Consider the following 144,179-nt stretch of genomic DNA (forward strand, 5'->3'; position numbering starts at 1 on the left):
CAGAGACTCCATACAGGCGAGAACACCAGTCTGAGGTTTTTCTGCTGTTTAATACATAAACTCTGACTAAAGCATTTCCCATGGTTAGGGAATTCATTAGATCTCTTTTGCCCATGTGAATTTTCTCTCATCTTTTAGAGGCCGAGCCTCAGCAGAGGCTCAGCATTAACATACAAAACTTGTTCTGCAAGTTTTCCAAAACGTGTAGGAGCTTAATACATGTTGGATCTCCATCCCTCTGCCAAGTCTGGCTGAGGTTACAGAAAAGACTCCTCTGTCTCCCTGTCTCGCTCTCTGTCTCTCTGTCTCTCTCTCTCACACGCACCCCCATGGAAAACACATCCACACATGACTCAGTCTGAAGAGCACTTTAGCGTGGTCTGCACCCTTTTCTATCTGATACTAGTAAGCTTCAGAACAGGCTGAAAAATCCTTGTTCAGCATTTTCAGCATTTCCTACTGCTGTGTTTTGGTGGGCTGACTCTCAGCACGCTGGTTATTTTGACACTACGCTTTTCCGCATTTCAAATTCTGGACCTAAAAATGACACGTTCTGACAGCTAAGTTTTAGGTACCTACACCTTCGTGTGGTCTCCAGGTGCAAAGAAAAGAGATTGTGTAGGACTTCGACTCAATGGAAGCTATAGGGGCTTAACTTGTCTCAGCTGCACACAGATCTTCATCGAAGAAAACATGGAAAAAACCAACATCATAGCTTTAAAGTTACAGTTGAAACAAGCTGGGAGGCATTTTTAATTAATAACTTTGAAAGGGTATCCAGGACAGAAATCAGGAATAATCAGTAAGAATAAAATCAGTAAACAGTTCATCAGCTCTTAGAAAACATTTTAATGACCTTCCAGAATAGGAAGCCAGAACATTGTGGGCAGAATGCAAACAGCATTTCTCTCATTCCAGAAATTCAATGCACGTTTTTCAATTTGAAAACTCTCTATATGATATGCATTGAGAAGCTTTTCAGACTGTTCTTGTGGAATTGCATCTATTCCATCTCTTCTTTCTTCCCCCCTCCCCCCTATTTTTTAATATGTTGGGGGAATTATCTCTAAAACTGGATATTTATACACAATCTGTATATCGTATATAGATATCTACAAATTTCTATATATGGATACGATATCTACAAATTTCGTATTGACAGTGAACAAGTAGACTCTTTGCCCCTTCTAATTTCATCATAATGCATTGAAAGTATTAATATAAGCTGTTTGGAATCCTCTTTATGTAATACTTTCTTCCTGTCTAAAGGCATCAGGAGTCAGCATGGTTTAGTAGGCTGCAGACTATGACTGCAAAGCAGAAACATCTGACATCTAATTCCAGTACTCTGCTGAATGCAGTGGGACATTGTCTAAATTCCATGGGCATTCTGTTCCTCAGCTAATATTCCTGTGCAAGATGGGTGCAACAGCAACACCACAGGGGTATTTTGAGACTCGGTTCACTCTAACTGGTGAAGTTTATTGAAACTGTAAAGTGTATGACTGCAGCCATTAGCACACAAAAGGTCTTAATAGTCTTTTCTGAAATACTTTTTATTTACTTTATTTTGGCATTCCCATATGAAACTGCCAAACAGAATCTGAAGTTTATATTTATTAAGCCTGTAATCATTCCATGAATTTCAAGAAATCTGGCAGTGATCTGCACAACTTAGGAGGTAATAAAAGGTTATCAGTAGGAAAGCAGAGCTGCCTTGTATGGTAGCGGAGAGTAGAATCAGTACATATTTTGATAATACAGTGCAGCTCTTGTCTTTGGGGTGGGCCCTGATTGTATAGCTCTGCTTGCGTCTGAAATGTACGGCAGTGTAAACATTCTTCTAATAACACAGAGGTTCTCTTTAGCATTTGTAAATAGTTCAGCAATTTTGAGAAACAGGGTGGAGCCTGGAGATGGCTAAAGAAAGCAGCATTATTCTCATGCTTGTTGAACTCGCTGTCCCAAGCCCAGTTCTGTTCTTAATGTAAACTGCTGCCACTTGCCTTCAGGCACAGTTTTACAACGTGCGTCTGACCAGACTTGGAAGGCACATGCTGTTCCCAGAGCAGAACGGGCCTATGCTGCATCCAAACCTGACCCAAATCTGATACCCTAAACTGAGGTTTGTTTCTACTTAACAAGAAGAGGTGCAGTATCAGCTGTATTGTGAGTGGTATGGAGGAAATACTATTTTTTTACTGGAAACTACTTATGGTGGAAGATGTAGAGGGAACACCAAAATTGTACGATCAAATTCAGTAACATTTTTGCCAGCTTTGATTATGTCAGAAAAGCAATTTTGTAGGATAAAGTGTGAAGTCCACAGAGGATAGGCAATTCTGAATTTCAAGCACGCTTATGTTAGTTAACTAGTTCATTAATTAATTAGTTTCATAAGGATGACAGTAATGCACTTCTGGGGAAAGATAATAATACCACACTTACTTCCAGTGGTAGTTACAAAATTAATGGTGTTCATGGCGGACCAGTACTCCTGAGGTATTTTGGGGCTGGCTTTTTTTCTTTTTGCTGCTAGCCACTTACAGAAAGACATTACCTTTTCTAATTCTGCGGTCTTGTTTTTTAAATGAGATGGGCAGCACTAATGTTTCTGGAATCTTCTGGAGTTAATAACTAAAATAACTTGAAGGTGGAAGGTAGTAAATTTTCTATTCCAGGTTATTGCCTGTGTTCTCAACATTCCAGTTTCACTGAACTCAGTATGGAGGTTTTCTTGGCCACCATTACCTGGCCGTTACAGATGGGCCTTGAGGCTCTTCTTGTATCCTGCCTCTCAGCTCCCATGCTCTGAATCTTGACTCAAGGTGCAGTTTCTTGTATTTCAGAAATACCCTGATGCTGTTACTGCAGGTAGTTTTCTCTACTTAGTTCAGCCAATTGAACTTGCACATTGAGTTAACCCCAGCTATTTATTTACTTACCATAAGACATTTTAAATAAATAAAAAATAAAATAAAGTAAAATATTAAAAAAACAACATCCTTTAATCAAAAATAATCCAAAATGGTCTCATTAAGATTGCCTTATTCTAAGTATTGTTTGCTCTGGCAGCACTATTACTGTTAATCATTCAGAGAAGACCTATGGGGTGGGAGATCTCGTTTGTGTGGGAAAAGGTTGTATCTGCAAGTACGTCACCTTTCAAATTGGTAAGAACAGGTTCCCACTAACAGTGGTCTGTGGGAATGGAATAGGAAGTGGAATTTAAGACTCCCATCCTGAAGGACCCTGCCAGCATCCATCATACAGAATCACAGAATCACAGAATGGTAGGGGTTGGAAGGGACCTCTGGAGATCATCTCGTCCAGCCCCCCTGCTTAGGCAGGCACACCTAGAGCAGGGGGCACAGGAACACATCCGGGTGGGTTTTAATGTCTCCAGGGAAGCAGACTCCACAGCCTCCCTGGGCAGCCTGTGCCACTGCTCTGGCACCCCCACAGGAAAGAAGTTTTCTCTCATATTTAAGTGGAACTTCCTGTGCTCCGACTTGTGCCCATTGCCCCTTGTCCTGCATTGGGCACCACTGAAAAGAACCCAGTCCCATCGTCCTGACACCCACCCTTTAGCTATTTACCAGTACTGATGAGATCCCCCCTCAGTCTTCTCTTCTCCAGGCTGAACCAACCCAAGTCTCTCAGCCTTTCCTCATAAGGGAGATGCTCCAGTCCCCTGATCATCTTGGTGGTACACAAGTCTCAGTCCTATTAACGAGCTGTATATATATGAAGAGGGAGCTCTGTGGGAAGGGTCCCCTAGAGACTCCTGTAACGGGACAGGAATTAGAAGCCTCTGAGGAAAGAGGGTCAAAGCCCCACCCCATTAGCTATCCCATATCCTTCACTTTACATTCATAGGAATAGGGCTGTCATCCATAAATGAAACAGTAGATCTGAGTAATCTAATCTAGCAAACTATTTTCACAGGCTTCTCCACATAAAGCGGGCAAGAAATGTGAAGGTGTCATTTTTGTTTAAGCACAGCTTTTTTACACCAAGCCAATGCCGTCACCGCTGCTATTGCTAATACTGACCCCTACGAGAACAACTGTCAGAAGAGGCAACACAGAGATGAGACCTGGCCAGCTGCACACACGTACCAATCTGCAGCCAATTTAACTGCCTGACAATTCTCAGGTTTAGGAGAAACCTCCTTCTTTTGGGCTTAAATCAGAAAATTACGTGGGGGAAGTGTAGAAATTGGTCCATCCCACATGAAATTTCTTTTTTGCTGCTGCACTTCTCCAGCACACTGACCAGTAAATATCTGCCAATTTAAGCACTCAGTAAAGTTGCATTTTTGTGAAAAAAGCTGCAAGTTGCAGATATTTCATTTCCTGCCATGGGTGGGAGAGAAAAGATCTAGACTGCTATCCTAGAGAAGACTTTTCTCAGAATGAAGCTATTTGCAGCAGAAAATAATACGAGCACAAAAAATATGAGTCATCTTGGATGAGCAGCACCGCCAAACACCTATTGCAGCAATTGGAGTCAGAGAAGCAAATGCAAAGTCCCGTTTTATATAAGCTGTGAATAAGTCAGTATGTAATAGTCTTCAAAATCTGAAATGTTTTCTTTCCTTTGTTTTGACTAGATTTGTAATAAGTCAAACAGTATAATGAAAGTCAGAGCAGAGCTGCTTAAGCCAATCCTCTCCTTGGCCTAAAACAACAGTAATGTAGGCGAGAGAAGTATTTTACTCTTTTGGGTCATTTTGGAAACTAAACTGGGTGGCTAAGTGAGTCAAAATCTATTTTTCTGGAAATTTGTCACAAATTAAACATGTTTGTTTTGGCAGGATGATAACGTGCTATACTCTTCACTTTCAAAGCCAAGGCATAACATTGTTAAGTCCCTTCAATTTTATCTTTGTGATATGTACGCAAATAGAGTTTAGCCTCTCATACACAAACTGCAACACACTTTATGCAGACCAGTTATCTAGATTGCTGTGAAATAGTACTGTGAAATATGGTAAATACCGTGTGAAAAACATTTTTGTGCTGCTTAGACACAAGACTTCAGTGAAAGCAGGGTTTGCTTGCCAATTTACAGGGGAGTTAAATGGGCTCAAAAAGGTGCTCTGTGTTCTTGCAGTATCGTATTTTCCCTTGTGTTTTATACCTTGCCAGGAAACAACCAGGCATTAATGTTGCAATTAAATAGCAAAATGGGTAATGCTGGAGATTACGGGCAGCTAACTCCAATGGTCCCACTGGCCCTCTGAGTGTCTCTTCCCATGGACTGTAAAGGAAATCTGGATTCCTAAACTTGTATGTCCTGAACTGCACTTAGACTAGATGCCTGAAGTAAGCTTAGTAGATCATTAAGCAAATTTAATAATTGTATGTGAAATCTATTCCCACTTCAGTGTCTGTGCTCTAAACATTCCTGCTTTTTTTAAGAAGATCCCCAATCAAAATAACTTTCAAATGCACAGTATTCAGCCAGATGTGAGATGTGCAAGCTCTTTTTCTACATCTCCCTTTCCCTCTAGTAAAGACAGCAGCATGGATGAGTGATAAACAAATCCTTTCAAGTCTGGCCTTCACATTTTGAAGCTGTAACTGCTCATTAGAGCAATGATATCAACAGGAATTTCAAGTGCTAAACACCATTAAACGTACAGTGTTTGATCCTGCAAACTGATGAGCACTCTGGACCTGCTCCAGCAGAACACTTAGAAAGATTTATGGCAGTTGTCTTACATTTAAGTATAAGCTTGCTATTAAATGCTTTGCTGTGTTGGGTGGAAATATGTAACTGCAGGACAAGGTTCAGGTGACCTAATTTTAGCCATTTAAAAGTAAGGTGTCAAACTGAAGCTAATTGTCAAAGCTCAGCCTGTTACCTGAGGAGGTAAGCATCTCCAGAGGGTGAGGCTATTTCAGACATTTATTTCTGAATGACTGAACTGTACCCACACATTCCTCTCCTCCTCACTCTCTCTTGATGGTGGCTTTTTAGCTTAGACTAGACACCTGGCTTTTAGAGAGTCAAAGTAATTCAGGTTAATTGTCCATTCATTTCTGCCGAATTTGTACTGATTTGACCTTTAATCCACATATTTTACAGATTACATTCAAAACATTAAACCTTTTCAGCTCAAAATGTTTATATAATTTAAATACAATGTTAAGGCCTGCATGTCTCTGTTACCATGTGTAAGCAGAAAGAGAAAATAAATGCTATCAGCCTCTTAAACTCGTTTTTTGCTTTTTTATTATTACACAAGTGGTAAAATCACTTGGCCACCAAATTGTCAGAGAGGAATAATTTATTTTCTTCCTATCTATTACTGAATCTGCAGATTGCTGTCACACCCACAGTGATAAAAAAGAAGTCAAATTTATCCCTAGTTCTTTGATGGAAAGAATTCAGGCAGGGAGAGGTAACTGCGTGTTAGGAGTGGATCTCTTATCTAGACATGGAGTCTCACCCTAAAATGAATTAATAACTTGTTGAGACAGAAAAGCACAGCACTTCAGTTCTTACATATTAATGTGTTTTCACAAGCAGTTGATCATAACTGAAGCTAAAGATTCTCAAAAAGGCAGCCACCCAGCATTGTGGAAAACTGTATTTGATGTTTGCCAAAGACCTCCTTGTGTGGTCCTGAGATCCTCTGAATGCTAATAAAAATCCTAAAAGAAGTGATAATATCTCATGTCTTCTTCGCTGGAAGTACATTTGGTACTGGAAGGAAGACACAGAGAGCTTAATGGTAAGAAACTAGGCTGAGTAAGACGTGGATAAAAGATGTAAAATTACACTTAGTACATGGCTACATTTTTCATTTACATGTAGTATCAATAAAACAAAACTTTTATCACAACGTTGACACGATATATTTTTTAATGTGGTGAACTACTGGATAGGGCACTTTAATGATACGTTCCCACAAGCACAAGTTAGCACATCTTAATTGCCTGTCAGTCAAATCACAGTGACTGCTTGTGCACGTGGTCCTAGCCCATTGCAAACATGCAGTCAAACAGGCAGCTTAACCAATCTTCATGGGTGACTTTTTATAAGCCCGCTTTACTTTGCATTTGCAATGGGCTCTGAGTGCGCTTGGAGCAGCCAGGCACTACCAGTTAATTGAAAGCCAGTAGCATCTTGCAGTCATGAAGGCAAAGGGAATTCAAAATGGGAACCAGAAGAACTACTGACTCACCGGTGGGCTTAGGGGGGAAAAAGGTAAGATTTTTTTCCCATTTACTAGCTGGAAAATAATTATATTACAGTCTAAATTTGAGCCGCAATTTGATTAAATTGTGTGAATCCACAAGTCAGCCTGATGAAGGAATAATTCACACATCGTTACTAGGATGAGTAACTCCCACCTGAGTAAAAAGGCTTCAGGAAAGCAATTGATTTGCATACTTCAGCTTTTTTTTAGTCATAGATTTCCCTCTGTTGAATCGAGGCTGAAAACTGGAGTGCCACCTACCTTGTCTTCCTTGTGTTTTCCCTAAACATGGCAATATTTCAAATAAAGTTTCCATTTGTAGTAAAATTGTGATGACTTTTTTTTTTTTATTCGGACTGTATTTCTACAAATCATTGAGATTCACACATATTTCTTCTTAATATATGATTACAGTGTGGTTTATTTTGCTTCCAAACTATTTACATCAGCTTTCTTTTAATCACACAGAAATGTATTTGTTTTAAATAAATCTACTGGGGTGCTTTTGTTTTCAAGAGCTTCATTTCTCATCTGATAATTTAGATTTCTGATTTGAGCTTACATGGATACTTAACACCTTTTCATTTAAGACCCTTTTTACATTTTGATTCATTCCTGGATGTCAATTCAAAATTCATTTTCTCATTAGGAAGAAGTGACAAAATTGAAGTGTACCCATCAAAAACCCATACTGCAGTACGGTTAGCCTTTATGGACCCGGAGAGGTCACTGGGATTCCTTGTGAATGCAGGATTCAGTGTGGGATGTAGGGCTGGGGCAAAAGTATCTGTTTAATTTACCTAGGAAATGGATTTGAAATATTCCTGAGAGGGTTTTCAAGCTTTACACAGATGAATGTGTTCCATCCTGAAAGTGGATAATACTGATAACACACAGATGTTGTTTACTTGTAGAAACCCATTTCTTAGATTTTAGAACTATCAAGGGTATACTGAGGAAAAAAAGATTTTCCAGTGTGGTGCAGCTACCCTCATTAATGACCCCTTCCATAAGCTGCAATCCCAACAAGTGACTCAGTCTAAAGTGGCTAGAACCATGCAGAATTGCTTTATTTGTAGGGGCAAGACATTCTGGGAAAAAGGCATCTCTGGAAACCCCTTGGTGCCACAAAAAACTTATAGCATCTAAGAGAACTTCCAACAGCTGATGGGTTAGATCTTCAGCTGCTGTCAGTAAGTGTCCCTCATAACATCATAGCCTTGGGACAGCTGCAGCAGCTCACATCAAAAACCCATTTAGGCCAACATCCAGTCTCCAGCAGCAGCCATGAGTCTATGTCTAAGGAATAGTGTGAGAACAAGGACAACAGAAGATATTTCACTGAAATGCATTCTCACCCTTGAGTCATTTTCAGATAAACTAATTTTCCTGACATAATACGGGTGAGTTGTTGGGTTCAGTTTGATTTTGTTTTTATTTGGTAGTATTTACTGATTTCTTACCCATGGGCTTGTCCAGTTCCCCCGTAACGCTGTGTAAACTTCTAGCATTGACAGCATCCTGTGGCAAGCAGTTCCCAAGCTGAACCATTGTCTGAAGAATAATTGTGCTCTTCTTTGTTTCACACCTACCTCCCTTAACCTAGAGACAAGAATATGGACAGTCCTGTCAGTTCATTGAGAATTTTCACAGTGACACTCATTAAGAAAGTACTAAGCTTCGCAGCTGATTCAGCTTTTGCACTGGTGAGTGCTGCTTCATTTATATCTGATGCCACTTGTCTCTCTTCCTGAGGAGCAGCCAGGGTCAGTTCCCAGCTCTCCGCAGGCTTCCTCTGCGTTCTCTTGGGCACTGACCTTATCTGCATAACCAAGTGTTGAAAGTCCTGGCAGTTTAATCTCATAATGCTTAATTTTCATGTTATTAATAATAGTTCACTTCCCCACCCTTTTCTTATCTTGTATATGTAGACAGAAAGGTTTTTCTGGCAGAGGGTCTGTTTTTTTCTTACTATTGGTAGTTCCCCAAATCCAGAGCAAGCACAAATAAACTTTCAGGTTGACTTTAAAATTGTGATAGTTAAGAAATGAAGAACAAAAAAATCTGTCTTCTTTCTATTCTGTGTCTGGTTTTGAACTCCTAAGGTTTTTCTGTATGGTTGTGTGAATTACTTTTTTTTTCTTAATAAAGCAATAGTTGAGACTCTCACATAGCTCAAGAAAATGGGGAAAAAAGCCTTGAAGAACGACACTAAAAATCTTGAAAGCCATAATAGAAATCATGAATATTGCTAACTTCAATTGCTCTATCCTCTACACGGTGCCTAGCACAACAGGCAATACCGTGTATTATTTTTACTCTCGTATTGCTGACAGCTGCTGATCTCAGGAGTATTATGCTTCTGAGGAAAAAGAAGTGGAAGAACAAAGTGCACTTGCATGTCTTGCAAGTAATTTTCTCCTGGTCTAGTTGTATTCATGATCATTTTACTTGCAAGAGGTTATCTCATAGCTCACAATATGAAATTCGAGACCATTTGTTTTGGAATTATTTCACACTATTATTTCACACTAAAACTATGATCACAGCGGTGTGTCCCAGTATTATTGGGGTCAGAGTAAAGAATTTGGGACTGTGCTTTAACTACATACTTCAGGATAAGCACTTCTTTTATTCTTCTTTTAAGACAAAAACACTATAGCTTTGAGCATGAATTGGGACCTATTCAGAGACCCACTGGCTTCAACAGAAACTGAATTTATATTCTTTCAGGTCAAATTATGCATCTCTGAATTCAGATCAATAGACATGGTTTCCACCATTTTCTTTTTCCCTTAACATATAAAAATAGAGGGGTGAAAGAGATCTCAGGATACCCCTAATTCACCTTCCACTGAAACCACACCCCACAGATGATCATTTATCCTTGTCCTCATAGATCCCAGTGAAGAATAACCTGCAGTATCCCTTGATCATTTGATGTAACTCATTGACCATGTGCTGCTAAGCGAAGCATACTATTTGCTGGAAAACACTCTCAATTTGGTAATTTAATCTTAGTAAGATCTGCTTAATAAAGAAATTGTTCATGGGAGCTTTCATTGTAATGCCTCCATCCCCACTAAACTGATTAGCCAGTCATGCTTTATTTATAAGTAACACAGATTTTTCCCCATCTCAAAGTTGAATCCTTTTAACAACCTAGAAACTGTTGATTTTAAAGAAGCGTAGATTACTTTGCAATGTACCTTTTCAACTATGTAACTTGATGAATCACGGTTTTTCCAATTTTTCTTCCAAAAATACTCTTCCTCAGCTGAGGCTTTTAGTAAAACAACACGCTTCTGACCTTCACAGTGCGGCAGCACAGAAATGCAGTGAGGAGGACCAGAAGCCCTCCCCTTGTGGGTGCAATGTTCAGAGCCCCCGCACCACCACTAAGGAGGCCATTGACCCCCCCAAGGCAGGTGCACCCTGCATGCAGCCAGCCCACCCCGCCGGGACACATTGCCCCACTGCAGCTTACCAGAGGGGACACTAATGAAAATTTCTTGAAATAAACTTGAAAAAAAAACCCTCTTTTTTACTTCACTGGTGGTGGTGTTCCATTCCTCGTAGTTCAATCTAGCTTAGCTTCACTGAGCACCAAGGTTTTTCACTGCATTTGAAATGTTTTGTTAGCTAAATGCAGAAGGGAAAAACATTTAGAAATAACCAGCTTCAAAAACTATGCAACAAGTGCAGCTGTAGCGATGAATAATGTTTGTTGGCATTCCCTGAACATACTGCAAATCATTTACAGGTCTCAGCAAAATGCCTGCAGAGTGCCAGGACCAGGGAGTGAATTAGTGTGCTTCACGCTGGTGAAGCCTCTTTTTTTAAACAAGATACAAAGTTTAGGAACTGCATGAACTTTCCAAATGGCTTTTTCTCCTTATCTAGATAAGAACCAGTAACCAGTTAATTATTTCTGGTTAGTTATCGTTAGCTTTTTATAATTTCTTTCAGCTCCACTGTCATTGAGCAATCTCTGCATGGATTTTAGGTCTGTTACCCAGATTGCTGTCCTTGAGCTGCTTACCACAGTCCTTGCTTGCCATCTGATTTTTTCTTCTGTAATTTGCATGAGCTATCTCTGTAGACAGGATGTAGTCTGTCCAATAGCCAGGCATGTTGCAAAATTCTCTGATTATTTTTGTCAAGCTTAGCAAAATTATTCAAGGATCTTTCAGTGCCTTACATGTTAAATGGTTATCTATCTGCTGGAAGAAGTAATTTTTCCCAACTGATTCTAAAGAGTATGGATTCTACTTTGTTTGTAACAAAATGGTTATTTCTGCTCATGTAAAAGAATTTTTCAGACCAACTGTAACAATAATGTGACATGCAGCCACAGTCCAAGCAACCAGCCAACCAGAGTATGAACCTTTATCATAGTTTTGCATTGTTCTGCTAACTGCATGATGCCAAAAAATAATAATAATAATAATAAAGATAAATCCTTTGTTCCCTTTCACTAACCTAGAAGGTCACAAAACAGACAGTTCCTTCTTGATTACACTAAATAAATAAAAATCTGATTCACAGAGGGGAAACAATCATCTGCCAACTACCAAACCCTATAAAGGGTAAATCTGCTTTTACTTTGTGAGCCAGATTGATGAGTCACCGAGGCTATGACTAATACCAGCAAGAATTAAAATGTACCCAATAATATAACCTCCTTTTGTACTACAGAAGGGTTACTCAACAGCAGACCCCGGTCCAACAGGTGCTGCTGGGGAGCAGGGACCACCCCAGCATCTGCTCTCCAGAACCACAGACCCTCTCTATCGCAGCTACTGACATACATTTACTGTATTCACAGGCGTAAACTCAGAGTGGGAGTTGAATAATTAGGCTCTTCATTTGGGAAATTAGCTACTATGGAAATAAACATCCTCCTCTCCTCCCTCCCCCCTGCTCTGGGTGAGCTGTCTTCAGAACACGCCGTAACCAGAGGTTCCTCCCGGAGCCCCGTGACAGGCACTTGGATAACAAGGGCAGGCTTTTCAGCAGGAAAACCTGAGGAAGCCAGTTCAGAGAAAGCCAGGGGTTTTGAGACAAAGATTAGGGTTTTAATTTGGGTCTTCTTGGAAAATGTACACTCCAAGAGGCTCATGAAAGCTGGGTGAAATTAAGTGGTCACTTAGTATTTTTAAATTAGTGTTAGTATTTTGAAAACTATTTAAGAAAAATATGTTACAACTACAAAAAAAGGGTTCATTCATTTATTTCCTTTCTTTAAATGGGTGAATTTTCTAGTCCATTACAGCCACTGACAAAATTCCTGGTGATGGTAACTGGGCCAGGATTTCACCAAGTGTACTCATCCCCTAATTGCGTATTTTAGTAATTCATCAAAACTATTTAATGCTCTAAAACTTTTAAGTGCAGCTCTTACCACCAAGACACATCACAAACCAACAGAAATCGTCTTCAGAAGGATAAGGAGGATCTTCGTCATTCCTTAATTCAGCAATGCTATGCTTAATTCCTAGAATTAACTCCCCTGCATCCTTGGCCATGTATGCTGGAGTCCCTGGATAATACTCAGAAATTACACAGAAGATGAGTCACCTAAGGTGACCTAAAGTGAAATGAGGAAAAAATAACAATTGCCTATGGATAAAAGTAGTTGTCAGTCCACAGATAAGCATCTACATTGTCGGCCTGGCAGATACCTTGCTGCGTTTGGAATCCTCTGCAGCAAAACCTAGTATGGAGCCGAGCCCCTAAATTTGGGTTCTATTTATTGAAAATAAAAACTGGAACACCACCATAGATTAGGCTAATTCTTCAGTCACCTGATTAGAAATAATTTTGGTGCAGATGTCCCAGTCAGAAAAAGAAAGAAAGAGAATAGCACTGTAGTCAAACACTTAATCATGAACAGGGAAGAATGTGAATGCCTGCAGACCTTTTTAGACCCTACATGGATCTAAAAGGCAGAGCAGCTTTGAAGCTTTGACCTGTTTCAGACTGAAACAGTTGCTGATTAGAGAAGGTAATTCTATGTTTTCTACTGCACTGTAGTTGAACCCTGTAAGCTTTGGAGTGTAAGGCTACCAGTGCTGAACTGGAAAACAGTATCCTGTTTTTAACTGAACTTGACTTTGGTCTTATTTAAAATGCTATAAATTATTCATTTTTTCTGATGAAACGAAGTGCTTACTTTCATTCAAGTATTTTAAATTAATTTTATTTTTATTACCATTTTAAAAATTAATATGTTAAGGACAGTGGCTTTTTTTATTAAATTTTGTAATTCAGCCCTTGAACAAAAATAAATTGTTTGCACAGCTCCATATATTTGCTAAGTTTGGCTTGAGTCACCTTTCTAGAGAACTCTGAATCTCCATTTTAAACCTACTTTATATTTTTTTAATGTTTTGGTCTGTAGTGGAATGGAAAATCATGGGGTTACAAAGTAGGTCATTCCACATTTTTATTAGAATTGCAACCTTTCACATTCAATTATTGTCACAACAATGACAATTGGATATGTAATGAATTATGAAGAAATATGCAGAGAAAGACAGTGAGATATTTGGCCTATACAGTAACAAAAAGATAGAGGCAGTTCAGATACCAAAACCATCTGTCTTCACAACATTAGTTTGTATATAAATACCTACTTTTTTTTTCCTGGTGATTCCATCAGAACAAATTAGTGTATGTCCCTTGGGAGAGCTGGGTTATAAACTGCAGTCATGTTGCTGTCTATGAAACCTCTGAATAATACATGTATTTTGTGACTCATATGCCAAGAATCCCAATTCAGTGTGTCTGTCAGTAGTACTAAATGTTCTAATTTTTTTTAATAAATGAATGAAATGCTATTAATCAGTCATTTAACAGCTATAAAACTCTCAAAAGCAAAAAACCCCCATATATCTGTATATATAAAACTGTACAAATGGGGGAGGAAAGCCAGTACACTGGGACTGAGTCTCTGTTTGAAACGCCTTACCTGACCTTGAGTGAATAGCTAATTTTTCTGCACCTTAGTTTTCTAATCACAATAAGCTCATAATAATTCTCTACCTTGGAGAAGTGTGGTCATGACAAACCCATAATTATTTGAGAGACTTACCTATGCAATGGTGAAGGCAGCCATAAAAATAAGTAGGCAGATAAAAGTGATTTACTGGCTGAAATAAAATGATGCAAGTTAAATTCATTTCAAATGTCATCTTCTGGGCTGTATGTAGAGACCTATGGCATAGGAAATAAACCATGGGTTTACTGCTGAGAAGCTGACCTGAAGAGAACAAACTGAAATCTTCTGTTTTCCATTATTTTGTTCTTCTTTCATTCTAGATTTCAACCTTTTGGGCTCAATTTTTCCTTGTCTCTTAGGAAATTTCAAAATTGTTTCCACCCCTCCCAAACTAAATGTCTGGGCACAAGCGTGGGCTCGGGCTGCTCAGGAGAGCTCGCTGGGAGGGCAGGCTGGAGCATGACACGGCTGTGAGCCTTTGAAGGAGTGGGGCCATGCCCCGAACTCAATCAATGGAGACAGGTCTGGGAGAGATAGAGAGACCTAGGGACTGGCAGAAGGATACATCTGCAGAGGAAAGATGATAGACCTGTAGAGGAATCTGACCTGAACTTAGAAAAGACCTAGGAGTGTGAAGAGACAGAACCCGAAATGCCAGCAACACAGAAAATTTTGTCCAGCCTTACAACCTTGTGTGAACGGTGACTTGTTTTTATGTTATCTAGAGCGAGGAATAAAGCACAGGTATTAGAAATTTTTAAGCTAATATTTGTTTCAGCTATTTTAAGCCTCTAAAGAGGTGCACTGTAAACCCGGATAATGCACAAGGGCGGAGGGCTTCAAGCCATATGCATGAATTTGGTATGTGATTACTACTGAGTTTCTGTGATTGAGAGGCTCCAGGTTCCACCAAGACGCAAACACAAAGCGATACAAGCAACCAGTATCTAAATGAAAAGAGCAGGAGAGCACTGTGGATCAGAGGAAGCTGAAGACTGAGCTCAGTTTGAGAGGCCCAAAGATAAACAGTCTAAAGGTTAGTACAAGCAGCCTGGTGGTTTCTTTCCAGCAAGCTTAAGAAGGTTACTGCAACAGATATATAAGAGAAAAAAAAAAGGCTGTAATTCTGCCAAACAAAATTTAGCTGGAATACAGTCTTTCTGCAGAACTGTAAATTGTACCTCCGTGTATGAGAAGTAGCAAGGCCCCAGAAACCTTAATAAAACAGATTGATCAGAGAGGAGAGTTTGGAGTAATGTTCACAATGGAAATGGTAACAGTATAAAATCTACTGTTAGCAGGGAAATGATTGCTTGACGGTGCATGGTTTTCTCCAAGCCAAGAGAGGTTGTAAAGGTGACAAGCTTTTATGTTCTTCAAGTTTTATGCAGTGCTGGTGTAGAGACTTTGAGAACTACCTTCAAGACATGTTCTTTGAGAGAGGGCAAGGTGCACAGAGGCAGAAACAGTACTGCTATTGTGGATGTAACAACCTAAGTCGATGCGCAAAGTGCTGTCTTATCGTTACGTGATTATCTCCCACTACGTTACCAGCTCTCCCTGGAGTCTGGCCTCACTTAGGAGAAGGGTAAAGCCAGCAAAACCTTGAAATTTCTGAATCTTGGTGCTTTTGTTTCTCACTTGCCTTTGAGCAGTATGTTGAGACAGGCTGGTCCTTTTGCGATGCTTGGCAAATGAAAATAGGACAGAAAGGGAAAAATACAGTGTGGCATATCAGAATCCTGGCTGGAGCAAGTGAAATGGAAACAGGGTCATGTTAGCGTTCTGAATATGCTCTAGATCACAAAATTGTTAAATTGCAATGGAATTGAAAAGAAAGGAAACAAAATAAGCGTTATCTCATCTTAGCTGCAGGTTCCAGCAGCAGGGGAAAGCCCTACGTCCTTAAGGTGTTCTTAAAAAAGTTAACTACAAGAATGTTTTATCAGAAAAGCAGGTTTTTACAAATGTAGTGAAGATCATAGAGATCAGTATGATGCCAAACTGAATCAAACTACTGATTTATGCAACCATCACATGTGATTAATTTTTTTGTACCATAACAGTAGTGGGATCAGAGTTGAAGTACATTTGCAGTAAGAATACTGCTGTAGATTTAGATGAAGCCAGCGGAAAAGAATATGAAGAATTCAAAGGAAAGTCTACATGTGAGAAAACAGGAAAACAGGACAGGTATCTCAGGTGTTTGTTTGAAAGGGCACTACCAAAGACCTAATGCTGAAAAAGCAAAGGAGAGAACTGACCACACTGGAAAAACCAGCAGAGGTTTATGCATTGAAATTTCCAAGTCTGATACTGTTGTATTACATGGCAGGAAAAAAGAATTTTTAATAAAATTCAGATTAGGGCCTGGCACAAGGAGAAGGCAGTGGCACAGAAAGAAAAGGAAATCATAAAGCAAACAGAAGGAGTAGCAACAACAGATATGGAATCTGTTTCATAGATATGAACAGGTATGAAATCTTATACTAATGAACAAGGAAGGGCTGGCTGAGGATGTGAAAGTTTGGGGTAGCCTTGGTTGCAGTAACCATGAGATGGTACAGTTCAGGATACTGTGTGGTAGAAGCAGGGCAACAAGTCAGATTACAACCTTGGACTTCAAGAGGGCCAACTTTGGCCTCTTCAAAGACCTGCTAGGAGGAATCCCATGGGGTAGGGCTCTAGAAGGCAGCAGGGTTCAAGAGAGCTGGACAGTATTCAAGGACCACTTCCTCCGAGCTCAAGATCAGTGCATCCCTAGGAGGAAGAAGTCAGGCAGAGGAGCGACAAGACCTGCATGGATGACCAAAGAGCTTCTAGAGAAACTCAAATGGGAGAAGGAGGTTCACAGGATGTGGAAAAAGGGACTGGCCACTTGGGAGGAATATAGGAATGTTGCCAGGGTATGCAGAGATGCGACGAGGAAGGCCAAGGCCTACTTGGAACTAAATCTGACAAGGCATGTCAAGGATAACAAGAAGGGCTTCTTTAAATATATCAGCAGTAAAAGGAAGACTGGGGAAACTGTGGGCCCTCTGCTGAACAAGGAAGGAGCCCTGGTGACCCAGGATGCAGAGAAGGCGGAGTTAATGAATGCCTTCTTTGCCTCGGTCTTTACTGCTAAGGCTGGCCCTCAGGCATCTCAGCCCCCAGAAGAGAGAGAAAAAATCTGGAGGAAGGAAGACTTACCATTGGTTGAGAAGGATTGGGTCAGAGATCACCTATGCAACCTGGATCCTTGCAAATCCATGGGCCCTGACACGATGCACCCACGAGTGCTGAAGGAGCTGGCGGATGTTCTTGCCAAGCCACTTTCCGTCATCTTTGAAAGGCTGTGGAGGACAGAAGTGCCCAAGGACTGGAGGAAAGCAAATGTCACTCCAGTCTTCAAAAAGGGCAAGAAGGAGGACCTGGGGAACTATCGGCCAGTCAGCCTCACCTCCAGCCCCAGAAAGGTGATGGAGCAGTTCATCCTGGAGGTCATTTCCAGGCATGTAGAGGACAAGAAGGTTATCAGAAACACTCAACATGGATTCACCAAGGGAAGATCATGCTTGACCAACCTGATAGCCTTCTACGATGGCGTGACTGGCTGGGTCGATGAAGGGAGGGCAGTGGATGTTGTCTATCTAGACTTCAGTAAGGCATTCAACAGTGTCTCCCATAACATCCTCATAGACAAGCTAAAGAAGCGTGGGCTGGATGAGTGGACAGTGAAGTGGACAGAGAACTGGCTCAACAACAGAACTCAGAGGGTCGTGATCAATGGGGCAGAGTCTGGATGGAGGCCTGTCACTAGTGGCGTTCCCCAGGGGTCTGTGCTGGGTCCAGTCCTGTTCAACATATTCATCAATGACCTGGATGATGGGATAGAGTGTAACCTCAGCAAGTTTGCTGATGATACCAAGCTGGGAGGAGTGGCTGATACACCGGAAGGCTGTGCTGCCATCCAGTGAGGCTGGAGAGCTGGACTAAGGGGAACATCATGAAAATCAACAAAAGCAAGTATAGGGTCCTGGACCTGGGGAGGAACAACCCCATGCACGGGCACAGGCTGGGGGTTCATCTACTGGAAAGCAGCTCTGTTGAGAAGGACCTGGGAGTGCTGGTGGACAACAAGCTGACCCTGAGCCAGCAATGTGCCCTTGTGGCCAAGAAGGCCAGTGGTATCCTGGGCTGCATTAAAAGGAGTGTGGCCAGCAGACCGAGAGGTTATCCTCCCCCTCTACTCTGCTCTAGTGAGGATACATCTGGAGTACTGCATCCAGTTTTGGGCCCCTGCCTTTAAGAAAGACAGGGAACTGATTGAGCAAGTCCAGTAGAGTGCTATGAAGATGATCAGGGAACTGGAGCATCTCCCTTATGAGGAAAGACTGAGACGTGGGTTTGTTCAGCCTGGAGAAGAGAAGACTAAGGGGGGATCTCATCAGTACTGGTAAATATCTAAAGGGTGGGTGTCAGGACGATGGGACTGGGCTCTTTTCAGTGGTGCCCAATGACAGGACAAGGGGCAATGGGCACAAGCTGGAACACAGGAAGTTCCACCAAACATGAGAAAAAAACTTCTTTCCTGTGAGGGTGCCAGAGCAGTGGAACAGGCTGCCCAGGGAGGCTGTGGAGTCTCCTTCCCTGGGGACATTCAAAACCCACCTGGACGCGTTCCTGTGCCCCCTGCTCTAGGTGTCCCTGCTCAAGCAGGGGGGCTGGACGAGATGATCTCCAGAGGTCCCTTTCAACCCCTACCATTCTGTGATTCTGTGAAATACTACTAATTTGCCTCAAGCAATACGCAAGAGAAGAGAAAGTGCAGCTAATTAAAGCTGACTTTGAATAATATGATGACAATGTCAATTTCTACTAGAAGAGGATAATGTTATTTATTACTGATGTTATTTCTATTTATTGTTGGGCTGACTCCTGCCAAATGATTTTTCTACTTGATATTGGTTTCCTGCAGATTTGATCCCTAAAATAATTTTCAAGCACATGTATCCACCTACAGATTATAAAAGCATGGAAAAAAGAGCTGCTTTACTTATCCAACAATATTTTTTTCACTATCTGATGACATCAATCAGATCCTGAGCATATTTCTGCTTTTCACTCTGAGAAGCACCTGTCAGAATGAAAACAAGTGCAAATTATTGCTGGGGGAAGAAGCTTGCTTATAGACTTCCCCAGGGCAAGGATTGGCATCGACTGCTGGAGCTGTGTATGTTCAAAAACCAGGTCTATATAGTAGAAGTAGCCAGGATCAGAAAGGCAGAGAAGCAAAGAGGGTGCGGCATGGAGGGCAGAGGAGGCTTCTTTTAGAGCAGCTGCTCTCTGTAAAGAGTCAAAACTGCCCCCTCTTATTCCTTGCTGTTCAGGATAACAGGATTTTTCATGCATTCTGTGCAAGGAAACCATATTGACTTTGGGAAGTACCTGACTTTCCAACGGCAATAATCCAGCAAGATCTCTAAATACTTGTGTCAACTTTTGAGCAATATAATTTATGGGCCCAAATGCTGCATGTGCAAAACATTGTATAAACACAAGAAGACCATCTACATGTAATTTATAGTCTGCAAGGTAAAGGAACATCTTTTGGCTGTATTATGTGTTCAGTTACAACAACATCGTGACAGTCTTGAAGACTAATGTACAGTTTATGAATTCTCTTATGAGTACTCAGCCTCTGTCCACTATAAACCATACTTCTATACCAAAACCAGGGAAATAATCCTGGGTAAGAATTCCTGATGAATGGGAGTTATGTTTTAGTAATTTTGTTTCATTTGTATAAGCCACTGGAATGTGTACATGTAACTAATCCCAAATAACAGAGGATGTGAGCCTGGAAAAATTAGTAATTTAGCAGCTCTTCAGCTTAAGGGATGAAGAATTCTGTGTTTTAGCTGAAAAAGCCATGGGGTTTTTTCTGCTGATGCTAACCAAGATAAGATTCATATTGGCCTGTCTGAAAGAAAGTGTTCTCTTTGCAGAAGAGAAAGACAGATCACTGGAGATGGGTTATGTATGAAATGCCTGAGCCTTCACCCTGTTATGAAGAGTATTCTGAGGCATGAGCCCTGTCACAGGTGCTTCACAGAAATCCCGCCCAGCTGAAAAATGACACTGACAGTCTTTTGTCACACTTTGAAAAACTTTGTTCTTTATGTGCTTTCTTTCAATAACATCTATGTGGGAATAAAACCATGGACAGAGAGTCCGAGGCATACAATCACATCCCCAACCCCGCACATTGTGTGGGGAAGAGCAGCATGAGGTGCCAATCAAAAGGAGGCAACATGGACAATAGAAGAAAATATTCTTCCAGGAAAGGGCACTGCAGTGTGGGAATCCCAGCAGTAGTTTCTCTTCTTTCCCTTCACCTTCAAATTATTATTTGATTTCTGGTGGAGGAAGACTTTTCCCCAATCTCGCTGTGTGCTTGCCCAAGTCAGTTCTGTTTCAGATCAACAGAGATTCAAATCCCGACAAATATGCATACAAGAAGAAAGTGCAGCAGCCAAGACTACAATGAAAACTTTTATTTGAGGTCAAGAAATAAACCAGGCTGTCTGTGCTCAACTGATTTGCCATTTGTTGTAAAAGTCGAGCCCAAGTGTTTTTCCTACTAGTCCAGCTGGCAGCCTTCACCAACCATTCCTACACCTTGACTCAGCTGGCGAGCTGCAGTCAGAGACCCGAAGAGCAGGAATGCGAGCTGCTCAGCGAGGAGCTGAGCACTTCCCAGAGTACATCTGTAGCTGGGACCGAACTGAAACCATGCAGAAAAGAAAAGCTGTTCACCTAATGTCGTCTTCTAATTTCACCTAATTTAAACATCCCTGTGGGAAAAGCTCAACCTGTGAGCCAGCAGAACACCTTCACCACAGATCACTGGAAAAGACCTCTTTACGTAATAACTGAAAAATATGCACAGGTATTAGAAAAACCACCAGATTCCTCTCTGCATGTAATAAAACTAACAGTGGGAATTATGTGGTTGGGGACCACAAGAAGGATTGGAAAAGGAAGAACGGTCTGTTCTCCTAACCAACATATGTGTTACAAACCAGCAGCTGGCAGAGCCAGCTGTGGGATTTGTGAGGGCCTGAGCTGCCAGCAGTGGGACTGCATCATGAGCCATCCTCTTCTGCTCACTGGCCTGTGGTGGGATGATCAGAAAGCAAATTCCTTCCAGCTCTATCTCAGCTGTCAGAAAGTGAGCTCAGAGCTGGTGACCTGCATTCCCTGCACTCATCTCTGACCATGGTTATTTGGTAAATTGTGTATTAGATCAGATCCTCAGTGAGAAGCAGCTGCTGAAGTTCCACTGCTGCCACTTGCACCAGCTCTGGATATAGTACTCATTTACAAGGTACCAGTACATTCAGGATTTTTAGTTATCACCCCAGAAGGAGTTTCCATAGAGTTATAAATGTTCCATGAGATGATGGGAATTAATTTTAAGGCCTGGTGTTAATAGATATTTTTTAGGGAGAGATGTACTGTTTCTCTCCAGGTGCCATAGCATACTATGCCTTCTACTAGATTGCAATATAAGTATTCAAATTATGGTGTAGTTCATGGTAGAGAAAAACAATTAAAAGGGACAAATAATAAGGGCAGTAACTGAATTAATAAGTCCCTAATTGCAGGTACCAGGAAAATTTTCAAGAGCAAAAACATCCTAGCATTTAGTGGCAGACATCCTGTGCACTCTGGCAACTAAACAGTTTGATTTTCCATTTTTCTTTTCTCCACTGGTCTAACTTTCCCTGATTAATTCCTTTTCATCTCCCAACTTTTCTCAGCCCTAGGCAGCAATTCATTCTGTCAGCACTAATGTATGTTGTTAAACATGCATAATGTATCTCTTCTGTGAAAACAATCACAAGAGACTATCACATTACCTTTCAATCTTTTTGAGTTGCTTTCATTTGGCAGAGAAACAGAATTACTTTTTCATATTATTACCTTGCACCCTTAAAATACATGGAATTGCTGGTGTTGATTTTCCCTGTGCTCTCTCCTCGTTTTCTGTTCCACCAACCAATGTGTTCTGCACATCCTTAGTGTCTTCCCTGGCTTATCCCAACCATATTGCTGTTGCAGTGCAACCCCTGCATCAGTTTCCCGGCTGGGTTTCCCTGGAGCTGATACACAGCAGAGTATTTACAAGCAGTGTTCCTTTTCCATAGGGTCCATGGGCCATGAACACCTTTCATTTTTCTGATGCTTCACTCCCTGTCAGTCTTGACTCCCAGCACTTTCTAAGCACTTCTGGCCTGTTAGAAAGACGTCTAAAACATCGCCCATTTGCCTCAGTGCTGTCATCATCTTCCTCAGTCCATCTTGGATAGGGGTACATGGCCCTGCTGGCTGAGACTTTGTTTAAATGGAAGCTTCTTCAGTCCTCCCACACCCAGATTCCTCCCATAGTAAGTCACAGGCATCTCTGGAAAGTCTTTCCACTTCCTGGGGCCAGTCCCTGAGGTCAGACCCCTTTCGTCCTCAGGGCATGGCTTACAGGGCTCTGGGCATCATCTTGGGTTTCCATCAGCCCCTTCAGTTTGTCATGATCAGGGCAAAAGACCTGAACACCTCCTGACTGAGCCTTCCCTGAGCACAGCGTGGTGCCTTCCTGGCTATCGCCAACACCTGAGCAAAGCACTCGGCTCCTACTCCCAAACAGAGTTGCCAGTGCACCTCCTGCCCAAGCCTTGAGCATCCTGGATGGAGATGGGGAGGCCAAAGAGGCTGCCTCTGGCCTAAGCGGGGCTATAAATCCTGGCTACCCCAGAGGAGACACTATGTTTCTACTTTTCTCCCAAAGGGAATTGGCTTTTTGAGTGATAAATATTTTCTAAACCTGTGAAAGGGCAAACCCTGCAACATTTTCATGTTCACATTTTTCATAAAAAATCCTCCCCTTTCTGACGACACCCTGAACGGAGAGAAACAAGAAGGATATTAACGAACGATTTTTTTTAACCAAAATGCAATTCATCCTCTTGTCAAAATGAAAAATAATCTGTGTAACTTCAGGGGTTTTAAAGCTTTTCTATCAGAAAAGGTCTTTTTCTTGCATTAGCTAATTCAAGCGATCCTTTAAATAGTCCTCCAGAGACTCCAGTTCCTTTTTATTACAGTTCATCTGTCTTTTATGGCTTTGCTCTCATGAAAGATTAATAGCTGCAAAGGTCAAGGGCCATTGTGATCATTTAATCTGACCTGCATAGCATAGGCCATCAAATTTTAACTAGTAATTCTTGCACCGAATCCCATAAATTGCAAACAAAAGATCATATATCTTTTAGCAAGAAATGTTTTCTTGATTTAAAGGCAACAAATGATGAGAAGCCTGCCCCCAAAATTTGTTCCATCGTTTATTTACCCTGACCTTTTGTGAATTTTCACTAAGGCTGATTAGGATTTTTTCAATGAAATATTTTGCACTGAAGAAATGTGGGTATTATCAAAGGAGTGTAGTTCTTGAGCTTTATCTCACTGGTTTATTTCCAGAAAAGAAAAAAAGTAACAGAAAGTAGCATATCCCTCAAAGCATTAGACTTTCTGTTCTGGTTTGCTTTGTGGATCTTCCTCTTACCTTGAATATCAGGCCAATTGGAGAACTAGCTTCCTAAAGTTAAAGGTGTAAAGCTAGGCAAGCAGCAATGCCTCTCATGATGCCTCAGCCAGACCAGACACACTGAGCTGGGAACCCCATCCTTGTCAGGTACATGAACCCAAATACTGGCAAAACCCTACGATTTCTATCGGGCCTGCGGTCCTGCTTACAAGTGCCACAGAGCCCATTTATGCCTCCTGGGTTTGGAAATACGGCTTTGGCCCCAGGAAATACGGCTTTGGCCCCAGGAAACACGGCTTTGGCCCCAGGAAACACTTCCATTGCTTTCACATAAACCACTCAAAATAAATTAATCTGGCAGTAGGTTATAGGCTCATAGAGTCAATCTATTAACTTTCTGGAGAAGTGTTTGATATCTGTCTGTCAACAGAGAGGCTCTGGTGATGTACAGCCCGAGCTACACACATTGGTTTGACCTAGCAAAACAGTGTAACATACAGACACTGAAGTGTTGATAGTAGAATTGGGCTTTTGGACTCCTTTACATTCTTTCCCAACAGATTATCTTTCCCATGGATTGAAATTTAGGTACAGTAGCATGAATTTATCAGAGTGAAGATTTATCAGACTGAAGATTTTGCGAAGTGCTGTGAAAACACTGTAAGTAAAAGTATCATGCCAAAAGCATTCACATCTTAAACACGCAGAAAGCAAGCAGATTACAAACGATGACAGTGAGACTATAAGAGTGCTCAGCATTAAGCCAATAAATACATTCTGGCTACAGCCACAAACATACTGGACTTGTTTGTCCTTTCAGTTACATTGGTCTCTCAAATGACTTCAGATTCCTGTATGACACAGCTGTGAGCCACAACAAAACTATGTTCATTGTTTTTTAGGCTGGAAGAGAGGTGATTTTTGCAGCTGTCAAGCAGTGATCATCAAAACTGAACACTGAAATCAATTCTCTGACATGCTGAAAATTATTAGGATAGATCTCTCATTCAGCAGTGGATTTTCCTTTCTGTACATGTTACTCCTAATAACTATTATACTGGACACGTCACTCTCACAGAGTCTATTGTTAAATTTGAATAATAGTTACAAATTCAAGCATTTTCAAGAACTTCCTGTTTTTTGGCAGTTCAATTTTTTCCTTTTGTAAAATATGTTTTGTGAGTATGATTTTTTTTTATGGTGCTCATTGTCTCAACATTTTAACATCCTATTTGAAAACAGTAAATGGTTAGAGTTCATGCCCCATTCTAAACATTTGCAGTTCATGTATGTGTGCTGTGGGACCTTGAATCTGTGATATTCTGCTGACAGAGCAAAAGCCTACTTTGTTGCAAATATGTGTATTGAGAAGTCAGTGTGTGGCTGACACAGAGAAATACCCCTTCTGATTCTCAAAGTATCAGTTAGAAGGCTACTTAACTCCAGAAGTACGGTGCCCCAGCACTGGGGCCTAGAGCTGGTTTAGTGATGGTCCTCACGTTGTGATAGAACTCCAGCACCTTCTCGGAACAGCCCGTCTTATGGACACATGGTGTTTTGCACAAAAACTGCCAGAGTAGCCCTGGCACAGTGCTGCAAGGCACACTGCCACCACTCTCATTTATTCAGTTTGACTCTGGGGACTTCTCACATAACTTCCCACAAGCCCAGCACCCTGGCTTTCTGTCTTAATCCAAGCACTTGAAGCCAGGAGGTGAAAGCGTTGTTGAAGCGTATGGGTTGAAATCACTGCCCTAGTCCGTAACACTACAATTACAATGGATTTTTCACAAAACAAAACTAATCATTTGATGTTCGTGTCTCATCAGATTATCACAATTTTTTGGCTGATAAGTATTCCTCATTGCTGGACTTTGTCGGAATCAGTTTCTAACTGCTGGATCTATATTACACTTGTCTTCTGTCAGATACCATTTTTGTAAGTGCAAGGGCAACAGGCTACAATCAAATCACCGTTTTCTCAGCCTTTCTTCTACAATACTTAAACTTAACCTGTCCATAAAGTTTGTACTTGTACTGTTGCATCTTACAGCGCTAAACAGCAGGTCTGGCTTAAAGCTCACTGAGGCTTCTCTGTGCTGTTTCTATGTGTGTTTCTATCTAAGTTCACGTGACATCCCCATTGCAATGGCTGATATGAAAAGATACTATTTGAACATTATTTCACTCATTTTAGCTGACTTCTAAAACCTTTTCAGATCTGCAGGACTACTCGACTATGGGTTGTTAAACACCTACACACAGAATAACAAGGGTCCATTCAACATTCAAGGACCTTGGATGAATCAGAGAAATAGTATGAAAAACCTGTCTACCTAAGCACAACAAATTTTGTATAATTATAATTTGCCAGAACAGTGGCCGAAGCTTTTTCAAAAATTGAATGAAGACATCCATAAGGAGAAAGGCCATGCTTTTCCTTAAGCCTCTCTGGCTATCCCCTTGTATTTTTTCAGTGACCAATTGCATTTATTTGTGAGGGCCTTGCGTTTTGGTAACCCCACTGAGCATTGCCTGTGTCAGAGCAGCCTGACATAGCAGCTTGCTACCTGCCTCACATGCTTCTTCATCTGGGCTGAATACCTTTGGCTGACCTGGCCAAACCCCAGCTGGCATCCCTCAAACTCCTTCTCTGCCCTGAAAAGAAGGTGGCTGCAGGGAGCCTGCACGGGAGCTGCTGGAGCAGGACCTCCTCAGCTTGCCGGGGGAAGGATCCTGGAGATCCCTTCCACTGCCATGCCATGCTTCTGCTCTTGGTATATCTCACAATCAGGCAGTTTGGTCAACTGGTCTTGGTATCTTCAAGAAGGCATTTAATCTGTTTTGCCCTATTCCTAAATTTTCAGTCCATGATGACACAGGTTCTGAATGATACAGCCACTGACTTAAATGATAACAATTCACATCTTCTGTGACATATTGGTTTAGGGTTTAGATCTTCTGGAGCTGAAACCGGCAGGAAGATGTGGGTCCCATGGATAATTCATCACATGACACAGAAGGCTCCTTGTAACAGGTTAGTTCAATCCAATACAAAATTACTTAATTTCTATTTTTTCACCCTGAGAAAAACACTAGCCTTGAAAAATCATTGTGTGTTTTTGCCACACATGAGCATAAACATCTTACTGAAAGGCATTCCCAGGTACTAAGAGGCCAAACATAACAAGAACCAGCAGAAGAAGGACAGACAAATTCAAACAGAAATATAACTTAAAAAAAAATTATTTAAACAAACCAGCACATAAACTGGTGAATTATCAGTCTGCTCACATCCGTAATTAGATGCCTTTCTGAAACACATATTTCAACCAAAGGCAAGTTGTTGGACCAGTTACAAAATAACAAGATGAAACATTTTGGCTTGTGTTATAGAGGACAGGTAGGGTAATCTGAGGGTCTCTTCTGTCCCCCAAAAAACACATGGGTTTGGTGGAGTTTTTTTTAATCTATTGACTCTTTTATTTTCATATTTTTAATTTTTTAAAAAAGGTGCTTATCCAAAACTACATGTACCAGCCATCACTTATAAAATACCGCACAAGAAATAAATAAAACACCACACTTAAATGTAACCAAGTAAAAGCATAAACTAATGTTGCATCTCTTTTGATTTTATGAATAGAGTTGTTTATTTGCTTCATGCCTGTGATTCTTAGGATTGGTAATATGGCCAATATCTGTGATACAAAAGCATTTTTCTTATTCCCTAACTTTCACAGTTTTTCCTTTACCAATTGGCTTTTGCTTGTTGTAGTGAGTGGCAACCACCTCTTTCCACTTGATTTCTGCAGATTGCAACTTCAGATAGAATGGATCCTATGCCCTTGCTGCAAGAGTGGCAGTACAGGAGTAGTATTTTTTCCTCCATCATAGCTTGCCACTGGGAAAGTCAATCCAAACTGAGTCCTAACAAACTGGAAATGGGTGATTGCTCTTGACATCAGTGCTTCAATGCTGGCATTTTTTTTTTTAAACGTTTATTGATATCTGGGGAGTTCTAGCTTCCATAACTAAACAGTTTGTGCAAAAAACTCTGAATTCACTTTAAGAGAGTTCCCAGCCACCAGAGAGGTCTGACAACTTGACCTAAAGCCTGAAAATACCAGGCAGCAAATAAAAAGCATCACTTCATTTTTAAGCCAGTCTGATGCTTTTTGCTGCATAACTCACATTTTTCTAACCCCAAGCATGGACAATACCGTACATTGTGCTTTCTCATGGGCTCCTGGTTTGGGACAATTGCTGATTTTGCGCTAGGCTCTTCTCCTCAGTGTCATTTTACTGCTGAGAGTACAAGTGCTCTTTGAGTGGGGAAAAACATAACGGTTACGCTTGCTGCAGGCAAAAGGTAGATTGAAGCAATGATGAGCAAAGGGTAAATTCTTGTCCTTATATGTCCGGGCTGTTTATGGAGAAGCAAATAGAAAAGCTGAGGCATGTGGCAGGAACCAAGCCCATCCTGGCTTGGAGGAGTGCATGCTGGAGCCTGCAGCTGGCTTCACTGCAAAGAGCGGGGTGTGCATCGCTCCCTCTGCAGAGGTGGCTGCACCGTGGGGGCTGAAACAGCCCAGTGCCACCCCTTCCAGGACAAGCCTGGCAGAAGCAGGCAACTGCAGGCACGCTGCCCCTGCTTCTGCTGTGCAGCAACTTGCTGGACACCAGCAGAGCAGAGAGGCCACAGAAACAGCCTCCTGAATCCTGCTTCCTGGAGGTGATCTCCAGGCAGAGGCAGGGGCATGTTTGCCCAGCTGATAATTGCCTTCGTGGACACAACGTGATTTTATAAACAAGGCGCATATCCGTTAGGCTGCTCATGGCAGTGAGACTTTTCCTATTCCACCCTTCACTGAGCAGAGGTTTTTCTTTATTTAATATCTATTACTAATTGGATAGCAATACCATAAGTAAATACCAGTTTGTGACTGAAGCTGTGCTAGCCCTCCTCAATACACAACAGGAGCCCTGAGCATCTAAATGTCTATCACTCGTCTAACAGTCAGGACAGCCTCTTAGTCAGTGACTAATTTTTTTTTCTAGTGCATCTGAGCTGTTTATCCCAGGCTAAAACCACCCTGGATCCGATGAGTGCTACAGTCTGGCTACATGCTGCTAATCCCCCAAGGGGAAGTGTCTCTATGAGTGTTTAAGATGATTCCCCTTGCTGACATCTAACACCAGCAACTGAGGTGATTTTAGGGAGCTTTACAATTCTCTCCCCCTGGGATATAGCAGGGACAGCCTGTGCAGGATGAATCAACGCCATACGTCAAGCACTGTTTGTATATGTTTCAGTGTATCCAGGCAAAGTCTTTTAACTTTCCATCCTAGAGCCCGAGCAGTACTTTCCTGAATGTCAGCCAGGAAACTTTTGTAGATTTGGCAGCAGGACTGTGGGAAGCCTGCTTGAAGACCAGCCCAGTGTGCTGGAGCAGAGGCTTTATATAAAGAGAGAGAATCCAAACACCTTCCTTTGTTTCGTGCTACAAACGAATACAAATGGAGCCCTGAGATTGCAATCAGGCCCTATTGTATAAGCACAGGCCTTTCCATTACTCCATTACAGCTTTTTGGCATGTAGAACTTCATTATTTTTCAGCTGGAAAACTAATTAAAATGAATTCTTTTTTATTTATCAGAGTGTTAATGCTTCAGTTCTCGAGTCCTCCGCTGGCTTCCAGCCATTTAATTTTGGTCCCTAGGGCAAAGCCTGACAAATTAAGATAAAGCCATTACTTAATGTTCCCCTCCTGAGAGAAAACAAGAAGTATTTCCTGTTCTTATTAATTACATGAAGTCAATTTCCACGGTAAAATTTCAGTATGATCAGAGCCTCTGCACCCAACATCTCTCTCTGCCTGTACTCCCTGCTCAGCTGCAGTGGCAGAGGCAGGGAGAGCTGCTGGGCTTCAGCCAGGCTTTCAGCAATGCCCAGAAAATCACAGGGTAAATGGAGGCTTTGCTCAGGTGTTTGGCCTTTGCCATTTGGGAGTCACCCTCTCCAGTACTTCTAAAGTATTTTTTGCTTTGAGAGGTATAATATGTAGTACCATGCTCTACCTCCAAGGAGAAGCCCAGGGATCCCGGCCATGCCAAGCGTGTTAGTCAGAGTTGTGGTATGGGCACTGCCCAGTTGAAGCACATTCAAGGCAGCCAAAATCCACCTTTTTTTTTTTTTTTTCCCAGCATGTAGATCACAAAAGTTCACGTGCTTGTCAAGCAGTGTGTTGATTTAACCGATACCGTTTCTCCATCCTCCCCAGCTGCGGAGCCTGTGCAATAGGTAACAAACAGCCCTTCCCATGGCAACATGATTCAATACCCTTGCCTTGAGGGGAATGGGAGGACTCCAGCGAGCAAACCAGCCCACTGAGCCGCAGCTCGGGAAAGCAGCCAGGATGATGCAAAAAGTTTAGAGGGGAAGCTGCAAAACAAACAGAAAGGAAACACAGCGACATGCCTGCAGTTGTGAGGGGACAGACAGCAGCATTACTGTGTTTCCCTCCCTGTTTGGTGTCCTTGATACAAACCTCGCACCCCTTGGCCACCAGAGCTCTGCCGAGCATTGCTTCGCCCTTCAATGCTCTCTTTATAACATTCTTGTGTTTAAACAAAGCTGACTCCATTGAAACCCAGCTCAAGAGCTGAAGTTCCCCCAAATATTTTACTAAAGCCGGCTTGTTTAGGGAAAGATTGGCTAAACAGGGAGACAGCGTGCTGAGTGCTGTTGAACTCTGTTATCTAAGCTTTGTTGCCATGTTTGGCAGATATTGCAAAATGCCTGTCGACCTCCTGGCAGCAGCACACCGGCCTGGCTGTACCCGTGCCCCAGTGGGATGAATTTGCTCTGTGACCCCCCCAGGCTTGGGACACCCCGCTTCGCCGGCCACACTCGTGTAACCCCTTGCTAGGAGCCAGGAGCAGCTTGCACAAGTGCCAGCACGCCTCTGCTGTGCCAACGTGTGCCAGGGCCAGCACCTTTGTTCCCTGCAGTGCCCGGCTGTGCCGCACAGCCTCCTCCTCCGCTGTGCATGAGTCAGATCGAGCTCCTGCTTCCTGGCAGGGACTGAGTCCCTCCCGCCGCTGCTGCCCAGAGAGGGCAGGAAAACACAGTCCCCAGGTGCCCCCAGCCAGGGCCACTCCACACCTTGTCCATGCCACCACCAAGGCCATCGTGTCCCCCGATGCTGAGAGCTGGAGAGGAAGCTGGGGAGGTGACAGCCATTCCCCAGCAGCCTGGACTCAGGCAAGGAGGGAACTAGACGTCCCCCACTCCTGCGTTACTGGGGCAGGCACAAACAAAAACATCCTTGAGGGCAGATGTTTGGGAAGGAAGCACAGCACATGGCTCTGCTTCTGCTAGGCTACACCAGCCAAAGAAGCAGCTGAGCGAGGTGTATGGAGAACAAAACCGATTCACCAAAGACCTTCACACTGCACAGATGAATGTCAATATACCCCTTGTTTACCTTACCCCCCTAAATCAGGGTGGTTTTTTTGCTGATATTCTCTTGAAGAGTGTTGTTCGTTAAAAATACACATAGGATTTGAAGATGCTTTTTCAGCTATTCTTTTAAAACTCCAGCATTTTAGGCGGAACTATTATTTTATATTATGTAGGGGAATAGACAGGGATCGGCGACCGGAAGATCACGGGATGTGACGGAAAGATAGACTCCTCCCCATAGGAGTGGCAGGAACAGGAAGCGCAAGAGCTATATAAGCGTGTGACGCAGTTAAATAAACGGACATTTTGTATCCATCATATTGATGTCTGTGCATCACTGTCCCCAGGGTGGGTAGAGCCCTGTGTCCCGGAGATATGCGGCCCAAGATAAGTTCTCCCATAGAAGCGTACAGCAACAATATTTCTAGCATCGTACAGACATTCATTGCACATCTTCAGTTTTTATAATTCCAGCACAAATCTGTGATGGATCATCTTGTCCTGCCACCTATCACTGAACTCCATATGGCTGAACTGTACTGGGCACATGCTTTGTTAAAGCAGCAGGCAAAGTTATGAAAATTGAAAAAATGCAACCTAATACTATTTGTGATGACTCAATGGACTAAAATGGAGAAGTGAGCAACAGCAGAGTCTGGAACACATTTTCTGCTAAAGCACTTCAGATAGGTTGTTACCATTATGGAAAAAATCATAATGGTCAGTGCTATGTGACAAAAATTACCTAAATCGATATGATTCAAGAACTCCTTTTCACTATCCATCCTAAGAATTACTTTAAAAAATGTTATCTTCTTGAAATGTTTTTCAGGAAGATGGGAATGGCCAGTTTTACCAATAGCTTAAACAGATGCAGTTTCTGTGCACTTTTAGGCCAGTAGGGAATTTGATCCCTTTTTATTTTTTCACACACAAGCTTTAAAAACCCAGCTGTGGCTGTTGCCCCAGATAGGTCAAGGGAAAATACATGTTCATCCTATGTTAAAAAAAATTTTTAGGAATTTGTATTGGGAAATTCTTCTGCTTGCTTGGTATGAAGGAGGGACTTGAATTTAGTAGAAGGGTAAGATGTAGGATGTACTCTTTGCAGTCCCTAAGAAAATCACTAATTCACTGTGTTACAAGCCCCAGAGAAATCCCATTCCCATGGACAATAGAGTCTTACTGGAACTTGGTCTGTAGTTTCTCCACTGACTCTTCAACCTCTCAAGGTTCTCTACACAACTGTACCATAAAGGAACCACTCTCCTGGGTCTGGATGTGAAAGCTGTGTGCTTTCTGAGATCCCACTGCTTACATGCTTAGGATGTGAAGACAAGGTAGAACCTGACCATGGAGGGCTGATAAGTGAAAGAGAAGTAATAAGGAAGGTGATAGTTGCACTGCAGTGGGCAGTACCCGGGAAGAGCATGGGAAAAGAAATGAGAAAGGAGGGAAATGAGGGGGTTGGACTAGATGACCTGTAAAGGTCCCTTCCAACCCAAGCTATTCTGTGATTCTATGCGCTGTCAGCAAGATGGTTCCTGAGCCTATTGACCCAGAAATCATCTGGAGTGGAGAAAATAGGGAAGACCTGATTTCTGGTCTTTACGGTTTGTCACACACAGCGTTGTACAGATTCTTACTTCTTTCCCCCCTCCCCACTGGGCAGTAACACAGTTTCAAGAAGGGTACAAACGCACTCCTGCCTTCTCTCCCCATGCCCTCATCTCATGTAACAGATGGATTGGCAGCAAGGATGATCCCCTGGGAGTACTCAGCGCAGATATACCATTAGGTATTTCTCTATACGTAATTACTAATTACTCAGTCATGAGACAGATGCCAAGCTGTTTTGCATTTGCACAGAAAGCCCCTGGGGAACTTTGGAGTAAAAAACCAAAAAAAAATCAGCACTCAGTGATGTTTGGGCATCCAGAGTTTAGACAGCTGAGCAGGAGAATTTAAAATCTGATTTCCAACTTACACATGTACAGCCCATGTTAGAGCTTTCCTTTAACCTCTCCAAACTTCAGAGTGGTTTGCTTTGCACTGCTAGCTAATATTTCATTAATTTAGGGGTCTATATGATATTTCTAGGAAACCATGTATTTTAAGCCGAGTTGATTAAAGACATGTATTACTAACACTGACATTATTTTGCTTCTATTTACAGTTTCAATAAGAGGCAAGCTCTGTTGAATTTCTAAAAAGATGACAGCTTTTCTGCCATCAAAATGCCACCCATAGCCACTGTTAAATATATTTCCACAAGTATTCTACTCTATATGAAGACTAGCAAAACAAAGGATTGGCAATTTTGCTGAGTGTATCCAAAGTCACTGGGGAACTGGAGAAGAGAGGCAGCGCCTGTTTTGCAATCTTGGGAAAGCTTATAGCCCTGAGGTATACAATCTTCAGTAGGATCCAGCATTTACCATAGGATCAGATGTTCAAATGAATCACTTCATCTGAATTGCTGCTGGCCATAAGGATTAGGAGAATAAAACAGACTAAGGACATGTCTACACTGGAGGAAGAAAGAATGATGGAAACACATGCCAGCTTGATCCAGTTTTCATGGGCAACCATAGGAGGAAAGACATAGCAGCCTGCGATGCTGGAAAGTTTTTTCAACATTTTAACATCGACATGGCCTCATGTGAACACATATGGTGTTAAAAGTGGACAACCACACTGTAAATTGCACTACAGGTAAAAAAACACCTGATAAAATTAATAGGCAGGTCTGAAGTGCAGTATTTATGCAAAGAGGTTAACTTACAGGAAAAGACATCTAAGGTCAAGATATATGATTCATTGCTGAATAGTTTGTGGTCTATAGAAAAATGCACAGATGAAAAGATAAAGACATAAAATATGACACTGTCAAGTTCACTTTCTGAATTCATTTTATTCTAGTATTTATTCCCCACAGGTTACAAGTGAGTGGTTTCATGAGTGGTTTAGAAAATCTAGAAATTATCTGACCACACAAACTCAGGTTGCAAAGTATTTTCTCAAATACACAGTGTTTTCCCTCATGACACTTCTCTCTTTATATATCGGATACTTATTTCTTTTTTCTTCTTCATGGGGCACTTAGCACTCGGCAGGACCTGCAGCAGTGACCCTGCAGCATAATGGCTTCTCTTCCCCCCACAGAACAAGAGCACTGTGAGAGGAAGGTGGGTTAAATGCCCTGCTGCACCTGCCAGTTTGCTTCATGAGCAGCACAGGCTGGTTCCCCCTTCACAAAGCCCATTTACTCAGGTGACTGTAATGCTGTATGTGTTCCCTGTGTAAAACCGTACACTGCCCGCTTCTTGAACGTTGTGCACAGTTCTGATTTCCTGAGCTTAAAAAGGTGTAGGCGATATGGAGAACACGCAGAGAAATGCTACCTATATGATCCCAGCCATAGGGAACAGCTTCTGTATCAGGAATAGAGATAGTTAAACGGACAAGCACAGAGAACAGAGAATATTGGTGGAGATTTGATAACAGTCCCTAAAGCCACCAACGATGAATGGGGAAATGCCTCCCTGAGCTATGAAAATGTTACTGCAGCTACAAGGTTACAGAGGTTTAGAAAGCAACTAGACAGATCACTGGAAGAAAAGATCACCACAAGAAAAGGCCATGAAGGGCTGTAGCAAACAAAGATGCTCTCTACAGCTATGGAAACCCCTCAGTTGTGATAAGCTGGAAACACGGGAAACATGCTGGGCAAGTACTGGCACACATTTCCCTTGCCTTTACATGGTCCCCTTGGCATCCACTTTGAGCCAGTAGCAGGATACTGGGCTAGGCAGATCTTTCATCGAGCCCAGAAGAATGGGTCTTATGTTCTTGCATCCACTTTCTGGAATGGACTGAGTGGATCACGTGCCTTCTGCCACCTGAATAGATGACAACATTCAACAACCAGCATAATGATCTGAGCTATATTTTAACTGATGTTTTTTGGAAGGAAGCTGTTGGACAGCTGGGATGAGCTGTCTCGCTTGGCATCTTCTGTATCGCCCGTGTCCTTTGTGCCACTCCTGTAGCTCCTCGGGAGAGAGCATCCTTCCCTGCCCCAGGCCAAGGGTGCTGGCCATTTTGAAGGCCAGAAAGACCTACGTCAGAGACAGTTCTGCCATCCAAACATTATGGACACCATTGATGTGTGTACCAGATACATGGCTGGAGCACAAGATCCAGAAACTCTGCTTCCTACTGCCCAGGATGAAGTACAACAGAAAGATTGACTTGCTATCCAATAGCTGAACCGTTAATTTATTTTTTTTTATTAGAAGCAAGTGGTTAAACTCCCACTTTTTCCAAGCTGAAAAAAGACAAGGGGAACAAAAATGGTGTTAGTATTATGTCTAGCTTAACAATCATCTCATAAATATCCCTAATGTCAAAAGGAAGTAAGGAAAGTTGGGCTACTTTAAATAATTTTCAGCAAGAGCCTGCAATGATGTCTCGGTATGCTGGAAAGCTAAGTATACAGAAATAAATTGCCTCTTTGACAGAGCATTTACTTACTAATCCTATAGACTTTAGATCTTTCTGATAAAGGACTTCCAACAGCACATACAGAATATTCAGATAAGATGAAAATAAGACTGAGAGAGATGTGCGGGTACTTAATATCTTTAGAAACAAGGTCTTTACAAATATTTGAGTAATGGAATGCATTAAAGTGGGAGAGAAACTGGACAATATATGACTTAAAGCATTTTCATGCCAGAGCTATCAAAATGCACAGCCAGTACACTCTGACTTCACATGAAATTCTCCATATTGAGCCCCCAATCAGAAGACTGAGATTACAGACTGAATCAAGCCAACACATTCAACAGACCCCAAACCTCGAAGGTATCAGAAGACTTTAGATGTGATGCACTATGAGCTGCTGTAGACATAGATACTCAGTCTGGATATACAGGTCTGGATATACCAGACAGGAACTCTCAACCAAGAAAATCATTACTTCTTAATAATTCTTCATTATAAAAAACAATCCTACTTTTAGACCTGAATTCAGTTCCAGTTAAAATCATACAGCCACCTCCCAGGAAATGTTTGTTTTCCTTACATTTAAGAAAATGGACATGCATAAAGTTATTTAAGTCATTCTCCTTAACAGTTTCTTTGGTTATTTTTCAGTCCAGTTTTGCAACATTCAATTCATTGAATAATGAATTCACATTATTTGTGAACAAGCCTTTATTCTCTTTGATGTTGAATCATCAGCAATCAAATGTAGACATGCATAATGTTTCTCCAATAAATTATTTTCAATACTTTTTTTTTTGCCTTGTCAGTCAGTGACTAATGGAATTAGAAAGAACCCTGCAGTGTTTACTCACTTCCATTCAGGAGAGCCACTATGTTTCATTAGAGTGTATTTGGGTGCTTTTTGTAATTAACCCAGGACTAGATTACAGTTGTGCGTGGCACTGATGAGACAGGATGCTCTTGATGCCTGAGATGGGCAGGGAGGTTCGGCAGGATCCATAATGTAATTACAGGTAATAATTCAGTAGCTTGGAAGATAAATTGTTTGCAATGTCTTAGCAAAGCAATGTCATTTTAATCACCCTGCCCTGAAATTGTTTCTCCATCTACTGAGAGTCTGTCAGCACAGCCTCCAAATCTCGGCCAGGGGTGACCCTGGTGGATGCTCTCATCGCCAGCAGCCTTAGGGCAGACCCTCCACAATGACATCTGCATTTCAGAGTCCAGCCTGTCCCCACAGTTATTTTGTGCATTTCAAGCACTCCACAGTATCCTTTCTCTACATAAGGACATAAGAAGCCTTATATGCCATACTTTTTCAACACGCAAAACATATGGTTTTCCTGCTCAGTGTATCTTCCAAGTCAAGCCCAACAGAGAAGTGTGAAGACAACACCCTTTTACTTTACTAACTGCAAGAAGGGCAGTGTGTTGGCTCTAGGAGCTTGAGCAAGCATCCAAAGCAATTCAGAGCACAGGAACTGACAAAAGCTGGAAGCATCTGGGCTCTCTCCAGCTTCTAAACCCAAAGCTGTACCTGCAGCCACAGGATCTAAATACTTCAGTGGTGAATACATCCTTCTGGAAAATCCCCATTACATAAATGGAAACTAGTACATAGACACATACCAGTAGAGGAACGATAAGTACTCATATCTGTATTTGAAAATATTCCTTCTTACATTTTTTCCGGATGCACAGAGCATCAGGAAGTCAGTGCAATCATTTTCCCCAGAACAAACTACTTGACAGCTTCTCCTGTACATTGCAGTGGTGTGCGTGCAGCTGTTATCATTGAACCCTGGGTGTTTCCTCAGGACTGATGTTTACTGTAACGTTCATAGCAAGTATCTCTGCTTATAAAGAATTCTGGAAAAATCACAGTAGAAAGTGAGTAGTCTTTTTCAGTATGTGCTCTACAACAGGTTGTTGTGCATTTAAGCTAAATCAGGCTGGTTAATAAAATCATGGAGTGCTGATGAGAAGAAAACCAGGCTCTTATAATTTGAATATTATGAATAAAATGAATGACCATAGAAACCCAAGACATTTTAAAAGGCTCTTTAACCTCAGCTGAAATGCCAGGAAGTAGCAGAGACCAGCTGTAGTAACTCTATTCCTCAGGTTCACCTGGTACAGTTTTCTGAATGGTTGATTTAGATATCCACATAGGAAAACAGTGCTGTATGATTATTGAATTAAATATGAGCATACCAAGCAAGAGCTGACCACCCCTAATGACAAATCACACTGCATTTTTTTTCTTTAAACACATAATAGTGGATCCTCTGTTAAGCTTATAATTAATGAGTTATATTCATAGATCACCCAGGTGCTATAAAATCACTGAAAGGTCGTCTCTGTTTGTGAAGTGTAAACCCATGATGTTCTGGCACAAGCCAATTTTTCTCCAAACCAACCCAATATTTGCTTGAAAACCTCCTGTCCCTCAGGGCTCCCTGAACAGCTGTGTGCAGGCAGGGGGCTACCCAGGACGCTGACTTTCTAGGGAAAGCTCCAGCTGAACGCTTTCTTCAGAACTAAGGCAGCTTTACAAGGAAAACCGGGAGGTCCCTTGAAGGGGGATTCCTACCAGCAGCTGCTCTGAACACACCAACGTGGCTTCAACGAACCTCAGCCACTGCCCTCACCCCTCCAACAGCCCTGGGAGTCCTGACTCCACCATGCAGCAGAGACCTGAGCAGCAAAATATAATTACAAATAACCATATGTACTTAAAAGGTAGCAAAAGTATAAAATATAAGAAAGATCACCTTGAAGATGAATATTTCCCAGTGATGGGCAAAATGATTGCAATGTATGAAGCCCATGAATCATTTTGAGATCTTCAGTCAGATGGATAAATATTATTATTATTCCATGTACGTTATTACTACATTGCATTGAAATGGCTTTGTAATTTCCTGTCTAATGTTATCCTTAGGTCTCTTCTATATTACTATGTTCCAATTATCTTTTCTTTTTCTTCTTGAATATATATGTTTTGAATTATTTTTTCATCTGATACATCAGCCCACAGTTGTCCAGATTGAATCTTATTTTGTTATTTCCTGTCCACATTTCTACAATTAGGAGTTTATTGCTTTGTAAATCTGAAGAAAAAAAAAAAGAAAAAAATGAAAAAAAAAATGTCATGTAAGGATGTTTATGTCAAGTCTTTGTATTTATGTCTGAAAACACATGGCCCTTGCCACAAGCACTCTCTAAAACATCTTAGGGAGATGTCCCAAAGTCACTATCATGCACATAGTCCGTCCACTCAGATTATAAAAAGAAAAACAAAAACACAGACCTTATAATCATATATTGCTACCTAATTGAATTGCAAGGCATACTGATGCCAAAAGGAGGTGGTAACAGTCAGCTCTGCCAGGCTGAGAGATGGAGAATTTCATTGCCAATGGTGCTCCAGGAAAATTGTCCAGCATTGCTGTTTACTCCTTGAAAAATGAAATCATGCCATCTCAGAGCACCACCATAAAGCTATAGAGAGACGAACCCTCCAAAACCCAGCAGGCAAGAGTGAGAAACCCCTCAGGAGGAAGGTCAGACAGAGCATCCACCTGCGGAACAGACAAACATCCCAGGCAGCACCAGCAAAGGGACGGAGGGAGCCCCTCGGCCACCTCTCCACATCAGAACAAGCAAAACTGTCCCTGAGCGACCACAGAGCTTGACCTGTGCTGCAGATGGCAGATTCAGAGCACTGGAGGGTCCACTCACTGAGGTTCCCTGAGGTAGGGCATACGTGACTTTTATTGCATGCTAAAAACAGAAACTTCCTTAATTCTACATGCAAAACCTTTACTCAGACTTCAGTGAGGTTGCACAAAACCAAACCTGATAACAAGTCTTATTGGAACTTCTTCACTGCTTGCCACATTTAGTATGATCTTCGTCTTGTGCTCCTTTCCTTCGGTCGTTTTGCAGTCTGTGTTACACTGCTCATCTCAGCAGAAATTTAAATTATTCTTTTAAAAAGTCTTTTCCATTTAACTGGTAGTGACCGAGAATACAGTCCTAACTTGAACTTTTTAAAATATTTCTATTAGTGAAGAGAGGAAAAAAACCAAACCAAAAAACAAACCCACCACAAAACAAACCTAAACTCCCTAGAAATAAGATTTTTGCTATTTTCTCTGCAGGGTGTATCTTCAGTTGGTTGTTTTTTAAAAATAATAATAATTTAAAAATCTGTTATAACATTTATAGGGCTATAAAATCTATAATTAGCTTTTCTAAAATGGATGCCATTTGCAGGCAGATGGGTGAATAGCATTTAAAAGCAAAAATTTGATTACAGCTCTTCAAGGGTTATTAAACTGACTGTCACACTCTCCTGTCTGTGCAAGAGACGACAAGAGCTATATAGTGAATTGCTTCCATGCCTGCTTCTCAGTCATTTTAAGTGAACTGAGGGTGGGATGGGCTTTTTGCCTTTCTCAGGTTTCTGTTTGCTTTGTTTGCATCAATCCAATGACTTCTGTGTATTCTTTCATTTTCAAAGCCACAGGTTCCCTAACGAAGTGTACCAATTTAGTAGCATCAGAAAGAAGACGATGTTCTAAAATCTCCAACTGGCTGTCCTGGGAATCTCTGCAGCAGTTTAATAAGCCTCAGTTTTCTCCTACTAATCTAAAATAAGACTTGGCACATGATATTTGCCAGCTGTTGTACATTTACCCCCTTAAGTATATTTTTTCATGTTGATGAAGCACCATGAAGGACCCACTCATAGCCTTATTTGGATTAAACTTTACACCATGCCATATCAGATCTCTTTGTCATTTGCTTGTCTATTTGCTTCGTTCACTTATTTTTACTGGACCCAGATATCAGCAGTGTCCTATATTCCTTTAAGTACTACAAATTTTTATACGCCTGGAAAGATAAGATTTAGTTCTCCTGTGGTGGGAGACATTTTAGAATATTTGCAAGTCAGAATGCTGACGTGAGATTCTCTCTCCATCCAAAAGGAACTGCTAATCCTGTTTGTAATTAATTGTCATATCTCACGGACTATAAAGCCTGGCACACACCACAGCTCCGGGATTTCTAAGGTGGACATTTTCTGGCTTTACATGGGAAACTTGCAGCTACGTATCAGTCACATTTTAGCCACAAACTATTAAACTGCTCAGCTTTACGCTGGGTTTAAATCTTCACCCCTTTCAGTGAGCTTACATTATGAGACTGCACGTTTTCTCTCCCTGAAGTCCCTCACTGAAGAACGACAGCAGGCATCAGTCAGCAGCAGCAGTGGCACAGGCAGAAGCTTCCTCCCTGTGCGAGGGCTGGGCACCTGCTCACTCCTGGGCTGCAACGAATCCGGGCTGCAGCCATCCGTTGATGCCAATGTCCTGCTCCTGCCAGAAGTGAGACTTCAGGTCTTGATCGTGTCGCTCGCCCTGGTGCTCATCTCCAGAGCAAACCTCAGGAGGAGCTCAGGGCTACTGCGTGGTGCTGGCTGTGTCCCTGCTGTGTCCCCAAGAGATGGCTCCTTCCCTGCCAGTGCTGCATGGCTCCCACTGGCATGGTGCAAGGGGAGCCCGGCGTCCCTTTGCCTCTCTTCTGCTGGTGCCTCAGAGACAAAGCCACTGCATTTGTGTCCTTCATCACATTTGTTAGAAATGCCTAAGACAGTAAACCCTCAGTGCCCTATAACTGGGAACATACTGATTTCATGCTGTAGAGCAGGAGGAAAAGGCTGATGTTATAGTGTGTGTAGACTCATAAACGCAACAGCCACACAGGTCTAACCAGAAGTACCAAAGCTCACCAAAATTGCAGGTTTTGAGATACTAGGTTTAGCATTTTAAATGAGACTCTCTCCATTGGTAATGACATAAGAAAATAAATGCGTTCTTTTGGCTCGGTTCAAATCCCAAACCATCATACCTGATCAAAGAGCAAAGGACTTGAGAGAAGTACAGGATTCAGGGAACATCCTACAATGAAGCTGTGTTTATAAAACTAAAGTTTAACCAAAACAGACAAGAAAGTAATTGAATTGGTGCTTGGGAAACTTCACCATGCCATAGTCTTCACTTTCACTCTAGGAACTTAAAATTTCACGCACAAGACTGTCTTGTGTGAATGCAACTGCAAATATGTTGGTGAAAGTAATTATCCTCTCCAGGTCACTGCTAAATATTCATTCACAGTGGAAGATCTGCTAAGAAAAACATTGTGCCTTTTTTTGGGAAGGTCACACTGGTCAAGATAAGTGCAACAGCTTGCTAGTGAGACTCAGCTGACCGTCTTTTCGTCTTGTGGTTGTTACAGAAAATGAACGGTGTCCATATCTATTCCATACTTTTATTGCTGCACTCAGAGCACAGCAGGAAGAAAATCTGTGAGCTGCTATAACTGTGTGGCCTGGAGACAAAGACCAGGTGATCCGGTCAAGGACAGGCTCCTTTTCATTCCCATCTAGTAGTTGGACCCAGCAAAATATAGACGGAAGCTATTGATCTGCCGGTGATCAAGAAAAGCCTCGAACAAAACCCTAAGCTTGCTTGCCCTTGGCTTTGTGGTGACAGTCACAGAGGAAATTCCCAGTCATTTGCCATCTGAGGGCATCACAATGAAAAACAAATTCCTTTTCACCGGAGACCACTTGTGGTCCCCTCTTCCAGATCTTCCCAAGATACAAATTATGGCCATTTAGAATAAGGAATCATTAAATTCTCATCTTCTCTCCTCTGCTGGCCAGTGTAGCAGTTCCGTGCCTTTGGTAAGCTTTAAGAGTAAGCAGATAATTTACCTGTGAGAGATTACACCGGTTTGAAGTAGAAACTTCATCTCTAGTAAGACAGACCCAAATCTCAGACACTGCTTCCTCCTGTGAAAAAGGATTTGTCACTTACACCTGTACCATCAGCATGACAGAGTCACTCCAGCCAAACTTTCTTTTTAGAAGTGTTATGCAGCCTTCCCAAGTTACTTCTTTGCACTTTCAGTTAACATAGTCTAAAGGTTTAGGAAATAGGCATTTGCTCTCTATTTGAAAAATTATCATCTCAGTCAAAAAACTCTAATTATTGCCTGTAAGCTGATCACAAATCCCCTAACCTTAACTTGCTCGCTTCCCATTCAGACCCTCATTTCCGTTTGCTGGTTTGATGCCATTGACCTCACAACCAAATTTAGGACAGGGTTTTGAAAAAGAGTAAGAAAATGTGAGAAATGCAACCCCTAGTTAATCTCTGTTCAAACTAGCCTGTAAAGCCTTACTACAAGAAATGTACTGCATATATTTACTTTTGAGGTTTTGACATGTACCTGCTATAAGCCACTTGAATTGTACTGTTCTCTGTCTACCCTGTCTGTGAACAAGAAGGTTTACAGTGTGTTCAGGTGACATTTTAGATTATTTGGCACAAACATCTGATGCATCTGCCAACACAGAGAGTGCTGCTGACCACAGAGTTGTGTCAGACTTATGCATCATTGATGTAGCAATAGGAAAAATATTTTCTTCCATAGAAATTGCCATTAACTCTCTTTCATTTTAACCTTGTTAGAATGTTTTCTTTTCAAGATAATTTTGAATTCTTGCATTATAAATCCAGAGTCTTCTAGTGTTTATAGAAGATGTGGAAGCCATACTCTATAACGTTACAATTAGTGCAAGAATTACTCAGTATTAGTAATCTCTACGAATACTGATAGATAATAATATTCTCAAGTTATTTTATATTGACTTATTTCTAAGGTGAATTAAGAGATCTAAGTCAGTGAGGGAATTTGGGAATATTTACTGTATTTCTTTGTAGACTGGATTACATAGTAACTCTATGGGGAAAAAAATGGCTGAAAATCTCCATAGATATAGACTGCAATGGCAATAGGAGCCAGCTGTTGGTTTTAAAAGTCCAAACTCCAATATATCAGTCATTTTGTTTACACAGCCTGGGAACTGGAGCACAAAGGAAGATCAAAACAGTTTTAAAAGCTCTTGGAATGGAAGATGTGCTTGAGAGACACCTCCTAAACAGAGAGACTGACACTGACAAGCTGTGTGGAGGGAATTAGGTCCTCTGGATCAGGGAAAGGTAAATGCAGATGAGGAGACACATGGGCCATCTACTCTTTTTAAGGTAAACTCTTTCTGAAATGCTTTTGTTCTAAATAGGGCAGAGTTTATGGGAAAAGAGAATATCTTTAATAAGTAATTTGTTGATTAAGTGCTTTTTTATAACACCTAAGCTTTATTCTACTAAAAGGCATTCACATGTTTCTTCTACCCTTGGAATATCACAGCCATAGGAACTCTGCAATGAAAGCTTTCTTTAAAGAAAAGGCAAAACCGTTTTGTAGGGTACTTGGTCACACACCTGTGTCAGCCCATAGCCTGGAGGAGTTGGCATCCTCTGCGCACAGGAGGCACCGCCAAAGGGACAAGGAGGCCTCTGAGCCACATTCAGCGCTCAGACCATAGGGATCAGGGTGTTCTTTCATTTTAATTAACACCAGCTGCTGTTTAAATAAAGAAGAGAGCACGGCCCCTGTGATTGAAATGTAATTGTTTTGGAAAGTCTTCTCAATTAAAAATGCTACTTTCTTTGCCACAGCTAAAGCATATGTTATGGATATATAACTGAAAACAGCACTTAGTAAGTTGTAGTTCAGTACAGAAAGCCATTGAAAATAAAAGCTATGTCAGCCAGAAACATTGCATACAGACCAAGTGGCAGAGGTTGTGGTCTGGGGCTGACTCACAGGCTGGGTCAAACACAAGTGTGTTAGTGCTTACATGTGTCCCACAAAACTCAGTCCCACTCCATGATCAGGACCTGCCCGGTGTCACAGCAGGAGGGATATTTTGACAAGCAAGCGCTCAGGCAGGGGACTCCAACCGTCACTAAAAAGAGCATCACCAGCAGTCCTGCTAGCAGTTGTTTTACTGAATCCCCTTGCTGTCAGGACCCATGACATCTGAGAAGGCTGATGAGCGAGCAGGTGGGAAGTCCATACGGCAGCCCACCAGTTGGTTGTTATTATTATTGCCAAATCTTATCTTCTTGAAGTTTCCTTCAGGGAGTTCACCTGGGAGGCTGCAGAATCTCAAAAACCTCCAAATGGCAATTTTCTGAATCAAGGCCTGGAAAAGCATTGACCTTTAGCATTGCTTATTCTTGGATGTGTTTTCCTCCTCCCTCTGCAAGTGGCCTGTGTGGGTATGTCTCAGAGAGACCCATGGGATATACGTTTGGGAAGGCGAGATAGGAGTATCTGGGAGGCAGGCTGTGAGAGCAAGGGATATGACTGATGAATTCTCATGTGTGAGAATCAAGTGGTTCTTTAAAATTGGCTCTTACCAGTTATGATCGAAATGTGAAAAATGTAGAACAGAAACTTTGTCAAGTTGTCAAAGGCTGTCTGAGAGCTAGGATTTTAAAAGTCCATCAGTGTCTTCTCCTTAAAATGCTCTAGCCTGTGATCCAAGCCCAAGGGCCCAATCTGACCCACTTCTGGAAAGCTGTACTGTGCAAGCACTTCAAACTGATCCTGTTCCTGAATCTGAGGAAGATTAATCTCAGATGGTTTAGGCAGTCTATAAACTAGTCATCAGATAGGTCATCCTTTATCGCTGATAAAATGTCCCCTGACAGAACCGTCCTTTTTCCCTGTCTCTCTTCCCTCTTCTCTTACGTAGCAGTGACAGAATTCAAAGTGCAGTCCCCAGTCCCCACAGGCAGGACTGCTCTGGGCTGGCTGTCATCTGCCTGTAGGAACAAGTAGGTGGAAGTGCTTTCCTGGATTTACTGGGGCAGAAAGAGAGCAATGAGGAAATCAGTAGATCTGTACTCATTTAGTTTTTACAGCATTCACCAGTTGTAAGGAGATGACCTCCAAACCATTTCAGAGGCTGCCCAGTCCATCCTGGAAACTTGCCCTGACCTTCCTCCTCCAGCAGAACTTTTGCCCTGTGATAACCATCACCCAGGTGATTATCAGTCATGGTTTGACACTTGACACAAGCCAGGGCCGGAGATCACCAGGGAAGGCAGAACAAGTAGAGGTAGGGGGAGAAGATTATGATGGTTTTTCAAAGTGGAACTCCCACCAGTGTTTTAGAAACCTTTTCAGTTTCAGGAGGTTTTCCCCGCCCCCAACTGCTTCTTCCTCCCCTACCCTCCACTGCCCCCTTTAAGAGTATCAAATGCCAAAGCATTTTGTCTAACTGGGTTCTCGTGGGGGGGGAATATTTTTACTGGGTTTTCAAGTCTGTTCACTGCTGTGCTCACAAGGAAGAGCTAACAGCCTCGGTCTGCCCCTGCAATTCAAGCAGAACAAACATGAGTTAACAGCTTACTAAAGTCTGGTTTTAGTCTTCTGAACCTGTAGGATTTTGTGACTTTGACTTGGCTGCTTTCCTTTGAGGGCCATGTTATAGTGTTTACCTCATCTTCACACCACCCAAACAAGCCAAATTCTGTGGGGTTCGTATTCAGTTCTACCCATATCTGTGTTAGTATCTTCTTCAATGGGTTCCTCCAAATCTTAATTACAGTTACTGTACTTTCCCTTGGCCAACTTCAAGAGCAGAGCATGTCTCCACCTCTCTGTTGGGAAAAGCATTTCATTCATACACAAGAGCCTCTTTGCAATCTGTTTCAGTGAGCTGGGGGAACAACCATAAAGGGATGGGAATAGGAGAAAGATTCAGCTTTATATGGCAAGCAAGTGAAAGATAGGGAAAAGTCCAATGAAAAAGCACAGGAACATTGATCTGGCAGTCACATGCTACCACCATGAAGAGACCAAAGCTGAATCTTGAGTTTGGTCCCATGATTGTCAGAAAACCCTGAGATCCTATACTGTGTTTAATTGCTATTTCTCCATTGATAGTTAGAAGATATTTATTTCTTTTTCATGATATCTGGTATTAAAGTCAAAAAACACTGATACTGGTCAAAGTTCAACAAAAGGGTTGGAAAGAAAAGGGCTGAAATATTTCCTGGTAGTGCTGAAATTATTCTATTACCTACCAGAGTGAGCACTGGTAGTTACTTACACAATGCAGGGTCTGCCTAGATCCCTCATTCCCCCCAATAAGAAATACAATCAGCAGATGAAGCTCTGCAATTTTAGAAAGTGATTTGAATTCCTTTTCAGATAAGGCAAAATCCTCTCTGAACACCTCTGAATATTGTCTCCAATATTCAGCAAACCAAAGCCTTGAGTACTGATGACAACAAATGTTGCAGATTTGGGAATTCTCTAATTGCTGTGGGTTTTAAAACATTTTTTTCAGTTTATAAAGAGGATTGTGAAAACGTGCTGAACAGTGACTGTGAAGCAACAGAGGGATGGCGTGTTTCCGGCCATGTGAGTGCTGTGCATGGCAGCATGGACACATCAATGCCACCAGCTCATGTGGAACTGTTCCAGTCACCAGGGTACACTGAAAATACAGGGGTGTAGCCCACCTGAGTTCCTGTTTCCCGTGTAAGAGGAAAGAAGTATTGAAATTAAAGGAGGGCAAACCAGCAAATGAGAGACCATATTTGCCAGACCTGAAGAATTTTCTTAATTTTTTGTACATGTGTTTATAATCCACAATTTGGCTGACTTGATATGCTTTCACTAATAATAGAATATTTTGCGTACTTAAAGCAGTACTTGTTTAAGAGAATACATGTTCTCATGAGCTACTCCTGTTTGCAGAACAAATGAGCAAAGATTAACAATGTATGAAAAATATAATACACCATTAAAGGGCATCTGCTGTATGTTCTGCCTCTCTCGGTGGTGTATTTTTTCAGAAAGCAGGTTTAAAGATGGACAATGTAAGGTATGTAATAGCATCCCCTCGGCTGCTGAGTTGTGCTTGGTACGTATGCAAATGCACATGAAACCAACACATGAGCCTCTCCACCATCTGCAGTCTGGCTCTAATTTTTTCCATGCTTCCTCCGTTCTGAGAAGGAAACTGGAAAATCTCTGATCTGCTCCATCTGTTTGCTTCATACAGTGCCACGTGCCGATCCCTGAAGAGCACAGGCTACAGCACATCAATAAAACTGGCTCAAGCGAGCTTGAGTAATTTTTATAATAAAAAGCAAGATAAGCCCTTTCAATTTTTCATTTATTTTCCAGCTCTCTAATAAAACTGGACAGGCTTTTTGTGGTTTCAGCAATGTTGAAAGGAAAATGCAGCCCAGAGAGAACTTCCATTTACTTGCAACTCATTCTGGCAGCTAATGGTCTTGGAAACCCAGACTGGCATGAAGCTTGGACAGCAAAGTAGCCTTCCTTTTTATTTATTCACATGGCAATTCACAGCCCTAAGGATTACTTACGATTTGTAGTGTACCCCAAAGAAATCAGAATTTCAGTTGGAGCAGTATCTTCCTTTAATTACTGCTAGCCCTAAACAAGCCCCCTATCTTCACCCATGCTGATAAAGGGAGTTAAAGCAAAACACAACTGTGCCGCCAGTCCCAAGTTGTCCCTGTAGCATCCTGGAAAAAGCCTGGGGCCAGCAGTGCAGGGAGTCAGCCTGCCGTCAGACCTCAGCCCACCTGGGAAGGCTTTCTGCAAACCCTCCTGGTCTGCTTATCTCAGCTGCATCTCGCCTGTGTCAGCTCAGCCAACCAGTCAGCCAGGGACACCGCTCGGCAGTATTTCAGCATTGTTAAGAGTGCAAGCAAACCAAAGTAATGCAGGAAACTTTCTGAGAGCTTTAAATAGAAAAACATATACTACACCCGCTCTGATGCTACAGATTGAAGATTTTTAGTTTTATTTGTTTTTCCTGTCCTACCGTGGCAGGTTTGAAAGAGTGAGGCCCTCTGTGCTTTGAAGTAGACAGATGTTGCTATTTTTGATAACACCACTCAAACGCAGAGTCTTTGATATCTACATTTTTTATATAACTAAACAGAATGAAAAACTAGTAATTCTGGGCTCTTTAAGGGAAAAGAAATCATCACATTCCCATCTGCTGCCACGGGAGCATTTAGAAGTGTGTGGCTGAAGGTGAGAGTGGAGTCCAGGTGCATTGCTCCTACCGACGGAGCCTCCAACCACTACAAATTGTACCCGTTGCGGTGTAAAACATGCATAAGCATTTAGCAAGGGCAAAGACATTACTCTTGAGTAATACTGTGCTTTGAAAAGAAGTATGTCACAGACATCCCTCATTTTAAAGAAGGAAGGAATTCCATCCATGTATTTCTTAAAATTGCAACAAAGGATCTGTGTTCACAGATGCACATAGACACCAGTAGACATGCAACTGATGAAATGTGGTTTTTTCTTTCCTTATCCAATACTGGACTAAATAACACTGATATACTTGTTCCACAGTCAGAAAATTCTCCTGCATTATCTTATTAATAATCACTTATTAAATTTATTTAATACTTCAAAAGAAATGTAACATTGCTTCTTCCTTACTTGGCAGACACTTAGAAAGAGCTGGTAGAGAGCAAACAGCCATATATAATAGCTTTTTACTTTATTTTGAGAGAAAACTGTAATTTTACAGCAAACAATGCTGAAAATGCCAGTAAGTCAAAATATTAAGATGTAACATGTGATCAGCACTCAGTGCATCAAGGCTTTCAGTAAAGTTTATGCTTTTTATTTCAATCTACTTCACAGTAATGTTAACCACCCTGTTCCGCTTTCTCATCTAACAGAACTCAGCACCACGCTATTGAATCTGGATCACTGACTCTGCCAGCACAACTTCTGATTAACATTCATGTAAAATGAAATCATGTTACCTATTTTTCACCAGTTTGCATGCAACACCATGTTCTGCTTTCTGGTAAATGTTTACTCATTCTGGAAGCTCATTGTGAAATCTCACAGCTAGCAGCCATTCTTCAGCTGAGAAATTTCTCTTTTCTCTGACCCCAATTCTTTGCATGGCATTATTTCTGCTGGTTCCTTTGCATTTTAAGTTCACTGATGGCAAAGCACCTGAAATGAACTTGCCAAGAAGTCCACTGAGAGAACTCCTGAGAATCTGGCGTGGTGCACAAAGGGCAGCAGCTGGAGACGTGCACAGCAGCTGTGCATGTCGTGTGGGCTCTGCAGTGACACTGGAAGAGCGAGCTGCTGTCACCACCTTCCCAGTGGAATTTTCTGAAGAAGTCTCATTTTCAAATAGTTTTGCTAGTCACTGCTGCTAAGGAAAGAAAGCTGAAAGTCAGCACTTAGAGGTAGTGTCTCTCTACCAGACAAGAGGTTTCAAAGCTATGGACTGAACAGAGAGTCTCCTATCTGGAAAGTAATTTGTTAGAGGAACAAGCAGTTGAAATGGCTTATTTAGTCTACTCTACTAAGGGCATGATATCCTATTATCTAAAACCCTAAAGAGTTTAGGGAATATTTTACCATTGCTTTTTACTATGAAGCAGGAAGGAAGTAAATTCAGCAGCAGAATCTGAGGGCAATATTCCCAAACAAGAACTCTGAAGCAAAAAGTGTATGACTCACCTCTTCTGCTAAAAAAATTCATCCTTCCCTCCTGGGACACCACCACTGATGTTGTTACAGCTGCTTCCGTGTGGCATTTTCTGGGCCATTGCTTCTTCTTTTCCTTTATGCCTATTGGAATAGTTCTGCTGCATCTGTGATAAGGCTGAAGTGCATGCAAGGGAAAATGCTAGAGCAGCGGAGAAGAGGCATTGCAAACTGTGTCACCGAGCCTGGGGCACCAAAAGCAATCCAGTCAGAACACTTGGAAAGGCCTCATTTATGTCTCTGGGCTGGCAGTGCAAGTGCAGGAAGACTTCTCTCCAGGAGGAGGCTCCTAGCTCTTTTCATCCTAACACAGATATTACCTACACACTAGTTTTGAATCAAGCTTAGCAGGCTCAACAGAATTCTTCCCAGCCTCTCATGGAGAGATGCTTAAACTACTACATTTACTGATACTTTTCTAGGTAGCAGAGAGTGGAGAAAAAAGTGGAGAATTTTGGAGCTGGGTTGGAAGACTATGGGTTGGGAATCAGCAAACTCTCTTGACTTAAACAATACAAGGGAAGAAAGAAATTCACCTTTGTTAGACTTGAAATATTAGTGGAAATTGAAAATTAGTGGAGATATTGACAAATTCAGTAACTATATCAACTGATTTTTTAGAAATTTTTCCACTCTTTTCTTGGAGGCACTAGCTCAAGGATTAATTTCCTGAAATGCAAAGGAATCCACAGAAGGAAGCAGCTTCACTCTCACAGAAAGAAAAAGGTTATTTGACTATTCGTTCATTATGATTTTGTTTGATGTAGATATGAATTAGGAGTATGGGAAATACTCTAAAAATACTACTAAATTATTTTTCCATTATTTTTCCACACCCATTCCAATGATCTCACTGAGTGCCTATAAAAGCTGCCTGGCAATTTACAAACTAATTGAGGAGGCTTTGGAACCATGGGGCTACAGATATTATTTTTTGTCCAATTGAAGAATACACATATCAAGTACTGATTGTTACCAGTGTGAAAGTGATCAAAATAAATATGTTGAAATTACAATTATAAAACCCCTTTTCTAGTGTTTTTCCCCTTAGGTTGGCTATGACAGAAATATACTTTCAGCACGCACAGCTAATGATCACAGAAATGTTGGAAATTGCTTTTCACTTCTAGTCTGTTGACCACCACTTTATTGCACAGACTCTTACCAAACCAGCAGATTTAGAAGATGGTGTATTTCATTTAGTTCCTAACAGGAATATTTGCAATACTAGAGCTAACCAGTCAGCCACAATGGTATAGAAGTAATTTACTGTTTGCCTGCTGCCTGGACATAGAACATAACCCTTAAGTGGCTATAAACTCCATTAACAACAACAAACAAACAAACAAAAAAAGAGGTATTTTTTGGAACGGTTGTGTTTGAGACACTGTTAAAAAGAAGAGCTTCAAAGCTCCTAATCATACATTCAAAAAGGGCTTTAGCTTTATGTGGAAAACTAATGTTTACTGTTCTTTATGGATTTTCTTGAAGCTGGAAAGAAATGTTGCAGTTGACTGATCTGGCTCCTGCATAATATGAGCCTTAAGATTTAATTTAACCAGCTCCATAGTGGAGCTGGAAATTTTTTTCTGAACTATAATAAATTATTGTGAGATACAAGTCTAGACTTAAAGCCTCCAAATGTGGAGAACCTTTAGCTATCACCTTTAGCAAAATCCATTAACTGTATGACTTTATTTCTGTGGTTGTTTCTTACCTAAATGCAGATTTACAACTGTATACATTGGCATTTCAGTCCATAAAATGAACAGGGTAAAAATTATCAACATATTAGGAAGATAATTAGCACCTTGTGGTTCTTGGAGTTGCTGTTCCCATGAACATTTATCAGAATTAAGGCACTAATGGCAAGATGCTCCAGCTGGTGCAAGCCAGCATAGCTCTAGGGGCTTCCGTGGCTTTGCAACTTCTTTTTTCTTGAAGTTTCTTATATTCTGAAAGATAAAACCCTTGTTACAATGGCAAAGAAAAAACAAAAATTTTGCAGAAGCAAAGAACGCTAACATTTTTCTTCCTGTCTTGTCAAAATGCCTGGATGAAAGGATGTTTCATAGCTTTAGCTGCAGTTCTTAGAACTTCTGCAGCAGTACCAGGAAGGCATACTACGAGCAGCTATTAGTGCTCCTGTTCCTGCAGCCACTGCATGCCTTTTAATATTTTTTTTCTGAAGCCATTAGTCCATATTGTCTTTCCTCTATTAAAAAGATACAGGCTTTCAAGAAGGGAAAATTGTCAGCCATTTCACTCGGATTTGGATCCAGTGTTCTGTACTTTCCAGATGCACTATCATACAGCATAAGAAAAAAAATGTATTTAGTAGACATACTTTAAATATGACTACATTGATTTGATATAGTCTGCAAGATAGTAGATCTAATTAAAAGGTTGTGTCCTGTGAGACCAATTGCCACTGCAGGAAAATGGATAGGACAATCTGAACACAGCCGAGACCTCTTCCTTCTGACAAAGCATTTCTGCCTGGATGATCTGGCCTATGATGCTGAGTGCCCACTCCCTGCAAATCTGGAGTGTTAGACCCACAAGTGACCAGCTTGCTAGCTATGTCTGTCTTCTCGTTGGGTGATAGCTACTTTATATACTATATATATCTTGTTATACCCCATCAGCCACAGAATGAGTGACAAAGGGTCATTTCAGACCACCTACTGCAGAGTACCAAACCGATGCAGAAATGATGACCAAATAAAAGATTTAGGAACAGACAGCCTGAACATAGTCCAAATATCCAGGTCCACTGCATAGAACATCTAGCAAACTGTTGCCAGATGAGACACTAAAGCAATCTTTAATCTCACAGCAGAAGAACTAAGAGGAAAAAATATTTCAACTCTTAGCAGGCACGAGCAGCATACTAACAAGAAGTTAGTATTAAATCAAAAATGTGAAATGTCACAAACTTGTTTTGTTCCTGATGCAACTCCACTGACTTCAGCCTAAGCCAATAGCTACTCCAAGGACCTAAACTTCATTCCATGGTTTCTTTGAACTTGAAAGTATTAGAAGCCATAAATGTTTTTGAAGATTGCTTCTAAATTGGACCTCTGAAAAATAAACAGGGATCAGACTAACAATACTGCTATGCGAGGAGGAGGAGCGCAAAGGGTAAGGTTTGCAACGAGGGCACAAGGCTTTCAAACCACACTTCTAAGTTTTGCAAGGGCAAACTCATCCTTGCAAACTCACCGTGAGGCTGGATTCCTCACCTGCAGGGTTTACTTGCTGGCCACTTCAGGTTAAAGTAAATTTTTGGCCAAAATCCTGGGTTTGCCTCCTCTTACAGCTGTGATTTCAGTGGAAAGTAGACAAAAACTGCTAGATTTTCTTAGCCTTTGTCCAGTAAGAAGCTGGACAGCAGTTATTAAGACTTTTTAAGATATGCTTTCTGTGAAATGTTGCCAAGGCAAACATACATAGCACACAAATGCAGGTAAATGACTCTGTATTTTATCTTGCTGATAACTGAATTAGGAAGGATGTTTAAATAGTAGATGTACCTAGATCAAATCAAAATTACAGTGGCAACAATGCACAGAAAAATTTTGTTAGAGTAACAACTTTTTTTATTTGGTATCTTACTTCTGTTCTCCTCTAGCTAGAGTGGTGCTGCTTCAGGTCATATAGAGGTCACGAGATTATAAACCAAATAAAAGATCAAATGAATGACCTGTTAATTAAACTGAAAAAAATCAAGATTAGATATCTTGGGGTTTTGTTCATTTTTGACGGTGCTGCTAAGTGATGATTACTGACATTAATTTATGGAACTCAGGTGACACTAATTGAATTACTGGAAAGGCATTAAAATCTCTCCTGCAAAACTGCTTTTTTTCTCCTATTTACTGCATAAAAATCTAGGGACACCATGCAAAGTCCCCTGAAAGGAAATGGACAACATCATTTTACACATTTATACTTTCATAGGAGCCACATCTAGACATTCTTATTCATTTCAAAGAGGTTGAGACTTTTCCTGATTACAAATTTTATTAAACAAATGCTGATAACTTTATGTAATGTCACGTTCATCCTAATCAAAAATGAAAAATAAGAAGCAACTTTAAAAAAATAAAACAGCAGAAGCAAATGATTACAAATTTAGGAAACAGGTACATAATGTCTGCACAAGTGACTCAAATCCCAGGCAGAGGTTTGGCAGTTTTACTTCATTTTCAGTCTCCCGAGTGGGGAAGGAGATGCTGCTCATGCATATTGCCCACCATGAGCCACGCAGCTTCATGGAGCCTGTTGGGCATTTCCTTGTGGCTGAGAGTGAAAGAACAGAGTGCTATAACCAAAACCTCACTGTTTACTTCCCATTATTCCCTTGGTAATTTTTAGTTTTGGTTTTAAGCTGACTTTCCAGTGTTCTCTGCAGTTTGTGCATTGCTGAAGGTCAGGTGATACTCTGCTAAAATAAAAAATGTATAACAGCTATAGTTTACTGCAGATGAATTGCTGTCCCCTACCCCCTGTCTTGTGCATGGAAAAGCTTCCAGGCCAATGAGACAAACAAACAAACAGAAACTCAGGTAACATAAGCCCAGTATACAGAAACTTGTGAGTGGAGGCACCTGGAGTATTCGGCTACAAAACAGAAGGAAGGAGGATGGTGAAACCACAGCAAGACTATTTGAAACTGAACGGTGTGAGGAACCTTGGAGAAAAAGGGAGAGAGAGAGTGGATAAAGAGTCATCACCTGGATTTGGCAACATTAATTTTGGTGTTTCAGAAAGCAGCAATGTTCCAGTGGAGCACGTCAGAGAATATTTTAGATAATATATATATATGTATGTAGTCTATAGAGGTAATATTTTATATAATCACAGCATGAATACCTTTTCAGAAAGTTAATTCCTCTTCATGCTTCCAGATGACCAGGGAATCCAGGGAATATCTACCTACTCCAGGACTCCTTCATAAAGGAGCCACCTGAAGGTATCATCCAGGGTGCAAATGAATGCTGCTAAATGTATTCTGATACTTTCAGCATGGGATCTGAAGAAAAGCACAGGCACCTGAGGTGTGAGAAGGGATTTCACCACCTCAGCCTGCTCAGGCTGTGCTCAGAGGGCACTTTGCTTTGGAGGCACCCCTGCAGCTCCTTCTTTTACAGCAGAGTCCCTTAGGGGTTTCATCCTCCACCATGCCTACAGCAGCTGCAGCCTTCCCAGGGCTGAGCACCTCTGTGTACGTTGCAAACCTAAGTTTGACTGGCACCCGCCCCAGGGAGGGGCTCACGTTCAACCTGGGGGAGATGTCAAAGCTTGCCTATCTCATTCTGACAGCCTTTGAAACCGTAGAGGGAAAATGGCTACGGATAGCAATGGGCTGTCTGTACTAAGAGAGGGATCACATCTCTGGATGCCATTCGAGATAGCTGACACTCGCCAGTGAAGGTGTTCGAAGCTACAGTGAGGCAAAAGATATGTGCGATTGGTAGTGTTTACTAGCCCAACTGACTCAAGCTTTTTCTGATTTACCACGGTTCTTCTTGGTGTAAAGAGAAAAAATCAAATGAGGAATGGACACAAGCAAAAATAGGTTCAGAAAAGAGAAGTCCTGTAGGGTGAGCATAGAATCATAGAAAAGTTTGCGTTGGAAAGGACCTTTAAAGGTCATCTAATCCAACGCCCCTGCAATGAACGGTGACATATTCAACTGGATCAGGTTGCTCAGAGCCCCATCCAACCTGACCTTGAAGTGTGATGTGGCACAGTGAGCTCCCACAAGGAGCACACACAAGGGACTGGCACCCATGCTGAGCCTCAGCCTTGCACACAGGCTTTCCATCCACTGAGGCAGAAACTCAGCCTTTGGCCCTGAGGGAGAGTTTGAGAAATACAGAGCGCCAGCCCTGACACGGGGAGCAGGAGCCACTTCCCCTCCCCGGACAGTGGGTGGAAGGACCCATCTTGGTGGCTGGCTCTCGGTGCCACAGACGGAGGGTCTTCCAGGGTCAGGGAGAAGAGCAGATATAGCAAGTCCTTACCCCTGCAGTATTCATTTCCATTCATCTCCCTCCTCAGTGTGCAAAGTGGGGATCCTCCAGGAGGACCTGAGGCCTCCAGGTGCCCTACAGAGCTTTGTTAGCTGAGCCAGGCTCTGGAAGGAGTTCAGCAGGCTGGACACCTGAACGCCAGCCACCACTCAGCAGGACCAGCGTGCCAATCGCAAAGAGGAGACAAGACACAATATACCACTGACAGAAAAAAAGGGCAAAAGAAAGAAAAACAGACACTTTTGGCTATGCTCATACTCAGAGCTATCTGCTGGCTCCTCTTGGTTGCCCAGAGGTGAGGGCGCACGGCACTGCTGTCCCTGGAGGGGAACACCGGGCCCTTCTGGTAGTGGCATCCAAAAGTAGAAAAAAGAAAAACAAGAAGAATATCCTGACAAATACGGGTGAGGCACCCAAGAAGAGGAGAGTAGCTTGAGTCTGTAAATAGAATTTTCTGTGGGGAAAGCTCAGAAGTGTAAATAGTTAAAAGGCACTGAGACTTTTAGTTCAGCTTTTCTTTTTGTGTAAGAGTTGGCATCTCAACAAAGCCATAAACTTCACAGTAGTTCTGTAATGCCCCATTTTACTTATCACTTTTATTCTACAGTGTTTGCTCATGCCAGTGATCCTCTGAGGGCACAACACATGAAAGCTTCACTCATCTCTGTATTGCCATTATGCTTCAAAGGGTTGGTTCTGTGTACAATTTAAAATCACTTTCTGTAGTAAAGCAATGTTATTAGCTCAAGCAAAGGGAATGAACTTTCAGGAAAAAAAGCAGGCCTGTAATGTGGGCTTAGAATCAGCAGGTTAATTTTTCTTTGCATGGATTTTTTTTTTTCCCCAAAAATATTTTAGGGATGTTGATGTTTTTACTAAGCTTTTCATTTGGAGTGACTCATAGCTACGGCTTCCTATAACAGAAGGCATTCTTATTTGGACTACCTACAAGGCACCTCCTTTCTATTTACATATAAATCAGATGGAGGAAGAGATTAGCAGCTTCATTCCAGTAACTGCAAGCAATCCAGGTTCTCCAACACCCATGTTTAGCTGATTTGCAAAGAACTATGCCATGAGGTGTACAAAGACTTGAGGAGGGGGAAGGCAGTTTGTTTTCCTTTTCTAGAAAAAAAGAGAACTGTTGCTTGAGCAAGGGGTTATGACTGGAAAACCCAGTGGAAATCCCAGAAAAAGCAAAGCTATACTGACTTGAAATGCAACTATGCTAGAGGTATTGGATGTTTCTGATTTTTCTGCTTTGGATACAAAGGAAAAATACTGAAGTCAACTTCCAGGCTTTGATGGGAATGAGCAGCCCTATTAAAGGACCAATTTAAACCTAATAAAAGCCACTGAACTCCATGCACCAGGGTCATGCTGTTAACAATCTGGACTAGAAGGTAAACAGCATTAATTCAGCATGGAACTGATTGAAGTGCTGTGAGAACAGGGAAAAAGCCTACAGGGACATAGAGAGGAAAATGGACTGGAAATCAGATTGAATTTGGAGTAACGTGAACTAATACATCCAGGCTAAAATAGTGGAGATGTTTGAAAAGCAACCATGGTGAGCTCCCCCAGCCTAGCTGGAATGGTTTGGGCTTATGGGCAGAAACATGGGTTAATTCTTCACAAGTGGCAGCCTGGCAAGGGGAGCTACCCCCTTCAAGAGGAGTGCAAGCAGGAGTTAGTGGGAGATCTGGGTACACAAATCATGTAGAATAATGTAATTCTGCCAAGAGCAGAGGGGGCAATGTGTCTATGGAGCCAGACCCTGACCGCAGGGCCAGGAGGAGAAAGTCTGCTGCACAGCCAGAAGAATGGAGAAGAGTCGTCCTTAGCCCACGGCTCCCCTGTCCTGCCATTCTTAGGCTGGAGTCAAGCTTATATTACGTTAGTAATTCTGACAAAAGTGAACTTCCACACCAGGTAAATGTGAGCGCCAGTGCTTCATCCGTGTAGATATACGATCTCTCTGCAAAAATTACATATACTACATACACACAGAGTACTGTATAAATACCTAATTAAATATGTACACTGAGTATTATATGGCTGTATCTTGACCATTTTTTTCTCCTTATTCCAGCTCCTCAGGGACTGATCATGATCTCACTTCCACTGATGCTCATCTGGAGCCAGCAGTTACACCAATGCAAAATTGGTGTAAATTTACATTAGAATGCAGCTATTATAAACTGTTCCCACTGAAAAATGTGTTTATATCTTACAGCCTGCAAGTTTTGCTCAGGAAACTAGTGAAAAGAAAAAAGCTCTTCCAAAACAATTTCATTTGAAAAGCCTCCAAGTTATACACTCCGGAACTGTAAACAAGGTTCTCTTATGAAAGTGGATTTAAATGTCTTTCCATGAAAGCAATGTTTAATACAGGTGATTTTGCCATTCAATCTTTCCTTTATGGATTTTATTGTCAGTATAAACAGTCATTGGCAGATATTAAGGTCATTTGATCTGTTTAGGAGCTGAGCCCAAAAGAATGCTGCTCTTAATCTGCAAACATTTTTACAAGCTCTTAGCCACAAAGACATTTGCCACAGAGTTTTCCAAATATCCTGGTATAACCTAAACTCGACAGAGACTGCGCCTGTACTGTGGTGATTTTTCTTAGATCATTTTCTTAAAAGGTGGGAGGAAAGATAAAGGGACACAAAAGTCAAGCTAGTGTTTATAGTTGTCGAGCCAGTACCTGGGAGGGTTTTAGACTTCTTGTATGGCTCCCAAATATCACCTCTGGGCTTCTTTGAAATCAGGGTACTACTACTACCCACTTACCAGGTAAGCTGCTCTCAGAATGTGCATTTCCTCCCACGACCTGTCCCATGCAGCAGTAGTACTTCACACGCAGGGGCTTCAGGAGCTGAGCAGATGCTGCAGAAGTGATGGAGGCACTCTACAGAAAAAAAAGAATGGACACATAGCGGGGCAAAAAGCAAAAGACTCACAGGACAGAAAAGGAAAATGCTGCTGAGCTGCTGCTGGGAAAAAGGTGTCATCAATTTCAAAAATCTCTTCATTTTTAAAAAAATATCCTTTCTTGAAAAAATTAAGTTGAACAGCATCTGTATAAAATACATAAGCCTTCAATCTTAAATCTTTACAATACACTTTCTCTTTATTTTGCTAAAGCAAAGCCACACATCAGATCACTCTGTCTGGACGATGCTATTATCTAATAATACAGTAATCCTCCAGCACTTGGTTATCTCTTATTTTGGCAATTTAAAATCACACTTATTAAAAAGTGATTTAGATTTTTTGCATTGTTGGTGTGGTCATGAGTGTTCACACCAACAGTGGTCCAGAAGAGATGACAGAAAATCAAACAGTGGCAGTTTAAATATATTTATATGCAGAACATTGATTTGCAGGAGGCAGATGTCAAAAGCAGAGAAAACAAGGTTCAGTCATGATTTATTTCTCTGTTCTGCCTGTTGTTCCATTCAGAACATTTTAGATAAAAAATTATTAGGTTATTAACAGTTAAATTGTTAATAACCAATGACAAACAATTGAAAAAATAGAAGACTAAATAAACTAAAGACAAAAATACACCGAGTTGCCAAAGCATGGCACTACCCTACTGGTAAAAATCCAGATATGACATTTGTTTAGTTTTCTGCCACAAACCAGGAAAACAGAAAACTGCATAAAGTTAAGCCATGGAGAAGGAAAAATTTTTAATTACAGTAGCACATAGCAATTCATTAGTAAATTACAGAAAACCGACCACATCTTTTTATGCAAACCATACACAGCCAATCTGCATATTTTTTGTTTTCATAATATGAAAAGGAAATGGTAACAGATATCCAAGCTAATACCCTTCCTGTAGTCAAACTATGCGTATTCAGGAACTATGTAATCGGATACAATATAATATCATCATTCATCATCTAAGACATTCAATACAACTTCACCCATATCACAAGGTCATTTCTTCCAATGGTCATTTAAGGAAAACATAACTTTGTACTTCAAAAATATTTATGCTGGCTTCAGCAAAAAAGTTTCTGATTGGAACAGTCCAAAGAGGTCGTGCTATCTTGAGGATGCTCAAGTTCCTGACATTTCTCACTGCTGTCCCACATGAGTGTAAGGACTTCACAGAGAATCTTCCAACAGTTATATTTACAATTTCTTCTTCCTCTTCATCAAGGTCAAAGAGATTTGAAGGTGCTCAGGAACTCACAGAAGCAGGATCCTTATTTATAATCTTCTCAGTGCCAGAACAAGTGTCAGCTGGTCTTTGGTAGTGTAAATAGAAAGATCTCCCCATGCTTCATTAATAAGGGCTGGGAACTACCATTTTTCCTGGCCCTGTGCCTTTCTGAGTCAGAAGGAGCCCCAGGCTCATTACCTACCTCTGTGGCCCCTGGAGACATACAGTCAAAAGATAACAGATAATGTAGACTGACATTGCAAACACCACCAGATTCTCAGAGTTAAGTTTTTATTACTTATTAAGCATCATTTTGAAGTTACCGATTTCTTTCCACCTATCTGTCTTGAGGTTCCACCCAGGTTTTAACACGTATCCTGTTATTCCAAGATTAACTGTTGACTGTGGCAGATGTACAGGGTATACATAATGAATGCAGGACCAGATTCTCCCCTCTTTTTGGCTACATAAAAGCAGAGGGAAGTAACGACTGTACTTGTAGAGACAAGCCCTAAAAGTTAAAGCTTGCAGTCCCCAGAGGAGAAAAGTAGGATGCAAGCCTCATTTGGGTGGGACGGCACATTTTGAAAGTGATTGCATCAGGATCAGGGGAGCACTTTTGTGCAGAAAAAAATGTCTTACCCTCCTCAAGAACAAAAGGAGGAAATACCATCAGTCCTTCCTTTGGATGTATTTTGTCAGCATCAGATGGAATTTTGTGTAAGTGCATGAATATACCCACATGGCTGCATGCATAAACACATACAGGCATTTAAGATTAAAGTTGCTCCATGCTCTGGATGAATCATAGTATCACAATACCTGCTCCACTCTGATGAGGAAGATGGAACAGAAGGGAAGGATGAAGGAAAGAACAGTGATTCCAGCAAAAGTGATCCCTTTTGCTACTTTATTCCCTATTCTTTTCTTCAGCAGGAGTTTCTGTTGCCTCACTGACTTAGGAGAAGTGTGAACCCTTCAGCCCCCTCTGTTTTGGAAGAAATGTAGAAGTGTTTTCTTTCTTGTTTGCCTTAGCACTGCCTTTTAATGGCAGTCCAGACGCTTATTACATTTCTTATCTCTGAAAAATCTTTAATGTCTTTTGACATGCTTGCAAAAAAAAAAAACCCCTAAAACAAAAAAAAAAACACAAAAACCAACCAAAAACCAAATCTTAACTCATTAGTCATCTCCTGTTTTCTTATCATGGCTATTATTCATAACTTTAGCTAATTTGCTAAATGGGCCAAAATGGACATATTCCTTCCACTGACAGTGGTGATGTATTCAGAGGAGCAGGCACATTGCAGACCTCATTAATGACACTGAGTCATCCACATAGGTCCAAAACCACAAGTTGTGGTATTGCCCAGAAAAGACATTACTCATTTAGAGGTAGCTCTCAGACTCTGATGCCCACTTCCGAAGCTGTTCACATATTCATTCTTCATCAGGGAATGGAAGCCAAGATTCCCTACTCCCAACACAGCGCAAGCCACATGGGAGCCCCCTTGTCTACCTTTTCTTTGGGTTCATGATTCCTTCATCTGGGCTATTGGTAGTCTATCTGCAATAGGAAGGATGGAGTGTGACCCCATCCCAGTCTAGCTTAGAGACTGGGAAATGGGAGGGGGCTGGGACTTCCTCAGGATGTGGAGGAAACTGAATCAGATCTTCCACTTCCCAGGCAAGTGCTTTCCCCCCAGGTCATCAGGACAACATGGCCACTGCCTTCCCCTCTTCCCTGGGTAGTTTATTGCTATCCCTTGCTGAACCGGGATTGCTCACACCACTTCTAGCAAATCAAGCCCTTCCAGAAAGAAGCACTGAACTGATTCATTTAGCCAGAACATGTGGCTGCACCATGTGTAGCAATACCATTGAAGGTATCCAAGTAAGCTTTTAGGTCTAAGACAAGTGTCTGAGCACCTATGCTGCCCAGGCAGGCTTTGCTTTAATTGCTCAGGGAAGTCTAGTTCCTTAAATTTGGCTTACAAAGAAACATAGGTGTCTGAATTGTGATCTGGACATTAATCTCTCTGACTTTGTCTACACGCTGTGCAAAAATATGAGCCTGAGCATATACTGTGGTCCAAACTCAGACATGGCTTTAAGGAAACCTTTGGAGAATGCTAGCGAAGAAGATGGGAAACCATGTGCATCTGCAATGTGAATGTTAACACATGGCCTTTTGCTGTCACTGATCACATTTAGGGTAAGAGCTTCTGCCATGCTCCAGCCTCGCTGCGAGGGTCAGTGAAGAGGCGCTGCATCCATCATTAGTACAGTAGCTGGTTCACCTTTGACAGAAAGCTAAAAGCAGCCATAAAGTCAACCCTCTTGTGATAATTTTCTAGAATTTATGTCATTTGGCACTTGCCCCAAAGTAAACGCTAATAGAGCTTTCTGCGCTTATATGCCTTCTTAATTTCTAATGGCACACTATCATCATTTTTCTAACAAAACAACATTTGTGTCAGGAAGTCACAGTTACATCAGTTTCTAGATAGGGTAATATAATTGCACTGATGTCAAATCAGAGAGAAAGAAGTCAAGAATAAGGAGTTTTACTTATTGACACTAACTTTTCATTCTTACTTCCTTGCAGGTTTTTACTTGAGATTAAAAGCCAAGACTGGGTGGAAGTTCAGAATGCCCTGGATCTTCTTAACCTGGGTCTTCTCAACATTCTGGATTAGTAAATATTTCAGGGTGGGACCTGCAATTTCCTTTCTGTAAAACAAAAATAAACCCCCTAAAATTAAACATCAAATATCCACTTTTTCTCCTCTGAATTTGATGTAGCAATGGAAAATATCAAATTTTCCTTGATGGCAAAGATTTTTTCTTTTTTAATTCTAGCTCAGTAGAGCTGCTGAAGTGGTAGTGAATAGGACAAAGTGAACGGGAAAACAAGCAGCATGAAAATCTGGAAGCCAGCTAGGCTTCTATTAGCAGTTTCAACTGAATATAAATTTTCTCAGATATTTTTCAATATTGTCAGATCATATTTTCTCATAGAAAGCTGTTCTTCCAGAAAATTTCAGTCCATTCCTAATCAGAACAAAAACAACCATGAGTAGCTTTTCAATTGTTTTTTAAACAAGACCTGGAAATCTAATTGATAGTAAATTTACAATTCCATTAAAAATTAAATAGTTTCTTCTTTGATTGTTTATCAAAAATCCTGCTGGGGATCCTTGTTATTTTTTAATGGCTATGGGCTCATTATATTTCATAACAAGTTGATGATTTAGTGTACAGAGCACTAACTCATGGTGTTTTATACTCTTCTGCAGGGTAATAAAACATGTCTTACTGTCTTAGACGTGGAGACTTTTCCAAGATAATGTGCTAAAAGTAAAGGATTTTGCCTGTATAAAACTGAAGTCACTAGTTTCGTAACCGACTTCACTAAGAGAAGCACTGGAAACCGAATGAGAATGTTTAAATGTAATTCTGTGAAGAATATATTTAGAAGCCATTTGATTTCCATAAAGTCTTTCCTTCCTTATATCCTTGCCACGTACGGTGCTGTTTAGGCCAATCACCATCAGAAATCTAGTGAATAGGTGTGAACTGTGCGCTGAGCACTGAATTTTTAATATCTAAAATAGAAAGCACCATTCCCAAAGAGCGATAAAAATGTCTGCATCCTAAGGGCATTTTTCTATTTGCATTTGGAAAACAATCCTCGCTTCACAGCTGTTACCCAGCCAAAAAACAATGCATGAGCACAGCCAACAGCCTGGGGTGGAAAGGAGCTATTTATTTCCTTGCTACGTTCCAAGGTGTTTTCAGGATTGCTGAATATAGTTTCCTGGGTTTTAGACAGCTCTTGAAAGTAGACCTTTGGGGAAGTAAATTATTCTGAAAGTTGCACTAACTTCAGAGTAATGTCATCGATTTCCCTAAATTAGTCCTGGTTTATGTCACTGTGGCTCAGTTTCTTTTGTCTTTTATGAAACAACACAAAGTAACTCAATGCATGTTCAAGCATGGACGTATCCGTACTCCTGATATCTAATGCTGGGAACAGCTTCAGCTTTATGAAGTCTTTGGAGTGATCAATGCAACTGCAGATGGCATTTGAGACAGAACCAGGTGTCCAAATGTATGTCTTTATCTCTTACATTGCTCTATTTTGTGACAAGAAGACACTATTTATTGCCAGGTGTGTGTGCCCCTTTTGCCTTGCTGCAGCGTAACTTTCAGTAGGCTATTGGCAAGCTCTTGGAAGCCAAGCAATTTATGATAGACTCTTTATTGATAGGCCATTAATTTATTGGTAGTCTATTAGGCTCTCCTACAGTGAAGCTTTCTCAAAATACATCTCAGCAAATTAAAGGAGTTCTGGCACCTTGCAGAGCACAAGTCCCTTTGAGCTGAATCAGAGATAAATTTGAACGTGTTTCCATATTGCAGGGTTTTAAGTAAAATTTTTTTCTGAAGGTAAGTACACGGTTCTAAATAATCCTAAATTTTTAAGTTATATTTATACTCATAATTGATATTCTGTTCTCTTGAAATGTAACACAGTTATCACATCCCTTTTGATCTTGTATGCATGATCATTTTATTACCCTGTACCACTGAAGTGCCCTGGGCTGAGGTTTCTGCTGGTGGAGAAAAATAAAATTTAGTGTCCCTGCTAAAGCATCCCACACTCTTGCAGGACTACAAATGGACGTTAAACTTTTTTCAGGTTCTGTGCAATTCAGGGATCAGTATAGCTCCAGCTGGGCACTGGTAAGCCTCCTCTTGATAATTTTCAACACAGCTGCTTTATTTGTAGTATCACATACCTACTGTCAGGCTTGGCTGGTTACAAAAGCAGGATGACTTTCTTGCAGACTTGGCACTGTAACAGGACTACAGCCCATCTTTCTCTGTGTACCTTGTACCTGAATTAGATTTTTATTTCTTTTGACATCAATACTGCCCAAAATTCACATAACTTCAGCCGTAGCATGCTTAATCATTAATAATGACAGTTATAGTAAACACAATCTAAATATAGTTCAGTAGATTAAATTAAACAAATTATGTCTAATAATGACCATAATTATGATTTAATAATAAATATTACTAGATCCAGGGGAATCCTTGCCTGTAAGCTTTACTGGTGGATTAGTTCAGTTCCTGTGTTTCGGACACTCACTCATGCCTTTATCTACAAAACCTTTCACAGAAATTTGTTTATTCACTAGGTCAACATTTATCTTGGAATGTAAATATTTTAAGACCAAACAGGGACTGCTAATAGGATGTAGTATTTTTAAAAATATGATCCAATGAATGATGTTCTTGAAAGTTGTTGGCTTGCCTCTTTTACTCTTTAGGATGTGTGAATCCATGCATAATTCAGTTTTACCTTTCCTGGAGGATTTCCTAACATTTACAGAATCAGTAAAATTATCAGATTGCAAAGACTGACAGAGCAAAACCTCATCAAGTGACAGTGTTTTTAACTATGTTTAATACTGTGATGCTTCCTTCTGTTAACACTCAATAACCTGTGGACGTCTGAGGACACTGCTGTCCCTTCCACAGATTTGCTTGTCCTGCTTTCTCAGCAAACTTGTGCAAGCTTAGCATCCACACCCCTGAGGGCCTGAGGCTGTCCTGATGACAGAGCAGAGTCAGAGTGCAGAACGGAAGCATCCTCTAAAAAGGTTGACCAAAAGACGATGTTCAACATTTCTCATGTTGACTGCTTTTCTTAAAAAATATACAGAAAACTTACATGCATAAACGTGGAAATATGTATTGGTGGGGAAAGAGTTTACTGTAGTAATTTCTGTATTTAAGAAAAATGCACAGCGCTGAACAGCTGAGCGTAAAGAACAAGAAAAACTTGAAAAAATCACAATTAAAATGAATTAATGAGGAAATGACTGATTGAGCAACTACTCTGCTTTAGCTGCTATCAGATTGGAAACAATTTTACAGTTATCTATATAAATTTTAATTATGTTATTTTTCCTTTCAAGCAAGGATTTTCTAATCACACAAACTGATGAAGAAATCTGTCTAATTAATGATGCCATGCAACATTTTACAGTACGTGTAGTGGAAAATGTATTTCCACATACTTTCTAATAATCATCATTAATACCCAACATAGATTCCACTGTTTTAGTAATACTGTTTTATTAACAGTGCTTATATTCTGTATTTATTTCTCAAATTATCATCCTAATGATTTCTCAGTCCTCTTGCAGTAGAAATGGGTCTCTGTTCCTGGACTGATTCTTACAATGTAGAAAACAATTATGTTACTGAGGAAAAAGTAAAAAATCAGAAAAAGTGGTGTTGTGAATAATACTAATACCATAACATATTTGTATAAGGGAATGACTGTTTTATTTTTCTTCTTATTTTATCAATCTGCAGTTAAAAAAAATATCTGCACATCGCATATTTTGAGGAAATGATAGAACTTCCTGTTCTCTCACATCTGGAACATTAGCAAGCTCAAACTCCAAAAAAAATAGAGGCTAAATAATTTACCATGCTGTTTATTTCAAAGACCTCCTTCCAGAATTAAAGGAAATCTATTTGCATGTTTCTAAAGGCATTGTTTCTTCAGTCTGTGATGTTCATCAGTCAGGTTTGCTGCTTTTGTTTTTGTAATCTAAATAAATATAGTTCAATGGTTTGGAACTCCATGGTTATCCCAGTGGATTCCTCTATATCTATTGTGTCAGGCAGAACTAGGGGAAGCAAAGGATGACTAATTTTATGAACATGAGATGATGGAATAAAGTGGAAATCTCTACATTCTGCTACAATCTGCCACTTTTTAAGACTTTTGTAAGACCTAATGATCCAATAGCTTCTGAACCTCTCACAGTTAAGTTTGTATTTTCCATTTTTACTGATTATTTCTACCATTTCATTTGACTCATTAATTCATTTGATGTTGCTATTGAATTTGGTAAAACACCTCTCATTTACTTGTGGTAGGTATGTGTACACAGGCACCTACCAAACAGTAACTACTGGGTGTAAATCAACACGTAGCTTGCAATAACACGTTCACAAAATCATGGCCTAAGTGAGAAAGAAGTGTTGAGGTAAGGGAGAAACAACCACTCAGAAAGAGCAGTTGAAGAGTGAAAGCCAAGGGAAATGCAGCACAATGTGCTGACAGAAGGAGTTAGAATGCAAATGGATTTAATTTCTTTTCTGATATTCTCTATTTTTTAGAATATTTTTAAGATTGGAGAAGTTCTGCAAAACAATTACAGTTTAACTAAAGTAAGCTGTACCATATTCTGTGTAGTCCTTACCTGTCAATGGTTTTCACAGTAAAGTAAACATCTGAGAAGGCTTGTACCTTGAGCAGAGCTTTACAGGAATGAGATTTTCTATTTTGTGGAAAATTATACAAAAATATTTTAAAACCGTAAACACAGAATTTTAAAATTTCCTGTTATTTCCTGTGACTCAGGATGTTTCTGTAATTCCTACCAAAATAGCATTAAAATTGATTTATACTTGCTGAATGTCTTCATTTTTGCAAAATATAGAAAAAAAGATAATTTGGTTGACGCAACCCAGATTGCAGCCCAAAACCACCACTTGTTCTTCCATTGAAATCAAGGTGACTCTGGGCAGGATCACACAGTGCACAACGCAGGACTGAGCCCAAGACTACACAGGCAAAACCATGGAAGACTGTGCATAACTGAAACCAGCTATACAACAGCTGGATTTTATTCTAAGCCTGTCCCTTACACTGTCTACAGTCAAGGGAGAGAAACCGGCTCCTAAGGGAGTTAAATCGGCCCCTAAGGGCATTTTAGCCTAACTGTAAAACACACATCTAAAATAACTAGCCAAATCACCTTCTGAGGAGCATCTCCTTCTGCTAACCATAGAAGAACTAGCTTAGGCTAAATGACGAAATTATAGAATTTCCACTTTTGAGACAGTTAAATTTGGAAGAGAGAAATATTTAACTATATCTTTTATTATTGACTTGAGATGGCCACAATTTAAGCCAATCTTTTTGTATACAGTAGCTGTTGACATTTAAATATGTAGCTGCTGTCACCAAGGAAACCTCAGAGTTTCATAATACCACTGAAGACCAAATTCTTTCAGGGATCTTCAGAAGATATCTAGAGTTCATTGCCACCCCCATACTACCTCCTGAAAACCATGTCCAGAAGACAATGGTCATAGATATCTGGGGGAACTCCTTCTCACAGTGTTGCCTAATGCAACACCTGTAGTTCATGAGAATTTTTATTCCCAATTACAAATTGAAATGTAGCAGCATTTGGCCCCTTTGAACATCCTGAATAGCTCAATTAAAATTTGGTCAAAGTCGCCGTCACAGAGTAGACATTGTATTTCAGCTATAGAGGAAAGGTTTGGAAGACAAAGGGCAAAGTGTGAATTGTCCTTAGAGCTGTGTAGAAGGCCAGTGTTAAGTGACTGAAGAGAAGGGTGGGACATTTCCATTTCCTTAAGTAAGCCCATGATTTAGCCACTGAACTTTGGACACTGAGGAGCTAGGAGACTTAAGAGCATGAAAGTGGCAGCAGGAATAGTTAAGATGGGAAGCGATTAAGGCACGAACAATGTGAGGCTGGAAAGTACTGCAACAGGCTATTGGGAAATAACGATTACAGTGTCAGCACTGAACTGCCAAATGTGTTTTCTACTGATTGAAGAGGGACCCCCGATTTCTTTGTTGCAAAGCACAGCATTGCTAAAAAGTGAATATTTGTCTCAATCCATGAATGAAATCTAAGGGTTGCCTCCCACCTTCTTACTCGGCACATTTGTGCTATAGGTAATCGTGGACAGCAGCTCGCTGGTGTGGGATTAGTCAGCAGCCCATGTTCCTCAAAGTGATTTTCCTCGTGTGTGGTGAAGTGTTGCCCAAATGGTGAATACAAAACAAGACAGTGTGCCTTAGGAACATGTTTCAAGAAGAAGAAACATACTGAACATTCACTGGCAAATCAACACAATATTTTTTATAAAAAGGGAATCACTCAAGGGGACCTTTCTCAAGACCAAAGTTTGTGCAATCTAAAACTTGGAAAGATGTTTTGACTAGACTGAGCAATCTCTTGACCTTTCAGAGACCTACTCTTGTAAATTCATGTGTACCAAAGGTAATGCAGCTGATTTACTATGAAGCAAGGCAATGTCTGCTCAAGGAATGCCCCAGTTTCATAAAGAATGTAAATTTGCTATTTTTACAGGACCTTGAGAGAGTTACACAGCCATCTCATATTGTCCAACCCTAAAGCTCTTTCCTATCAAACTACTGAAAAAATCTCCGTGGATAAAAATTAGCATCACGGATGCTAAAATATTGCCAGCATTCACTCAGTGAAAATGTTCTAGGCAAAATGTTAAGTTAAACATAGGCTTATAGGGAATGCTGGGCCTGGAGGGGTCTCCATGTGATAGCTCACCAGCAGCTCCAAAAGTTGTTTCATGGAGACAGACACACACTCTGCAATAAAGGCATTTGGAGAAAGCTTTCTATTTTCTATTCTTTAATTTTCTCACTAGAAGATGATTTTTAAGCCACCATTCACACTCTGGCTTTCAGCAGTTCAGTATTTTACTTTAATGTTGTAATCTCAGTAAAAGTATTCTTAGATGTGGCTACACACAGAGAATTTACCACCACTTGGAAATGCTTTCTTATTATTCAGTTGTTTCTAAATAAAAACTTTGGCTCATAAAAGCAGGTTCTTTAGAATAGATAGTACTACTTATGCATGGCCACGTCTCTTACAATAAATCCAGGTAGTTCCATCATGGGGCATTTCTTGGAGCCATGCACTTTTTCTTCTGACTTCTCACATCATTGCAAGAACCGCAGCTGAAGTCACTGTTGTTCTTGCAGCCTATGCAGGAAGGAAACATTTTCACTGTCTGCACCAGCACAGCCTCCCACATAAAGGCCTGTCGCATCCAGCTCGCAAGGGTTATGTCTCACCCGTGGGAGCTGGAAGGGCTTCTGAGCTGCAGGACCCACACGGCCAGTCCGCGCTCGGGAGGGTGCTGGGCTGCCATGTCTCCCTCCCCATCACGATCTGGCTCCCACGGGAAGGCAGCCTAGCTAAGCCGGCTGGACGGGGGCTGCAGCACATTCCTGACAGATCCAAGATACAAGACACAAACAGGCAGCACAGCCCTTATTCTATTCTCAGTTACCCAGACATTAAACAACCCCCAGTCTTCTATTGTGTAGGGATCGTATCTTGATGGTTAGAAGAACAAAGAAACGTGTCAAAACATACAGGAATATTTCTCCCCGCATGTTCACATTTTTCTGAATGTTAATTAAATAAGCTCAGGTGGCTTTCCCTGATTCTTTACACTTGAACTTTTCATCAGCTTAATATTCCATAAACCTGACTACACATGCTATTCATTCACAGGTTTTTAAAAATGGGTGTATTTTGTTTCAAGATGCAGATGTTATTATAATACAGTACTAACAGATATCTCAGTACGAATAAACAGGAATCTGTGTTTATGCATGATACAGAGAATTGTGTAGGGAGTTCTCCTCATTAAAATGGTAAACTAAACCCAACTTAATTACAGCTTGAAAGCCAAAGGGAAGTATGTTACTATCTTATCCTGCAGGACACAAGGCAATTTAAAAAAACAGTGGCATGCTAGTGATAACATAAATAGAAATACAAAATCAAACTAGACAGTAGTATTTGGCATGCTTCATACCTATAGAGATCCATTTTAATTTCCAGTGATGATTTTCTGGCTTGGCTACTTATAAGAAAAAAAAGATAAGTCAGTTTTTAAAAGCTGCCCTAAAGCACACTCCATATATCTCTACCATATAATATTGGAAAACAAAATGAAATATGTACAATACACTTTTTTACACTGAGACAGTGTTACAGGTTCTAGATTAATGTTCTGCAATGAAACAGAGAGAAAGCATACATAAAGGTAATTACATTTTCTTTCTTCTAACAAGGAATTAGGAGCAATAAGCTTTCTCTTTCCTTGCCTGATGACAAATGGCTGTAAACCAAGGTATTAAGTAATTGGGCCAAAAAGAAATACGGGCCCCAGCATGTAAAAGTCATAGTGCTGAAGATTCTGCTGATGCTGTGAAAGGCACCATTTTGGACACATATTTTGTTTGCTTCATTTTTTGAAATATTTTTTTTTCTGAAGGAGGTTCCAAAAGGAGCTGAGCACAGTTTGTCTCCCTTGCTGTTGAGCAGCAAGGAAAATTCACAGCCTCAACAAATCCCCGTTAAATTTTTAAGCTAGAAGTACAGTAAGCTGTCCCTGTAGGTGGAAATAATGCATTACATTATTAGACTACTTTTGGCATCTAGCTTCTCCTATTCATTTATTCTCACCCAGAAGAATTCTCTTCTGGTTGAGTTGAGCGGATATATCTCCAGCTAAAATATCTTCAATTTGCAAAGTAGATATGCTTGCAAAGTCAGCGTATATTAATAGCTTTGGGACCAGAGCAGTCTGTGGTGCTGTCTACCTTAGCACAGTATCATTGTGGTTAGCAGAACCGCTCTATAAATAAGTTTTGGATTCTGTGTTCCCAACTTTTTCAGCCCCAGGAGGCTGGAAATTAAAGCCTGCAAATCGCAGGGAAGTGCCCTAACCAGCCAACATGGGGGAAGAAGTAGGATATTGTGGTTTTTACTGGCACACGATACAAATAATCTAACTCCTCCAACCTCACTGAATATTTAAAAAAGACCTAGTTTTAACAAAAGTATATAAGATGCCTATTTTTCAGGACAAATGGCTCAGCCAAATAAAACAGCCAGAGTTAAGACCAAACCAACACCCAAGAAGCCTATGAACACAGCAACCTATCAAACCTCACATAAAACAAACTTTAGATGTGGATGGTGTCACACAACCACATGAAAAAAATTACAAACATTTTTACATTCCACAAAATGAAACTGTAACCTCACAGTTAACAATAAGGATTGCCTTTAAATGAGTGCAGAGAAACCAGGAACCACAACAGCCACCCCTGAGGCTGCCACTCTTTGTTCTCCTGGCAGTGGCTGAACCTTTCAGGTAAGTCCCTGGAGTTAACTCCGATTAATAATCATGCTGCAGGTTGGCACTTGGCCAGCTCCCATCAACTAATATTTACATCTCTCTTATCTGGTCATAAATTGTTAAACTTGATCTTTTGGCATACCCAAAACAATCACCTGCCTGTCATAAAAGCGTGCGGTGCATTGCTAGAGGCATAAAAGAGCTTCTGTTATGTTTTCAAACTTGTGCTGGTAGATGGAGTTTGTAGACGGAGAGGCCACCTTTCCTGAATGGATGGACTGAGTCTTCAGTCTTTAATTCTGACCTGGTGAATGGAATTAAAATGCTTAACCAGCCACCCGGACAGATGTCAGCATAGCTGTTATCAAACCTGACCTGCTCCCAGAGCTCTTCACAAACCACCAGTATCCCTTAGCGGTGAGAACAGTTAGTAGCAAGGGAACTGGGCTTTGATAGATCACTAATTCCAAAGTTTATCTGCTAGACTGTTAACATAGATGGGCGCACTTAACACCCATTTTAATGAAAAAATGCTTAATGACATTTCTCCTTCCTCTTACTGTCCAAAACCAGAATTGAGGGACTGGTGTTTCCCCTGTAACACCAGACCTCACTGCTGCTTTGTGCCCAGCAAGCAACTCATCTCCAGTTTCTGCTTTAGTTACCTAACGTGTTTCCCTGGTTCTCCTCAGTTCAGGCTGCAGAGAGGTGTTGTGCAGGAGCAGGTGTTCAATGATCCTAACTGATGTGCTGGCAGAGCTAACACCCTGCTTTGAAAGTTAGTGTGTATATAGGAAACTTTACACAATTATTTTAACAGCTTATTTTCACTATCAAACTCTTTGACCATTAACAGAGCAACAAATATGGTTTCAGTAGTTAACCTCAATGACTGCATTATACAACTAATAAACCACAAACCTCTTCTTTCACTGGGAGTCTTTACCATATAGATTTCTACTTCAGTATCTTTCAAATCTTTCTCACAATCAGACCAAATAAGTCGGTCTCACATAGCAAAGAATAGGGGTAGGTGCTCTCAGCCTTTCAAACTCTCCATTCCTCAGGCTTTCAAAAGACAGAGCCACCCTGATTTCCACCTGTGAAAGGGCAGCCCCACAATGTAAACAATTTCTTTGTGCTGAATCTCTCTTTGCTTTCCCTGGACTTGAGTTGACATGAAGTATTTGGCTGAGCTGTGCGTGGACTCCAAAGGCCAAGCTCCCTTCTCTCTGCCAGGCATGCTGAGATAAAAACTCAGACAAGATTTGTTGTTCCTGTGACTTCTGTACCTGGGAAACATAAAACCTGGGCAGCACTCGGCTTCTTTTGGACACAGTGTGTAAAAGCCACTAGACCAAGAGCACACAAGAGGCAAAATTCCTCTCCATCCAGGTTGTGTTCTATAAATTCCTGCTATACGGGTTATTAGTGGAGGCTTGTACCATGTCCAAAGGGAAAAGACAATACTGCTTTGATATCAGCCTCCCCTGCCTTTCATTTTTACCTCTTCTCTACCACTTCAGCTTGCCTTGTGCTGCTTACCTGCTTTTGCCACAGTGTCTGTGTTCTTGCAGTGGCATTTACCAGCCATCAGGACGTGGATGCCCAGAGCACACATGCTGCCAAGACAGATAAGACAGAGCAAGTTTATCGGTGGGAAGGATGCCACAGCCAGTACTGTATTCTTCTGATTCTTTATTTGTTAGTCATAGCTTGCAGATGTTACAGAAAAAATAACATTGCAGCATCTTCAAACATTGCACACAGGGGAGGCATGTGGCACTTCTCCGCAAACCTGGGAATGTTTGGCCAGCTTTCCCCACTGCCCAGCTGGCTTGTACGGAGCACTTAGCAAGCAGCAAAAGATTTGGGCTGTTGAGAACATACTAATTACAAAAACATGGTTCTGTTAATCATGTCAGGCTTCAGCTCTGTTCCTGAATTTTCTTTAGATTTCTGCTCTCCGCCCACTCCTTCGTGAGCTCTGGGTAAATGCTTACATTGACTACTGTTAATACTTCTTGCCTACATAATCATAGTTGGTTTTTGAACAATGTCAGAACAAAACCACCTTTGCCGGATGGGTCATGAGATAAGGTGGAATTTATGGGGCATCTTTCTCCAGGTTATATTGCCTTCAGCTATGTTCTGTCAGAGGCGCTTTGTAATACTCTGTAAATACATGCTCTTGCATGCCACAGCGATCTCAAAGAAATGTTTCTGAATGGAACAAAACAGAAAGAAAAGACATTTTCTTATAGGCCTGTTTTAAAATGGTATCTTTAAAAATATCAGAATAATCTGTACTTTATGTATGACAGGCGAAGGTGAAACTTTTTTTCTTCTGAAACCTATTAGAGGGACAGCTGGACTGCACAGCCCTTGTGTTACAACTGCATTCTCATTCGTTTTTTAAAGATCCCTTCTGGCCAGCCTCTCACAGGAGGTCTTCCCAAGCAGACTGAGCATTTTGAGTAAAAAAAGTCCTTACTGTATTTTCAAACTCACTGTGAAGATGCAGGTTGGATCCGTCTTATCACATGCAACAGGCAGAGTCTATTTAAAACAGCTTTCACATTCCTCACAGCTTTCCCCACCAAGCATGCTGAACAGTACTTTTCCTTATTACAAATCATATAAAAGTTAGGCCAATGAGGCAAATTAGGTGACTAAAAAGATTGAATACATTGTTTCTGAGATTTGTGTACTCACACAATGTCACCAGGATGCAGACTATAAAATTAATCCAAGAGACTCTGCCAGAATGTTTTGAATTTTCAGGATACAGCTGGAAGCTATGTATATGGTATTGTGCAGCACACACTAACAGGTTTTAAAATGGCACACAGGGCACGTATAAAGGTAAATGGATTCCCTGATATGCTTCACAGGATTAATAAACATGAGCCTGACAAAACCGCATCATTTCATTCCCACACAATGAAATAGGAATGAGTCACACAAATAAAGAAAATATAGCACAAAAAGCCCAGATGTCTTGCCAAAAGTTATATGTAGAGAAAAACAAAGCCTTGATACACCAGCTCTCAGTGTTCAGATGACAATACTGGTACTTTTGTATTCTTGTCAGAAGGTCCTGAAAAGCTGTGCTCTCCTGTCTTTTGCTTCTCTTTTACTAACAAATTTGAAGCAAATAGAAAGCCTACAATGAGAAGAGTTAAACAAATCTAAAATACTTGGGTAAGGCACAAAAATAAACCTGGAGCTTCTAAAATGGAAAACAGAATGAGTCATAATCCAAGAAATGCCTCAGGCTTGCCACACAATATTATCTAACAAACTTGACATTCAAAGGTTCACAGTGCCCAGCATATGTTGTAGACAGTCACCAAAACAAAGTGTAGATATATATGCACCTTCATTGCCCTTGTACTTTGGGGATGAATGAGATGCTTCCCGGGTGCTTCCTTAGAAGGGTCCCAGGTATCTTATCAGAGCATCCCCTGGCCCAGAGTGAGCAGGATTTTTAAGGGACCATAGCTCAAGTTGAGGGAAAACTGCCTCAAAGGGCAAGATGGGGCTAAGTCTCAGGAGTGGCCTAGAATTCAGAGTATTGCCTGGGTTGTTTTACCATATATGGCCTGGATACAGTCATCAAGCACTTTGACATGCAAGTCTCTCATTCTGCCCCTATTCCCAAAGGTTCAGCTGGAAAAGCTGGAGGTCTGACTTATTTCAGCTGTAGGACTAACGGGTTTCTCACTGGAGGATGGGGGTCTTTATATAGAATATTTTGGCAAAGAGGAGAAGGAGAAAGCCATGGAAAAGTGATAAATAGCATCAATGAAGGAACATGAACACACACACATAAACAAACAAACAAAAAAAAAAGACCAAAAACTCAGCTATAAATTGACGCAGCCTACAGAAAATAAAAGGGGTAGACCTTCAACCAGCATAAACAGAAGCAGTGGAAGCCCAGCGTTTATTCTGATTAATCTTAAAGCTATAATGCCTGAGAGAGCCCACACTAAAACCTAAATTCATTGTTTGCAATACAAACAGAACTGTTTTGAGCTGTTTTCACAAACACAACATGACAAAAAGAAGCGAGGTGAAAATCTGTCTGTAGATGACCTTACTCTCTGTGTGCCTGCCAGGAATTTTACATGCAGTTATAGCCATTTAACTATCAGAAAGACTGTGGGAGAAAATGGAAAGGGTCCAGAAAACAGCAAAAATGATCAGAGAGCTGCAGAGACTGATACATAGTGAGTGACTAAAATAGAACTGGATTTTTAAGACCTTGGCTCCATGACAATTAAAGAGAGAGAGCAATTCACAGTTTGAAATGCATGAATAAAAAAAGAGGAGGACTTTTATGGCAAAAGAGGCAGGGCAACTGAATAAGAAAAGAAAAATGCATGCTGGATTTCCAAAATAGACTGAGCAGTCTCCCAAGCATGGAATGTGTCTCTTAAAAGTTTCTTATTCCTGTTCTTATTAGTTCATCTCCACAATTCAATGTTCCTTGTTACTAAGACGATGTAGCTGCCATTTTATTCAAGGATCATTTAGCTCTGGTCAAAACAGTTTTGGAGAACAAACCGATCCCTAACCTGGTCACTGTTGTCTGCTATGTCTCCTACCACCGCTGTCACAAGCACAAACATTGAAGGAAATTTTAAGATGCAATCACCACATAGATATAATTTCTTTCAGAATTTATTGAACTCACTGGGTGTTGCTGACTCATTTAGGCAAGAGTTTCGTTATTTCATCTGGATTTAATAGAAGGCTATGTGACAGACGTAGCTTTAGGAGAGAGCAGCCTGGAGGGAGAAACCCCACAAGTAGCCCGTTGAAGGTTAACCGCAGTTTGCTAGATTTTGACTATCGACCATGTACATCCTGTCTGGAAAGTAACTTTGTATTCTATCTGTTTCTACTTCCTTTCTTTGGATAAGCTGGACAGAGCAAAACACTAGCAGTTATACATTTGTAGATATAACATATGTATATGTTATATATATACGTGTGTCATAATACATGGACTAGTTGCATGGACACCACAAGGGCAGGCCAAGTCATACCAGAGAAGTCTTACAGAGAGAAGGAATGTAATCCAAGAGCACCTTCAGGAATGGGAACTACACTTACTTGACTCAAAATAGTTAGCAAAAATATCAGTTGCTCACATAGGCATTTGTCTTCTCTCCTCATCTCTCTTCTCAGTGGATTTTTCAAAGTAGATTTTTTTTTATTGTATGACCTTTGAAAAAGTATTCTGCAAATTCTACTTTTCTCAAAGCAGCATCCATTTTCATAAAGGAAGGTTTTGATCTCAAAAATTACTTAATTTACCTAAAGAAGTCAAGATTCAACCAAGATATTCGGCTATAAAAAGATAAATAAAGTATACCTTAAGAAAAACAACAATAGTGTTTGTGAAGCACTCCTTTTGCAGGTGAAAGGCAGATCCTTATGAACCCTAAGTGTATGAATGGCCAATGCCTTGGAAAGGAAAACTCATCCCTCTGTACACAGCTGACCTATATATACTTCTGGCTTTCCAATAAGCCATTCTAAAAGTATATGATGAATAAGACTGGAAAACATTTTTTCTATATTTTAGCAAAAAAATAAGGTTTTGTTTTTTTTCCTCCAAGGTTGGATTAATTTGTTGCTGAGAATGTCCTAAATTCCTTGGAGACTTTCTGGCTCATCAACATACTGCGAACAGACCAAAAATGCATTCTTAGGATAAGTAGTTTATCAGATTGTAAGCATTTTTGTAAAGGAACTGCACAAGAGACTGACAAATTCAAGCATAACATGCTCAGTATTCCCCTTCTATATCCAAGGCATGAAAAGAGCAGAAACCTCTGAGATGATCAAATAGATTTCAACAGAGAAAGTTGTTAAATAGCAAGTTGCAGAAATCATCTGGAAAACTTAGTGGTAGTAACCCCCTGAATTGTGGTTCAGAAATGCAAACCAAACCTTGCTAGTCTAAATCAGGTGATTGTCACATTTAAAGAAGTCAGATTCTAGATGGATGGCTTTCATAAACAGATCTGAGATGTATTTGATCTAGCTGCTGAATGGATAGGAATCTGCATCTTCAGGAGAAAACTGTCAGGGTTTTTTTCTAAATGTCCAAAGCACCTAAGCTTGTGGCAGCTATTGAAGAGTTGAAGGGTTTGATTTTCATTTTTTTAAAAGTCATCCAGCAGTGACAGACCCCTATTTCACACCCCCAGTCATCACCTGCTTTCCACTGGACACGAGCATCCTGCAAAGAGACACTCCATCAACAGAAGTATAAAACAACCATTAGCAGAGTCCTAATTAAACCAGAGCATTTAGCAATCTCCAGAAAACATGGTGTGATCCAAGCTAAAGAGCAGGACCCTCCATCACTAACAGCTAATCTCAGAATGTTTGCAACAGAGAGCAGCCAAGCACAGTTACTGCTTTTACAATGATTTTCCGTAGTTCTTGGTTTAACTGTTGGATGCTCATGGAGAAATCATCTGGTCCTTCCTGCAGATCCCACCAGCAGCAGAGCTGTTTGCATATGTCCTCCACAATATCCCTTCTCCTTTTTCATTTCAGTAGGAAAATGTCACAATTTCCAAAGTTCTGATCAGCATTCAGGTTCTGGTTTCACGCTACACCAAAACTTAATGCCTTTCTTTGCTCTGCGTATATGAATAAACAGCCATAAACACTTGGGTCACCACATTTTAATGAGCTACCACCCGTCAGCTGAACAGTATCAGCTGGCTGTTTGACCACCGTGTTGCCAGGTTAAAGCAGATGGGTTTTTTCCCCAGCTCTGGGAGGCCCAGAGGATGAACGAGCTCATGAGTTGCCATCCAGAGCCGAGCAGCTCTCTGTACCCAACATCTCTTTCCCAACCTTTAACAACATGCAGCTGGCCCACTTAGCAGGAACCTGTCTTAAATATTTTCTCAAACTCCATTAGGGTTTCTTATAATCTTTAACACGCTTAAGCACACAGGAAACATTGATTATAACTCCTACTGCTGTAAACATTGAAGTACGAATCACAGCTGCAGTCAGCCTCCAAATCCCAACCTGGGACTTTTTTCACTAGGTCATCACTTATTTCAGCACTTGAATCCGGGACCCACTGACTCATTGTGAGTTTTACCCTGTAACATATGCTGACACATTAATAACCGCTCTGCTGATACATGCTATAAATTGCAGTGAGAAGCAAAAATCGGGAGGGAAAAAACGAAAGCAGATGAAAATTAATTATGAAAACACACTGAAAACATTTCCAGACTTCTACTGATTGAAGAAAAAAGAAATATCTAAAAATGTCTGAGCCCAGCCCCTATGCTGTTCCCCACGCTCTCCATCTGCTCACGAGGAGCTGTATTGTCGGTATTAAACAGCAAAATCTCTCACCCTGTCACTGGAGACCATTTGAGCACTAAACTGGTAAATCATCAAACAGTAACTGAGGAGACCTCATGGGAGTACTTTCTTTCTTCCTTATTCGTATTAGAAATCAGAGCCTATGCTGAAAGCTACTATAAACATCTCTATTACCACTAACTTAGCTTGGTTAAAAGAGATCCAGAAAATCCTAAAATCATTTTTGCAACCAGTTTTTGACCTGAACACATCTACTGTGTCATGCCTACTCCAACTCTCTAAGCAGCTTTCACGCTGACACGTATAAATCCAGTCTTCATAGAAGATATTGGCTTAAATTTGGCAGCATTGGATACAACTTGGCAAAATAAATGTAAATGTTTAGCTGTGCCTTACATTTGTTTACATTGACTGATCACCAAAAACAGTGAATTTTACACTCCACAGGGCAGAAAACTACAAGGAAAGCAACTGAGAGCAAGGCAGTTTCCATACACAGAGACAGGACCTAATTATCCTTTCTCATGGAACAAGTCAAGAGTCACTGCTTCAGTGGTGACAAATCAGCACAAATACGATGCACCCACTTTTTCCAGAAGTCTCCCATCAGCTTTTCTTGTGTAGACTCTCCAAACAAGCAATTTTTTTCTTTTTTTTGCTTATACAGATATGGCTACATCAAGACAAGGTGTTGGAGTTTGCAGCTTAAACATCTCTATATGTGTCAAATCTGCCCACTGTGAAAACAAGAAAAGCTAGATTCTAATCCCTATCTTTAATCTTGAAGATCCTTCAGGTTTTGCCTCATTTTAACACATCTTGCATATCCCTGAACGGCACCCGAATTTCTCAGCTCACTACACCTGCTTCCTTCACACGGCTTTACACCCAGGCACACGTTTACCAGAAGGAAAATTGGGAAAAGGGGTTGTAAGCTCTCCACTAGCATTGCCTGGTTCGCTTCTTGAATTCTCAGCTGTGCAGCTGCCTCTACCTTCCACCTTCACCCCATGGCCAGGTGAGGGCTGCAGCCACCGTTTTTACACCTCGCTCCTAATGTACACAAATATTTAGAGCCCATCTGACATTCTGTAGCCCAGTAGTCCCTCTGTGAAATGGTAGTAACAAAAAGTCCCCAGATCCATCATAGAGATATGAGGATAAAATGAAAGACTTCTCACAGCTCCTCTGGAACCACTACAATTTTCAGTACTGATTTTGACAAGAAAATAGCATATTTGAAGCACACTTCTCTTAAAACTCCAGTGAAATTACAAGAGAAATTAATAGGATTCCTTGTCCTTTATCCCTCTGAAGATGTAAATTTCTATATTGTTTTTTTTACAGTTGTTACAATTGAAGATTGTAAAATGCTATAATGATAATCATTATATGATAACTTTAAATCAGGTTAGAAATAATTTATAAAAGGGAGAGGTGAAAGAAGAAAAAAACACCCTGCGAATCTAACTCATCCAGACAAGCAAACTCCCCTTCCAATAATGTGCATGAAAACACAGTAATAAAACTACTGAGCTTACCACAGCCTTGCTTGTTTCCTGGGATGTCCCATCCGTATGTCTGCATCCATTGGTTTTCCCAGGGCCTATAATTTTGATCACAAACTCATTGAGAGACTACTTGTTCAATATTTGTGCACTCTATACTGCAATAAGTTCTGAGAGACTATTTTAATACAAATAAGTTGTAATAATGAATGATTTCACCCTTCTGCTTGTTAAAAATACAGCAGCAAAATGCGTAATGCTTAGAAAATGGAGGTACATCATAGTTCCTCAATACTTTTGGGACCTTCAAGCATAAGTTTAGCACCATAAAGAACTACGCCTGGGCAGACGTGTGGAAATGCACACAAATACACACGCATTTCATGTCACATGATATAATTCTTTGGCTGTTACCTACACAGAGATTTTTTAAAAAAAAATCTCTCCAAAGGATGTTACAGAACGGTATATAAAAGTGGAGAAGATTTCCGCCCTGTTTGTGGTCATTGCTCTCTACTCTTACTTTTGTCTTTCAGACTGTTCCGTCGAGCCATGCTGGCAGACAGCTGAGCCTGGCAGCCCTGGAAAAATCCCCACCCCACCCCTGCTGAACACTTGTATATGCCTCCTTGTTTTCTGTACATTTGCCAGAAAAGTCAGGGATCAGGGCCTGACACTGGTCAGGCTTTGCCTTCAACCTCACTTAATAATTCATATACAAATCATTTCCAAAATAACTACCAGAGTTACTGAAAACAGCATGTTTAAAGGGTTTCTTAATAAACAACATCCCAAGTCATCTGCAGCCTTGAGCCTTTATTGCTTTTAAACGGGCTTTTCATGAAAAGTATTATTCTTTCAGGAGCAATTGCATCACCGCTTTATTTCAAATCCTCAAATCCTCAGAGATTACAAAGGAAAACTCTTCATTTTCCACAGTGCTGTCTTGACAGACATCAACATTTACCAGCTATTACATTAGCAGATTTCAAAAAACAGATGGACATGAACAAAACATGCTACTTGTTTTTTTATAATGGGGGCTGATACTGCAAGACCACTCTCCAGCGGCACACTGTGATTTGGGTGACCTTGCAAGAAGAACCTAGCTTTTAGCAAAGCTGGAGACGAGCACGTGGAGCTGTGGACTCGTTGCTCCAGCTGGTTGGCAGAGTGAGATGTGGCAAGAGAGGTTGGGAAATGGGTAGAGCTTTTCAAAAGCACCTCCCTGGTTGCGCACATGCACCCCATGCATGCTTCTAGTGAGGGGGAAGGTCAAAAGTAGCTGATGTAAACCAGCACGCTCTGACTTCAGTGGCCAAGGGGTTAATTTGGGTAGGTTGCTCCTACCTTGCTTTTCAGGAGCACCAAACTCAAATTTCTGTGCCTGGCCCAAGCAGCCATCGGAAACCTGCTGAATGCCTTTGGGCTGCACTTACGTCCCCATAGCTATAGGTTAAAAAATAATAGTTGCTGGGACAGAAGCACCCTGAAGGGTGGGTCTGAACCTCACGTCTGTCAATTGGCCTTTTTATTCCTCCCACCCACGGAACGAAGAGGAACTGGGGAGGGTGGAAATGCAGCTCATAAGTATGTCTTGAGTCATCACGCTGGTTCTTTTCTTGCATTTGAACCTGTTGTAAACTTTGATTTGTGGGCTTTTATACTTAATGAGCCACAGATATGTTGCTGGATCCAAAACCATTTACGTGACACCAGTATCCCTAAACTCATCTGCGTGGGAGAAAAAAGCATCAACATGAGTTACCCATTGATGCAAAGCTTTTCTGCACAAGTTATCCGGTCAAGAACAATGCGATATGGTCCAGAGCATTGTGTTAGGTGATTTCCTACCCAAACCTTGCGTAGTTATTTTTATATCACTTTCCTGTCAGCTTCTCAGAGATTAAAGCTATTCTTAATTTAATGCAATTTAATAGATTTAATTTAATTACCAGTACTGGCTTCCTTCTAATTTAACAAGCCTGGATCATTGATTAGCGATATCACTTGTCTCTGAGAGCAATGGGTGGTCGTGGTTATTGAATGCAGCAAGACTGTACCCCTGACCGCTCATGAGCTCACGCTGCCTATCAATATTATCGAATATTTTTGCAGTCATTACATCAATTTGCTCACTTTTATAAAAATCCCTGTTAGGCTTCAAACACCGTCTCAAAACAGATTTGTATGAACTGAAGCTAAAACCCAAGAAGGGCACAATAATAGCTCGTAATGGTGGATGCGTTGTTTTATTGTGGCAACGGTTAGGCACGTTAGCGAGTATGAGCCAAGTAAGTCACGCTGGCTGGCGGGGTCGGACGCGGGAACCTCGGCAGGCAGCGGCCACGCACCTTTCCTCCCCGCTTCTTTTCCACTCTCTCCCTACGGTGGGAAAAGGGGCAGCAGACACGACCCAACGCGGCCTCATGCCCGACGGCCTCAACCCTTCCCCCGCTGCCCGTTGTCGCAACGCCACAAACGCTTGCTCCTCCACACGCCAGCCCCGCGTGAGGCCGCAGCGGAGCCGCGGGGGCTGCCGCCAGATGAACGGCGAAACCAAAAACACGCCCCCGGGGCGGCTGGCGGGGGGAGCCCGGCTGGAAGCCCCGACCCCAGCCGAGGGGAGAGTGCGGCGGGGGGGCGGCGGGTCCCTCACCGGGGAGCTGCCGGCGGGGCTCTCCCCGGCTCCCGCTGCGGGCAGCTCCCGGCGGCTGCCGGGCCCCCGCGGCCGCCCGCGGGGCGTGTCCCGGGCGGCCCCGCTCCGCCCCAGCCCCGCGGCAGCGGCCGGGGCAGGGCCGGGCCGGGAGCCGGGGAGCGGCGGGCAGCGCCATGGGGCTGGAGACGGAGAAGGCGGACACCCGCATCTTCATGGACGACGACAACTTCCCGCGGAGCGGCGGCCCGGCGCTGTCGGAGGCGGAGAAGTGCGCGGAGGACGGGCCGGACCGCGACCCTCGGGGGCTGAACGCCCACCTCCAGGTGCCCGGCGGCCGGTGGCGGTGGGGCCCGGGCCCGGGCCTGGCGGGAGCCGCGGGGCGGGCGGGGCCGGGGCCCTCGGGGGGGCGGCGGGAGGGGGTGCCCGGCCGCCTGGCCCCAGCCTCGCGTAACGGCGGAGCCGCTTCTCGTTCCAGCTGGGCTTCGAGGATGTGATCGCGGAGCCCGAGCTCACCCACTCCTTCGACAAAGTCTGGATCTGCAGCCACGCTCTCTTTGAGCTCAGCAAGTACCTGATCTACAAGCTCCTGACCCTGGTGCTCGCCATCCCGCTGGCCCTGGTCGTGGGGATCGTCTTCGCGGTCCTTAGCTGTCTGCACATCTGGTACGTGCGTTTCGCTGCTGGTCGGTGCGTGGGCTCTGCAGGCTGCCCAGCGGGACGCTCCCCTCGCAGCGTTAGTGCCTCAGTGTTGGTCACCGCCTCTGCAACCGGTAGTCAGATCAACTTGCTACTTTATTTTTAAAAGGAGAGAAATGAAAACAATGTTTTCTCTGTGATTCAGTTCCCCACCTTGCTTTTACCAGCTGGTCGGTTGTGTCTGTGTAAGCTCTTTGGGGCAGAGAGTCTGTTTTGCCATTTGCAAGGCACCTACCGCAATGCATTCCAGCCTCGGCTGGCTTCTCTAGTAATAATAATGATTGCTTGTGTTTTGTTTTTTTTTTTTTTTAAACTGGTTGTTAAGTTGTTAAAATGTGTGTATTTGAAATGAAAGACCTGGGCAGAAGTCTCGCTTACACCTGACACCTTCTCAGCACAGTTACCTCTCTCATTTTTTTCCTCACAGACTGAAGAAAGCTTTTGAGGGCCCAGCTCACTCTTTTTTTGCTACTTGCCACAAAATCTACTACTGTTATTGCCTTGCATCTGGTACATGGCCATCTCCAGGTACCGTGCCCCAGAGTGCTTCCACCTAAGCAAAGAGCCCCTGCTGAGCTCAGGAAAGCTGCATCTGGCCATGGCCCAGGTTCACAGGCAAATACAGTAGCCCTCCAAGTCGCAGCAAACCTGGTGTACTTCAAACAGTATGTACTGGGAAAATATCAGGGAAGAGTACCTTGAGAGCAGCAAGGCAGATGACTGTGGAGAAGGAAGACAGGCAGGGAAAAGAATAAGGATGAGGAAAGAACTGGGAATCCAGCAGGCTGCAGCAGAAGGCATGAATGCAGATTATCATCATCATTCCTGGAAACTAGGATTTTCTGCATACGTGGGTTTTGGGCAGTCTCATTTGACTCGAGTAACACTGGAAACATGACGAAGTTGTTAAGGAAAACAAAATATAATCCAGAAACTGGGAAACAAGTGCAAAGCAATAAGAATACATTGGTTGACTGAACCTGTGGCTGCAATATTTTGGGCACAGATTTCAGTTTTCAAAAGTAGCATGGAAGTTTGGGTTGACAACATTGTCATGAGATGCTTCAAAAACTGATTTACTTGAATTTTGGAGCATAAAGTTTGCATAATATCTAAAGGAGTCGCAGTGTAGTTTAGAGCTCCCTACCTGCTATTCCCCAAATTACGATGATCATTGTAGGGTGCGCCCCGACTTTTAGGTCTGTCAGCCGTCAGTGTGCTGCACAGTACCATGTTACTGCAAAAGGGTTTGGTGGCATATAGATTTCCAGTAGTGGAATATCTATGGAAGAATTCATTGATTCCCAATTTATTAAGATTCTAATAAGTTTTTGTACCTCAGAATGATCTTGTGCCTGGCTTTCACAGCATGGATATATAGGCATGGGTTTCACTAAACCAGGACTCAGAGGTCAGTTTCTATTTATTGAAGTAGTCCCTAATGACTCTCTCAGGAACTTAGGGTTCTCAGTACATCTGAAATAGGATTGTCTGAATGTGACACTTGAATTTGAAAAGTTTCCCTTGACTTTCTGTGAACACACATACTTCCCCAACAACTAATTTTCCTTCCCTGTGTTCATTGTCAATACAGAAGTGATCATTCATTTTGATCTTCCTTGCATCTGGGATGGGTGTGAAAGAATCACGTAACTCGGTAGTGCTCTCTGCAACCCCTTGGACCCCATCCAGTGCTACAATGCAAAGCCAGCACTGTCTCTTCTTCCAACAGCCACAAGCTGGATTTGTTTCAACACAAAGGTGGAACATGCTAAGTTAACTTCTCTGCAGCTTTCCATGTTCCATATTTCTTGGGAGTAAGTTCAGTGTTTCTGCATTTGAGAGGATAGCATAGGAGCCACAGATATCGGAGGCATTAGTCAGTGGAGGCATAGGGACCCTGAACACATGGTACTGGCTCCCATTGGGTCTGAAAAAAATAGTAACTCCTTGTTTTGTGGGTGAGAGGAAGGGAATTCCATTATAACTCTGTCTTCATCTGTTGAAATGTCATGGGAAAACCCTGAGCACGCTCTCCCACAGAGCTGCCTGCAGGAGGGTGTATCAGAGTCTCTGTGCCTCACTTTCATTGCCCAAACTAGTGAGATTATGGTGTTGGTCTGTCATACGGGAGCCTTTCCCAAGGCTAAATTTGAAGGTGTTTCAACAACTTTTGGAAGTGCTCAGGCACAAAGCTCTGTTGATTATCACACATGTTGTTGCAGCTTTGTCAGCATGCTAAAAATCCACAAAAGTCTGACGCGGCATTCCTCATGAATCAAGGGCATCTCGTGAGTTGCACCCCTCATACCTGATTGTAGATGTTGTCTTCCACCAGCAGAAAGATTGCTAAAGGAGGAAGCATACATGTGAGACTTCATGGAAAGGAAAAAGAAAGCTGAATATGAAGTATGTAACAATACACTTTAATTTTCATTTTAGCCAATAAAGAAGGAACAGTTTCTGGTTCTGTTCTCAAACTAGCTGCTTGAGCTGGAGTCCAGATTTATACCACCTGGTAAAAGATACTTTTGGGCTGAAACTGTGCCAGCTAGCAGGTTGGTGACCTACATACAAGCTAGTTCAAGGAAGGCTACTTCTTCACATTTCTTCTCCCTTACTGATGGCTGTCATTCTCACAACAGATTGCAGAAGTTGTCAAGACTGAGTTTTAACATCTTTCAGTGAATATCTGAGCAAGCTTTTAAACACATCCTTAGGCTGACACTGTTAATGTTACTGATTTTTGAACATGAACAGAGCACTACTGATTTTCCAGGCAGCACATGCAAAATCGTGATCTTTATTATAGAACGGGGACTGATCCTTGTTCCAAGCCACATGTATGCCACCTTTTGGAAATTAACACTTGAATCTCATGTATGCTTTGTTATAGTCTTGTCTGAATAGTGTTCTGGTATGTTGTGTCTTTATGTTGAGAATCAGTGCTTCATTTGAGGATCCAGAACTTGGGTCTTGGGTCTGAGATGGGCTCTAAAGCAAAAGGACTCGGCCAGCTTTATGCTTTTGTCATCAGCCGGAGCAGTAGGTACTCAGGGCTCCTCTTGGCTTGAACTTCCATTCACAGCGCAAGATGTAGCCAGGGACTTACAGGCAGAGAAGTAGATGGGGACACGCATCATCTCTTACCACTTTCTCCACAATTCCATTTGTACAACTTATTGCTATCATACTCAAGACCCAAACCATCTCCCGACTGGATGTCTGAAATAAAAAGAAATTACAGTACAGCTATGCCATGAAGACCCACCTTATGATCTGCTGTTGCCTTCATGCCTCTTCATTCATGTCCAGTATATATCCCTTGGCTTCTGAAGAGGAAGTAGGTAGATATTGTCTTGCTTCCTTTTTGGTTTTATCTTTTCCAGTCGGTCCAGGACCTGGCATATATAATGTTTGGTGTTAATGCACTTCGTATACTATGTATGGATCCTGGAGGACTTGGGTGGTTGTCTCTTGGCTCACTTATAAATACCCCAAGGGTTAATGAGAGTCTACGTGAACCTCTGCAAGTGCTAGCTCATATTTAGCCATCCATTCACAATGCTTGCTTGTATTGTAGAGCCACACAAGACCTCTAATTAAAGTCATAATGTAGTGCATGTGCAAACTTGGCATTAGGTAATTTATCCACTGGGTGGTATAGTATTTGAAAAATAGCATTAAGACATGTCTGAGGTTCCATTCTGAGTAACTTCATAAGATGCGATTCTTCTCTTTGAAGCAGGTATCTGAATTAGTAGTGAATCATTCCTCCAAACACATTGCTCAAGTCCGTGAAAAGTTGAGCTGCTTCCTAAGAAACTGAAAATGCCGTTATGAGTGAGAATTAAATTTCCAATGCCATTTCCAAGAGGCATTTGTTTCTTGACAATGTTCCCTCAGGGATTAGCAGAAAAAAAGTAATGTGAGCAAAAGGTTGATGGGTATGTCATGCCTTGAACAGACAGAAAAGAATACAGGATAGGATGGAACAAACAGGGTAATTTGCTCTTTTCAGTTCAACAGTTCCCAAATGAGGTCATTCCTTCTATTTAGGGAAAGGATGGGTGTTTTATGAGATATATGCATAGTGAGATTCAATAAGAGGTCATAAAGGTAGTTGAAATACCTAGCCTATGCTTCAGCTTAGATACCAAATTCAGCATAGCTTTGATTTTCTTCCCAGTGCTGTACCAACTGGTAACACTAGTAGTACCAATATTGCACTAGATGTTGATATGCTGACTTTACTTCCACTGTTAGACATTACTCAAGCAAGCAGTTACTGACTCTGTGAACAGAAGTGCAGACTGGGGTAAACCCACAGCATTGTGAGTCAAGGATGTATATGCTAATGTTTATTTGGCAGGTCACAAAAACAAATACATAGCTTCTAATGGCACTTGGTTATTTATTTTTTAAGTGTGCCTGGTCACTCTGCAGAAGGCACGTCACACCCACTGATGATTTGGAAATGCCGCACAGTAGGATAACATATCCTATACAGAACAGGATGCATACTTATATACATGTAGATGCATATATAGACACAGTCATCTATTTTAAAAGTTAGAAAATACTTTTTCATGTAAAGGGTTTGGGTGTAAAGGATTTTCTTCTCTGAGGAAAGGTGTTTGAGTAATTGTTGTCTAAGTAGACTGACTTTTATTTTTAAATTGAAAGTTACTTACATTAATTAGCTTTGGTTGCCAGCATGTTTCACATATCCTCCTATGGATATATATACATGTTGTTTTTCACATATATTTACCATAAAATTGGACAGCAACTGTTAAAATATTATAAAGCATTGCCAAAACATTTTTTTATTTATTGTATTTAACATTATCAAAAGATGATGAGTTCTGGTACTGTGTGAATGACTTCTACAGCAGTTGCAAGTAGTATAATCACTGCTTTTCCAGCCTTTCGTAATGACATCCTGGTGATTGACTACATCTTTCCGTGAAACTTTTGCCTAGTGTGATATTTGTTTAGTTTGTATGTTGTGTGATCCAATCGACAGAGCGACCTGTAGAAACGTAGGCTTTTCTGCTTCTCTGCAATTCAATTAGATTAAAAAAAAAATGCAGGGCAAATTAATTTTAGATGGCAGGAGCAGTGACAGAGCCTTTATAAACTAACTGAAATGGAAATGAGGTGAAGTCAACACAATCTGAGTAGCCATTTCTGGTGTTTTCCCTGTGTTGCTTGGAGAAATACCATTTTTTTTTCCTTTGCATTACTGATGTTTATCAGCTGTATTCTAACAGGTGAAGCCCTAATTTTATTCTCTAGAAATTGCCTATTCTATATGCAGTGGTACTATAAGTGGTTTTAAAACGCATAGTTTAGAGGGTTCACTTTAAAACTAGAGACACATTATTCCAGTAACGCTCACAGTTCTATATGGTGTGTATATTGCTAGCTGTTTCTGCAGAGACAAAAGAAGAGAAGGTTTCAGAAAAACTATTCTTGTTTAAATCCATCTGAGTTAGCTTAAAGTGCAGCATAGACATGCTAGTATATGGCTTGCATTGTATGATAAAGCTGAGAATCCAGTTAGATAAACACTGAAAATAATTCATTTTGACTCTTACATTTCTAAGCTTCAACTTTTTTTAAATGTGCCAGGGTTTTTTTCTACTTTGTTATTCTGAGAGGTGCTCATTGGAAATACACAATACTTATATATTTTTTCTAGACCTATGATGAAATAGTAGATTAAATATTTCCTATCGTTCCAACCAAAGTCAATGAGAGTTCTGCAGTGGAGTTATGTGGATGCAAGACTGGGATGTCTTCCATCATAATCAACTTAAATTTTGATGGAACAGCAAAGTAGAACAGAGTATATTATCTTCATCAAGAGAATCTATAGCTTCTTCTACCTAATTTAGGAAATAAATGTGTTATATATGGCACAGAGGTTTTTTAAAACCTTGCTGTAGTACCACTTCAGTATTAAATAAATTATTTATACATTTAATTTGTCTGCACCCAAGTAAGAACATCCAGCTTAGTGAAATGACCAGGGGTTTTGGCCAGTGAATGATTAAGAATGGAGAATAACTTAAAATAGTGTGATCAGTTATCACGTATCCACTGGCCCTCAGGAGCTGCCCATATACGCACTTCTGGCTCGCCTCCATCGTTAGTATGCTTGGCTTAAGCCACCACCAATGACATTGCTTTGGAATTGGGACATATGGAGAACATCCCCAGATGCTTGCCAGTGCTCGGGATATGAAAGCACAGTACTTTCAAGTGCACACCCTGAATGAATAAAACGATCTTTCCCCTGACCAGGAGTTTTGACTTCATTCTATGTTAGTTTCTCATCCACAAATGAAAAACTTTACAGGAAGAGCAAGATCCCATTTTTCTGAGGTTTAGCTTGTCTCTGTACTGTAGTAACCCAACATAACCAGATACTGCTTTACTGTTCCTGTTTTATTGTAGCAGCATGTAACAGCGGCGTTAGATTGGTAGCAATGAGACACCAATGGCGATGTGCATGTGTGCCTGTGCACGTGTGTGTGTGAGAGAGGGAGACGGATAAAAGGAACGCCCGAAGAGGCAGCAGAGCAAGAACAGATCGCAAAGAGCACTGTTCCCAGTCAATCAAACCGGGGAATGTGGTGTTTCTGTCAAGGCACACATTCAGATATGACCACAGCGTAAATGAGTCCTTAGGGGGCGACCCTGCTCATCAGCCACAGCGGGGTGGCAGCAGGGTTGCAGCATATCACGTATACCAGCCCTTCCAGCAGCAGGGAGAGAACAGCAGAAGTTCACCCCTGTAAAAGGCTTGTCCAAAAATTAGCTCAGCTTTAACAATTAGGAAGGAAAGACACGAGGAAAAGAAAAGTGGTGTCTCTTGTGCCATCTTGCACACCAGTGATCCTGCCCAGAGGACTACATGCATCACGGTGCTTCTGTATATGCAGGTGTGAGGCTGGGAGTGAACAAAATTCTTGGAGAATGAGTGCGAGAGTGTAAAATCAACTTGTTTAGAGATCTAGAGTTATAAAATCACTTCCTATTCCGTAAGATCTCACACTTGTGTTTGGTTATCCTGATTTCCCCATGCTATAGCAGCAGCAATCTTCATATCTTCCATTTTCTCTTTTACAGGATTGTGGTGCCATTCGTGAAAACCTGTCTCATGGTCTTGCCTTCAGTGCAAACTATATGGAAGAGCCTGACAGATGTTTTCGTCGTACCGTTCTTTCACAGCGTAGGCCGATGCTTTGCCATGGTTAATATACGCCTGGACCAAGAGTAAACGTCAGGGATGCAACACTGCTGTAATTGTAGCTGGTGTTTTACCTCTTTGCTAACCGAACATACAGGCACTCAGCATTCATTCCAAACTGTTAAATTACAATGGCTGGTTTAAGTGGGAACATGCTATTTTTTCTAAAACTCATTTATTGGCAGGGAGATCAGTTTAAGAATAAGTAGGCAGTTTTCATAGCTTACTATTTTAACAGCAAACGCAGAGTATGTTGGCAACACTTTATTTTAATGGTACGTCGATTGCTAGATTCCAGGAGAATTCTTGTTGAGATTTAACAGCCACCACAGTGATAATGATTGGCATTATTACTATAAATATTTAAATAGGCTGTGATACCTTAGGTGAAACTGATCTCTAGGGTTTTCCATTGACTTTACTGCAAGGCCGCCAGGGATCAGTTTTAGCCCTCTATATGCAGAATGATCAATTCAGTCCTTTATTATCAGCAGTTGAAATGAATGTGACTCATTGCATAAGCATACAGAGAAAGGAACTGTTGTGTAATTCTCCTATACTGGGGAGGAAAAGCTCCCTGGAAGTTTATCCCTTAAAATAAGGTGTTAGCTAATGATTTGGAACATCAGCTAACCTGTATATTTTATTTAATGAGAGGTTAACTTTGCTGTATATTTTGTACCTTTGTAAATGGCACTTGATCAGTTTTCTTTGAAGCATTATTTCTATAGTATTTGAATTCTAACCAACTTACTAGGCAGCATGAGTGAGACACTGCAAAAAATTACTTCAGATAACTCAAAGTTCAGTTTCTAAATTATGCAGATTTCTAAGTGTTGCTGTGCAATTCTAGTATATTCATTATATATGGTTGCGTGTGAAAGCAAAGATTATAAGTGTTTTCATACAAGACTATGCAAAAGAGAAATATCTGTTTATAAGAAATGTTTTTTATTAAAAATGGGGTGTAGTAAATGCAGCCCTCTCTATTTCTGTGTATTATCTGTGTGAACGTTGTGATATTTAAAATGATAGACACTATGCTGGCACTTTAACGAGGTAGCAAGCTCTTAGAGAAGGCAAGTGAGTGAAATTGGTAGCCTTGTCTAATTCTCCTCACCTATTGACTTGACTCTTCATGTTGCTTATTTGCTACTTTAAAGCCTAACCCATAAAAAAGCCCTTCTTCCTTCTGCACCTAATACGGCTTTGTAAACCAGAACAACAGAACGGATGCAGAGGTACATTAAAATTACATTAGCCTTCTGATGGGCTTATGCTGCTGTTTTCTTTAAATATAGAAGATAAGTTGCAATTGTAAAATGTTTGTATGATTTAGAATGTTATTTTCTAAAATGATATCACAGATTCCTTAGCAAACAAGAGATATATAATAAAATAATAAAACGTCAGCTTTTTCCTATTTTCAACTTCATTTTTTCACGTTTTTTGATTCTTTAAAAAGCTCTTAAAATGCCAAACAGCATAGAATACTATGCAGTTCTTCCAAAATATGGGAGAGGAAAAAGAAATGGATGAGCATCAATACAGTTCCACTATTACCAACTGCATTTAAGTTATAGTAGAAAATGATGTATCTCTGTGTGTAATTAAGCCCATACAGAATGATTGCTTTCTCTGAAGCAGGTTTCTCGGTGCGGAATTTTGGCTACATTCAAAAGAATGCTTAATTCTTTCTACGGGCGCATGCTTTATTTACAGATGAGCTGCCAAATTTTCCTTTTCTTGCTTATTGGCCTACAGAAGCTAGCTGGCACTGTGTATTCTTTGTACATCGAGAACATCTTTGTACGTTAAAAATATTTTTACCATTTGTGCCATTTAGAGAGGGATTCATATAGCTTTTCAAAACTGGACCTTAATGATTAGTGCCCATGGAAACTTCTCTGGAGTTCTGTTCTTCTGCAAGATGTCAGCTTGCTGTTCAGATGTGCCCTTCAAGATACCTTTCTTATGTTAAAAATGGAAATATCTCTTTTGAAAATAAAAATTGGTCAGGCTAGGCTTGAATTCTTTTGAGAGTTATTTTCTTTTACAACATCCAAGGATTTTTACAAAGATATTTTCCACAGAAACATATGCCCTTAATGAATTAATTAAAAAAAAAAAAAAAAAAGAAATCAATCGGTACTAGTCCTTGTGTCTAAAAGGAGCCCTATAAAAGCCTAAGCTTTGAGAGAGCTCAGGTCTGGATCCAAACATTGAGAATGAGGCCATTCCCTAGAGGAAAAGGTATCATTTTAGGTCATGCACTCCTGGATATATGCATTCTTAGATAGCTTAATGAAGTCATCCGGCTCTAGCTACCACAGACAATCAAGTAGAATCGTTTGGTTTGTTTTTATTTTGATTTAGACTTGTCATTAATTAATTCTTTTGACCATTTCTCTAACTGTTACAAGACTCAAGTGAGCTTGTAATTAAGTAATTAAAGCTGTTAGTTTCTTACATATTTTACAGCAGTATCTTCCTCTGGAACAGATGTGCTTTTACTATAAGAAAATACCAAATGGACTGTTAGGCTTAGGGTAAAATATTAGTTTTAGATACAAATGCGCTTACTTCATCCATGAAAGTAGTGGAAGGAAGCATGAGTATATACAGCTTCTTCGATACTTAGGTGTGAATCTGCCCCAGGCAGCTCTGGCTGGCAAGTATTCTCTGGGTTTTATGAATTTGACAGTTCTGACAGATATCCCGAAGCTCTGCCACAGCTGATACTGTCAGTAGCTGACCGCACTGTTGGACAACAGGGACTGAATGGACACGGGCACTGAACCATGATCTTCAATGCAGGGGTAGGTTCCTTAAGTTTGTGTCCAATTTGTTTGAAATGTGGACAAAGCATCCCAGCCGACCCCTTAACAGCAACTTACAAATGAGAACTGAGGCAAGAAGGGAGTCCAGAAACTTAGTCTCACTGTCTGCAAGAGAGGTAGGAAAATTTACACCTGATTCAGGTCATCTACTTTGATGCATCTTCTTCCGACCTATCGAATGGGGAAAATGTTGCTGCTTTTAGCAAGAGTAGACTTTATATCATCATGGTAGAGTTATGAGGATAAATAAAAGTGTGAGATGTTCCAATTCTGTTACCGCAGACCTTAAATTTATAATCATGATATATAATCAGATTCAGTTCTGTCACGCAAAATATTTCAGCATCTTGTTTTTCATTAAGATCACAACTAACCTACAGAACTAACTGCAGATTTGTGTTTATGGAGTTTCTTCTTTTAATTCACAAAGAAATTTAACCTGCTTCCTTATGAGAGCTATTTGATAAAATCCTTCTAATCTGACTCTAGAACTTTCATATTTGTATCTTATCTTTCCCCACCCTTCTTGCTCACCATAAAAACAGGAATAAATTCTTAACAGAAACTTTGATGTATTAGTAAATGAGGAGCCTTTTCCCACCTATCCAAAAAGCTCATTTAGGCATACACTGACTGAAAAGTTCAGAACAACCCTGCAGCTCCGGGACCTCAGGCCACACACTCGTATTTAGTGGAAGCCAAAGAATGGTAAGTCCATTATTTTTACAGGGTGTGATTGTTCCCCCACCTGCAGAGATAAAACTATTGCTGTTAGTCTGTATTAACTCTATTTTAAAAATACATGCAGAAATACATGTTTTTTTTAAAAGAAAATGCAAACGGAACAAGGTCAAACACCAGACACACTACCAGCATTGTCTGTTAGTACACTGCGCTCATGAAAATTAGAGCCGAAGACCTCCAGTGAGTATACTGAACCAGCAGTTATGCATTAAAAACTGAGGTGCGTTCTTCATGCAGCGATTTACAACTGAGAGGAGAATTAATAAAGGCTAATTTTAGCCTAGTGACACTAATCTTCCAAAGTTTATTGCAACAAAAGGAAAATGTCTTCTGTAGAGGCAATTCAGAGGAGCTAAGATAGGTTCCTGTTCTGAATCATCCTCCAGAGAAGACTCTGCACTGATTAATGCAAAATGTTTGGCTTGGCTCCTTTCCCCTGCTTCATAAAAAGTTATGTTTGCTGCAGAAATTGGTCAGGCCTATGGAAGCATCTAGAGCTTCATGAAAGTAGTGGGGTAGGTTCTTCTCTTCACGCTTCTCACAACTTGAGGCCAGGAGTGAGTGTCACCTGCGTTAGGTGTTAGGTTCTGTTTGGCTTCCACCTCCAAATGCAAGCAGGAGAAAGAAGGACCCCTTCACTGAATCAAATCCTACTTTAGACACCTAAATGGAATAAAATGTAGAGAATCACACTTTTATTTCAAACTTTGAGAAAGATTTTCTATTTTTCCAACTGCCTCAGTTTAATATGAGCTGCTTTTCCACCCCATGCACCCACCTCACCTTGCTTTTTACTTCACACTATGGCAGCTATCACAGTGCTACAACTATAAGCTAGGACTGGCCATGAAACACTTAGGTAGCAAAGCTCAGTGGCAAAAAGTCCCATCCTGTGTAAGCCTCAAGGAGTGGGTGTATGTCCCATGGAGCCTAGTTCTCACATTCTGATATTTCTGTAAGACACCTGAACAGTTAATAATGTGCTACAGCTGGCAGACTGGTACAGAACAGTGTTGACATTGATCAGCATTCATGGTCCAGTTCAGTATTTGTCAAGGAATTTGATATTGAAAAGGTTTGAGAAAAGAGTGACTTGATCTGCACAAGGTCTGGCAGAATTAAAGCTTTCAACCTATTTGCGTCTCCAGCCAAGATGGTTACAAGCTATCTTCACAGAATCATAGAGTCATAGAATGGCTTAGGTTGGAAGGCACCTATAGAGGCCATCTACTCCAACCTCCCTGCAGTGAGCAGGGACATCTTCAACTACATCAGGTTGCTCTGAGCCCCGTCCAACCTCACCTTGAATGTTTCTAGGGATGGGGACTCCACAACCTCTCTGGGCAACCTGTGCCAGTGCTTCACCACTCTCATAGTAAAAATTATTTTCTTTATATCCAGTCTAAATCTACCCTCCTTCAGTATAAAACCATTACCCCTTGTCCTGTCACAACAGGCCTTGCTAATGAGATTGCCCCCATCTTTCCTATAGTCCCCTTTTAAGTACTGAAAGGCTGCAATAAGGTCTCCCTGCAGCCTTCTCTTCTCCAGGCTGAACCACCCCAACTCTCTCAGCCTGTCCTCATAGCAGAGGTGCTCCAGCCCTCAGATCATTTTTGTGGGCCTCCTCTGGACCTGCTCTAACAGTTCCATGTCCTTCCTGTGCTGAGGGCTCCAGAGCTGGATGCAGCACTCCAGGTGGGGTCTCACCAGAGCAGAGTAGAGGGGCAGAATCACCTCCCTCAACCTGCTGGTCACGCTTCTTTTGATGCAGCCCAGGATATGGCCCAGCTTTCTGTCCACCAGTACCCCCAAGTCCTTCTTGGCAGGGCTGCTCTCAATCCCTTCATCCCCCAGCCTGTACTGATACTGGGGGTTGCCCCGACCCAGGTGCAGGACCTTGGACTTGACCTTGTTGAACCTCATGAGGTTCTCACAGGCCCAACTCTCTTGCTTGTCGAGGTCTCTCTGGATGACATCCCATCCTTCTGGCGTGTCAGCTGCACTGCTCAGCTTGGTGTCACCTGCAAACTTGCTGAGGGTGCACTTGATCCCACTATCTACGTCATTGATGAAGATATTAAACAGTACTTGTCCAAGTATGGAGCCTTGAGGGACACCACTCATCAGTCACTGGTCTCCATCTGGACGTTGATCCATTGACCACTACCCTCTGGATGTGACCATCCAACCAATTCCTTATCCACCGAACAGTCCACCCATCATATCCATATCGCTTCAGTTTAGAGAGGAGGATGCTGTGGGGGACTGTGTCAAAGGCCTTACAGCAGTCCAGGTAGATGACATCTGTAGCTCTTCCCTTGTCAACTGATGTAGTCGCTCCATCACAGAAGGTCAGGCAGGACTAGCCCTTGGTGAAGCCATGCTGGCTGCTTCAGATCAGCTCCCTTTCCTCCATGTGCCTTAGCATAGCTTCTAGGAGGACCTCTTCCATGATCTTCCCAGGCACAGAGGTGAGGCTGACAGGACCATAGTTCCCTAGGTCCTCTTTTCTACCCTTTTTAAAGATGGGCACAATGTTTCCCTTCTTCCAGTCCCCAGGGACTTCACCTGGCTGCCATGACTTTTCAAATATCATGGAGAGTGGCTTGGTAACTACCTCAGCCAATTCCCTCAGGACTCAGATCTTGATCAAGACCTACAGGGACTAGCTATAATAAAAGAAGTACACACCTACCGCAGGACTGAGATGACAGTCAGGCATTTAAATCCAAAATTGTTATCCCTGCCCAGCTGCCACCCAACCAGGAACATGTCTAAACTCATAAGGCACCTCCCTTTCGCTAAACCTCCCCTCAGTACCTACAGTTTTACTTTGGTCATGCCCAGAACTGCCCTTGTTTGAGCAACTTGGCATCTCACTCGCATCTAAGCCCAGTCAAAATTGGAAAAGAAGGAAAGAGATTGCCTTGGACCCCTCAAAATTCACTGCACATCGGCAGAATAGGGCATTTCCCAAAATAGACTTTCCTAGGGGTGAGTCCAAACGCATTAGCACACCTCAGACAGGCAAAAATTGATTTTGGGTCTCTCAAGTGTTAGATTATTTCTTCTAGCCCTCAGGCTATTGTGAAATGTGTTATGGCAGCAGTGCTTCCATATAAAAGAAAACCACTCCTAGCTAGAGGTTGTGAGAAAGAAGGAATGTGAGGGGATCTCACCACCTCTCCTGGTATAATTACTGCTTTGATGCAAGGAACAGGCCAAATAACAAACACATACAGGAAAGTGTGGTCCTATACACTGGTGGCGAAGGGCACCCATCTCAGTGGAAAAGTTCTGATCCAGTGAATTATAATTTAAAATACAGAAATTCTCCAGAGACTGGGGACAGGATGACTGCTATGAATCCTCCAGAACTATAAGCCTGTAAATCAGGGAATGAGCAAAACATTGCCCTGCATGTTAAACCCATCCCAATGCTTGTTATCATGCAGCAGGGTGAGGACAGTAGCGTGGTTGATAAAAGCTCACTACCAGCAGGTCTGGGAACTCAGGCTTTCATCCAGCAAAACATCCAAAAATGCACATAAAAGGATGCATTTAAGCAGTTGAACAGAAGACACTAAAAAAGCAATGATTTTTCTCTCCTAAGCCTCAGGTTTTTAAGTCCTCTGTGTAAGGCAGGCTGCTTGCTGGCAGCCTCTGTTCTCTGAAAGCCTCGCTGCTGTTCAAACTATACCTAAAGAACACAGTTTCCCAGGGCTGATTCTGATCTCGCTGACATTGGAATATATCAGTATTGCTAATACCATAACTGGAATAATTACACAAGTTCAAAAAAAACGGGGGGAGGAGTGGCGGGAGGGGGAGTGTTTGGTACCAGACAAAGACACTCAGTGAGCAGTCTTGCACATTCAGTTCAGTTTCATGACTCATTTTCTGACACTTTTTTGAGGAATTTTGTCCAATCCGTATTTTTTTTTTTTGCACTGGCTTCTGGGAAAAATGTTTCTTACCCATACCAAAACCTTTCCTCTTCTCAAAACAGGAACAACAGCTCATACCTTGCACAGACTTTGCTCCATGTTTAGAGCAAGTTCTCAGTTAAGGTAATCCTGAGGTTTGGAAGTTCAGTTAAAGCAAGACTCTGGAGTACAGAAACCTTTGTAAAATTATGTGTGAAATACCTAAGGCTGGTATTATGAAGAAGTAGTGAGGTCTCCAGCCAAAGTAGCATATATTACTGTTCAGCAGCTGACCTGGGCTACCAAAGATGCAGCAAAGCTCAGTGAGAAGACAGTTTGGGTGGTGTTTCAAAAGCCAGCTTGAGTGCCTACAACCCCTGGCAATTTTAGGCCACTTCTGGGTAACTCATTCATAATAAATGAGAGGGGACCATAACCTCTGCACTTTCAGAAGATTCCTGCAAGCCTTTACCAGGGCTCTTCCAGCTGATCTATACTCTTCTATGTACGTAATGGGAGCTCTTTGCAGAACTCCTGCTCCCGTCTATGCCAAGTATCCGGGTGTTAAGTTTTGTGAGCATTTCTCAGACAGCAGTGCCAGTGGCAATGGGGCACGGCCCTACTCCTATCCGTCTCTGCAGATGTCACTTCCTCACTCTTACAACTTGGTTGTGCCCATGCCATTTTCTCTGTAGGCTGTCTTCTTGGTATTTAAGTTCAAGTGAGCTCTTCTAAGGTTCATCAGATGTGATGGTTCATTTCAGCTATATGAGCAGCCTATTATGGGATTCATCTCATGAAGTTAATAAATTCTGCCAGCTTCTAATATTCTTCTTGCTGCAGTAGTGTTGCGTGATTCAGGAATTTCTTTTAAAAGGGGCTGTGGTTCTGCAGAAATTACTCCAGGATCAATTCAGCATTTCCAATTAACAAATATAAGCCTTTTTTTGTAGCCAGCCTTGAGATATGCAGTAATACCAAATGATGGGTCAAAATATTCTGATTTATGTGCAGGACGCTGACTAACTGAAAAACTTTACTAAGCATGAAAGCAAAGAACTGTCTTGTGGATTTTTTTACAGATGGGTTGAAAAAGAGACTATGTCCTTCACCCATTTGACCCTATGCACATACTGAAATGCTTGGACAGCTGAAGGTATTTTAATGATGGCCTAAGTGAATTATTGCATCAATAAAAAAGTTATTTTAAAAATCGCAACTAACCTGGAAAATTGGAAAACATCCACCCAAAGCATTTGTTCTAAAGTTTATGAGCAATATAAACTCTTAAAGAAAGTTCACTGCTAACTGATCACCATATCAGTAATACGAGTCCGTGTGGACTGCATTTTCAACAGGTGCAGTCATTTACATCTGTGGCGCCTACATCCATCTTAGCCACTGGCTTTTTCGAGGTCATTTCTCTTTTGAATTGCCAAAGCCAAATACACCGCAGTTAAGAATTCTCTACTTCTGTTGCTGCAATTCTGTGCTAAATAATATAACACTAAGGTCACTATTTTTCTGTTGATGTTACAAATCTTTCACCGTGGTCTGACTTCCTAACAGAAAACTGATGGCTGCAAAACACAAAAACAAACAAACAAACAAAACCACCAAACCAAAGGCAAAATACAGCTTGTGAAAGCTCGTGTTTATAAACATAGATGTATAGTGCCATTGCAACCCTAACCTGAACCATCTTCAATACAGTGATGAATCCTTACAGCTTTTACACCAACATATAGCCCTGAGCTTACAAAGAACCTTGAGAACAGAGCATGGCAAAACGTCAGTGTCCCACCGTGCCTCTTTAAAAGTAAATCCCAATGGTTAATATGCATGACAGACATGCATGGGTCAATATCCTCCCGGGAAAAGTATAGCACGGTTAAAGTGCAGGACTGTTAAATATTTGCATAGTTTTGAAATGAACCAGTTGAGAAAAGTCTCTTTCCTCCATCCCAAAGATGTCCAAGTTTCCACAATTGTTCCTGGGGCAGCGATGACTATGTATAAACTATTGTCAACGCCGGGGGGGGGGGGGGGGGGGGAGGAGGGAGCCCTACAAACGCCTCGCTCGCTGTGGACGTGAAACAGCTAAAGTTTTCCATCTTCTCATTGCTTCCTTGAACCCCCTTGCCCTCCTCCTCCTCCCCCACCAGCCTCCCCCCGCTCGGCTCTGCCGCACGCAGGCACCGTCGCCCCCCGCAGCCCAGCGGCGGGGACCTGCAGCCGGGGCAGGAGGGGACCCCGTCCCTGCCGTCTCCCCGTCCCAAGCATCCGGGAGCGCCTCCGCCGGCTCCCAGGTTGCCGGGGCTGGGCTGCTTTCCTCTCCCCGCCTCGCTGCGATATGCCGAGCTCTAGGGCGGCTTGTCATCCCCCCCGAGCCGAGGGCAGGGAGCAGCCCCTGGCCGGCCGCCAGCCGCCTGCTTGCAGCTACCTCCCCCTGGCCGCCCGCTCCGCGCAGCGGGATCCTCCTGCCTCCCGTCCTACAAGTTACAGCGCGGCGACACCCGCGGCGTCGCAGAGAGGCGCCCGCCAGCCCGGGGCACCATGTCCGGTACCAAACACGTAGACTCGGAGGTAGGACCGCCGAGGGGGGCGACACCACACACACGGAGCCGGGACGTTGCCAGCCCCCCGCCGCTGCGTACCTGCTGCGGCTCGGCCCGCCCGGGCTCCACGGGCCGGCCAGGAGCGGGGGCGGCTCGGCGGCGGACGCCGGGGCCGGCGGGCGACCGGGCACCGGCGGGCGGGAACAGCGGGACAGGGGGGCGCGGGGGGACTCGTCCCCTGCGGCCGCGGCCAGGGCGCCGGGGCGGCGGCCCTACGGGGAGGGGGGTATATGGAGGGCGCTGCGGCGGGGTGGGGCGGGCGCGGTGGTGGCCGTGCGGGGAGGGCGGTGTAGTGAGGGGGTGTAAGTGAGGACGGCACGGAGGGGACACGGCGAAAGGCGGTGTAGCGAGGGTAGCGTGGGGAGGGCGGTATGGAGGGGGAGGGCGCTGCGCGGGGAGCCCCGGCCGCTCCCCACGCCGCCCGTGGGGGTCGCGGCTGCGCCCTCCCCGCGGAGGGGCGGCTGCGCTCCGCCCTGGGGCAGCGCCGCGGGGAGCGGAGCGGGGCCGCCTGGCAGCGGAGGCGGCAGCCGGGGCCAGTGCCTGGCACCGCGGGGGTGTGGTGTGCGCCCCGCCGCCGCTCTTAAATAGCCGGGGCGAGAGCCGCCCCGCAGCGAGGATCCCGCCGCTCCGCGCTCCCCGCGGGACCCGGGGCCGCCCCCCCCAGCCCGCCCTCCTGCCCTGCCCTGCCCTGCCCTGCCCTGCCCTGCCCTGCCCTGCCCTGCCCTGCCCGGCCCGACCCTCCCCTCCCCTCCCCTCTCCTCCCTTCCCCTCTCCGGCCGCGCTAGGCTCGGCTCGGCTCTCCCCTCCCGCCCGCTCTCCCTCTGCGCAGGGCTTTCTGTACAAGGCGCCCATCAGGGAGCAGGGCAACATCTACAAGCCCAACAACAAGATGATGGCAGATGAGCTGAGCGAAAAGGCGGTGCACGACGTGCACACCAAAGAGATCGACCTGGTCAACAGAGACCCCAAACACCTCAACGACGACGTGGTGAAGGTGAGGGGGCGAGGCGGGACGGCGCGAGACGCGATGTCGGTCCGGGCAGCTGTCCGTCCTGCGACAGCAGCCCGCGAACCCCTTCCCTCCACCTGCTGCAGGAGGGAGAGGGCGGGGGGGGGGGGGGGGGGGGGGGAGACGCGGGCATCGTAGTTTATTTATCTTTTTTTATTGTTAGAGAAGAGGGAGAGGGTGCAGGGCAGAGGCGGGCCAGGGCTGGGGCTCCTCGCCGAGCCGGGTCGCGCCGCAGCGCGGCCGGGCTGCATCCCCCTCCCCGTCCTCTCCCCGCCGGGGCCGGGGGGCTCGCGGGGCTGCGTCCCGCCGGGGCGGGGGCTTGCGGCAGCCCTCCGGGGCGGAGGCGGGGGGCTCTTGCAGCCGTGTGCCCGCAGGTCAGCCCTGCAGCCGGGACGTCCCGCCCGGGATCGGGGGAGCGGGGCGGGGGGAAAAGTTGCGTGACCTTGTGTAACACCGGCAGAGGGATTTTCCTTCCCTCGGGCACGTAGGGAGGCCGGGAAGGGAGGTGGCACCAAACCAGCGCAGGCTGAGCTAGCTGGGCTCTGCCTGCCGGACGGATCACCCTCCCGTAGCCAAGTGGGTGCAAAAGCAGACGTCCTGGTGGTCGTTCGGATTTGTTTCCTTGTTTTGTTTTCCTTGGTGATTTTCCTTCCCTCGAGAAATGATGAAATAAGCAAAGCAAAATCTAACTATACCCTTGTCTAGATTTTTTTTTTTTGGTTTGGATTTTTGAAGCAGAGTTTGACTGTTTTGACAAATCAGGGTCGATGGAGATTTTTGCTTGAAGTCAATTTGGTCAGAAAAATCACGGATTGTTCTTCTCTCAGCAGACGAATTTTATACTATGCATCTGAAAATTGAGGATGCTGTCATCTGGGCTTGTCAGAACCTAGGAAAAGTGAGAGTTTCCCAGCTGTAGCGGGTGACTAAGCCTCTATCTGGATTATTTAGTGTCCAGTAGAGTCCGAGTATGTGCAGTTCGCCTTGTTTGTTGGTCAGGAAGACCCATTATTGAAAAAGAGAAATATCGCATTGTTTCCAGAGAATGAAAAGGTTGAACTCTGGTTTCTGAATGTATGTCAGTAAAATGATTCATGCTATGTGCAGACAATAGAGTAAGGTCTCGAGTAGCCTCAAATTCCACTGACTTCAACACAGTTTGAGGTGATGAATATGATCAGCTATCATGCTGGATCAAAAGCTAAGAATTTTCCCTTGGGGCAGGCTATATCTTTCAGGAGCCATTGGCAGCTTTGTGATCTAGAAAGGAAAGGCATAAAGTTTTTATTTGTTTAGAAAAGAATCATCTGTGTACCCAATGGTACAAAACTTCCATTAAAATGGTTGATTTTAAAAAGGAGAGAGCAATTACTTTCTTCTACCCACGGAGGAGCAGCTGAGTAGACAGGGAATGCAAGAGCTGAAGAATGAGACGGCATCATGGCTTGTTGCGTACATCAACAGAAGAAGTCCCCAAAGCAACCAAACCTTCTGAGGATGAGTCATAGCCCCCAAGCAAGTTGGAATCTGGGTGTCCACAGACTTAGCTAGGGAAAGAAATATCCTGTTGGGAAAAGAGGGAGACCACTGACGGAAAAAACTCCTAACGGACTAACCGAAGTGTACAAAGCCCATCCTGCCCTCTCTGCCTCCCACAGGGGCAATGATTAAGAAAGTTTGTTATGTCCAGTCATCCAAAAGAAAGTTGAAAAATAAGAATTATAGGAATGGAAAAACCAAGCTTTTCAGTTTGTCCTTTCGAAATAGTGGTGGACCAACACGTTCGTTGAAAACCAGCAAGCAGCCAGAATACCAGTACCACCTCTGTGTCAGCAAGTGAGCTCCTGGTAGTGCACGTAGTCACATCAAGGCAGAGGAAGGTATCAAAATGAATTTGTTGTTAACCAGGCAGGATCCATTTTGCATCATAAAACCAGCAGCATTTGTAAAAAATCTGGGCATCGTAAAGCAACATTTTTTCTGTCTTGTTATGAGGATAAGTAAGAATTGCTTTGATTTTTAGAAGTATTCCATGGAAAGGTCCAACTTGAAAAACATAGAGAGGAATTTTGCCACAATTTGAGTTTCTTTGGACACTGCTTTCTGGTTCAGCTTGTTAGAAGTAGCCATAAAGTTGAGACCCAGTACCTAAGGAACAGGCTCAGATTAGGGTGGAGTTACACAGATTCAGTTAGTGCCTTAGCTATCAGCCTGTGGTCCCCTTCTGTCATGTATCTGCCTTTACCTCAGTTGTAAATCATCCAGGCAGAGTGTAAAGAAAATGCTTGTATAGCAGAAGGAGTCCCCAGTCAGGTACTGAAAGAGAAAAAAAAAGTGATCAGTGGTACTGTAAGCCAGAAGCATGGTTCAGGCTTAGCTCAATTTTGTTTAGAGCCATTGCATTTTTCTAGATTCAGAACCTTCTGCTTTTTACCCAGCATTTAATGCATTTCTTGCCACTTGACTATGAGGCACAATAGCATGGGAACTGGGGACAAATCAGTCAGCCATGAAACAGAAGTGATTAGACAGAGAACGAGGAATCTGCTCTGTAAGCAGCTCTCTAAAAGGCCTCAGTGTTGCCTGCATTCAAATACTTCCCATAGCACATTTTAAAAATAACCCTTGCTTGTGAGAAGCAGGAGACGTGTTCCCTTGATGTGCAACACAAAGCATCTGCACAGCTTCCTCTGCAGCAGGTACATGGTGCAAGCAGTGAGAGCACAGGGATCCAGCCGAGAGGGAGAGACCTGGTTGAGATCCCTTTATAAAATCTAGACACATGGAGCGGCTTTATACCAAAGTTATTGGTGCCCTTGACTTTGCTTAAAGTTTATCTTCACATTAGCTACTAAGTGGAAGCTAAGTGCTGTGAAGTTTCCAGAAAAATAGGGCGAATGACTGGATTTCTGTTCAGAGAGGGATGAAAATGAGGTCTTACCAAACCTGAGGTCCGCAGACAACAGAGTTGGGAGCTCTGTGCTGGAGGAAGCGTGATCTAGTAAAACCACCAGAATTTCCTTCCTGTTCCAATTCCTTCAGCAGGGAGCGGAAAGGAAGGAGTTTCTGCCTCATACGACTGCCCTCATGCGTCACCACGGTAGGGGGAGAGCGCGCCATGGTGGTCGTATGCCTTGAGTTGTTGGCTTGTGAAGTTGGCTAGTCATGCAGGAGGCAAGGAGGGACTCTAGTGAGGGAAAAACAGCCTCTGTGCAACTGGGAGCTCTCTGGGAGCTAGTCTGGTGATCATACAGCTATTTCATATGTCCTTCACTGGACAATTCTGCTCTTGAATTGTGTCCCAAAGTTTTTATTTTTGTGTGATGCGATGCAACAAACAGGATAGAAAGCTGATTGTTTCTTTTCTCTCATTCATTCTCCAATGACGCAGAATTCACATGGAGGTGCCTGAAGTTCAGCCTTTGCTCCTCCTGTTTCCCAACACAGTATTTGTGTTTTCCAGAGTACCGCTAAATTACAGCCTTCCAACTCTTTGCAGTTCAAAGTTTCTCAAAGTATCTGTGGTCAAGCCTGCACAAAGTTTACTGAATTTGGAAGAAGCAGAGGAGGGAAAGAGTGTTGCTGCAGTTCTTGGTACTTCCTTGCTCCTTGTTCAGGATGGAGGTGGATCTTGCAGCCATCCCTGCAATGTCTACTCTTTTGGGATCAGTGAGAACCAAACATGCAGTCACATCTGCAGCCAGATTACGGTTTTTTCCAGCAATGTTGTGCCAGGAGGAAAGGCCTGTGCCTGGTCCACCATCCAGAACATAATTATTATTTTGTTTTAAACAAGTGGTATCTATCTGCCATTTGTTGCGTAAGAGTCCTTTTCTCTCTGGAAAAAAATTCCAGTACTTGGCCACAGATGTAAGGTTGCAGAGCTTTTGTACCAAGTTTTAAACAGTTACGTATTCATGCCTTCCACTTAAAGCTAATGCAGTTAAGGGCAATTCAGCTCACTGCAAGGAAAAGTCTGGAATTTTTAGGCAGATGCTGACAAATACCATAACACCCTTATGTAGGCATTAGGAAGGAAAATATTACTCAGCCATTTTAAAGCCATTTACAATTTCTGCCACTTTCTAATAAGAGAAGTTTTTTAAAAAGCAGTTTACAATTGTATTTAATCCTTCACAATTATGGTCCCTCCCTGTTGTGCTGAGCATGGTGTAAGATGCACAGAGGGATGGCTAGGCAGAGCACCTCCCACCTCCACACCTGAGAACCTCCTGGAAGCAAAGCAGGTGTCATCCCCTGCTCTTTTCGGATGGGAGGGCTAAGGTGTTGAGGGCTGTCACTCTGATGTGACAGCAGGCGTCAACCTGGGAGGAACAGAGTTCTTCGGCATGGTAAAACGAGAGAAAAGCAGAGCTCAGTCAGGTGCTTTTTCTGAAACAAGGAGTTAAATTCAATTTAATGCATATCCCCTTTCTTTGTTTTCAGATGTTGTTAAAAGTCCCATGAAGATATACACATTTAAATACATCAGTATAAATATATATTTATATAAATATAAATGCTTGTGTGTATATGTTCTAATCCAAGCTCGTCACCTGGACGCTTGCTATTGGCACTGACGGAAGTTAGATGCCTCTGGAGGCAGATTCACACAACAGAGTTTAGGCCTTAATGGTAGGACGGGACAAGCAGTGCCCTCAAAGTGCATGTTTCTCTTCTCTACACATAGCTTAGACATGGCACCTTACTTTTACACATCTGCATTTAAGGGAAGTGATTCTTAAATTTCACGTCGTATTAATGTCCAGCTGTGGGGTTTAGGTTTAAAATGCAAGAATATCCAAATGTTTGATGTCAGCTGTCCACATGATACAATTCTGTTTCGAATATTTCTTCCAAAGCTGGGCTAGGAGTGAGAGATAAAAAACTCAGTTATGAATGTGCGTTTATACGAGGACTGAGCGAGGTCTTAGAGTTCTGAAAAACAGTTTTCTTGCACATTAATTAGGAGTTCCCAGACATGGAATTCGTGAATGTCCATAACATTACAGATAATAATGGCATTTGTTCTAATAAAAGCTTCTTTCTCAAAAAAAATGTGTTTGCGCTTAAGCTCTTAGTATTATTAAAGCCTTATGCGCTGCCTTCTTGCTTGTAACTTGCTTATGACTTAAAACTCCATAGGAAAATATTCATTTGATGGCTGTGGGGACAGAGCCAACGATTCAGCATGGATGTTCCTTTTGTTAGAATGATTTGGACGCTATCTCTGCTTCAGATGATACAAATACTTTTCCTTTCTGATAAATACAACAGAATTCACATTATATGTTAGAAAATTGAACGGAAATTCATTTTAGAATTTTTAGCCCACTATATGGATCAAAATACCATCTTCTGTTGTGGAAAGTATGGATGTCTAAAACAAAACAAAAAAACCATTGAAATCCAAAACTTTCCAGAGGGAAGAGGGAAAATGTGTTTAATAGAGTGGTCTGCCCATGAGGTCCCCAGTGAGAATTTGATCTTTGTTGTATTTTAGGCAACAGAAGAAAACACAAATGAACTTGCATGATTCTGTAAAACTTGTGATCTCTGGAAAGCTGAAGAGAGATGTAGTTCTAACTAAGATAAGGTTGTATTTCCCACTGCTCTCAAATACCCTTGTAATAAACAGACAGCAGGGTGAAATCTCCATCAGCAATTTATTTTTTTGAGCTTTTTGATCCAGAACTACCATCTCTCTTTTCTTTTCCAGACAAACAACAGTAATAAAAACCAGCTTGGACTAAAAAGGATTTATTTTGAAGATGAAAGAGAAGTTATGCCATTTAATTTCATTTGATTTATTGAGGAAGCAGGTTTAACTGTTAATCCCCTTATATTTTTCTGCCAGATTTATTTTGAAAATGTCTTTTGGTAGTTTCAAAACAAACTTTGAATTTGAACAATATAATTCTTCTCAGAAATTATATCATCAGGTTAGCATTCAAAAGGACAAATAGTATCACTGTCCCTGTTCTAATGAACATATTAATTGATAAAACTTGTACCCAATTTTATTCAGGATAGTCAAGGAGCTGTGCTACAGATGTTTGTGAGGCTATACAAGGATGGGATTTGTCCATAGTCTTCTATTTATCCTGTGCATGTACTTTATTTTCATATAAATGGGAACTGATAAATTCAGCTTCATGGATAAGAAGTGAGAAGATACTCTCACAGCTGAAGGTGAAAGCATCGCATTCCTGGTCCAGAATCTCACTGTGCTGAATTTATACTCAGAGTTTCAAAAAAGCTTAAGCAAGTCTCAAAGATGGATTGCAACACTTCCTCTGTCAGCTTTGAAATCCCTTCTCAGAATTCAAACAAATACTACAAAAACACATTCAGTTCTCCTTCAAAATCAGGTTAATATCTCCTGTAGACCTCAGCCATAAAGTCTCCTATCATTTTATTAAGTCCAAGTTCATATATATCTGTTCTAGCAGAGTTTATGACAAGACGAGAAGCGTAGACTAATGATATCTTAATTTTTATGACATACTAAAGAAATAGTTACCGCCTATTTAATGATCAGTAACTTAAGATCTTCCATAAGAAAGACAACCTTCCCACAGAAGACATGCAGAGGCGAATTTTTTTTAAAGGAACAGAGAGGCAGCTGGGCATCGCTGAACACTCACTGTCAGCAATAAACATGTTCAGGTAGAAATGAGGGAAAAGGTCTGAACAAGTTACACAAATTTGCTAAAAAGTATTGCAGCAGTTAACAGAAATGTGTTTGTGGGTAGTATACCTAGTTAGGAGTCTCCTCTCCTTAGACTCCCGTTACAAATGATGGAGAAAACCAGAATTCAAGATCCAGACCACTCTCCAAAGGTGCCTGTCTCTCTCCACCTACTACTAAAGAGTCCAAGGTCTCTATATTTCCATTTCCCATTAGTGCCTAAATTTAGGAGGGATGAAGCTACAGCAAGTTCGAAAAAGTTACACTTAATAGAAGTTTATTACCTTAATGACAGGTCTGTAAACTTGCATTGAATGCAGTGTAATAATATAATATATCATATATTTATATAGGTATAATATAAAATATAATATGAAATCCATTTACCTAGTATCTTTACTTTTATTAATGTTTCTGGATTCTGGTTAACTCCAGACCCAACTGGAATCAATAAAAGAATTCTCATTATCTCTAGTGTAGTCAAAACTTCGCCGCAGTGTTCATGTTGATGAACCTGCCTCTTTAAACATACATACATACAGACGTATGTGGATGCACATACATGCAGACATATCAAAGTTCTTTGCTAAAATAGCTGTATCAAACAAGGAACTGTGGAACATGAAACAAATAATAAAATTAAGAAAGCTTCTTCAGAGTTTCTCTTTGGGAAAACTGCAATAACGTCCCAGCAGCCCAGCTTCCAAGGAGGAAAACAGCCACTTCGTTTTCTGACTGCTTTCTCGAACAACATCAACGTATTTTCGAAGGAGCTGGCTGACATGATATCCCCACCTGCACAGGAAGTTTAGCTGTGTTTCAGAGGAGAGCAGATGTCTCCTTGAAGCTGCTAGTCTTTCCTTCTGCTGGACTTCATTGAGACAGGACAAGCAAGTGCTTCAGGAAGAGATCTCTGGAGAGTGCCTGATTGCTACAGTGCTGACCCATTGGCACAAGTCGCATTTTTCTCACGAGTACTTCCGCAGATTTTGATGAGCCTGCCCATCTGATAAAACAAAGCCCATCACCAAGGCTCTTCTGGTATGTAATCAGTAATTCAGCATGGGCAGGGAGCAGGAGGTTGTTCTCTCAGTAATTAGTAGCAAATTAGTTTTTTGCTATTTTCATTGATTTTTAGTTTGCGGTGCTCTGCAAACATGGCCTTTTTTTCTAATTCATGACAATATTTCAATTGTTCACAATCCTTTTGAATATTTGTTATTCATGCAGTAGGGGTCACTCCTGACTTGACTGGTTTTCTTCTCTGACTAGAAGAGTGTAGCCCGTCAACTCTGTTTTCCAACATTAATTAATATCCTTGTTTGTTAAAGCATTGTTTGGTTTTCTGTCATACTCCTTAGTATTCAGGAAAGAGTCACTCTTTCCATCAAGATATCTGCCTGCAAAACACTCTTTTCTTGCCATATTATGGAAACCAGGCACAGGGAGATGGGGAGTGTAAGGCAAATTCATTGATCAGTTTGACTCAGTAACTGGGGTGGAACAGTTCTGCTTGCTGGTTCAGGATTTCATTCACTTTGGAATTATTTGTTTGTCATTTTTCTGCATTTCAGCAGCTTTACACAAAAACTCTAGTCCCAGCCATATGCGCTCATGGCATCTGTTTTTGTGCAGAGGAATGAGTGTTGTGCCTGCTGCTCTGGCCAGTCCCCATAACAGCATTGTGCTCTGAAGACAGAGTTCAAGGTTGACAGGCAGAGCCTAATCTTGCTGCGAGGCAGCCTGAGGAACCCACCCTGTGTGGAGAGGCTCCTGGGGTTCCCTTGTTAGGTGCTTGCCACCGTACCAAGAGTTAAAGGTGTTTTCTTGTCTTGTGATGGAACTTATCTCTGGACACTGCTGGATGTTCATGTTCTGTAGTCACCCATGCTATAGCCTGAGGCTCATATAAATACTCTGGAATAAAATGAGTTTTGCCTTTATAAGACACCTGACAGCACCTTATGTTTGTTTTTTGAAAACAATGATTAGGGAGGAAGTAGGACATCTAGGCATCGCGAAGCTGTATATTTCGGGAACAAAGTACCAGCTTCTTTACATAACTGCAGGTGAATGTTTGCCAGGTGGAGAGAGTGCTCTTAAAAGGGTGAACAATTTTTTAGAGTACAAACAAGCGAAGACAGTGCTCAAGTTCCTGTAATCCCATGCAACTAAGGCGTGGATGTGCATCCTCAGAGAGAGCATTGGACCCCTTTGCAAAGCTGGCAGCCGAGCATCCTCCTGTTCCTCTTTCGTGTAGCCTTGCAGCCATGAAGCGTTACATGTGCTGCACTCTACACTTGCAAAATAGTGAAGTCTCCTGGTGACTGGGAGGTGAGGGAAAGGAGAAGAGCAGCTTTACCCCTATGAGACCCAGCACCTCCCATGCTCTTTCCCTTGGATTCAGTAGAAACATCCTAATACACTTTTTCATTATTTTCTCATCAACTCTGGTAGTGGTCAGGAAGACAAGCACCAGCAGATATGGAAACATGATATTTCAAAGGGTCAAGGAAACATTAGATGTTTAGCTGATATAACTGATTTAACAGAATGGTTGTAAGCTTATTGCTTAAGTTTTTTTGCTTCTGCTATGATGCCTTTGTTTTCCAAGCACTGTAACTGACAATTTTTAAGTTTCAAATAGTATGTGGAAGTAAAAAAACTAATAATGCTCTCATACGCTCATACATTTTCTAATTTTTAATAACATATGCCACAGCCTTCTGCAAAGTTGGTAGTGCTGCACCCCTCCTGAACATGACCTCCCAAATGTGACTCCTGTGATCTTTTATACATTTTCTTTTGATGAATGTTTCTTTAAAGGAGATTGAATGCATTGGGAAATTTTACAAGTTCACTTATCACAGCAGAAAAAAAGGTCATATCTTTTTTCTATATGTCTGTTTCAAGTCTTATAGGGACGCAATACAATCTGGTGAAACAATATTCTACTTAGTCGCAATATCAGGGAAAAACCTGTTTAAAAACAGCACTGGGTAAGCAGTAAAGACAGTTCCCATAGTCTGTGCTAAAAATGCGAAGAAAACTGCCTTGTGACTCCTTCTCGAATAAATAGACATTCAGACTTGACTATAGCAGACTTGACTCTGGCAGAGCATGTAAGCATATTGACATCAGTGGGACAGTTCACGTTTTTCAGGTAGTGTGCATATTTAAGTTGTTTGCTTGATTGGAGATATTAGTGATCGGTCAAGAGAGATCCAGTACGGATCTGAGCATCTTTTCACTCACTCCAAAAGGTATTGATGGCACTCAAAAATGTAGGCACCTTCAACGCTTGTTTGGGTTCCTCCTCAGTGGAGTAGTGGTGGTGCCTGTCTATGCAAATGGCATGCTGTGAGCACAGTAGCAGCACACAGCGACCCCACATGAAGATTTTAACAATTATAGTTACTATCACAGAAATGTAGATTAGGTCAAAGTCCCCCAAAAATGCTGATGGCCTTAATAATTTTTTTTCTGGTAGACCCAGTACAGTAAATTTTTCTATGTAATCGATATTATGTACCTCAAAGAACAAACTTTTGGGGAGAAGCGCAACTGCCAAGTAGGCAATTTGAAGTTGGCATTTAACACACCTTTCCAGCCTGCCACATTTTAATACATAGGGACTAAAGTTGTAAGGTCAACAGGTCAACTATTTTAATATATAAAGCTTACATTCTGGAGTCAGCTGGGGTTTTTTAAGAAAAACAGTAACTTCACACTGTTAAGCTTTTTTAATTCATAGGGTTTTTTTTTTATTTAAACAGATTTTTGAAAAAAGAAGACACATTCCCCATGCCATTTCCTGTTCTTGTAAATAAATCTCTTTTAGAATCAAAGCAGGTTCCTTGATTTCCTGATAAAAGTTTAATAAACATATGCAGAGCAAAAGAAGGTGCGGTAATTCTCAGCAGAATCAGACAAAAGCTTCGAGCAATGTAAAAACTGGCTTTACTAAACTGAATAGTAGGAAATAAAGAATAGCTGAAGCCAGGAAGTGTATTGTAGGCATGGAACAGGAGTTGATAGTGTTTAATAGCTTTGGCTGAAATAGAAGGCTGTAGCGAGTTATTAGCATCCTTTAGAGGGTCAACACAAATTTCCTTTACTTCTCTCCTTGTCACAAGTGAATGTGCGTGTATTTTCATGAGCCTGGCAAATAACTTGCCGGGATTTCAGAGGACACCCTGACAGCTCTAGAGGAACTAACTGCACGCTGAACATGCAATCTACTGAACAAGACCTGTGCCTAACCTAAGCATGCCTTTATGTAGATAGAAGAGAGTTCTTCACAGATGTACATTCACATGATGCTCTGGCAAAAGTGGCCTTGAGAACAATACCCTAAAAAAAAGGTATCTTATCCTTACAAGCCAGTTCGGTTCTTTTCCAGCAATTAAGAGTGTTTTTCTTCCTTAGGGTCATATTTCTTGCCGCTTCCCTTTCTCCCATCAGTCCTATTTTTACTTTACTTAGTTCAATTGGACTCCCATTATCAGTCTGATGACATTCACCGTCACTGAGTGCTACTGAACTAAAAGCCAGAGCAGAGTAATAGGAGAGACTGAGGAGCGAGTAATCCAAGTGATGTAAATGTAACCCAGTGCAAGGCAAAATACATCCAGTCACCTATTCCTCCTGCTGCCTGTGGAGGACTGATCCCTGTGAGTGAAAAACAGGATCTTTCATGGGAGTGGTTCAGTGCAGGAAGAATCTGGGTGATATCTCAGTTCCTGCAGCATAAGGACTTATCTCTACTGCCTGAACAGTGAAATAAATAGAGCATTTCCCAGCCAGTGGATCTGTACGTGATCTGTTAGCAGCCGAGAGGTAGAAGAATCCAGATTACCTCAACGCTTTGCCTGTCTATATTTAGACTATACGCCGCTGTGGGTAACTCTAGTTTTGGACAGCACAGCAGATGTCATATTCCAGTTGTAGCTGGACTCTCTTTGGCATGTACATAATTTCATAATATTCTTATGACTTTTAGGGAGATAACATCTTCATTTTAACTCTGTATTCATCTGAGAGCTTTTAGAGTTGCCAGGATGGTTTTCTGTCTTTTCACTCTCAAATTCAGTTTGGTATCTCCCTTATTCAACGTAGAGTAATGTGGAATGTGGGAGTTGAGGACTAATGAAATGGGAAAGATACGGTAGTGAGACATCCGCTGTGGTTCGTATAGCACCATCTATTCAGCTTCTGTGCATTGGTAGAAACATTCCAAGAGCTGTTAAATTATTCCAAGAAAGTAACCTCTCAACAACTGTTGATGACATGAATACACCACTATGATCATCTCACAGACAGATTGATTTCTGAGGACTTTTAGGGCAACTGTGTATGACTTGAGCTGGGAAATCCTGGACAAAGATACATGATAAATGTTCTAATATTAGCATAATCTCCTGGAATGAGGACAGGGCTGTCCATCTGGAAATGTTATATGGCACGATTCTTCTGTCAGCTCCCCATGGAGCTGATGGAACTCCGTGGACATCTTGGAGCACACGACAGGCTAAACACATCAGTTACTGAGAATCGCGATTACAGAAAGTTCACTATTTGATTTGAAAACCAATGAGTTTACTGGCTTCCAGTTTTCAGTAAAGCATTCCTTATAATGAATTATTTTGAAAGGAATAAAATTATAGGCCAGTCATACTATTAGCTAAATTAAAGAGGTAACCATGAAAAGGCTGATGGACCTCAATGCAAACTTGCTTTCCTGCTGAGATTTAATATTTCCCTTATCGGCCAGTTGAAAAAAATATGAGATAGACTCTGCCACAGCTGAACTGAATAAAAATACTTCAGGGATGACCCTGAATAGTCCTCAGCGTACAGAACTGCTGTGTGCACAAACTGGCTCTGCCAAGGATCACAACACCAACTGCAGTAAATTGCCAGAAGTTTTAGGATAAGAAGGCTGTGCTCAACCATGTACTCTTCATGTAGGATCATTTTTTGAGAAGCAACCCTTTTTTTTTTTTTTGCTGTAATCATTTTGGGATATGCCATCATCTGCTTATCTTTATTATCTGATTTTGAGGCAAATGTTGATAATAAGCCAAGAATACCTATTCGCTTTGAAAATGAGCTATCATGGGATATGGGCTACGAGGAGAAGCTTGCTTTTGAGAAGCTGCAGAAACAGATAAGCACGCTTGCTTGTGTATTCAAAAATAAAAAATTATACTCGCCCCATAAACTCAGGCATGCCCTTTTCCAACCTGTGTAGTCAGTTGAATAAGATTGATTTCAGTGAACAATAAGCAGATCTTGAACTCATCTTAATATCTTTGTGTGTGTGAATGGTTATAAGTTGATTAGATGCCATCATCAGGAGATACTGACTTCCCAATGTATATATCTACAACCTTTTCTTCTTTTTTTCATCACACAGTCCTAAAATCCAATGACTGATACAAGGACATCTGATTGCTTCATTTGGTAAAAAGATCACAGTACAACCAGGAGAGTTTCTTACTCTGTCTTACTAGACTGAAGCTAACCTTTAATGACTGATTGATGTAATTATTTTGTGGCCAATCTACTTCATAAAGCTAATTTTTTGTCAGTTGTTTAGTCCCCAAACATGAACTTTTCTATCTTATAGCTCCATAATGAACATAGCATATTGTTGCCTGTGGTGCCTTTCCTAGAATTAGTCCACCAGAGCTTCAGTGTTGCACCTGCTGAAATTATAGAGCCCAAATAATTTCCAATTTCCTGTGAACTCAGCAGTGAATGTCATGTGCTTTCTATGCCGTCTTTAGACACTGATTGCAAGGAAACTGTTTTCTAAGGTTTGTACCAAAAATTCATGTGCACGACCTACAGAAGCAGAGGTTATTTTATACCCATAGAGCTATTGCCGAAGAGAGCTGTGACTCAAACTCTTTTAATTTTATCTTTTTAGCCATTATTTAAAATCATGCTCTTCAGGTTCAGAAAGTCCAGACAGACTTTTGGCTTCGCATGTCTTTACGGACAAGTGCAGAGCGCTGAGGTGTGTTCGCTGGGTGTGTAGCCAGTGCAGATTCTCCCATTGGTTTCTGTGGAGACAGAATTTCAACTCAAATGCTACCTTTAGATGTGATGGTGGTGATGATGATGAATTCCCAACCCAAAGCACAGATCACTTTCAGATCACTAGAGCCTAGTTTAGAGTAGCAGATAAAGAGGAGTAGGTTTACAGTTTGCATTTTATGATATCTAGAGAGAAGCACTGGCAAAGAGTGATGGTGACATGGCACGGAGCAGTCAGAGAGTGGTGTTAAGGCCCAGCACTATGTTCAATTAAGCCAGCTAGATGTTAGGCTTTCAAGATATTTGATGTCACAGCTGATTCAGAAATTTCAGAATTATCTTTTGTTGTTGTTGTTGAAGGAACTGGAAAGTCTAGTGGTTTTGTAGTATTTTTCCCTTTGTGGAGAGTTGGTAATTTCTGTTTGGAGGTGACTGAAGACTCAACAGGAGAGAGGGAGGAGTTCTTTCCAATTTTTATATATATTTTAGATTAAAAGAAGTGATTGTGAGCATTTTCCTACAATATGTAAGCAATACTTATATTGAGTTTATCTATATTCACCTCCTTCCAGCATGCTAAGGTACTTTGCATGAATTTCTGAGGCTGCTGGCCCATAGCATACTTACCCTGCCCTTGTAAATCTTCACTTATGGCAGCATCATCATCTCACTTTGGGATCCAGTCCCAGGAATGCAATTTCTGTTTTTTCTTTAATCTGATTTAAACTGTCGTTTAGTTTCTTGCAGAGGAATAGTGTTGTGTTGTTCTCTTTCCTGTTGAATGCAGTACCTATAAAATTGGTTGTGCTAACTAAATTAAATATCCTGTATTGTGGGTTGTATCAAACACATATTTGGGTGACATGGAGCTGAACCATCATAGCAATTCTGTTAATTTTCTAATAGAAATGTTATGACAATTACGCTTCCTGAATAGCTCAGTATTTCAACAGACAGCAGTAAAATATGCCTGTTGGAATGTACTGCTTCCTTAGGTGACTTTTTGAATGATTTCTGAATAGTCAAACTATGAAATATGTGGAAGAGTGTGTTCCTTCTAAGTATTAATATGTTAGCCTGTCCATGTTATTCATGAACAGAGTGTCATCACATAAACAGGATAGGCTAGAACAAAACAGCCTCCTTGTGTTTAATGGGATGGAGGAGCTCCCTAACCCTTTTAGACAAAGGAGGAACTCCACCTGATGCAGATCTGAATCCAGCGTTTTATTTTTCAGTCTACTAACAACTATCTATGCCTGTTTCAAAATATGTCTTTAAATAGCTAGCCTCACTACTTATTCACTGTCAAAATTCAGCAATGCTGTGCAAGGAAAGATGGGATAATTCAGATTAATAAAAGACATTTTATTGATGCATGCTTGTGGTGTGTAAAAATTCAAAGTAGTGACTGCATTTATACCATCTGCAAATGTGAAACAGTTAAGTTAGGTAATGAAAGCATGATGATTCTGTTCACCTGGTTCATCCCTTAAATAGACTTCAAGGGTACTCCATACCCTTAGGGCTGCAGGAGATGAGGAAAATACATTGTGGACAGTTCATCTCCATCTAGAAGTTAGATGCCTAATTTTGAGCTAATCATCAAGGCCCCCCAGTAGTTACTGTAAAAAGATAGTCCCTGAAAAGATTCATGGCTTAAATGATGTGTTAAAACAGGTTGAATCATGTTGGGATGTAGGAAGTACGTGCTTCAGTATTTTGTTGGAGGGGACCATTGTTCTCCATGAAAGCAGTTTCTGGAAACCACCCTTGATGCAAATGTCTGACTGACCTGACTTTGTGTTCTTTGCTGCAGATTGATTTTGAAGATGTGATTGCTGAGCCAGAGGGAACGCACAGCTTTGATGGGATTTGGAAGGCCAGTTTTACCACCTTCACTGTAACAAAATACTGGTTTTATCGTTTACTCTCAGCTCTCTTTGGCATTCCTATGGCTCTCATCTGGGGCATCTACTTTGCCATTTTGTCATTCCTGCACATCTGGGCGGTGGTGCCGTGCATAAGGAGCTACCTGATTGAGATCCAGTGTATTAGCCGCGTCTATTCGATCTGCATCCACACATTCTGCGACCCACTGTTTGAGGCCATAGGCAAAATGTTCAGCAGCATCCGAGCCACAGTACAGAAAGAGATTTGAGGGACGTTTCAAGGAGAGCCATCAGCCTAGGAAGGGGGTGAGGGTTTTGTGTTGTTTGGAGTGTTTTGGTGCCAGTTTTGTGTTTCCCAAAGCAACATACAGCAACTGGTGGTGGATATACTGGCCCAAAACTAAGAATCACTTGCTTCATTTATTTTTCTACTGTTTATTCTTACTGGACTACTTGCTTCTTTTTTTTATTTTTTTTTCCCTTCAGCCTGCATTTCAAACTGACCTTAAATGGCTATTCTTCCACGCCAGCTGCATGTCATTTCACTGGCTGTTCAATTCAGAGACTGAAGTGTTGTTGGATGCCTTTTAATCTCACCCTTCATTCCTTGTGAGATAAATCCACAGTGATACTGAAGAATGACAAAAATGCTTTCCAACACTATAAAGCCATTCATTTTATTGTGGCCAAAGAGCGCAGAGCTATTGCAGCAGAATGAACGTGACCAGTTGGCAGGTTTTAGCAGAATGTTCTTTTTCAATTGGATTGTCAGTTGACTGCAGCTATTTACAGTCATGGTCAGATATGGTGCACTACGAATAAATTAGTTAAGTAAACAATTTACTGAACTAATATACGTCCTGAAAATCTAATGCTTTATCAGGTTGGAGACATTGACACGTGAAAGCTTTTCATGTGTATAAAAAGCTTCGGTCGGTGGCTTTCTGTCTCATTCTCTCTTGGAAGTTTGCATCCAGTCGTTTCTCAACCTTTGCTAGGCTTGCAGAAGCAAACTGCAGTTGAGAACTAAAACCGGTCATTATGGAAATGTTTTCCTGACTGTGACTTATGCTACGTCCCTCAGCAAGCGTTTAGGCGCTTATGTCATAGGCTTCTTTTTTTTTTTTTTTGCAAAGTATTCATATAAATACATATCGCAGGTATGCCAGAGATAACCCTGAGTTACAAGGAAAATGAGGGTGTGCCAAACACAAGCCACACGAGGCCAAGGAAGAGCTGCCCCTGAGCTAAACTTTTCTATCAGCTTTCAAAGCTTCCCTCTCAGCTGAAGTCCGCATGCCACTAGCACGCAGATTATTTTCAGGAGAATTGACGTTTTGCTGAGTCTAAACTAATCCATCACAAGAGATGGTTTAGAAACTTCACACTTGTGGGTTGGTTTGTTCAGTTTTAGCTGAGCTGCAACATCAAGAAGTCTTAAACGGAGGGTGTTGTGTGAAACTACCATGTTGCAAGGCTTAGAGAGCAAAGGCCTCTGCAACGTGTTCTGATGCTGTGACCTGCAGGAGCTTTTTGCCCTTGTGATTGTACTGTGTTCAGAGACGCCCTCTGCATCCTCATACAGTTTGCGTGAAGCATTTGTAAAAATAGTTGTGAGGCTAATCGGCTTTACGGTAAACCAGCCTGGGGCCTGAGCCTGCTCCAGTTGGATTCTCCAGCAAACCAGTTCTTGACCTCGGAGAGTGCAAGATTTGACCCTTGAGATGAGCACGGAGCTGTCTGGTACACCTACAGCTTTTTTTTATTTAGCGCTGATATTTCACATATAGCTTTACCTAACACGGGAGTGCCTTCGTTTCAATTTCTGCCAAAGCATTGAAAACTTTAGGAAATGCTGCATTTTTTAATGGGGGTGGGGGACGAGGGAAGAGGGGAGAGGGTGCACAAAAAAATTACAAAGCTATTAACTACTATTGTTTGCATTTAAAACAGGCACTGGTATGGATATAGATAGTTTTATGTTCTTCTATGTACATAATGAAGAGTGTACTATTATAGATTTTTTTTCAGTATTAAAAACAAGCAAGATTGTAACCAAGAAATATTTTATCTTTTTATGAGGAAAATCACTCTGAAGAAAACCTTCTTAATTTACCATATAAACTGTATATCCTGAAAGATGTCTGTTCACTTAGAGTTATTAGTCCCTAATCCAAATACTGTGCTGATCTAAGACATTTACATTGTTGTTATATGCTTACAGATATAACTGACACTTTTTTTTTAAAATTCTGCACATACATTAAAGACTACAATAAAAAGATGTTTAATGGTAGCTCCTGTCTGACTTCTTTTTCCTTGAAAGTCATGTGAACAAATCTCATGTTATTAGGGAGAAAAGCCTGGTATTTCTTGATAAAGAAACAGAAAGTGGCATCATTTGTTTCTCAAGAAAGAACATGGAAAACCATCTCCATTTGTGGTTCAGGATGTGACTCAGAAAGGTTCTTCCCAACAAAAAAATGACATTTTTCCCCAAGTAAATATTTTATGCAGCTAAATAAGTAGGCAGTAGGACTAGCGAATACAGCATTGACTAGGAACCTAAGCTTGTTTAAATGCTTGGTGTTCCTCAGTTTCCCTACATTTCAAATGAGGATAATGATGTTTACTTTTAGACAATTTTAATATCAATAAAATAATGATATGATATAATGAGTTGATTATGGTTCTTTTTACGTGAAAAACTTTGACCATCCAAAATTCAGTCCTGGATTGTCCTAATGATAGCTCTTCAGTTAAATTTGTTTAAAGCTTTCTTTTTCAGTCCAGTGGAAACAGGTTTGTTCCTAATAAAAGCTCATTAGCCTAAGCATTTAATGTATGGTAATAGGGGAATGACAGCTTTCATCTAGCAGTGTATAGACCTAACTTGTGACAGGACAGTTCTTTTCTATGGGCTTATCACACAATACCTGTCACACCATTAAACTAATACACAAAAGTCCAACAAAACAGACATTTTGGCCTACAAATCCGTTACCCATATTTTAATGTTCAAATGGCAGATACCATCTTAAGGCAGTCTGTCTTATGTTTTGAAATAGCAGAATAGTGTATTTAATAGTAGTTAATAATCCAATAGTAGCAAGTAGTATGTTGAATTGGACTATGTGAGAAAATTTAAAATATTTTGAAAGGTAAAAGGGAGCTTGTAATGTGAAAGTAAAGCAAACAAGCCTTCCAGTTTTCAAAAACATATTGCTTTTGCAAAGAGCCTGATAGATTCAGGACAGACACATCTATTCATCTTAACCATTCATAATGTCACATCTCCAAGACTCTTCATTGGAGAGGTGTGCAGATCTCCCCGATGATTGCACTGTCCCTTATGCTTCACTGGGCAGCGGTTGCAGGGCTGTGCTGTGGGTGAATCTCACACCCGTGCTCCTGCCAGGCTCTCAATGCAATAACACTCATCATCAATACCCCAGTCACGATACACCCCATAGCAAGATCCAGGGTCGTCTACTAGGGGACTAAATATTAGCTGTTAGATAAAGGCATCAGGCAATCTCCTGTCGTGGCTGTCAATGTTGTGTAGACAGTCTTACACTACTAGATACGAAAGTCAATGTCAGAAGCTGCCCCAGGACCTGTGGGTTCAGATGGGCTCAAAACCACCTTTTCCTCCTACCAGGAAGCTTTCTTGGCTGACACTAGTCACTCTTCTCATCCTCTTGAGTCACCAGTTCTTAAACTGTGCCATGTAGCTTGGCCTGTTTTCCTTTGCATATCCTGAGACAATGTATGGGGTAGCTGGACACTCCAGTTAAAACCAGCTGGAGCACACGAGTTTTGAGGAACGAGAGAGTGTGAACTGCTTGGCTGTGTGGGTGATCCCTCTGAATTTGTTTGTTTAAGAACAAACTAAATGTTTTTTTAAAAATACATTTATTGGAATAAAGTTGCAACAAGATATAATGACAAACCATAGGCTTTTATTAATGATGAAGAATTCCCATAGCTGCACCCAAGCTACCTGTTGACCCTCTCTTAGGTTAAACTAGAACTGTTCTCTGTTCATTTTTTTGCTATCATTGCCTTGTACATCTGCTGCATCGTCCTCCTTTTCTTCCTCATGTCCCGAGTAGGGGGAAAGAGGCACAGAATAAAAGTCTCTGCTGGGCTAGATACCTTTGCTATCTTCGTTTGTGTCTTACAAACCTTAGATCTTTCACTGTCTGTTATCTGACACTGGGACTCTATGTGATACATGGTTATTCCTGTCTTACTTTCTTCTGTGGAATTTTTAATTAAAATTTCAATTGTATAGTACAACTAGCACATCCTGTCTTCGAGACGCTTTTCTCTGTTATGGCCTTCCAGAGGCACAGTGGTAAAAATGTACATTTGATAACTATGACAACATACAAATGCACAGTATTCTCACTAGATTTGTAACTGCTTTTACTAAGGATGCAAAAGTGGGAAGAGTGATTAGACCCAATACAAGCCTGTGCCCTCCCTCATAGTCAAGGCACATTTTAGTGTTGATTCAAGACAATCCACAAAACACCCTAGGCTCGATGCCAGTAGGTAATTTGCTTTTGTTTTGTTCTCAAAACTGCGAATTTACATAACCCTGAAGGTACCTGAATTTCCTTGGCACATAATTGTCAGTAAAACTCACTGTAAGGGTGCCCAGGTCACACCTACGCACTGCTGGGCTCCACAACTGAGATGTTGCTCTGTCAGCCACCTTCTCCTGCAGGAGCTGGAGGTGATCACTGAGGGACTGCTAACAAGAGCTAGGAAATGATGCTCCTCTGAGTCTTGTAGTCTAGCATCTCACTCCTTGAGATAGAGGAGACTTAAACTCATCTCACTGCACTCCCAGGTGTTAACTTAAGCTGCTCACTACTCAGTGTGCTGACTACTAGGGACACAATTTTTATAAGGCCAATTGTCCTTACGTGCTGTGCAGGAACTAACCATAGACCCCTGATGTGGCATGATGACTTCCAGGAGGTGCCAGGTTGCCTTAAAGACACTACCTGAGCTTTGTGACACCATTATTGGCCTAAAAGCTTCAGAACTCAGATTTCTCTTCCATCAAGTGGTCCTCAGTGCAGAGTGGAATAAAGGCATTATGGTCTCCTGTTCTAGCACTTGTAGAGATAATTCTGTTTTCTATCTTTAAAGACTAGGGACCTAGGCTGAAGGCTGTTCTGTTTTCTGCAGACTGACAGAAGCTCTCGGGTTGTTTTGGCACACAGGAATTAACCTAAACCTAAGGCAGTAGTAGCTGCGACCTTCTCAGCTGATCACATATCTGAACCTTTATCCACGATATGGAATACCCCTACAGGGCATCTAGGCACTGACAATCTTTTCCTGTCTAGTTATTCTGAGCTACAAAATGCTTTACACCAGAGGATCAGCTCAGAGGAACCTTAAAGGACCAAGGGATGTGTAGTTGTGTAACTTTTTGGCAACTATGAGAATACAGGCGTTCATCTGTGACATTACTCATCAAAACATTCAGCCTGCTCATCTCCAGCAACTGGAGCTCCAGATGTAGCTTGCCAGAGGTGCATGCTGCCAGAAATCGTACTGGCAGAAAATCCAAGGTGAAAAAAGTGACATGGAAACTAAATAGTTAGTGCTAAGAGAAAAAAAAAGTACATCAAAAGGAACGGCTACATTCTATAGATAGAATGATGGGATGACAGACTCTCAGGGGTCTGCTTTGCATACTCAAGGAATGAGGAGAAGCTGTGCACAGCTGGCGCATTTCTGTCTAGCAGTGATAGATGGAGACTTTTGGAAGGAAAAAAGGAGACGGATGACTCTTCATACCTTTCTTCAGTTCCTACCTGTAGCATTTTGCAGGTAAATTCTTAACCAAAAGGGAATCCTACAGGAGAGCAAATATGAAAAGTGCAGTGATAGGCACCAACAGAGGCAGCAATAAGCAAGGCATTAAAGTATCATCACTATATGCAAATTCCTACTTAAGCATGGCTTGCCTTGAAGGGGAATGACCATAGGTATGGTCAAATAGAGCTAGGTTTAAATGCACTGACAAGCCAGCTCAGAACTTACCTTGGACATGGTATGTATGATCAGATTCACACAACAGAAGCCTGGCTGGGCAGAAAACTGGCCCTGGAAGCTGCTTCCCGTCCTGGAGAAGCACACTGAGAAGCAGGCTGGGGAATCACCCTGTGCTGCGAGCAGCAGTCAGACTCCCGGAGGGCATCTCTCTGCATGCAATCCCGAAGCCCAGCCCAAATCTGTAGGTGGGCAATACAACAGTCTGTGTTCCCTGAGATAAGCATATGACACCTTGCCAGACTACTCATTTTATAGATACGATCTATCTCACTGACAGGAATCCTCCGTTGTAGTCTAGATTCCTTGTAGGACAGTAAATACCCCAATAATAGGAACTGAGAACTGAATAGAGCATATGAGTTCCTGTAGGTTTAGACAAGTGCCCCTGACATTTTTTCATACTTTGTCATCTCCTAACTTTTAATCTTCTGGCTTGTACAGCATTTTATCTCTTTATTTCATGATGTGTAGATTCCAATTCAACAGTCACAGACATCTGTCAATTCAGCTATCTTCTCTTAACAAGAGCAGGTGTCCCTATTAGACAATGATTCAGCTACATTTGGAAGCAGCTAAAATTCTGCCCGTTTCATCTGCGCTGAGTTTCTGAAATGGTCCAAAGAATCCTGTGAAACAAAGATGCTTGGGGGCAAAAAGGTGGAGCTGGTTTTGTCAGATTTTAGCAGGACTTGATCTTTTGGTCTGAATTGGAGCGTCCTTCAAGCATCATTTCTATAGTTAAAAAAATTCCTTTGTGTATCTCTAACAAGCACCCTTTGAGGAAGGCCACTGAACACACAGATTTACTCCTCTAGGCTGCAGAATTGTATGCCCAAATACCAGTATTCAGCACAGAGAGGTTAAAGCCAGCACTACCCAGCTCTTCAGTGGAGTGGGGAAAGCCTTTCTGTTGCAGTGTTCTAAAAAAAAAACTTGGACCTCTCCTCCTTCCTGGCCAAGAGACTAAAAATTTTGCAGTTGAAACTATCCTGTTGGTGAACAGTCATCCAAAATAAGAACAAAAAGTCTTAACTGTCTATGACCTGTTGAATCATGGATTAATTAGGACTGAAACTCAAAGCAACAAGAACTGGGCTTAAATGAGGAGGGATTCCTCTTAGCACTAGCAAAAGCCTCCAGTTTGAACCCTCACCTTGAGTCCTGGGGATATTGAACCTTGACTCTCTTGATAAGCAATATTTCTCATTTAAAAGATGAAGCCTGTACAGAGACAGGGAAAGTAAAATAAACTTGGGAAGAGCTAACAATGCTGACTTAATCTTATATTTGTATTAGCAACAATTCAGGGCGCATGCTATACTTCTTTGCACTAAACTTTTTACTCAGTTTCACAGCCACAATGATGATATTTGCCTCAGCTATTGCCCTTTTGTCATCACTACTATCATTTCAGCTAGCCCTTCTCCCTGTTTCACCATCAGTGGTTACATCACCGTAATATCCAGGAATTCCTTCATTCACACAGACATGTCGCTAGCTCACAGAGGTGCTCAGACCTACCTCACTTGTTTCAAGAGACTTACAGGGAATTCAGGGTCCCGCTGCTCTGCTCAGCAGCTTCAGCTCAAGGTATTTCTTTCCCTCCAAAGGCACCTCCATATTAGCTCATCACAGTGTCTGCAGAAGGTCTACAACTTGCAGGAGTCTCAAAGTCCTTGCCCTGTTTCTGTTCTGATCTCTGTTCTATTCTGCCTCCATTTCAGCATGAGCTTCCAGCAGTTAGGTAGATGATTCTGGACAGAAAGCTTATGCAAATAAAATCACTCTTTAGCTGCCCTTCTTCCTGTTCAGTAGCATTTCATAACCTTTCCTCTGTGGAGCTTACATTCTTTTTTTGTCTCTGTTTACAAACACCAGCTAGAAGCTAAAAGGCTTTATTCCTTTAAGGAAACCACACTGAAAGTGGCTAAAAACTACTAGCTAACCGTTTTATTGCTCTCTGTTGAGTCCTAGAACTATATTTCCAAATGCCCATCAGATAATGACCAATGTCATCAGATAACACTGATGCCTTAGATCCAGTTCTTTCAGTATCTGATGCTACTTGCCATGAACACTCAGTATGTCAAACGCAAATTTTAAATTGCTCCCCACAGCTAAGCTGTCCTGCTGGGTTACCAAACACCGCTATTGATGAAAGTCCATTAAGAAATGATGCTTTTATCTTAAGAAGTAACAGTTTACCTGTCAACCAAGGATACGTGGGTAGTTGCAGTCCAGATGGGCAGCCACGTTGATCCCTTTTCATGGCACATACTATCAAATTTCAGTATGTATAAACACCAAACGATTTTCTGAGGCAAAGCATAAGTCCCTTAGGAGCTTTACAGTCAGTGACTTAATTCTGCATGAAGAATGTAACAGGTGCAAATAGTTGGCAAAAGGCATGTCTGACTATTTCTAAAGACAGTTCAATAATCTTGGAAAAGGGCATGAAATGGAATAGTTCTCACAAAAAAAAGTTGTCTGTTTCCAGAATGACTATTGGTACACACAACAGAAGTAAAAAGACTTCCATATTGCCCTGTAAAAATGTCTATCCCATGTCTCTGCAAAAGTCTAGTTCTCGTAGTAAAGAAATAAGCTGCAGGATTTTTTAGTTCTTACCTCTTCCAACACCAATACCATTGTTCTGTTAATTTCTGTGTTGTGTGGACCTAGGACTGAAACTGCAACCACTTCTGCCATGCAAGCCCTTCCACAGCCAGACAGCAGTGATACAATCACAGTGAATCCGATGTGAATTTGAACTCTGTACTCTATGGTTCTCTAGTGTGTGGCACTTCTCACAGTAATAAGCTTTCTTTATCTAGTAATTAAAGTTAGATTGATTTATTTTGCATATCTCTTACTGGCAACTTATTTGCAGTTAAACACAAAAGTTGCAGGAAAGAATAAGTGTCATCTAAACAGCTTGATTGAAAAATTTGTATATTTCTAGTTCAAGGCTGCTAATTAAGATACTTTTCATTCAAGGCTGCTAATCCACATATATTGTATAGCTATTGTATAAAAGACTTGGGTTTGGTTTCTAACAGAAATATTTCAGCAAGCCATAAAGTCACATGGAGATTGTACAATGCAAGAATAAATAATCAGCTAACAATTTATCTCCCAACCAAAATGGTAATCCAGCCTGGCCATAAGTCTGTCTTAATCAAGTATGGTCTCATATAATTTGCTGGGAAAACTGATGCTTTTGACACTATGCAAAAGCCTGACTGAAAATGGGCCTGATTTGTAGAAATCTTTGGTCATGGTGCCATTACCATTCTGTAATGAATTCTGCGTGGAGGATGAAGGTGGAAACCGGGACCAGAGCAAATGACCCCTCTCCACTGGTAGATGCCTTGAGGTTTGTGTCTCCAGGCAGCACCGAATAGCTTTGTGACGAATGGAGATCACAGACCTCTTGAGAAAGTCAAAGCTGAGCCCAGAGTATGAGATCAGGCCCGTTGCTACTCCCACACAGCTCTGTAAGGTGCCTGAGGAGGGAACGAGGGCTCCCCGGGAGACCTGATGGGAAGAGAGCCAGCGCCTCGCTGAGAGCTGGGCTGCTGTGTCAGAGAGGTGCACAGCTGGCAGACCCCAGTAATTTGTGTTGACAACTGCTTTTCCACAGCCACACGTGTTGACCGGTCCCATGCAGGGGCTGAACACCCTCACAGGAACCTAAAAATGCCTCTGGCTCACTGATTAACCTCCATGGTAAAATGTAGTATAATTTAGGATGTATTTTTCTTGCTCCCATGACATCAGATCTCTTTTGCTGTTGTATATAATTATAAAAATGTCCCTCTGACTTCTTGTTGCTGAAAATACACGAGCAGTTTTGTTTTCAAAAAAACAACATGTTCTCTCCCTCTTGTTTTTCTATTTTTGGCAGGTTCTACCATGAAAACTGCAGCGATTACTACAGCTGAAAGCTGGAGTAAGGCTTAAGATGACACCCTCTAGCATGGAGCTTTATAAAGGTATCTAGCTTTTAGCTTCCCTCATAGGATTAATACTGGGTCGTTTTTATTTATATAGTACTCCCAAGCAGAAGATGAAATACTCTACTTGTTTGCAACTAGTGCTGTCTAAGATCTTACTAGCTTTAACCACAGAGTAAACTATCACTGCAGAGGGAGATGCACAGCGGCAGAAAGGGAGTAGGCACTGAAATACACCATGCAGGAGCCTGAGTAATGGGCAAAAAATGGGAGTGTAACCCTATGACCATATTTAGTTTCCACATGTGAATCTTGGCTGGCTGAAGCCTACCCCGAATGCCAGTGAAGCCTGAGAAGCTGGAAATCTTTCGCTCTGTGCATACAAGCAGAGTCATGACTCACGCAGAAGAGAAACAGTTTTCTTTTGCGAGAGGAACATTTTTCCTTATTGACCAGGAAGACACCCGAAAATAGCTTTGCTTTCTGAGTGACTCTGTCAATTCACAGCAATGCTGTGGAGGTATGAAAGCCAAACAAGTATTTACAGCTCCAGGAATTTGCTCATATGAAGTAGAAATCTCTGTTTAAAGACAGCCAGCCAAATTCACTATGTATGTCAACTCCTTGAAGACATTGAATTAAACTGAGGGTAACTCAGACTATTCAGTAATTTCCTAATGTCAACCAAAGAAATTAAATGAAGGACCAAATAATATTAATGCAAGATATTTAAAATGCTATGCAATTTAATCTCTTTGAGTAGGGAGCTCAGTGTATAATCTCATTTGCTCTGGGCTTTATTTCTGATGCAATACATTTTCAGCATCAAAAGTGAAGCATTAAACTTCTGTGAAAGATAGAGCTCTCTCCATCACAAAAAGATGATGGTTCTTCGAAAGGAAGTACACTTCCGAGAATCCCAGATTATTGGAATTTGCTTCCACCAAAACTGTTGGAATTTTCCGAGTTGCTTCAATGGAAACTGAAGTAAGCCAAGGGAAATCCCACCCCATAGTGAGGGACAACATCATTAAAAGGTATTAGTAATCAGAGCAAGGCAAACAGGACTTTTTTTAACGGTGGGTTTTTTCCTCTCCTGATTTGCTCCCGTGACCATTTCTTCCAACATTTATGGATGACACCAGTCTAAACCGGGTGAAAATGAGGCCCTCGCCAACCAGAACGAGCTCACCAGGCCTAACAGCCTCCCATGCCCTTCACCTCGCTGGCACCCCGCTTTCTCCAGGGAGCTGCATTTGGCCCAGGAAAGCGGCCGCAGCGGCAGCTCGGGCAAGGCAAAGCCTCCCCCTGAAACTACCCCTTTGTTCGTTCTTTAAATCCGTGACAACACACGATACGCAATGTTTTATTTCTGATGCTTAAGGAGGCCGGAGGCGGGGGGGGATTCCGCCCGGGGGGCGCCCTAAAAAGCCGAGCCTAGCAAAGCAGCCCCGGTGCGCGGCATTGCAATGCCGAGGCTGCCACCTCCCGGCTGCTCCTCCCGCCCGCGGGGCTGCGGCCGGCCGCGCCACCGCCTCGCCGTAGGAAGAAGAGCGAGAAACCGCTCGCTTGGAGCTCGGGAAGGGAATTAACTTGATCCTGCTTAACCCCATCATTTATTTAGCAAAACACCCCAACGTACATCTAGCAACCGGGCTCTGCTGTGCTCTCTGTGACTTACAGGAGGGTTAAGGATGCGTTTAAAATTATGCATCGCCTTACCTGATGTTTGGGATAAAAATGCTTCGGTGACTAAAGGCAATATTCTAACAGGAGAAATCAAGTCTAAATATGAGAAATCAAAATAAACAGACTGTAACACGGCTCCAGGAACCAGCTTTGTAAAAGCACGTTAGTGAAGTTACTTCCACTTACATTTCATCTGGTGAAACAAATGTTTGTCGACCTTATCAGTGGAATTATACCCTCTGCTTTCATTCTAATAGAAGTGTTTTGAAAAGTCATCTATTACTGTAAGTGTGGTGGGGAGAGTAATTGAATAAAACCCTCCCCTGAGGACAGCAAAAACGGATCCAGCAGAATTCTGCTTTGACTGGAATCAGCACCAGGCTTTTCACACCAGGAAAGTGCAGTCAAAAAGAAAGCAGGGAAAGCACAAAATTAGACAAGCAGACCTCCCACCTACTAATTATTGACAGCAAAGGGAACAAGCCAGACCAAGCCTGAAAAGAGATTTTTTCCGCCCTTCCCCCCCCCCCCACCTATCTTGCCTGGAAATTTTGGCTGGGATCGAGCTGAGCTCCAGAAACGCCAGGTAGTGCTGCAGTAATGGCAATGCACCAGGTGAACCCGCTTTCATCCTGTGCTGTTCTTACCAGTGCAGCACAAAGCAGCCACCCTTATGAGTCCTATGCAGTGGAAAAAAATCCTCCCTAAGGGAGATGATGGTTTTACCTGTAACTGCTATGTTTTTGCAAGAATATGTGATCCTGTAAGGGAACAAGAGTGTTTTGAGAAGCCCAGGCCTCTGCGTCGGAAGCAGCTGTGCTGCTGGCAGGCGAGCTTAGGTAGCACCACAGTTGCTCGAGTCTGAGAGGAGTAACGGGCAGGATAACACCGAGCTTGAGTTGTTGCTGGTTAACATCTGGCTGTTGTGTGCTGCTTCCAATATGACAAAGCAGCCCTAGGCCTCAACTCGCTGGCTGTGTTAAATCAAGCAGGCAGATCCTCTGTTTTCAGAGCTGCACTAGGCATCAGGAGCAGATTGGTGACTCTGGCACAATATCTATTAATAAATAAAAGCATCAGGCTTTGCATTTGAATAGGCCCTGTTCTTTGGCAGATCTCAAAGTAATTTCTAAAGAAGGGCAAATGTTATTATCTCCATTATGGGGCTAGGTTATATGACAAGCTCACAGTCAGGGACTGGGCGAGATCTTGGCTCTACAATAAGGAACAGCTGCTCTCCTTGGTTAAATGCCACACAACAGCAGTCCCAAAAGTTGTCACGTCCTGGCCAAGTGCACAAAGCCCCTTAGCCAGATGGGCAAGAGCAAGCGCTGGAAAGCTGGTCCCATTACACAGTCGGTTCTTGAGGAAGCTAAAACTTCACAGAAGACTTGTCCAGGATCGCAAACAAGCAGCGGTAATTTTTAACATGACCTGCCTTTTATTTTGTTTCTCTTGCTTCCCCGTACTCAGTTTTGAAATAGTCCTCTCTTTTCCTTAGGCAGGGATCCACACTTACCTGCTGCAAGGAAGACATACTCTTCTTTAGTTCAAAATGTCCAGTTGGGGAAAGTTTTGAAGCTGTTTCCATTTTGTGGATCTGCTACAGGCTTTTGGATACTTCTACAACTCTTGAAAACATGGCATGCTTGCAGAAAGGCTACCCTGCAGGTGGCCTCCTTCACGTGCATGCTTCTTATGTAAACACCATATATAAACATCATAGCTGATGTTTTAGGTATTGGGTTGCGTTATATGTTAAACGAAGGACTTATTACAGTCATTTCTGATTCTTAGTCAAGGTGTCAAGCCTGCAACTCTCCCAGATCCCTTTGAAAAATATAAATAAAATGTATTTTTAGTTAATAGTTCATTAAATTAATTTGACGCATACACATTACCTTGGTCTTTTTGCTAGTAAGCCCGAGCAATGCAGACTGTGGTTTGCAAACCACAGCACAGGGTAATATGCACCTTTACGTGAGCTGTTCTGTGCAAAGAGAAGAAAGCTGCTTCCTGGCACCAGGGCGGTTCAGAAGTTACACATGCACGACACAAACACGTACACACAACGAAAACAGGCCCCTGCCGTTGGATACTGGCATTTGTTACCATCTGACAGCTGCTCTGAACCAGATGGGAAACAGCCGTTCCAGGTCTGCTCTAAGCCACATCCCAACACCAGCATCACCACAGACTCCCAGGCTGGCACCTCAACTGAAAGGCAGCGGGGCAAGTGGGCAAAGGAGCCAAATCCCCCCTGCTGCCGATGCTATCCCTCCAGGAAAGGACTAAGGCATATTTGGTGTGGAGGGGAGAGAAACAGGGAGCAGTGAGCTTTCAGATGCTGTACTTGAAAAGCTGTGACCACATTCATTCTGTACACAGGGAATGTCTGGGTCCAGTGTTGACAATCTGGCAGCGACTGAAAGCTGTCGAGTTAGCTCAGATGTGATAAATGGAAGAAAAAAAAAGTAACAAGTCATCACCAAAAGCAGTAGTTCCCAACCCATGAGTCAAGCCTTCTTAGTGAGGCATGACAGCATTAAAGATAAGATATAGAAAAGAGAGCAGAGGTACTGCTGAGACTGAAGAACAGAAGAGAAAGGACTGTTCATTCTCTTCATTCTCTTTTTCACTCCCAGGTTTAAATCTCAAAGAAAAAGAACATGCTGTTTGGAGGTAAGGAAATATAGTGCTATAGATCTCTGAAGGCAGGGACCCTGAGGAGTCATGGGTTGTGGAGTGATGGAGGAGAGGAGGAAAAGAAAGGATAATGAAAGGCTACAGCTATGAGGCGTGCCTAAGACAGATTGGGTATTACTGCCCTAAAAAAAAGTATTAATCCAAACCATTTCCATATTTAGAATAGTAAAAAGAGCCAAATCCAAAACATTCTTATTAAAACACAGAGCTGGATTCAGCTCCACCCAAAGTCCAGTGAAATTCTCACAAACAAAAAAGAATTCTCAGCCCTTAAAAATAAGTATTGGCAGTTATTTCCCTCAAATTGTATCATTCTGGTACCCTGCACAAGGATAAACTGTAAGTCCGTCATAAGCAAAAAATCCAGCTTAAACAGAGAGGTTTAGAACACAGTAAGAGTCCACTACTATAAATGTTTATGTGTATCAGCAACTTGATACTCATAAAGATCGTTTCTGTTCTGTAAGTGTGCTTCCCCAGATCCATCAGGTTACTGATTGTCTTAAGTGTACTAAAGCCAAAAAAGGGAAAGCTTATCTCCCTCCCTTTTGTGCAAATTTTAGTGTCCTATTAGACTTCCAAGACCCTTTTGGCGAGGGTATCCTTTGGGGATAGCTGCTTTAAATTCCATGTCAGGCTTACCAGCACTGTAGCACTGATGTCCTGTTTGTCTGCCCAGCAGTTGAGCACAATACAAATGTTAGCTGTTGACCTTGCCCCGTACTAAAAATCAGATGATTTCGTCATTTGCAAGATAATCATCATTCACCTGTAGGATCAGATACAATCCCATAAATTCAAGGGAATTGTATTTCATTGGCTTTGGGTTTAGTCTTGTGTCCACAGTTCCTCTATTGAAGCTTTCCTCCAGGATCTGTGCTATTAAATGCCTGTGCTGTTTATAGTTCACATATTCTAGTCCACTCCCTTTAATGCCTTTCATCCAGTGCGGGCCATGTCTAGACTTGAAAAACTTGCTTGCAAGGAAAATTGTTGTTGTGAAACATATAAAAAGAAAGACTGCTAGGTTCAGTTCAGCTGTTTTTGCTTTTCTGGAGTCTCAGGACTCACCTCATCAGATAAAGAGGTGAGTAAAGCTCTCCTCTTGTAAGGAAAGCAAAAGCCAGCAAGCTTCAGTGGCCTACTACAAACCCCTGTCCTTAGACAGCTGTCCTCCCAACTGCTTTAAACATCTATCGTGGGATGGGTTTTCTATGGAGGGAGTCACTAGACATTTATTTTTTTCACTGACTACAGAAAGAGCCAAGATGACAAGCTTGGGCTAGCCTGACTTTACGATGGCCAACAACAGGTGAGTTGGATCCCACCTACTGGATCCAGAGATGTTCCTCAGTGCACTGGGAGCATGACATTGCTCCCAGTCCGAAAATGTTCTCCACTGGGAAGCAGTGTCGCCTTCCTTACATAATGTATGATTCAAACGGGAGGCTGCTGAGAAGTATTAACATGCAGATAGAGACATACTGCATGCAGAAGAACAAATCACAACATTAGCTCATCGTCGTGTAACAGACAGGAACAGACCACATATATGAAGAGATGAATAAATTAACCTGTTTGCATGCACACAGACACACACACCTCATTTGTACAAAGATAAATGACATTACCCTCAATATGCAAATAAAAACTTAACATGTGGCCCAGACAGGAATGGACAATTAACATAAATGGCCTGAACGCGTACCTAGACACGCAGAACACACATACAAAAATAACAATCTATAATTTTTTCAATTGCTAATAAGTAAAAAACCTGTACTCAGATACAGAAAATAGCCAGTGAATTTTTCTGTGCCCTGGTGACCGATGTGACAACAGTTTGGGTCCCAGCAGGTGGAATTAGAAAGGCGAAATCAACAAATGGCTTAGGAAAATGCAGTTGTCTAAGGTATCACTTTGATGTGTATCAGGCAAAATGAGACATGACAGCCAGGCACTGACCGAAAACCTTGGGAGGCGTCTTCTGCCTCAGAAGTTGTAAGAGCAAAAAGGGCGCTGGAATAGCAGCCCTGGCAGGGTGGAGGCACCGAGCAAGCTTCCCTGGGCTGCAGCTGGGTCACAGGGCTTGCAACAGGTATGCAAATTATTGCTTATACGGCTGGAACTGTCAGATACAAGGACTAGAGACATCAAGTATCAGGCAGAAAAACAAAACCAAACAATCATTAGCTGTGATAATACACCCACAACTTCTAGGGCAGGGGCAGGTTTTGGGTCCCTCCGCACCATTCCCCAATGCTGGGGAGAGTTCGGCTCTCACAGACCCAGGAGGGCAGGGGCGGGGTTGGTAAAATCAGGAGTGAGAAAATCAGAAAGTGAAGCTGTGCACAACAATCTCTGCTGCCAGCTGACTTTCCCCTGGAAAATATGCACATGTGGGGAGGCGCACACAGCGGAGCTGTGGTGTTCTCCAGGAGGATGCTTGCCCTGGGGCGGTGCTGTTGCAGGGAGCGCAGCGGGGTCCCTGAGGGGGGGTTGCCAAAGCTGCAGGAAAACACCACATTGGTCTGAGAAGGGTGACCACAGTAAGCTGTATATGTGCAAAATTACTGTATTCAAAAGTTACATGTAGAGAAAGTGCTGCGAGCCAGGGCTAATTCAACTCCTTGAGGGTGGTGAAACACGGGAACAGGTTGCCCAGAGAGGCTGTAGATGCCCCATCCCTGGAAACATTCAAGGTGAGGTTGGACGGGGCTCTGAGCAGCCTGATCGAGTTGAAGATGTCCCTGCTCATTGCAGGGGGGCGTCCTTTAAAGGACCCTTCCAACCCAAACTATTCTATGATTCTATATGGAAAACCACCTGGATCCCACAAAATAACCGTGGATGGGATTCCTAGGCCCAGAACAAGGAATACTTAAGGGCAATTATCATGGAAAAATGACAGATGTTTGTGGACTGAAAAGCAATGGAGAAGTAATATTTTCCACATCAATAATAAAGACCTTTTACTTGGTGCTTTTACCTGAGCAGATCAATGAAGGTTAAAAATGTTCCAGATAAAGCAATATATTCTAGCCTAAGTTCACTGTTCAGAATGCCAAGAGTTTAGGCAGAAAGCCAGGTTGAAAGAGAAGCCATGGTTTGCCTAAATCATTCTTCTGGATTTCTAGGCAACATTTTAAAGTATTAGTGGCTACAGTAAAGAGCACGTCGAGGGCATGATTCATGGCTATTTTACTCCAGTTGTACACTGGCTGAACACCCCTGGACTCAATAAACACTGCAGTGAATCAGACATGAAAGCTGTCAAGAGAAAGGAAATACAAAATGCAATGATCTTTATCACTAATCTGACTATTACCATAGTATACAGATCCTGAAATTGTAATGAAGGATCTTTGTGCCAGGCACATTGCTACCAGCTTTGAGATTTGATTGCGATTTTTGTTTTCCTTGCCATTCTTCCTTAAGCTCCCTGGTCCTCAAGTTGTATGATTAAATAAAAAGTAGTGGTTTTGTGGCGGTGGTATTTTATAAAAGGGACTCTCTGGCCCTCATAGCGCTGCTGGCAAAACCTGAATAATAAAGTTCAGAACTGCAAGAGACAAATAGAAAGAAATCATGGTTTTATTGCCACTGTTTTCAGATGCTTCTGTCTGTAAGCTACTGTAATCCTGGAAGACCTTGATACATCATTTTGTAAAGCCTGGAGCACTCACTGACCTGACATGTATGTGGTCAATATTTAATACCTCAGAGTTAGGTATCGCCTGTTAGACTCCAAAACAGTTAAAGTTAAGGGAGCATGACTTAAATAAAGGTAGCAGAGGTCAACAAGGAAAATAACAAGACAAACCAGTAGCACAGACCTACCTTGATGATTTAAAACCTCACTTTTCTGGATTTATTGCTGAGGCCATTAACTGCTATGCCCAACTACAAAAAATAATGAGACCATTAAGGGAAAAACTAAGGAAAAACAGAGACAACTTGGCTTTTTTTTTTTTTTTTTTTGTAACTTACTGCTTGCAGCTGGATTGTTAAATTGCTAACATTGCCATTTAGTACACATTTACTGGATTTAGGTAACCTTGTTGCCTGGACTTTGGAACTATTAATGCAATGTAATGGAGGGATCTCCTAGTTAACACAACAGCCAGCCCAGTCTACTGGGAAGAAATAAAAGCCTGATTCTCTTGATAAGAATTGTGCTAAAGGCCATGATTCCCATGTTGAAACAAATTATAGGAAATGTTTGGTTAATTAAATTCAGATCAGTGAGCTATCAACAGCCAGTTTTGGAAGTCGCTTGTTGTGAAGTGTAAATCACGTTTGACAAATAGTTGTCATCAGCACTGATTCATGATATAGTCCACAGCTTGAGACCAGTCCTTTTGCTCATACCATCCTCATCTTCCCAAGGTATAAGATGTTCTGCAATATCCTGGAACAGTTCAATGCAAATTGTAGTTTCCAGGATGGGTTCATGCTTAGTGGCTTTTCACTGATGTTGTCTGTAAAAGGTCTGCTTGGGACACCAGCAGCCTGGGGCCCTGAAGACTGTATGGAGATTCTGCAGGTGCTCCGAGGGCCTGGTGACCCTAAAAAAACTTGCAAAACGGATACCACAGACGGTAAATCCTGACCTAATGTTGACTCTGATCCTGAAGTTTTTCTTTCAATTGGTGCGTTCAGTTACACAACCAGAGATTCGTTCAGTGCAAACACTGAACACTCAGTGCACACATTTCTAGGTGAGTGTGAATCAGGGCATCAGTATTCTGAGGATAGATATCAGTTTTAATGTCTTCTTGTATATTTTTCAGATGAATTTTAAAGCCAATCTTCAGTCCAAAGCTATGCCTGTACATTTCAGATGAGATTCATTTCAGACTTGCTGGCAGTAAGAAGTGACAGTAAGTAGTTCTGCACTGGGTTTGCTCTTCTGTTAATTAGTTAGCAGTAAGGTTTGGAAATGTTACAGTGGAGCTTCCAAATCATCAGGTATGCAATGGCTCTTTTTCACTAAGTGAAAATGGGGGCTTGTGCTAGAAAGATATAATCATCACAGAAGAACTTAACACAAAAATGTAGGTGTTAAAGAGTGAAGGAGCAGACATGGACCTGTGGTAAGCCTTCTTTAGCACATCCAAGTGTGCATGCTTGATCAGAAGACTGCAATTGGGGTGGCTACTTACCAGTGTAGCCAGCAGTGTTTGATAGCGCTGGGTGATGCTGAAAGCTGTGCAGTTGTGTTCCTCCATGAAGCTAAACCCATCAGTGCTATTCTGGTTGTTAAGGGAGTACAATGTGTTTAATAAAAACAAAATCTTGCCCGTACAATTTTAACCCCATATGGAACAGGCCTATTGCTTCGGCAAATCGGTTCTGATCTTGCTGGCAGAACTAGCCAGAAAAACTTCCTCCCTGAGTTTATGGACTGCCAAAGGGAAAGCTGTTAGAAGTAATATCAGTTGGTGACTTTCCATGTTTGAGAAGAACAGATCCCTGCCCTTTTTGAGTATACCAGCAAGAAAGATCTAACACCTTCTAGCAGTGAATGCATCTGTCAGACATATTCACACAATGGCTCCCATTTTTTGAAGAAGTGAGTCCCAAATTCTTGTACCCTCTATGGTGTATAGGGAGAATAGCAATGAAATGGCCAGGCTCTGTCAGACACTGAGAAGACATCCTCCCCTGATCTTCCCTACAGTAAGCTTTTTAGCTTTGATCCTTGAGCTGCAGAGAAGATAAGAGGTGACAGGAGCGTCTGTCACTTTCGGTTGACAGTGCTTTGCCAGGTCAGCGCCTTCCAGCTCACGGGGGAGTGCTCAGGCTTTGCAGGTGCCGTGGGCAAAGTTGAGGCCCTTCACTGTCTCATTCCATCTCTTCAGCAGAGCAGGATTCAGCTGCTCTGGTGGAGATTTTGCTGCATCTGGATCACCATTAACATACTTTTAAGGGTACTTCCACCTCCAGGTGTCAGTGGGAGCTGTAGACCTCCTGGTGCCAAAGGGAGTATGTTTCATTACAAGTGTGCCATGGCTGTGTTACAAGGGTCAACAATGTGATCATAGTTTCTGGGGCATGCACATCATATTTTTAACTGCTGGTGTACACAACCCAGTGTTGTTTTGCTGTTGATACAGTTGGCAGACCTTCAGAAAGTGTTGTGCAAAATGGAAAGTTTGCAAGAAAAGTTTCTTTCCATATTCACAAGGCTTCCAAATGAACATTCTCCTCCTGTGTTTCATTAAAAGTCAAAGGTCCAGAAAGTTGTCCATATAGCTGGGAAAAGCCTCATGTACTTTAGAGACAAGAGCAGGACATCTGAAAAGAAGGGCCACTCTGTGAGTTACTTACCAGCTGTATCACCATAGCTGACTGAGGAGGAATGAGCTGTTTGATCTTTAATGCCCCACAGTTTGTAAGTCTTATGGTCAGTTACCTTCTTCTGATCATTGTAGTAGAGATTCACAGCCTCCAATTTCTCCAGAAGAAAGGTATTTCTAGGCCAGCTCTGGCCGACATTTTTAAATTTCATAGCATTCAATAAGTCAATAGCAAAGAAAGTGGCCTCCTTAGGGCCTTAACGCTTTTCAGAAAGCAGTAACATCAATGTTACTTATTACCTTTAGGATTCTTGAAAGCTATTTCAGGTTAACAGGTAACAGACTTGTACATTGAGTTAGAAAACCTACAGTTTCTCAGCAGTGCTCCACAGATGGACTCCTGGCAAAAGTCTTCATTCTGGACAGGGTAACCTTTGATCAGCTCACTTTCCATGGATAGCAAGCACCTGTGTTTAAAACCAATTTTTTATCTTTCAAGCACATATACCTTGTGGCTGTATGGCAACCCTGTAAATCTGGGCCTGCTTGCCTTCTTAAAGAGCCAAGATTTTTTTTTTTCCAAACAATTAATGAAGGAAACATCACTCAGCAGTCAAGATGTTCTTTATGCTACACAATATCCTCTGCTACCTTGCTGATTATCTCCTTCCTACTGCAAAAAATCATTATATGGAGTTGAGAAAATCCATAATGAAATGTTACAACTAAACAGGAGCCTTGAAGCTCCTAAATTAGGTGCATGTGTTTGCAGACGGTCTTTCCTAGGTACTCTGCCAGGGGGAGAAAGGCTCCACTGGAGGACAATGCAATGCACCCAAGCTGAACTTTCCCTCAGACCTGCTGGGTGCATTACCTGCACCCAACACAGCCTCCTCAAAAAAGGTATTTTTAAGAAAGGGCATTCAAAGTCAAATAGCCTCAAGAATCACCAACAGGATTCAGTATTCCAGTTGCCATTGTATTTTTTCATTGGAAGCAGAGTTTCAGATAAATCAAAATATTCTGCTGAAACTTTTTAATTTCATTGGAATTGTAAATTAAAGAGCTAGCTGCAAATTAATTTCTGCAGTGTTGAAACATTTCACAGTTATCATTTAAGCTTTTCTGCTTCATATAACATGCATTCTCAAATGTTTCACTCTGATCAGTTAACTAAAATTATAGGAATTCCTATAGAGCAGGACTTCCCTTTTTCAGCCTGCTTTAGAGCTGGCTCAAAAACTGCGTAGGATAGAGAGGAAATCTTTGCACAGATCCCTCTCTCCAGAAGGCACTTCTTCAATTAACCTTGTGTAAAAAAAGCTATCATCTATTAGGCAGAATCACAGAATCACAGAATGGCAGGGTCTGGAAGGGACCTCTGGAGATCATCTTGTCCAACCCCCCTGCTTGAGCAGGGACACCTAGAGCAGGGGGCACAGGGCAGCATCCAGGTGGGTTTTGAATGTCTCCAGGGAAGGAGACTCCACCACCCACCTGGGCAGCCTGTTCCACTGCTCTGGCACCCTCACAGGAAAGAAGTTTTTTTCTCATATTGAGGTGGAACTTGCTGTCTTCCGACTTGTGCCCATTGCCCCTTGTCCTGTCATCGGGCACCACTGAAAAGAGCCCAGTCCCACCGTCCTGACACCCACCCTTTAGCTATTTACCAGTACTGATGAGATCCCCCCTCAGTCTTCTCTTCTCCAGGCTGAACAAACCCAAGTCTCTCAGCCTTTCCTCATAAGGCAGTTCCCAGAACTGAAAACAGAGAAAGAAGACCCAGAAGACAGTACATAATAATATGTTTTATGTGTTCATGGAATCTTGGTTGCCATAATTCCACCAACTTTGGCTGGAGCAGGTTTAAACTTTATCCGAGGGTATACAGTCTGTACCTCACGCCCAGCTTTGGAGAACCGAACATCCTCCACGAGGTGCCAAGGGCTACCTTCAGAGATCATTTTCAAGAGGAGTTGAGGGCATTCTGGAGAAAACACTTGGATCTGTCCAGAAGGAACTTCACCCTTCAAAGTGCAGGTATTTCTTTGGAAAGCTTTAATGCAGCAAATCTTTTAAAACTTCATGATTCAGAAGACAACAGACTCCAGGTCCTGTCTGTGTCTGTGCATTAGTGATTAGTAATTAGACTGACTTTCACTGCCTTGTGAGGGAGTTATTGTGTGTCACAGCACATCTGCCACGCTGCACCCTGCCCTCACGCCTTCGCTGGAGGCACACTGCTGCCTGGTGTCCCGTGCTCCCCCATCCCAGCCGAGCCACCCAGAGATGCTATGGGACGTGAGAATAAAGCCTCTGCTAAACTGCTTCAGGTCAACACCTGGCCCATACAGATGCATCTGGCCCATTTCAGAGGTCACTGGAAATAGGCAATAACCTTCTTAACTGAGGCTGAAGAGAGAAGAAAATCCAGGCTTTTTTGTTAGGAAGGGTTTATATGACGGGGGTGAGGAGGGTGGCTTATAAATGAATGGCTGCTCTCTCAGAAATTATTAAATTATTGTGGAAAGCTGCTGGCAGCGCTGTGTACTGAGATGGATAAAAATCAGAGTCAGAGCTGGGATGTGTCATAAAGAATTTAATTACAAAATCTCTGACTATCAGTGTCAGAATTTTGATTGGCTTGTCAATGGAAAAATTAATGTTATTGCTGTTTTAATTAGAAATAATGCTTTAATTAAAAATTATTATAAAATTTCTCATTGTAAAGGTGCCATGATTATTATACTTAATCAAAATATTTGTGTTTGAAAGTGAATAATATTATAATAATACCTGGTTTTTACCTTTTATCAGTAGATCTCATTAGTGTGACCCACTATGAATAGGTTGATCTTACAAAAGCATTTGAAAGTCTATGAAACATTAATGAGTTCTGTCCACAACCCTTGGGGGGAAAAAAGTGTTCTTGTAACAATTTAACGGTTGGATAAAGTAAGGCAGGTGCTTTATGTAAATTATTAGAGGACAACGCAGAAAAATAGCACCTCCTGCATCCAAATGTTCTTGCCCTAAATGAAAAGCTTCTGCGCTCTCTGTGTATATTTATTTTATTTAATTACAGTTTAAAAGACTCTTCTAAAAGGCTGCTGCCATAGCTGCAGGCAAGGTAGGCTGTGCAAAAATATACAAAAATACCCTGATTAAATATGAATACATTCAAACAGGCAAAATACGAGGCAGGCATCACAACGCTGTAAGAAGTCCATCTTCAGAGGCACTGGAGGTGGGACGTAGGTTTTAAAGCGGAAAGGTGAATTAGCTGATGATAAACTTCAGTTCCACATCCACCTCCTTATTTTATCCCATATTCCTCCTTTTGTTGTTTGTATTAAAAAAAATCAACATATTAATGGAAAAGAATAGTCTGTCACCTGAGCTTAGACGGGAGCAGGTTAGTGATAATCTGCTGTCCAATCTATTGCATCTGGAATCTGATTATACATCAGAGCCACGGGCATTTCGCTGTTGTACAACAATACGGGTAGAAAGGCTTTTCAGATTATTATTTTTTTAATAAATAGGAAGAGGCAGAGTGTGTGGATGCCTACGTATTTATCTAACTGGAAGAAACCCTCCCCGAGGAGCAGCTCATCACAGCGCTGTCACTCATGGCAGGGATGTGGAGGGGCTCGGTGGGGGAGTCACACAGGCTCCTCTGCTGAGCGGCACCGCTGCTCCTCCTGGTTTTTCTGAGAGCATCCCTGTGCCTGGTAGCTTTTTTTAATGGCTTGTAAAACCACCCTGACAGAAACATAAAGTCTCTTCTGATCTGTAAATACAGTTATATCTTCGGAACTGCTATTTAAGCTGAGCTAGCAAACCACGTTGCTATCGGCCAGTTTGTAAAAGTGTTGAACAGCTATTTGACAAGCAGGAGTGATGACATTTCTGAAAGATTGTCACAACATTAGTTATTTAATACTGTACTGAAGTCAAAGACACTTGCCTGTGCGGGGATGTGTTTCTATCACAGATCTAGCATACTAAATACTGAGTACTGGCTGGATTACTGGCAGCTGAAACTAAGAATTAATTTATGCTTTGGGCACTTAAGTAGGAGCCTAGTAAGAAAATCTTGCCAATATTTTGTTGAGTATTCCATTGTAGATGCTAAACCTAGAACATAACCAGCAACCGAATAAAAAGATAAATACTATTCAATTATAGTTTCGGTAGTTATGTTTTCTGATTATTTTATCTACCTTAGGAATAGAGATACTTGTCATGATCTTTAAATCAGAGTTTAGTTAAACATAAAATGATTAATTTTAATCTTCAAGAAGCTTTAGGTAATTGTTTGGAGAAGATGAAATAAACATGTACAATTCCTAGAGGTTTGCAATCACTGCGGTCGTCTTCTCTGGGAAGCAAGAATCAACATTCGTAGCTATGTTGGACAGAACAGACTAATAAATGAAAACCATCTGAAAGGTTTATTTGTTCTCCAAACTGCGTCTGCACAGCAGATATGGTTTTTATTCAGAAGGTGCCATGGTCCATTTAATAGATGAATACCTGCTTATTTTCTAATCACAGTACTCATTTACCATTCTTTACTCCATGTGGTTCTGCAGAGCCA

General features: G+C 41.9%; 3 protein-coding genes and 4 long non-coding RNA genes across 9 annotated transcripts; 4 read left to right on the forward strand and 3 right to left on the reverse strand.

Annotated features, from left to right (window-relative positions):
• Positions 1-8,267: 8,267 nt before the first annotated feature.
• Positions 8,268-51,436, reverse strand: LOC142051709 (uncharacterized). 2 transcript variants are annotated; one of them, XR_012658597.1, is made up of 3 exons: positions 50,264-51,436; positions 8,677-8,815; positions 8,268-8,512 (listed from the first exon to the last, which is right to left on the reverse strand). It is a non-coding gene; the product is annotated as an uncharacterized LOC142051709 (long non-coding RNA). The 2 variants fall into 2 exon arrangements; XR_012658596.1 differs by lacking the exon at positions 50,264-51,436 and adding an exon at positions 10,423-10,687.
• LOC142051710 (uncharacterized) lies at positions 24,405-36,572 on the forward strand. The gene is made up of 3 exons (XR_012658598.1): positions 24,405-24,462; positions 26,752-26,839; positions 33,447-36,572. It is a non-coding gene; the product is annotated as an uncharacterized LOC142051710 (long non-coding RNA).
• On the forward strand, positions 43,613-47,544 carry LOC142051708 (uncharacterized). The gene is made up of 2 exons (XR_012658595.1): positions 43,613-43,905; positions 47,067-47,544. It is a non-coding gene; the product is annotated as an uncharacterized LOC142051708 (long non-coding RNA).
• Positions 51,437-60,017: 8,581 nt separating the features above from the next.
• LOC142051711 (uncharacterized) lies at positions 60,018-74,577 on the reverse strand. Its single transcript, XR_012658599.1, has 3 exons — positions 74,120-74,577; positions 71,243-71,290; positions 60,018-63,247 (listed from the first exon to the last, which is right to left on the reverse strand). It is a non-coding gene; the product is annotated as an uncharacterized LOC142051711 (long non-coding RNA).
• A 7,685-nt stretch (positions 74,578-82,262) lies between these two features.
• CAV2 (caveolin 2) lies at positions 82,263-93,510 on the forward strand. Of its 2 annotated transcripts, XM_075081112.1 has the most exons (4): positions 82,263-84,441; positions 84,594-84,781; positions 87,153-87,223; positions 91,955-93,510. In XM_075081112.1, the coding sequence occupies exons 1-3, from the start codon at positions 84,292-84,294 to the stop codon at positions 87,214-87,216; spliced, it is 402 nt and encodes a 133-aa protein (XP_074937213.1). In that variant the 5' UTR covers positions 82,263-84,291; the 3' UTR covers positions 87,217-87,223; positions 91,955-93,510. The 2 variants fall into 2 exon arrangements, with proteins under 2 accessions (XP_074937213.1, XP_074937211.1); XM_075081110.1 differs by lacking the exon at positions 87,153-87,223 and having other exon boundaries at positions 84,206-84,441.
• Positions 85,019-103,076, reverse strand: LOC142051713 (uncharacterized). Its single transcript, XM_075081108.1, has 3 exons — positions 102,246-103,076; positions 88,086-88,215; positions 85,019-87,163 (listed from the first exon to the last, which is right to left on the reverse strand). Exons 1-2 carry the CDS (start codon positions 103,074-103,076, stop codon positions 88,120-88,122), a joined length of 927 nt encoding a protein of 308 aa, XP_074937209.1. The 3' UTR covers positions 85,019-87,163; positions 88,086-88,119.
• On the forward strand, positions 101,638-121,138 carry CAV1 (caveolin 1). Its single transcript, XM_075081109.1, has 3 exons — positions 101,638-102,174; positions 103,036-103,200; positions 118,770-121,138. The coding sequence occupies exons 1-3, from the start codon at positions 102,145-102,147 to the stop codon at positions 119,109-119,111; spliced, it is 537 nt and encodes a 178-aa protein (XP_074937210.1). The 5' UTR covers positions 101,638-102,144; the 3' UTR covers positions 119,112-121,138.
• Positions 121,139-144,179: the final 23,041 nt, after the last annotated feature.

This window comes from Phalacrocorax aristotelis, chromosome 1 (assembly GCF_949628215.1).
Source record: "Phalacrocorax aristotelis chromosome 1, bGulAri2.1, whole genome shotgun sequence".
NCBI lineage: Eukaryota > Metazoa > Chordata > Aves > Suliformes > Phalacrocoracidae > Phalacrocorax > Phalacrocorax aristotelis.

Bases quoted from the DNA above. Each gene is read 5' to 3' on its own strand.
- CAV2 (XM_075081110.1), top strand. From the start codon at position 84,292: ATGGGGCTGGAGACGGAGAAGGCGGACACCCGCATCTTCATGGACGAC. The intron at 84,442-84,593 runs GTGCCCGGCGGC...TTCTCGTTCCAG, and splicing joins GGCTGAACGCCCACCTCCAG to CTGGGCTTCGAGGATGTGAT. The intron at 84,782-91,954 runs GTACGTGCGTTT...TCTCTTTTACAG, and splicing joins CTTAGCTGTCTGCACATCTG to GATTGTGGTGCCATTCGTGA.
- CAV1 (XM_075081109.1), top strand. From the start codon at position 102,145: ATGTCCGGTACCAAACACGTAGACTCGGAG. The intron at 102,175-103,035 runs GTAGGACCGCCG...CCCTCTGCGCAG, and splicing joins CCAAACACGTAGACTCGGAG to GGCTTTCTGTACAAGGCGCC. The intron at 103,201-118,769 runs GTGAGGGGGCGA...TCTTTGCTGCAG, and splicing joins TCAACGACGACGTGGTGAAG to ATTGATTTTGAAGATGTGAT.
- LOC142051713 (XM_075081108.1), bottom strand. From the start codon at position 103,076: ATGTTGCCCTGCTCCCTGATGGGCGCCTTGTACAGAAAGCCCTGCGCA. The intron at 88,216-102,245 runs GTACGCAGCGGC...TATATATGCCAG, and splicing joins GGCGGGCCGAGCCGCAGCAG to GTCCTGGACCGACTGGAAAA.